Source organism: Mustela lutreola, chromosome 1 (genome assembly GCF_030435805.1).
Source record: "Mustela lutreola isolate mMusLut2 chromosome 1, mMusLut2.pri, whole genome shotgun sequence".
Taxonomy (NCBI): Eukaryota; Metazoa; Chordata; class Mammalia; order Carnivora; family Mustelidae; genus Mustela; species Mustela lutreola.
In genome coordinates, this window is record NC_081290.1 from 151,697,414 (window position 1) to 151,841,592 (window position 144,179).

The following is a 144,179-nucleotide window of genomic DNA, read 5'->3' on the forward strand; positions in this document are numbered from 1 at the left end:
CAGCCTTGGCTTTGAATGAATCCAGACTCCCCTTAAAAAGCTGCGTGACTGTGGGAAAGTCACGCAACCTTTCTGAGCGTTCTTTTTCCTCATCTGAAAAATGAGAGATTGGGTTTCGATGATCTTTAAGAATTCTTTCTGAAATGGTTTATGTAGAAGAAGAAAGGGGAAACATTTTCTACGGAGAAAAAGATGGGAGAATGCTAGCAACAACCACAAAGTCCACCTGTGCACTTAAGGTGTTGGCCACGGGAGTATAAACCGTTGCCAGGAAGGTCTCCAGTCTGCTCTGTTGTTTAAGCATGAAGTTCTGCAACAGGCCAGATACCCAATCCCATCTACAACCAGCGCCACCCTCAACATCTGTAACCCTACTCCTGACACCTCCAATCCCCGAGTCCCTAGGTCAGCACACTCGTTCTCAGAACAGGTTTTGGTCGTCTTGCGATGATAGATAGCATCCCGGGCTCAGGTGATGAGAGTCGCCGCGTTTTCTCAGCAGGGCAGGGAGGGTTTTGCAAAGAGGACTGAGTGCATTTAAAAGAAACGATTGCAGAGTTCGAAAGATCGCCGCCAGAGCAGGACAGCGCAAGGCGTCACCCCACCGCGCAGAGAACAAGCCGGTGCAGGTTTGTTGAGCGGGACCTCTCAGCGGGGCCCAAAATGGGAGCGTTCAGCCGAGGGTGCGCAGCGCGCCTGCGTCGTGCGTGCGCGCGCGCGGGCGCGCTCGCTCCCTCGGCCGCGCGCCCCGGCGCTCCCGAAAGCTCGCGTTCGCTCTGAGGCGGCGCGCGCTGTTGGTCCTCGCTGGCTCCGTTTACCTTAGGGACCCGCGGCCGCCCTGGGCCGGCGCTGCAGCCCCCTTGGAGGCCGACCCCCGAGGTGTGAGGTGAGCGACGAGGCGTGCGGCTGCCCGGCTGGCTTGGCTGGGAAAGGGCGCGGGCAGTGTGGGGAATGAGGAGGTGCCGCCGCGGCTGCTCGTTCCTCTGCCTAACCCTGTGCTGAGGAGCCACCAGCAGCTCCGGCACCTCCTCCTCAGGGATCGTTATTCTCGTCGCGGCCAAAACAAAAGCCTTCGGCGCCAGGCTGTGGCGGGGGTCGGAGGGGCTCCTCGGGACCCACAGCGCGCCGAAGGGGTGCGGAGGAGCCGACTTTGGGGTGCAGGTTGAGATGGGTAGATGCCTGGGAGATTATTAACCCTCTGCATCCTAAGCCCGCGCTGGGCAACCTGTGCGAGTGTGGACCGCGGCTCCCTCTCGGCCACCCTCCGCCCAAACCCTGGGCGGAGGAGGGTGTCTGAGCTGGGCGCCCACTCCCTGGGTCGGCGCCGCGGGGGCGCGTGGCGCTCGGGGGAGAGTGGGTGGAGGACGCGGCGGCCGAGGGGGTGGGGGGAGGAGGACAATACATCTCGGGCTCCGGCGCCCGGGGTGCTTGGGGCCGGCCCGAGACCCACGTTAGAATTGCCCCTTGCCTGGATGTTGTTTCAGCATTTGGCCGACCTCTTATTTCCAGTGCCTAAAAGTTGTCCCCTCCATCCCATCAGTTTCCAAAGTCTGCACTGCCTCTCAGATGCCTCCCCCGCTGCCCTCTTTTATGCTAATGTGTATTTGCCGTGAGGGTACTGCTGGGTAATTAATAGACGGCCTCTCAAATGAAGGTGCTGTAAAAGCATTTCAGGACATTTTAACATCTTCCCAGAAGCTCGTTAAATCTCAGGAGTCTTGGAGTTAGGTGCTCTTCTGTAGGAGAAAGAGGGCTTCTCCCCCTCTCCCTTTTCTCTCTCTCTCTTTCTTTTTTCTTTTCTTTTTATTAAAGAACAAAAGCGCGTGCCTTTAATTTAGCTGTGGGATAGATGTGAAGTTGAAAAGTATGCACCCAATAAAAGAGGTCCAATTTTTTGCCCAGAATTAAAATGGTATTTTGAATTTTGGTTTTCTTCCGAAATTGGGCAGATGCAGCAGCAGACCAGACCCAACGCCTATAAAAATGACTGCTGTATAAAAGTATCCAAACAAAATCTTATTTTAAAAAAGTGCTTTTGATAGACTGTAATGTTTATTTACAGGAATTGGGTTACTTTGCAAAGCCAATACTGCAAAGCAAGGAAACAAAGACCTGACTAACATGAGGGATGCTACCTCCCTCTTCAGCCTTTTAGTCTTCAGTGGTGTGCTGACAGTGTGAGGAATAGATAAATTCTTAGTTCTGTTATTAAGAAGCAAGATACTGCTTCACATCCATACTTTTAAGCAAATCAGTACTATCTTCTTGGGGGGTGGGGTGGGGACGAGGTCATTTACATGAACTACCAAGCCACAGCTAAGGGTAAAAAGATTCAGAGTTAGGGAAAGTAGGAAAGAGGCGTGAAAGCTTAATGGGTGGGCTTGAAGGGATGGAGTTGAAGATAAAATATAATTCCCTTTCTAGCTGTCTCTCTCTGTCAATTAAAAAAAAAAAGATGCACCCGTTCTCTTACCCTCTTGCCTTTTATTTAGTAAAATAACACGTTCCTCCTCTACCTGCCAAATGTTTTGAAACTATCAAGAGAATAAAACCTACCATCCTACCTTCTCTTTCTTAATATTTTTTATTTATCTCATCCGCTTACTAATATTCTCTACCTTTTCACCTCTCCTAAATCTATAACAGCGTCCCATTAATAGTAGAAGGAATGACTGTTGGGCCCTTTCATTCTTTTCCTCATCTTAGCTACGATATTCTTTTGAGCTTTATTTTGTGCTTTGAATATTTAGGTAGATTTTTCTTGAGAGTTCCATGATTGAGATAATTGAAGTAGGGAATGTTGAGAGGAATTTAATAAAGTGCACATTCTTCCTTTGTATAGTACAGTGTGGAAGGCTTTGTCATTGGGAAAGGAAAAAGGAGTTTTTAAGTCCTCTGTTTCCCATTTCAGGAAAAACTCTACCTGTCTTAAATTTCATATTAGTTTGTTAGTAAAACTATAAGATTGTATACGCAAAAGTAATTCTGAGCTTATTAGTTTGTTGATGTTAGGCTTCTCTTACTCTGTTTTCTTTAGGAAACGTGGTAGGAAACAGTTCTTACATCTTTACCTTTCACAGAAGAGAGTGATGGTTGGCCTCATGGTTGTTTTTTTTTTACTCCTAAAACTCTACAACTTTGGTTGCTTAAAGCTGTAGCTTCCCATGAAAAGACCAATAATGCAAATAAAAAGAGTGATTTGGTAAATGTTGAAATTCTGCAATAAAGATTTGAGGAAAGAGTAAGAACTCTTCACTGACTAGGGAGGAGTTTCAACTGATGATTGCATCAAAGTGCTTTTCACTTCATTTTGCTAAGAACTATTGACACTTTTGGTGGATCCAAGGAATGAAGTATTTAACTAGGCTAGTGAGCTCAGAACAACAACAACAACAAAATCCTGATTTCCAGATTTTATCTCTCTGAAATAATTTTACAGTCAAAGCATATACTTGCTAAGGGAAAAAGTTGGGTTTGATGTTAGGGGATTTTCTGATGAGTAGATCTTAATTGGAAAGGGAAAACTGGGCTGGAATTTCATTCCAAAATTATTATTTTTTTTAAAGTTCAGAATCTGGCCATCCTTGAACTTTCCATTTTGGTGTTTTGAAGATTTGGGTTTTTTTTGGTTTCATTTATTTATTTATTTATTTATTTTTAAGATTTTATTTCTTTATTTGACAGACAGAGATCACAAGTAGGCAGAGAGGCAGGCAGAGAGAAAGGAGGAAGCCAACTTCCTGCGGAGCAGAAAGCCGGATGTGAGGTTCCATCCCAGGACTCTGAGATCATGACCTGAGCCAAAGGCAGAGGCTTTTACCCGCTGAGCCACCCAGGTGTCCCTGAAGATTTTGTTTTTTAAAGTAACCCCTACACCCAGTGTGGGGCTCAAACTCACATCACCCAGCACAAATTAAGAGTCACGTGCTCCACCTACTGAGCCACTCAGATAACCAATTAACTTTCCATTTTTGTTTTCAGATCTTTTGTTAAAAGATCTTCTGGTTTCTTTAGTCTTAAAAGTAATCTTTAATTTGTAAAGTGAGGTGGATTTTGATGCCTATCATTCATTTTAATTTGACCCTAGATGTGTTTGTTTTTCCTTTTTTTTTTAATAAACCTTATCATCACTCAACACATTGGATGATTAGGTTATTTGTGGTAGTAGGTAGATGCCCAGATGGACTTTAAAAATTAGACAGATGACATAGAGCAGAAAGAGATCCTCATTCAGAGATTAATAGGAATCTAGGCCCTATGAATTAAATATGAAGCTATATAAACTTAGCAACCAGGAAACAAAATTTTGTGAATACATTCATTTTTTATGTAATAAGATGTGGAAAACAAAAGGCCAGAGAACACGTGGATTTTAGGAAAAGGAAAGTTACACTTAGAACAGTGACTATGCTCTGAGTGTATATTTTGTTTCTCTTACAATAAGAAACTTCATTATTTAGAGGTAGTCATTGCTAGCCCTTGCGGTGCATTTTTGGAAAACTGAAAGAAGACAAAAGAATATCGCCCCTGTTCCGACTGTAGCCATTGTGTGTGAGGCAGCCTTCGGATAGTATTTCTGAATTTGAAATGCAAAATGTTGTTTATAAGATGTCGAGAAAATTAAATCTAAACCAAGAATGATGAAATGGATCATTTTCTGTACAAAAAGTATGAATTGGAATAGAATTACTGAACCTAATCTTTTGCAGGACCCTCTTGATAGCCCCAGGACCTACTTTGTCAGTCTTTCTTCAGGATTCAGCCTGCTTTCCTCTTCACAGTTGCCACCTCCTGCTTTTCCCACCTAAGTGCTTTGGGTCTGGTTTTGCAGCTAGCCTGGAGAAAGTCTTCCGAGATTGAATCTCCTACCCCTTTATTGCTTTTTTTCGGGACAAATACTCAGCTTATTTTATTTATTTATTTATTTATTTATTTTATTTTATTATTATTTTTTTTTTACAATCAGCTTATTTTATTTTAAAGGCTTTTACAATTTAACTGGTAATTAGGGAGTATCAGATTCCTAATATTATACATTTATAAAAATTAGATGTATCTAGACCTTTTGTTTTCTGATGGAATGATAATCAGACAACTTAGTTTTCCACATTGCTGTATGGAGAAGTGAGTGTGCCTCTCCTCCCACAAGTAGGGCATGAATAGCTGTTGCCATGTCACTCACTTTTTGATGGCCCCTGGCCCCTGAAGTTGTTTGCTCCAGTTATGTTCACTCAGCAGGTCCCTTTATTTATCTGAGATGCTGCAGATTCTACTAGTAAACAGTATAATCTCAGTAAGAATGCCAAAATGACTGTTAACCTTTATTTAATGAGTTGGTATATTTTGGCAGGACCTCATGGGGTCCAGGATTTTCTCTATTTCCTGCAGATCTGGAGCTTCAACTTATAGCTTTTCCGTAGATGACTCTACCTTAGGAAAAATGACTTTTTGCTATCCACACAGTCCTGTTTAGAAGCAGTATCTCATTGTTATTGAAGAGCGATTTGGAATGCATATCAAAAGTTCTTTTAAAATGTGCACACTGTTTGATTCAGCTGATCAGTGATCTGATTTTTTTCAGTACTGAAAACCAGTTTTTACTCAAACGAAATTGATCATCACTTTTTGGCTTTCCTTACTACCTGCAGTAGGGCATTAGAGTGTTCCTTTGCTTGTTCCTTAATTAGCAGCCAATAAATCAGTGATTCAACTAGTATTTATTCTTGTTAGCTAGTCAGCACACATTGGGAGGTTTAGCAGAGTTAATTATTCCATATACAGAATAATGTTCCATAGGTTCTTCTGTTAAATCTCAGAGCATTTATAATATATTTAAGCAGTTGAAATGGTTTTATTCTGTGTATATATTTTTTGACTGAAATAGGACATGTATGCTATTTAGAAAATTGTTTTAATTTTATTTTTTACTTAGTGTGTTGTTACTGACTATATAATATTCCACCATGTGGTTATACCATAGTGTGTATATTTTGTTTTTTGTTTTTGTTTTTTTAAAACAATTATTTTTATTAACATACAATGTATTATTAGCCCCAGGGGTACACGTCTGTGAATCATCAGGCTTACACATTTCACAGCACTCACCGTAGCATATCCCCTCCCCAGTGTCCATAACCCAACCTTCCCACCCCCCAGCAATCCTTAGTTTGTTTTGCGAGATTAAGAGTCTTTTATAGTTTGTCTCCCTCCCAATCCTATCTTGTTTCATTATTTCCTTCCCTACTTTTTTTTTTTTTAATGAATCCCTTATTGGTAGACTTAGGTTATTTCTAGTTTTTTATTCTATAGAGTGTTACTCTCATTTTGATTATGCATCATGTGTACTTGTGTGTTTATGTAGAATAAATTATAGATTTGTTACATCAAATTGTGCACATTTTAAGGGCTTTTGAGGTAAGTAGCCATTTTTAAAATACCAGCTGTAAACCAGTTATTGGAATGTTGAAAATGTTCTCTTTTCTGCATCCTCTCCCATACTGTGTTCTTTCATTTGTTATTTCTGCCTGTCAGATTGGCAAAAGTGTTCTCTCATATTTGCATTTTTTTCATTATTAGTAAAGTCCAATATTTTTGTGTGTTTGTTGGTTATTTGTAACTCATTCGTAAATTTATGTCCTTTTCCCATTTTTCTATTAAAGTGTTATTCTTTATCTGCTTTTATTTTTTAAATTTGTTTTAGGTATTACTTTTGCTAAGCGTATAATATTTAAATATAGCTATTCTCTTTAAATTACTTGGTTTTAGGGTAGAATTTCTCAAAACGTGACTTACAGACCATTTGTTACAGTACCTGAGGTGACCATTAGAATGTAGTTCGTTCTCCAGAGTTTCAAATTTCTTAGACCTCTAAGGGGATCCATGAATCTACCACTACATGTTAAAATTAGAGAGCCTCTCATTTGGAGGAAACATATTCTTTTAAGATTTTTACTGCCTTAAAAAAAAAAAAAAAAAAAAAAAAAAGATTTTTACTGCCTTATTTTCTTTTTGTCTCACTGAATTCACTTTTTTTTTTTTTTAAGATTTTATTTATTTATTTGACAGAAATCACAAGTAAGTGGAGAGGCAGGCAGAGAGAGGAGGAAGCAGGCTCCCCGCTGAGCAGAGAGCCCAATGCAGGGCTCGATCCCAGGACCCTGGGACCATGACCTGAGCTGAAGGCAGAGGCTTTAACCCACTGAGCCACCCAGGTGCCCCCTGAATTCACTTTTTATTTCAATAATCATAAACTATAGTCTTAAAGTACTAAGATTTTCATCCTACTCTAGCCTAACAATAGATTTTCCAGAAGTGTTTTGATACATGGTAATTTGGGTGTTGTAGTGCATAAAGGAAACTTTTTAAAGACAGTAGGAAGCTTCACTTGTATAGGAGGAAAAGGACTAATTTAAAGTAAAGTAGGGAGAAGTATAAGGGGGTGTCATCTAGTTTTAAAAACCCAATGAGATAGTTCTCATTCCTTCTTTTATATGATAGTCTTCTTTGAACCATAAATTTGAAATACCTGTTTGAAAAATTCGTCTAATAGCACCTGGGTAGCTCAGTCAGTTAAGCAAGCATCTGCCTTCGGCTCAGGAAATGATCTCAGGGTCCTTGGATCAAGCCCTGCGTTGGGCTCCCTCTTCATCAGGGAGCCTGCTTCTCCCTCTCCCACGCCCCCTGCTTATGCACTCTCTCTCAAATAGATAAATAAAATCTTAAAAAAAAATTAGTCTAAATGAAATTTGAAAAATTGTTGGTGTTATGTACATGTTCAAAAAAGGAGCAATGTTCTCTTTAGTTTTTTATTTTTTTAAGTTGAAAGCAGGTGAACATGCTGCCTAAGCAATAAACTACAAAAACTGAATTTACATGGATATTTTAATACTGTAACCAAGTAAAGCTTTCAGTAGTTATTTGACACATATTTAATGATATGCATAATTGTTACTGTGTTGCACATAATTAAGCTTAAATATAAACGACTGTGTTTACTACCAGTTTTCTGTAACCAGACCTCACATTTCTGGGGCCAGCTTGAAGGAGGAAAAAAATATGGCAGGCCAAAAAGCTGTCGCAAAGATCTCTGACTTAGAGATTTTGCACAGAGAATAGTCATTTGGGGCAGGGATTGCTCATAACTTAAGTGTTTCTAATTCAATTTTTTTAGTATTCCCAATTCCTAGACTTTCCTTTTCCCTTCCACCACTCAATATCATGTGTTAGAGGAAGAAATTGGAAAGATTCAGCAACTGCTTTATTTTCTCCAAATAGTTTTTTCTGCTTAGTAACTAAAGCTTGGGATGCAGCAGTCCCAAGCATTGATAGTGAACAAAGGACAGTTTCTTTCCCTGCTTCACTAAAAAGGGTCCAGGTCTCAAAGTCTAAGCTGTCGTGGTAAGCTTTAGTATTTACTTGGGTCTCTGAGAGTTTGTGAATCTGAACTCATGTGTTTTGAACATAGGCTCTTCACAACAAACACAGAAATAACCAATGTATATAAAACAAAATGAAATTTAACATCATTATTAAGCCAAATGAAAGTATCATAACTTAGTAAATGCTTTTTTCCTGCCAGACCTACCTTTCAGTCTGCCCACACCCTCTCAGCCCCAAATAAGATAGGTATTCTTGCCCCTGGAAAAGTAGGGGCAAGTGAGAAGAATCTAAAGTTTACTGAAAACTGTAACTGAGAATCATTCCTATTCTTGCTGTGATTTTTTGGGGGCGGGGGGGGGGATTTTTTTATTCTCTGCAGCCTGGCTATACAATGAAACATTTGTTAGTCAAATATTTCTACATCTATGATACTGCTTTTGCACTATCTGAAAAGATGATATAATGTTGGAAAAATTTCTTGATAGTACTTTTAGAACATTCTGTTTGCCAGTTCAATATTGGTTGATGGAGATCACCCTTGTATAAGTGTAATTTAGTGATAAAATTACCTAATGTTTGGTGCTACTTTACCATTTTATAAAGTACTTTTACATATATTATCTCATAATTCACTCACTCACATATCATCCTTATCAGAGAGAGAGAGTATTTTCAGAAAGAAAAATTCTGAGTTCAGAGAAGTTAAATGATATGTTTATACTTACACAGCTAGTAAGGGACTTGAATTCGTATCTTTCAACTTATGTATATTTCACTGTTTTCGCAGATACCTTCTGCCACGTCAGTTAATATAAAAATGCACTATTAATGATTAAAACAGATACAAATTTTAAATTCAGTAATTTTGGTTATAAATATGGCATATATTTAAAGATTTTATTTATTTGTCTAAGTATGGCAGATATTTAAATTTATGACAACAGCATAAACTTTTCAAAATGGATCAATTATAGCTTGTGACAAAGGAAAAACTGCCATTCTAGATAAGAACTTAAACTATATGTTATATTAACAATTGAAGGAAGAAGTTTTGCCTTTAAATTCTGGTTAAGGATTGTTTTAGTATTTCTGTCGCATAAATGATAAAGTAGAAAAACTATACCATGTTTCTGAAATACCCATGTATTTTATCTGTGAGGTCAGTGTGATTGATATCTGTCATCAAAGATTGTTTTCTTTATTTCTCTCTCTCTTAGTTCATTGTTGGTGTACGGAAACACAACTGACTTTTGTGTATTGATTTTGTATCCTGCAACTTTACTGAACTCATCGAAGACTTTAATATCAAGTCTACAATATTTTGAGAGGAAATTACTAATATCTCTCATTTAAAAAAATACTTCTCAGATATTTTAATCAAGGAAGAAATAGCTCTTCTCCTAAGATGGAATCTGTTGTTTGGGAATGTGGTTGATCAACTTGATATGTTGGCCAAATGTGCCCTATGTAATAAAATGAAAAGAAGAGACAAGATGATGTCATTTTCCCGTATTGTGAAACCAAAAACAAATGCCTTTTGTGAGACCAAGCTAACAAACCTCTGACGGTGCAAAGAGTATTTAACTGTTTGAAGAACTTAATAGTAAGATATAGAAGAAATACTTTCAAGCTGAGACCTGCAGGTATATAAAGATCTAAAATCCTTATTGAGTAGGCCTGATCAACCAAATCTCATTCAGATCCAGGAAGGATGGCTATGAGTCGGATCGTCTTCTACTTTTGGCCGTTGACTATGTTTGTGGGACATATAGGTGGGCACAGTTTGTTTTCTTGTGAACCCATTACCTTGAGGATGTGCCAAGATTTGCCTTATAATACTACCTTCATGCCTAATCTTCTGAATCACTATGACCAACAGACAGCAGCTTTAGCAATGGAGGTAAGACTTGATCTATTATTTGACATATCCTAGACAGTGATTCTTATATTGTGTTATTAACTAATCTAATGAATGTGTCTGACAAAAAAAACCAGAAGAATGTTATTTTAAACTATATCTTCTACATTAAGAAGTTACATATTTAGATTCGACTCTAGTAGATTGAGGAATTCATGTTTGGGGAATGTTACTCTTGACCTATTTTTTGATATGCTTTTATAAAGAAATATGAAACACTGGAACATGGAAGATAATAGCCATTCAGAAGTTTAAAATTGTCCAGTTATGATATGATTACATTTTTTCTGTTTGGCTGATGATAAAACCTCAGATAAAGAGTAGAATATAATAATAGTCACAGTTCAGCCCTTACTTATTGACGGGAAGGTGATCTTGTAAAGTAAGTTCTTTGTTCAGCCTTTAGGCTGGGGGTTTATGGTATTTGAATATTCTTAAAATTTAAAAAAAAATTTTTGGCTTTACCATCACATCAATTTAAGAATTATAACTCCTGGTAAACAAAAAAGGTTTGGTGGTATAAATTTTCTGCCCTTGACCTCTCCCAACTTTGCAAAAATGTGTTGTCTTACCTGAATTTTTCTAATGGTAATTTTTCAGGTAACTTTTTAATTATTTTACTTTAGAAACTATGACAAATTAATGGCTATAGTGAACAATAGGTTTAATTAAGTGTGCATGCATTTCTACAGAGGTTTTAGAATTGTGAACAAGGATAATATGTTTACCAGATAGGAGCTAGGAGGCAGCAGGTGGTGACAATAGGAAGCATAGGCTTTGGAGTTATACAAACCTGGGTTTGAATTCTAGCTTTACCACTTTCTAGCTGTATTACTTTAGGCAAGTTATGTGAACTTTCTTACCATAGTTTCTTTGCTTGTAAAGTGGAGCTAATAATTATACGATAATGTTTTGTAGTTTAGTCTGTAATCTATTGTTACAGTGCTTTCAGCACATTGAAGCCTATATGTTTTAGAATGCTTCATTTTATGGCAAAAACCAAAGATTCATTACTTCCAAGTAAACTAACATAAATGTATCTGGGAAAATTTGTAGAAAGATGATTATAGATTTTGAAATGTGAAAGGTATCTTATATATTCCAGACTACTAGAGCGGTTGAACAAAACATTTTCTGCTCTTCTAACTATATAAGGTCTAACTGGTAAAGAGATTTGGTATAGACTATCAGATTAGGATACAAAAATGGATATTGGTTTAATACATTAATTTGGTTCTGGACATAGTAGTCCTTACTGTGTATTGAACCCATCAATTCTCTTACAAAACAATTGAAGTAGGAATACCTTTGTTTTTAGTATCATTATGTCAGTATAACTCCTTTAGAAAGCAAATAGGGTACTAAGAAGCAAGTTACCAAGATATTTGAACTGATTTGGGTTCTTTTATCTCTGCTTCGTAGTAGCTTTGAACTTTGAGCAAGTCACTTAACAATTTCCTTAGCCTTGGTTTCATTTGTGAAAAGGCAGTAAATAACAAAAAACCTCGAAGGCCTGTTAGGATTAAACTTATAAAGTAGCTAGCAAAGTGTATGGCACACAGTAGGTTAACTTCAGATGATTCTATTCCAACTACCATTTCTAAATGATCCTAAAGAGAAAGTACTAGAAAGATAATGTATTTGTTCCAAGTGAACTTGCATTCCTAGGTGTATGCTCTTGGGACATTCAAAATAATGGCATAGTAAGCTATCACTACCCTCCTCTTAGAGTTGCATGTGTAGTCTAGATCTTTTATTGGCAATAAGGTTGCTTCTGTTTAAATTCCACACATTAGGAGAGAGCACCTAGGTGGGCAATATTTTCTGAGAGAAAGCTCTAGTTCTTTGAAGCAAACAATGCTGCATGGTTGTCATATCAAGACACTGATGCCACTGACAGAATTGTCAGTTTGAGTATAAAGTTTCTGTAATAGCAAAGGGCAGGAAACTCAGCAGTTTCCATCCTTCCAGATGGAAGTGAGGATTCTTGGGTCCTTACAAGGACTTGAATCTGCTGATGACACCCTTTATCTCTGATCTTAAAGTGTATCTGTCAACTTTTACCAGGAGCAAGTAGTTGGAGCAAATTGAAGAACATTTTTGAGTGTTCACTGTGGGACAGGGTGAGTTGAAAGATAGTTTCTTAGGGCTAGCATCATTCTGCTTTCCCATGTTTCAAGTCTGCTTTGGGTTCATTCCTGTACTGATCTGGTGAATCATAATGAGTGCCCAGAAGAGAATAGTACATGATAGTGAGCTAGGATACCACAGATGAGAGAAAATACAAAATCTGGGTTATTTCAAATATGATTATTCACAGTCAGTCAGTTGGCTGTTCTTTCATTGTAGGTGTAAGATTCTTTATACTTTCATTGAAATTGGAACATGTTTAAATAAATGGGTTAAGTTTCAAGTCATTAAGTTGGAAAAGAAAAGATCTTTTCTAATGTGTTTATTATTTCTCTTTTTCTCCCTTCAAAAACATACTCATCTATACACAAACATACACACTAAATTTTTATGAGTTCTTAACTTGGTATCTTTTCCCCTGCCAATGGTTTTTGATAGGGAAAAAATAAAACAAAATAAAACTTCTCATTCCTGAGTTTCCTAAACCATTTTGAGCTATCCAAATTTCTAAGTAAATTTTTGGGAGCTGTCCAGCATGGACAACAAATTGTCAACAAATTGTTAGTAACTACCTTTACCAACCACACATTATCAGGTATTTATGACTGCAATGGTAATGAAAGAGATCTGAACTGTCTTTCCCTGTATACTGGATAATTAAATACAGTTGGATAGGAAGGACACAGTTTAGTGAAATGGGGATAGGAAATTTTGTATTTTGCTGCTAACTAGTTTTATAACTTCTTTATGTTGGTTTCCTCTAGGAAGTGAATGTCTTTCACTGTCCATTTTATAAGGTTGTTAAGATCAAATGATATGGGATGCCTAGGTGGCTCAGTTGATTAAGTATCTGCCTTTGGCTCAGGTCATGATCCCAAGGTCTTGGGATTGAGTCCCACATCGGGCTCCTCGTTCAATGGGGAGGCTTCTTTTCCCTCTGTTTCTCCCTCCCTCTTCTCCTTCTGCCTACCACTCCCCCTGCTTGTGCTCTCTCTCTCTGTCTCTGACAAATAAATAAATAAAATCTTTAAAAAAAAAAAGGTCAAATAATGTAAGTGGTATGTATATGTAAAAACTGAAAAGTTAAAGTGCTGTGTGAATGCAAAGCAGTAGTCCTTATCGCCTATCACCCTGATTAACTTCAGTTAGTGTGTGGAACAAGCATTCATCTCTTTACAATATGGATCACTTGTCTACTCTTTTCTTTTTAAAGAATGAGAGAGAGGGAACCCACACACTCAAGTCAGATGTGGGGGTGGTAGAGAGAATCTTAAGCAGGCTCCATGCCCAGTGTAGTCCCTGATTCGGAGCTTGATCCTGTTACCCTGAGATCATGACTTGAGCTGAAATCAAGAGTAAGACACCTAGGGAATGCAAGCTGGTGCAACCACTCTGGAAAACAGTGTGGAGGTTCCTCAAAAAACTGAAAATAGAGCTACCCTATGACCCAGGGATTGCACTACTGGGTATATATCCTAAAGATACAAACGTGCTCCGAAGGGGCACGTGCACCCAAATGTTTATAGCAGCAATGTCCACAATAGCCAAACTATGGAAAGAACCTAGATGTCCATCAACAAATGAATGGATAAAGAAGATGTGGTATATATACACAATGGAATACTATGCTGCCATCAAAAGAAATGAAATCTTGCCATTTGCGACAACGTGGATGGAACTAGAGGATATTATGCTTCGCGAAATAAATCAGTCGGAGAAAGACAACTATCATATGATCTCCCTGATATGAGGAAGTGGAGACACAATGTGGGGGGTTTGAGGGGTAGGAAAAGAAAAAAAATGAAAGAAGATGGGATCAGGTGGGAGAAAAACCGTAAAAGACTTGATCTCAAAAAACAGAGGGTTGCTGGAGGGGAGGAGGTACGGGAGAGGTGGGTGGGGATATGGACTTTGGGGAAGGTATATGCTATGATGAGTGCTGTGAAATGTGTAAACCTGGCGATTCACAGACCTGTACCCCTGGGGATAAAAGAACATTATATGTTTATTAAAAAAATTTTTAATTAAAAAAAAAAGAGTAAACTGACTTAGCCACCCAGGCTTCCCTACTTTTTTTTGTTTTTTAAAGAAACCAGACCGCTAAAGAATAATCAGAGGAAAAAACTCTTGGGATTGTTTATGTTTGCCTCCATTTCTTGTTTCCTTTTGTCATCCTCATTAAAGATTTTCTGTTGTATGGGAAAGCTGGCAGTGAGATACATCCTACAAGAAACACAGAACCTAAAAGCTGAAAATGCTGGTATCTTTTATGATTCATTAAGAGCAAAGCATGTTTGAACCAGTCTTCATGTTATCCAAACTCAAACTGTGACTTTAAAAAAAAAACTTTTATTGTAGATAATTTCAATTTTATAGAAATATAGATAAGATAGTATAATGGATACCATATACCAATTACCCATCATCCAGCTTCAAAAATTATCAACTCACAGCTAGTTTTTTTTTTTTTTTTTTTTTAAAGATTTTATTTATTTATTTTACAGAGAGAAATCACAAGTAGATGGAGAGGCAGGCAGAGAGAGAGGGAAGCAGGCTCCCTGCCAAGCAGAGAGCCCGACGCGGGGCTCGATCCCAGGACACTGAGATCATGACCTGAGCCGAAGGCAGCGGCTTAACCCACTGAGCCACCCAGGCGCCCCAACTCACAGCTAGTTTTGTTTCATTTATGACTACGAATCCAACTGGGTTACTTTGAAGCAAATCTCAAACACCATAATTTCATCTATAAATATTTCTGTATTTACCTCTAAAAAGTAAAACTCTTTCAAAATATATAAGCACCATATCTTTATCACTTCCTCCATATCATCAACTCTCTAGTAAATTCAAATTACTCTGATTATTTCAGTTTTTTTTATAGTGGCTTTTCAAATCAGGATTCATATATTGCATTCAACTGTTATGTCTCTTAAGTGTTTTTTATTATATAATTTCTTCTTCCCTTTCCTCTCTCCTTTTTCTCTTACAATATGTTTGCCCTGTAGAGTTTCCCATAGTCTTTATTTTGCTGATTGCATCCCTGTGGTTTTGTTTACCAAGTTCCTCTGTCTCCTTTTTTGATTTTTTTTTAAGAAAACTTCTTAGGCACATAATATCTGGTTGTCACTCTTTATAATTTTGGCAGCCATTCATGATCCTCTCCTAGATTGTTAATTTCATTAAAATTTTGCAAAATGGTGATACTCTAATTCTGTCATTCTTCATTTCTCAGCTGGGCTGGAATGCTTTATAAACAGAAACAACTTCTTATTGACTGTTAGGCTACAAAGTTACTCTCCTATACAGTTTATATAAGAAAGACAGGATAAATTCTTGATCATTCTCCAGTATTTATTAGTTTTTAAGATAATGAGTTGATTCCCAGGCATGCTTCAAAGGTGATCAATGAAGTCTTTTTTTTTTTCCCCAAAGTATCATTATAAACTCATGGATTTAACATATTTGATGTGTTTCAATCCATTGCAGTTACTGTTCTTCCTACTGGCACTCTAATAGCATTGTCTTTGGTAGTGGGAGCCTCTTCAAGGTAGCTCCTGGTTTTTGACACTACCCTAGTAGTCTGTCATGGCTTCTTTGCTTTTTGGTATGATCCAAAGAAACTCTTTTCTTAAAAATCTGAATTTTCTTAAAATTCTTGAAGTTTGAATCAGAGATTTCTTTAGAGTGCACTGGTTCCTTTTAGTTGGAAATGATATTTAGAGACCACTATTTGGGTTCTAAGCCTATTGATCCTAGGTTAGTCATTTTTAGGCCTATTTGTGGACAAAGCTAGGAAACACTTTTTTTTTTTTAAAGAAAGTACATCATGAGTTTTTACCGATACTTTCAATTCAAATAATAGTGCAAAATTTTTATTTAACATTTAAAAATCTTGTTTCTCTTTTTTCTAATACTAAAGCTTTATGTACATATACATTATAGAATTTAAGAATATTAGCATTATTACTAACAATATGATTACTGAAAGGAGTTTCATTTTTTTTTATACTTCTTTTTGTCCTTAGGGGTGTAACTCACCACAGACATATAGTAAAATTACTGTATTTTAAAGTTAAATACTTCTCTGTGTGGTTAAACTCAATACTTATTTAGATTCATATGTTTCATTTTTTGAGGAATGACTTTAAAAAATTTTTTTGGTTTAAGTTTCTTTCTTTCTAATTAATTGTTTTGAAACTTTATACATAGAACAAGATACATTCAGAGAAGTCTAGTTTCTGGCCCTTCCCCTTCTACCTTTTTCTTTCCTTCCTCTTAAACATAGTCATATAAAGGTTTTTGTTTATTCTTCCATTAAAAAGTTGTAAATGCAATATAATATTTATATAAAATGTTTATGTAATGTCTGTCCATGTATATTTTTTCAACTTTCTTTGGTATAGTGTCATACTATTTGTTTTTTTTGTTTTCCTTTAACAATTTATCATAGATATTCCATAGTAGTATTTATAGGTATTGCTCATTAAAAAATTCTTTTAGAATTGGCAAAATACATACAAACTTCATCATTCCAACCCTTTTAGGTTCAATGGCATTAAGTATATTCATCTCGTTATGCAGTCATCACCACTATTCATCTCTAGCACTTTTTAATCTAACAAAACTAAAACTCTACCAAGTAAACAGTAACTCCCCATACTACCTTCCTTCAAGCCCCCGGCAACCACATTCTTTCTTCTCTCTGAATTTAACTATTCTTGGTACCTAATATAAAAGGTATCATGATATTTGTCCTTTTGTGATTAGCTTATTTCACTTAACATCATGTCTTCAAGGGGCGCGTGGGTGGCTCAGTCGTTAAGCGCCTTCGCTTAGGTCATGATCCCAGGGTTTTGGGATTGAGTCCCACATGCGGCTCCCTGCTTAGCAGGAAGCCTGTTTCTCCTTCTCCCACTTCCCCTGCTTGTGTTCCCGCTCTGGCTCTCTCTCTCTCTCTGTCAAATAAATAAATAAAATCTTTAAAACAACAACATAACGTCTTCAGGGTTTATCCTTGTAGCATATGCCAGAATTTCCTTCCTGTTTAAATCCAAATAATATTCCGTTCTATGTGTATACCACACTTTGTTTATCCACTCATCCATCAAACACTTGTGTTGCTCCTACCTTTTGGGCTATTATGAATAACGCTGCTATGAACATGGGTGTTTAAGTTCCTGCTTTCAATTTTGGGGGATATATATACCCAGAAGTGGAATTGCTGGGACATACGATAATTCTGTGTTTAATTTTTTGAGGAACCACCTTACTGTTTGCCATAGCAACTGCTCCATTTTACATTCCTATCAGCAGTGCCACAAATGTTCCAATTTCTCCACATCCTTGTCAACACTTGTTATTTTCTGGGTTTGTTTTTCTTTTTCTTTTTTTTTAATAGTCATCCTAGTGGGTGTTAAATTGCCCTTACTTTTTTTTTTCTTTTTTTTTTTTTCACTCAATTCCTATTGATGGACTTTTGGGTTGTTTTTAGTCTTTTCCTTTTGAAATCAAGGCTTGTCCTTACTCATTTTTGTATGCCCCAAATCCAACAAGTGCCTCACACATAGGAACTGCTAAATTACTAGAAAATAAAAATGTTTGTATTAATTAACAAATTTAAGTCCCTTAAGAGGTGAGAGTAGTCTTGATCATGTTTATATTATACCTAAGCAGTTAATTTCCTTCGGCTGTAAATAGAAGTGTGCTTGATGGGGATGGTAATCCCAGTTCCAAGGGCACCATATAACTATGAACACTGGTATTTTACTTTGCCTTTTGAGGGTTGGGGAGTAAATCAAAGTGACTCAGAGCTTTAGGCAGGCATCATGTGTTTGTACTTTTAAATGTTGTAAAAGAACAGAGCAACCTGTCTTTCCCATCTCTAGGGCTCTAATGTTCCTTCTGCATTAAATAGTCTCTTCTTGATCTTTGTCAAAATTCTAATGGCTATACTTGATACATTATTAAATAGGAAAAAAAAGGAGTGGATAACATTATATATGGTATCACCCTGTTTTTGTTAAAAAATACATGTGTGTGTGTTTATGCGGAGTAAGTGATCTGGAAGGATTTTCACCAAGGCCAACAGTGGTTTTCCTGAATTAGCACAATTTATGTTTCCTGTGTCTTATTTAATATTTTTAAATTTTTCTATAAGAAACACATGCTTTTAAAATAGTTAAATGGTTAGTGCAGGAACTTGATTTTTAATAATCCCAACCACTCTTTGTGTTTAGTTCTCAGTTACAGTACCCAAGAATTAGTATTTATTAAATATATTTTGGTTCAATGACTGAAACACAAGGAAGAACTTGGTAAATGCCACAAGAAAGGATTCAAAAGAGAGAAGGAAGGATCTTCTGCGAAAGGGATCAATTGTAGACAGTATTTGAATGGGCCTTGAAAGTTTTGTTGTTGTTGTCTTTTGTAAGAGAATAGTGTAATATACTCCTATGTAGTAATAATTAACATTTTCTTGGTAGGCTTTTTAGAAAATGAAATTTGATTGCAATTCATGGTTTGTATCATCAGGTTACATGCCCTATCAGATTTACTTCCCTTATTGTCTTTTGTTTGGGTTTACTCTTAATGTGGTTTTATCAAAGCAAACAACAGTCTAATGAAGTAGCTTGAGAAGTCTATTGTGTGACAGGGAAACCAGTCCGGAATTAAGAATCTTCTAAATTGAAAAATGTACATATAAGCAATGGGGAATTAATAGCATTTAGTTATTTCTGAGTTGAAAAAAAAAACTTTAAAATTTTTTTTTTTCATTTTCTTATGTGACAAATCACTTTAAAGGAATACCTTTAAAGTACTTATTTTCAATTAAATTATGAAGTGTGGTAGAATTTTGTTTGTAAGGTTTTATCTTTTGAGAAAGATCATAGTTTAGAACTATTGATGATATTTGAAAAATATTAAAACTTCCTTAAAAGTCAAGTTTTATCGCTTCTCTGGGAATTCCCCTTTGACTTAAGAAGATAAACATGTTCATCTCATAATGGCAAATTTCTGTAAATCACCTTACTGAAATATTGTTAGAAAGTGTTTAGTACCCTATCTCAAGACATTTTTTAAAATTAAGATCTGTAGAAGAATAATTGTAGGATTAAAGGTGTTTTTCAAACCTAGAATTTTTAAATACAAAATAATTCTTAAAGCTTTAGAAGTTACTGAGAATTTATTTTTACAGAAAAGGAGTTTTTAAAGGATCTTATTTTAAATCACATGGAATTATTCTAAAAAGTTGTTTTTGAATAACTTCTTATTCTGTTTTGGATCTGAAATATAATGAATACCATATTTTGAATTTCCAAGGCCATTCCACTGTTGGTTTCACGTTTAGTGAATTTAGTCATAATATTCCCAAACGCAGTAGGATACAGTTTCTATGGTTACCAGACCCTTTGTAGAGTGACAAAGATTGGAATTCTGATTCTCATGAGTCAAATTTTGGCCTTTGACTGTGTCCCCTTTTCATACCCCTTGCTAAGCTTGGGCTGTTGCTGTGCTTGAAGGCTTGTCAGCTAGCAGGTTCCTATGGTAACAGGAATGGAAATTTGAAAGAAGAAAGAGAATGGGAGCACAAAGGCTTGGTTGATTTGAATTTGAACAAAGAATGGAAGGTTCCATGTAGTGCACCTTTGTTGTAGAAACCAGAAATTTAATTTTAGAAAGTTACTTTTCAGTTTGTAAACTTCCTATACCCTGGTTGATTTAGTCAACAAAAAGCATTACTGTTTAAGGAGGTACGCAGTAGGAATCTTCAAAAAATTTAACAGTTAAATTGTTAGAAAAACAATTTAACAATTTAGAGCTTTAATAGTATTATCCAATATATTCTCAACTTTACAGTATTCAGGCTACCTCTTTTCATTTTGATTTTGCTGAGTTTAACTCCAATGAGTTAAAACCAAGGTGATTTGCTCATTTGAAAAATAGTAATATTAATATTTCTGTTTTTATATAACTCATTTATTGAGGTAATTAGTGTACAAACTTGGACCCATTTAAAATGTTTGGTGTTTTGACACATGTGTATGCTGTGAAACCATCAACACAAAATATAGAACATTTCCATTACCTCAAAAGCTTCCTTGTGTGCCTTTGTAGTCTACCCCCCCTTCACGCCCTGCTCCAAGCAACTACTGATCTGTTTTCTGTCACTGTGGATTAGTTTTCATTTTCTAGAGTTTCATATAAATGTAATCATACAATATCTATGTTTTTATGTCTGGTTTCCTTCACCCAGCATAATGTGCATCTGTGCTTTGCTTTGCTTTTTAATAACATCATTCCAGTTGACTTTCAGTTGTTGAGAACAGGGCATTCAAATTCAGCAGGGTTCTTTAGGCCCACCATGTGGGACTGCAATAGCTCTGTTAACTTGCAACTCTTCTCTGATCGCCTTCTAAGCTTTTACTGGGTTCTGTGTGCTATTTCATAAACTATTATTTATATGTTATTAAGACCATTTTACAGAGGAGAGAACTGAAGTTTAGAGAGGTTATGTGGAATAAATTGGTTAAGTTCAAGGGCTCTAGATAGGAATGCCAGGGTCTTGACTCTTGGGTCTGTCTTTGTATCTCTGTGATCTTGGGCAAGTTACTTAATTTTAATGTCTCATTTTCCTCATATGTATTATAAAATGTGATTAATAATTATCAGGAGGATTAAATGAGATAATCTGTGGGCAACTGGGTGGCTCAGTGGGTTAAGGCCTCTGCCTTCGGCTGAGGTCATGATCCCAGGGTCCTGGGATCGAGGCCCACAGCGGGCTCTCTGCTATGCAGGGAGCATGCTTCCTCCTCTCTCTCTCTGTGTCTGCCTCTCTGCCTAGTTGTGATCTCTGTCTGTTAAATAAACAAATAAACAAACAAATAAATAAATTAATTAAATAAATGAGATAATATGTATAAGGCACTTAGCTGCCTATCCCTTTAGTGCCAGTGAATGTTAGCTGAGATGCACAGTACAGGGTACCTACAGCTAATAAGTGGCAGGAGCATAAACTTGTAGCTTTAGGCTCATTGTTGACTGTACAAAATAATCAAATCAATTTTATAATTCATCTATAATACACAGATGAAGGTTTTACTAACATAGTAACATAACAATATCAGATTGGTTGATATTTTATGTGTTCTAAGTACCAAGCAAGTTTTGAGACTTAAGGCATACATGAAAATAAAGACGTACAAATGCTCATAGGTATGATGCATGTACATGTCATCAATATGTGAATGTAATAACGTTTTTAACTTTTAATTTTAAAGTAATTATAGACTCATGGGAAATTGGAAAAAGAGTACAAAGAAATTCTGTGTACCCTACCTAGTCCCTGCCCCCTCCCAGCCCCAGTCTTTGTACATTATATAATTGTCATACAGCATAAAAACTAGAATTTAACCTTGATGCTATCTATAGACCTTATGATATTTCACTAACTTTTAAATGTACTCATTTTTGTGTGTGTATATGCATGTGTCCGTGTATGTAGTCTTTGCAGGGTTTTTTTGTTTTTGTTTTTAAATAAGCTCTGTGCCCAAGGTAGGGCTTCCGCTCACAACACCTAGATCAAGAGGCATGCTCCGTGGTCTGAGCCAACCATGTGCTCCTAGTTTTTGCAATTTTACCACATATGTAGATTTGTGTAGCCAGTGCTACAGTTAAAGAACTGTTTTCAAAGGAAACACAAAGGAACCACTAAGGAACTCTCTTGTGCTTCCTTTCTCCCTCCGCCTTTTTCCCAATCCTGAACAGCCACTACTTTGTTCTCTTATCTGTAATTTTATCATTTCAGAATGTTATATAAATGGAATCATACATTGTGTAATCTTTTGAGATTTTTTTCATTTAGCATAATAATCATTTGAGATCCATACAAGTTCTGTGTATCAATAGTTATTATTTTTAATTTCTGAATATTTTGTTATCCAGCTGTACCACAATTTGTTTAATCAACCACCCATTGAAGAACATTTGGGTTGTTTCAGATCTTTGCTATTATAAATAAAGCTGTTATAACCATTCATGTACAGGTTTTTGTGCAGACATAAATTTTTATTTTGGGGGAATAAATGCCCAGAAGGTGATTGCTGGATCATATGAGAAGCATATGTTTGGAATTTTAAGAAACTGCTAAACTATTTTCCATGGTGGTTGTATCATTTTATATTCTCACCAGCAACACATGAGAGATTTACTTTTCCTATATTCTTACTACCATTTGGTATAGTCATAATTTTTTATTTCAATTTTTCTAAAATGTGTATAGTGGTACTTCATGCAGTTTTAATTTACATTTCCCTCATGGTTAATGATAATGAATGTCTTTTCATGTACTCAATTTGCCATTCATATATCCTTTTTGGTAAAATTTCTGTTTATGTCTTTTGTTCATATTGCATGAATTCTTATTTTTGAGTTTTGAGACTTCTACATATAGTCTAGATAAAAATATGTTGTTGGATATATGGTTTACAAATAGTTTATCCTAGTCTAAAGTATGTTTTTACATCCTTTTAATAAGGTCTTTAAGAGAAGAGAAGTTTTAAATTTTAATGAAGTCCAGTTTACCTTTTTTTTAATTTATCTTTTATGGATTGTCCTTTTGGTATAAGAATTCTTCACCTAACTCTTGGTCTGGAAGATTTTTTCTTTGTTTGTTTTAAGTTTTATAGCTTTTATGTTTTGCATTTAAATCCATGCATCCCTTTTGAGGTAATCTGTATAAGGTATGGTTCATTTTCTTGTCTATAAATATCTACTACCTCCAGCACCATTTGTTAAAAAAACTGTCCTTTCACCATTGAATTGCTTTTGCTCCTTTCTCAAAAATTAATTGTCAATCCTTGTATGGTTTAATTCTGGGTTCTCTCTTATATTCTTTTTTTTTCTTTTAAAGATTTTATTTATTTATTTGACAGAGATAGACCAAACAGGGGGTAGGGGGAGAGAAGCAGCTCCCCACTGAGCAGGGAGCCCAATGCAGGGCTCAATCCCAGGACCCTGGGATCATGACCTGAGCTGAAGACAGATGCTTAACCAAATGAAGGCAGATGCTTAACTAAACCAAGGGCCACCCAGGTGCCCCTTTTTTATTATGTTCTATTGATCTTTTGTATCTATCTCTCCACTGATACCACACTGTCTTGATTACTGTTAGCTATATAGTAAGTCTTAAAATTGGCTGGCATGATTCTTCCCAATTTTTTTTCAAAATCTATTTTGTTTTTAAATATAATTTAGAATAAACTCATCTTTATCTACTAAAAGTAAAGGTACATTTTGTTTTGTTTTATGTTATGTTAGTCACCATACAGTACATCATTGTTTTTTTTGTGTTTTTTTAAAGATTTTATTTATTTGTTTGACAGAGAGAGAGAGAGATCACAAATAGGCAGAGAGGCAGGCAGAGAGAGAGAGGGAGAAACAGGTTCCCTGCTGAGCAGAGATCCTGATGTGGGGCTCCATCCCAGGACCGTGAGATCATGACCTGAGCAGAAGGCAGAGGCTTAACCCACTGAGCCACCCAGGCACCCCACATCATTAGTTTTTGATATAGTGTTCTGTGATTCATTGTTTCCATATAACACCCAGTGCTCTGTGCAGTACCTGCCCTCTTTAATACTCGTCACTGGACTAATGCATCCCCCCACCCCTCTCCCCTCTAAAACCCTTAGTTTGTTTCTCAGAGTCCATAGCCTCTCATGGTTCGTCTCCCTCTCCCATACCCCCTTCCTTCATTTTCCCCTTCCTTCTCCTAATGTCCTCCATACTATTTCTTATGTTCCACAAATAAGTGAAACCATATGATAATGGACTTTCTCTGCTTGACTTATTTCACTCAGCATAATATCCTCCAGTCCCATCCATGTTGATGCAAAGTTGGGTATTCAAGCCTTTCTGAAGGCTGTTAATATTCCTTTAGATATATGAACCACATTGTCTTTATCCATTGATCTGTTGAAAGCCATCTTGGCTTTTTCCACAGTTTGGCTATTGTGGACATTGCTGCTATGAACATTGGGGTGCATACGGCCCTTTTTGTCACTACACCTGTATCTTTGGGGGTAAATACCCAGTAGTGCAATTGCTGGGTCATAGAGTAATTTTATTTTTAATTTTTTGAGAAACATCCACAGTGTTTTCCAAAGTGGCTGTACCAACTTGCACTCCTACCAACAGTAAAAGGGTTCTCCTTTCCCCACAACCTCTCCAACATTTGTTGTTTTTTGCCTTGTCAATATTTGCTGTTCTAAGTGGTGTTAGGTGGTATCTCAGTAGTTCGAATTTCCCTGATGGCTAATGATGATGAACATTTTTTCATTATCTGTTAGCTATTTGTATGCGTTCTTTGGAGAAGTGTTTGTTCATGTCTTCTGCCCATTTTTTAACTTGATAATTTGTTTTTTGAGTGTTGAGTTTGAGAAGTGCTTTATAGATCTTGGATATCAGTGCTTTGTAGTGTCACCTGCAAATATCTTCTCCCATTCTGTGTGTTCCCTCTTTGTTTTGTTGACTGTCCCTTTGCTGTGCAGAGCTTTTTATCTTGAGGAAGTTCCAAAAGTTTTCGTTTTTGCTTTTATTTCCCATTTTGCTTTTGTTTTGTTTTATCTTGATGAAGTCCCAAAACTTCATTTTTGCTTTTGTGTCTTGCAAGAAATTGAAGATGTTACTGCCTATGTTCTCCTCTAGGGTTTTGATGGATTCCTGTCTCACATTAAGGTCTTTTATCCATTTTGAGTTTGTCTTTGTGTATGGTGTGAGAGAGTGGTTGAGTTTTCATTCTTCTGGTTCCATACACATTTTAGGCTTGTTTGTTCTAGCAGTTTGAAAAATGCCATTAGTATTTTGATGGGAATAGTGTTGAAAGTGTGGATTGCTCTGGGCAGCATAGACATTTTAACAATGTTTATTCTTAACAATCCATGAGCATGGCATGTTTTCCCATCTTTTTTTTTTTTTTTTTTAAGATTTTATTTATTTATCAGAGCAGGGGGTGGGGAGCGAGCACAGGCAGACAGAATGGCAGGCAGAGGCAGAGGGAGAAGCAGGCTCCCCTCTGAGCAAGGAGCCCGATGTGAGACTCGATCCCAGGACGCTGGGATCATGACCTGAGCTGGCAGCTGCTTAACCCACTGAGCCACCCAGGTGTCCCGTTTTCCCATCTTTTTATGACTTCTTCAATTTCTTTCATGAGTGTTCTATAATACCTAGAGTATAGATCTTTTACCTCTTTGGTTAGGTTTATTCCAAGGTATCTTAACAACTTTTGGTGCTATTGTAAATGGAATTGATTCTCTTAATTTCTCTTTCTACAGTTACATTGTTAGTGTATAAGAAAGCAACTTATTTCTGTTATCTTGCCACATTACTGAATTGCTGTATGAGTTCTAGTAATTTGAGGTTGGAGTCTTTTGGGTTTTTCACATAAAGTATCATGTCATCTGTGACGAGGGAGAGTTTGACTTCTTTGCCAGTTTGAATACCTTTTATTTCTTTTTATTGTCTGATTGCTAGTACTGTGTTGTTAGTACTATGTTGAGCAATAGTGGCGAGAGTAGGCATCTGTATCATGTTCTCGATCTTAAGGGAAAGGCTCTCAGCTTTTCCTCATTGAGAATGATATTTGCTGTGGGTTTTTCATAGATTGATTTTATGAAATTGAGGAATGTTCCCTCTATCCCTATACTCTGAAGAGTTTTAATCAGGGAAGGATGCTGAATTTTGTCTAATGCTTTTTCTGCATCAGTTGAGAGGACCATGTGGTTCTTGCCTTTCTCGTATTTATGTGTTCTCTCACATTGATTGCTTTGCAAATGTCGAACCACCCTTGCATCCCAGGGAGAAATCCCACCTGGCTGGGATGGATATGCTGCTTTTTGTTAGAAATTTCATTAAATCTGGAAATCATCTGGGGGAGAATTGGCATTTTTAATGTTGAATCTTCAACCCATTCAGTAAATTTGGTTGCCTTGAATTGAGTCCTCCTAAAATGTCTGTGTTGGAGTTCTAACACCCAGTACCTCAAAATGTGACCTTATTTGGAAATAAGATAATTTCAAATGTAATTAGTTAAGATAAGGTTATACTGAAGTAGGGAGAGGCCCTAATTCGGTATGACTGAATTCCCTTAGAAAAGGGAAATTTAGACACAGACAGACACACAGTAGAAGGAAGATGATGTGAACAGGTATAGAGAGGATGCAGTGAAGATCAGATTTATGCTGTCACAATCCAAGGAACTACCAGAAGCTAGGAGAGAGAGCAGGAGCAGATCCTTCTCTTGCACCTTCTGAGAAACATGGTTCTGCCAACATCTTGATCTCAGATTTCTAGCTTCCAGAAATGTGAGGCAGGGAATTTCTGTTGGTTAAGCCACTCAGTTTATGGTACTTTGTTATAGCAACTCTAGCAAACTAAAACATTGTGAATCTGTTAATTTATTTATATTCCTTGATTTATTCCATCATCATTTATAGTTTTCTGCATTTGAGTCCTGTACATGTTTTGTTGAATTTACCCCCAGGTATTTCTTTTTTCTCTTTTTTTCAGTGGTTATAAGTATATTGTTCTAGTTTTCATGTGCTCTTTATAAATAGAACACAGTTTTATATAGTAGAGTTAGGCTGTGGCACCTGGATGGCTCAGTTATTTGAACATCTGACTTCAGCTCAGATTGTGATTTCAGGGTCCTGAGATTGAGCCCTGCATGGAGCTCTGTGCTCAGTGGGGAGTCTGCTTCTCCCCTTCCTTCTGACCCTCCTCCTGCTCTCTCCGTTTCTTTCACAATAAATAAATAATTAGTTAATTAATATATTTTGGAGGGGAAGAAATAGAGTTGGGGTGCCTGTGTGGCTCAGTTAAACATCCGGCTCTTGATTTTTGCTCGAGTGATGATCTCTGGGTTATGGGGGATTGATGCTGCACTCAGCAGGAAGTCTGCTTGGGATTCTTTCCTTCTGTGTCTCCCCCTATCTTATGCATGCTTTTTTTCCCTCTTTCTTTCAAAATGGACAAATCTTTTTATTTATTTTTCAAAGAAATAGAGTTAGGTTTTTTTGGTATGTTTTTCTTACATCCTGCAGTCTTCTGAACTCACTAATTCAAGGAGGTGTTCTTTGTAGATGTCTTGGGATTTTCTATGTAGACAGTAGTGTTAACTGCAAATCGGAACAGTTTTATTTCTTTTTTTTTAGATCTTTTTTTTTTTAAGATTCCATTAATTTATTTGACAGACAGAGATCACAAGTAGGCAGAGAGGCAGGCAGAGAGAGAGAAGGAAGCAGGCTCCCTGCTGAGCGGAGAGCCTGATGCGATGCGAGGCTTGATCCCAGGACTCTGGGATCATGACCTGAGCCAAAGGCAGAGGCTTTAACCCACTAAGCCACCCAGGCACCGCAGGAATAGTTTTATTTCTTTTTCCAGTGAACACCTTTTATTTTCTTTTCTTGCTTTATTGCGTGGGCAGGATTTCCAGTACCATGTTGAATAAGAGTGGTAAGAGCAGATACCCTTCCCTTATTTCCAATCTTAGGGGTAAGCATCCATGTTTCACCATTAATTATGATGGCTGTAGGGTATTTGTAGATGCTCTTTATCAAATTGAGGAAGTTACCCTCTATTTCTAGTTCATTGAAAACGTAAACTCATAAGTGCTTTCTCTGCATCATTTGGTATGATAATGTGATTTTTCTGTTAGCCTGGTAATATGGGATTACATTAATTCACTTTTGAATATTGAACTAGCCTGGAATTTCTGAAGCAAACCCTAATAGGTTATGGTATATAATGCTTTTAATATATATTTGGATTTGGCTTTGTTACTATTTTGTTAAAGACTTTATGTTCATGAGGAATATTGGTCTGTAGTTTTCTTCTTTTGTATTATTTTTGTTTGGTTTTAATACTTCATAGAATTAGTTGGGATGTGTTCCTTTCTTTGCTATTTTCTTGAAAAGATTGTTTAGAATTGATGTTAATTATTCTTTAAATGTTAGATTTTATCTATGAAACCATCTGACTTGGACATTTCTTTTTCTGGAGATTTTTTTTTTTTTTTTTTTAAAGATTTTATTTATTTATTCGACAGAGAGAGATCACAAGTAGGCAGAGAAGAAGGCAGAGAGAGAGGAGGAAGCAGGCTCCCTGCTGAGCAGAGAGCCCGATGCGGGACTCGATCCCAGGACCCTGAGATCATGACCTGAGCCGAAGGCAGCGGCTTAACCCACTGAGCCACCCAGGCGCCCTTTTCTGGAGATTTTTAAACCCAAATTCAAATTCTTTAGTAGTTACAGGACTATTCAGATTATCAGTTTCATCTTGGGTGAGTTTTGGTAGTCTGCCTTTGAGGAATTGGTCTACTTTATCTAAGATGGCTAGTTTATGTGCATAGAGTTGTTTGTAATATTTGTTTATTGTTTTTTTAATGCCTACAGAACCTCAGTGACCTCTTCTATTCTTGATATTGGTAATTTGTGTTTTTCCTTTTTCTTTAATAGTCTTGGCCAGAAACTTACAATTTTATTGGTAGTTTCAAAGAACCAGCCCTTAGATAAGAATTTTTCTCTATTGCTTTTGTTTTAATTTCATTGATTTTTCTTTTATTTCCTTCCTTTATTTTACTATGTGGGCTATTATGAACAATGCTCTCTTGCTGTGAAAATTCATATACAAGTTTTGCCTTGAACATCATTCTTGATTCTTTTGGCACATACCTAGGATTAGAGTTGCTAATCATATGATAATCTATGTTTAACATCTTAAGGAATTGACAAATTGTTTTCTGTCATGGTTGCATCATTTTACATTCCCACAGCAACACATGAGGGTTCTGATTTCTCTGCATCCTTGTCAACACTTACTGTTTTCTGTTTTTTAGATTATCTATCTTAGTGGTATAATGTAGTATCCCATTGTGGTTTTGATTTGCATTTCCTTAAAGACTGATGACATTGAACATCTTTTCATGTGTTTATCAGCCATTGCTTAACTTCTTTGGAGAAATGTCTATTCATGTTTTTTTGCCCACTCAATAAATTTGGTTGTCTTTTTGTTGAGTTGTGGGGTTTCTTTTTATATTCTATATACCAGACCCTTACCACCCTTACCAGAATATACTTTATAAATATTTTTTTCCATTTTGTGGGTTGTCTGGTTCCTATCCTGATAATGTCCTTAGGTATGTGAAAGCATTCTATTTTGATGAAGTCTAATATATCTATTTTTTTTCCTTTGTGCTTATGCTTTTGTTGTCCAATCTAAGAAAACATTGCCACACCCAAGGTTATGAACATTTACCTCTGTTTCTATAAGTTGTATAGATTTAGCTCTTATGTGTAGGCCTTTGATCCATTTGTAAGTAATTTTTGTATGTGGTATAATGCAAGGGTCTCCAGCTTTATTCTTTTGCGTGTTTAAACTTACACTAATACCACTTGTTTTGATTACTGTAGCTTTGTATTAAGTTTTGAAATTGGAAAGTATGAGTACTCTGACTTTGTTCCTCCCCCCCACCCAAGGTGGTTCTGATGTGTTCAGACTTTGCAATTCTATGTGAATTTTGGGATCAACTTTCCCATTTTTGCAAAAAAAGGCCATTGGGATTTTTAGATTGAATTTATAGATCACGTTAGTGAATATCACCATCTTAATAACATTGTCATTTAATCCATGAATATGAATGTCTATTTATTAGGTCTTCTTCAATTTCTTTCAGTAATACTCTATAGTTTTCTGTCTTGCACCACACTGGTTAACTTTATTCCTAAGTATAGGATGCTATGCTTTCTTTTTGATGCTCTTAAAAATGGAATTTTTTCTTAGTTTCCTTTTCTATTGGTGATATTTTAAAATTTCATTTTAATATATTCCTGGAATGAAGAAATACAGATAACTTTTATCTTAATTGATTTTTTTATCCAGTGTTAGTAAATTCATTTATTTTAATGGTTTATAGATTATCTTGGATTTTCTTTATAACAGATTTTATTAGTCTGGTTCTATTAGAAGACAGAAGCACTCAATGATTTATACAAGGAAAGTGTAATATAAAGAATTAATAAGCTAGTATAAGAGAATTTACAAAATAGCTCAACAGGGTTCTCTAGGGCAGAGGGACAATCTCGGAAGGGACAACCAGACATAAAGGCTCAGACCTTAATTATAGATGTAGTTGCAGCTTAGTGGATGGCAGAGAAATTCACCAGGTTGGCTGGGCCAGAGTTGGTCGATGGTTGCTGGGCAAGGAGTAAGCAAGTCTTCACCTTTTATTTCTTTTTCTTTTCTTACTGCCCTCCTGAGGACTTTCAATACAGTGTTAAATAAGATGGTAATGACAAGTACTTTTGCCTCATCCTTGATTTTGGGAAGCTTTCTCCAGTTTACCACCAAGTATGAGGTTTGCTGTAGTTTGATGTATCTACTTCCCAGAAGATTTGAGGAGATTTCTTCTTACTCTGCAAGTAGTTTTCATAATAAATGTGTGTTGCATTTCATTTAATACTTTTACTATATCTCTATTATTAGTGGATCGTGTGATTTTCCCCCCTTTTTCTATTAATACTATTAATTACATTAACTGGTTTTTCAGATGTTAATCAGTGTTCTTAGAAAAAAAGTTTATGTGGTATATTACTCCTTTTGTACATATTCTGGATTAATTTATTGATATAATTTTTATATCTATGATCATGAGGAATAATTTTCCTTCTTAGATAGTTCCTGTTGGGTTTTGTTATAAAAATTAGGCTGATTTCATTAGATGAATTGGGTAAAGTTCCTTTTTCCCCCCTTTTAGGAAGAGTTTTTGTGTGATTACTTGAACTTCTTGATTTGATGTTTGACATATTTTTCTAGTAAAGCCATCTTAGTCTAGAGTTCTCTTTGAGGGGAATAGTTTCTAATAATGGATTAAATATCTTTGTAGATAGAAGATAAAATTTTATGAGTTTTGGTAAATTGTGATTTTTTCCCCCAAGGTATTTGTTCATTTCATCATGTCAAAATTATTTCTTTTGGTAGCTACATTATTTTTCTAGTAAATCTAGTTTATTATTTATGGTATCTACATTATTTTTCTACATTAATTTTCTTCATTCCTGATAGTGGTAATTCAAATTGCTTGTTTTCTTGTTACCGCTTTCCTTATACATTCCTTAAGTTTAGCCGTTCTTTTTCTAGCTTCTTGAGATGGAGCTTAGGTCATTGATTGTTTTCAGGCTTTCTTATTATCTGTTATGTGTGTATCAGATTGTAAATTTTCTCTGAGTACAGCTTTTGCTGATATTGTCTTTATTTACTTTTATATATAGATTATATAACCTATATAATTATATATATATAACTTACATCTCTGTTATGATTCCCTTTGTTGATTATGGGTTATTTAGAAGTTTGTTGTCTAATTTCCAGATTTTCAAGCAGTTGGGTTTGGGCATTTTCTGTAATTGGTTTATACCTTAATTACATTTTAGTCATAGAACCTTCTATGAATGATTTTAATTCTCTGAAGTTTGCTGTGGCATGCCTTAGGATCTAGAATATGGCTAATTTTAATAAAGAGTCCATGTGTCTGTTAAATAGGATCCAGGTATTGTTGGATATCATGAGTATAAATATGTTATTTATTTATTTATTTTAACAAGATTTTAATTATTTATTTGACAGAGAGAGTGAGAGACACAAGCAGGTAGAGCAGCAGAAGGAGAGGGAGAGGCAGACTCCTCACGGAGCAGGGAGCCCAATGTGGGGCTTGATTCCCGGACCCTGGGATCATGACCTGAGCCAAATGCAGTCACTTAACCAACTGAGCTACCCAAGTGACCCATAAATATGTTACTTAGATCAAATTTATAATTGGCTTGTTTAGATTTTCTGTATTCTTACAGAATTTTTGTCCTCTTCTGTCACTTATTGAGATACACACACACACACACACACACACACACACACACACACACAGTATTTTGTATGTATTTTAAGGCATTATTACTTTTTATTGGTACAGGGAGTATTCATTTATATTTTCCCACATTTTCACCCCTTTTGTTGATTTTTAAGTACTTTTGAGTTTTCATCTTTGATCATCTTTCTTCTGTCTGAAAAGCTCTTGAGTATTCCTTATAGTGCAGGTTTGCTGGTGACTGATTTTCTCTCATTTTTTTGTCTGTCTGAAAATGTCTTTACTTTGCCTTCATTTATGAAGGATATTTTTGCTGGCTATAGACTTAGAAGTTTGCAGTTATTTTTCCTTAGCTCTTTAAAAGTCATTCTGTTGTTTTATGATTTTCCAAAGTCAGCTCTGAGGGTTAACTGTTGCTCTTTTAAAGGTAAGTTGTCTTTTCCTCCTTCCACTTCCATTGGCTGCTTTTCAGATACTTTTCTTCAGTTTTCAACAATTTAACGTTTGCCTCACTGTGATTTTCTTATTTTTATCCTTTGTGGGGTTTATAGAAGATTTTGAATCTGTAGATTGTTGTCTTCAATTAGTTTTAGAAAATTCTCAGGCATCATCTTTTTATATAACGCCTCTGCCCATTTTTTTTTTCTCCCCACCTTTTAAGATTCTAGTTATACATATCTTAGGCTTTTCCATGTTTTACATGTCTCTTAATTTTTTTTAATGTATTTTTCAGTATTATTTGGTCTCCGTGCTTCTGTATGCTTCTGTTTGGATATTTTATATTGTCTTGTTTTCTATTTTGCCAGTTCTGTCTTTTGATAAATCTAATGAGTTCTTAATTCCAGATTGTATATATCAGTTATAAAATTTCCACTTGATTCCTTTCATAATAGATTTCAATTTCTGGTGAAATTCTTCATTTTTATTTTCTTGAACATATTTGACATATACAGTCTTGTATATTAAGGTCAATAGCTGGACCACCAAAATGTTGTAATTTTTTTTCTTGGTTTTAATCATATGGTTCTGTCTCTTCTCTCTCTTTTTTTAAAAAAAAGATTTTAGGGGCACCTGGGTGGATCAGTGGGTTAAGCCACTGCCTTCGGCTCAGGTCATGATCTCAGGATCCTGGGATCAAGCCCTGCATTGGGCTCTCTGCTCAGCAGGGAGCCTGCTTCCTCCTCTCTCTCTGCCTGCCTCTCTGCCTGCTTGTCATCTCTCTCTGTCAAATAAATAAATAAAATCTTAAAAAAAAAAGATTTTTTTTAATTATTTGATAGACGGGGGAGAGAGAGACTGCACACAAAAGGCGTGGGGAGGGGCAAAGGAAAGGGACAAAGAAACTCCCTGCTGAGCAGAGGGCCTGATGGGGCGCTGGATCCCAGGACTCTGAGATCATCACCTGAGCCAAAGGCTTAACCAGCTGAGTCACCCAGACACCCCATATAGTCCTGTCTCCTGAAACACCTAGTAATTTTTTTTTTGAGTGTTAGACATTACAAAATGTTGGTGAGGTTCCAGATAATGTTCTGTTACTCCAGAGAAGGTTCACCCTTTCTTCTAATTAGCAGGTAAGTGGTGGATCACCTTAATTCCATTAGGGGACTGAGCTGAGTTGAGGCTGGCAGGTCTCTGCCTTCCTTTGATTTGTCACTGCAACAAGAATGTAGCTATTCAGAGGCTTCCACCTAGGAGAGTTTGGTATGTTCAGTTCCTCTGTCAGAACTTGAACTCTAATCCATGTTTCCTTAGTACAATAAAACTGCCAAAATCTCCACTCTGCTTTCAGAGAGGCTTTCTGCTTAGCTTCTTAGCTCCTTCCTCCTGCAGCTTCAGAATTTTCTGATTTCTTGAAGGGAAAATTGGCTCTGTGTCAGACTCAGTCCTTGGCACTTCCCCTTCTCGAAACCTATGTCTTATTCCTTCTTTTTGAATTTTGTCTATAGCCTTAAGACCACCAAAACTGCACTGGTTTCTAGCACCAGCCTAGTCAAAGTTTGAATCTTAGCCTCTCACCTTATGCCTCAACAAACTGCCTTCAACTTCAATTTCAAGATTCAACAAATGCCTTCTTAGAAAAGCAGCTGTGCATATCAGGCCACATATCCATATTTCCTGCTCTCTGTATTCTTGGTCCCTCTAGTTTTTTTGCTTCAGCAGTTCTTCAGTAGCTTTAAATAGATGTTTTAAAACTGTTTTTCTGTATTTTAAAATTGTTCATGATGGAAACATTGGTTTAACACAACCGACTCCTTCATCCTTGGGAATGATGGTCTCACACAGAATTTATTGTTATATGGTGGGTACCATATCCATTATACAGTTAACTCTTCAGTTTCTTTAAGTGACTCTTGGTTTTCTGACTGCATCTTGTATAGGAGGTCTTTGAAAAATATTATGTGTCAAGGTAAAAGCTGATTGATTCTTTTTTTTTTTTTTTTTTAAGATTTTATTATTTGACAGACAGAGATCACAAGTAGGCAGAGAAGCAAGCAGAGAGAGGAAGGGAAGCAGGCTCCCTGCTGAGCAGAGAGCCCTATGTAGGGCTCGATCCCAGCACCCTGGGATCATGACCTGAGCCGAAGGCAGAGGCCTTAACCCACTGAGCCACCCATGCACCCCAAAAGCTGATTGATTCTTAATAGAAAGGCTTAGTGGTGAGAATATCTGTTACTAGATCAAAATCAGCAATGACTCTGAAACCATTATATGAATAAGTGAAAAGAATATTTGATAATGAAAAACTTAGATGAATATTTATTGGGATGTTTGATCTATTCCTGTGGTTTTAATGATTATTTAAGCATGGTTTTATATCTAGAGCCTCAATTTTTCCTTTTGTTTCCTTAATATCAGCTTACAGTGTTAGTTCTGTTTACATCATATGATACCCATTTAAAAAAAATTTTTTAATGTAAAAGAACAAGAAAATATGAGACAAATATGAGAGATCTTTCCCTCTCCCACACTCCCAAAATAACTACTGCTATGTATAACTGCTTTTCCTCCACTCCCACTCCCTTTCCTCTTTTAGCATTTGTCTGCTCTCTCCTGTTGATACTTGTTAGTTGAATAAAATTGAAATTCATAAAAAGAAGAAAATTAAAATCTTTTAGATTCCTGTCACCAAGCAGTAATCACTTTTTGAGCATTTGGCATATATCTTTTATTGGTTTTTTTTCTATGTAATATGTATCATATTGTAATTCTCAGCCCTGCCTCTTCATTAATATCACCTCTAACAATTAAAATATACATATAGATTCTGAAACACATCTCAATCTCAACCAATTCAGAATCCTTAGGGATATAGCTAAGAGGATTTTGTTTCAAAAACCAAAACTTTCCTTCAGAAATTTTTAAAATGAAAAAAAAAAAAAAGAATATTGTAGTATTCTAAATAGGAAGTTTTAAGTTGTATACAATTCTTTCTCTAATTGTTCAATTTTAACTTTTTCCTAGCCATTCCACCCAATGGTGAATCTGGATTGTTCTCGGGATTTTCGGCCATTTCTTTGTGCACTCTATGCTCCTATTTGTATGGAATATGGACGTGTCACTCTTCCCTGTCGTAGGCTGTGTCAGCGGGCTTACAGTGAGTGTTCGGAGCTCATGGAGATGTTTGGTGTTCCGTGGCCTGAAGATATGGAATGCAGTAGGTGCGAAAACCATAGATTTTCATGGATCATTACTTAATGCTACAGTATGTTTAAAATTACTTGTCTTCTAGTTCATCAGTTTTTAAAAACTTTTTTGAAGTACATATTAATCTTAATTTTAACAGCCGTTTCATGGCTCAGAATTGTTCATTTCCTTAAGAATTTCAAGTCACTAGATGAAAAGGTAGAAAAGGAAAAAAACATTTCAATGAAGAGATTTTTAAGAGAATTAAGAAAAACAGTCAAGATGTAAAGTTGACTTTTCTTCCTTCACAAAATTACTGGCTATACAAGTAATGCTACTAGTAAGTAATACAGTTAGAAAATATAGAGAAGAAAATAATCATTCATTACTTCACCATTAAATGTCTTTAATGATGGCATAGTGGAAATTAAATATTTATATGATTTTAAATGTGTTAATGACTAAAGTAGTTCTGTCAACCCTTTTTTTGTCATTAATTAACAAACCAGAATTAGGAAATGTCAGATACTTTTCAGATTACTTCCAAAATATAGATTATAAGCATTTCCTAAAGCTTTGACAACGTTCACAAGACAGTCTTGTAGATTTATATGAGAGAATGTTATTGTTAGTAATAATGTATACAGTATTTCTTATATAATTTGTACCTTTTTGTATTGTGAAATATTTCAGAAATAAGGAATAATAAGATAAATGCATATGTACTATTGTTGTCTAACTTTATCCAGTCTTAACAGTTTGTGATTCTTGGTTTAGTCACTTTTTTTTTTTTTTAAAGAAATAATACAGGTAGAGTTGAAAATCCCTTCCTTGGTACACATCTTGATTTCATTCCCTTCTTTCCTTCCCAGAGATGAGGTAATAATTATGTTGACTGTGTAGTTAATCATTTCTATATTTGCTTTTATACTCTTATTACATATATACACATCTATAAACAACATTAAAATTTTTTAAATGTATCTGTATATCTGTAGGTTTGGTTCATTCCTTTTAATTGCTACATAATGGACTACTATGTTAATATTCCATAGTTATTTAGCCACTTTCTGTTGCTAGTCATTTATTTCTGGGTGTTTGCTGTTATCAGTAGTGCTGCAGTGAACATTCTTTTCTCCTTTATGTTAAAATTAATTCTGTCATCTAAAAGTAGTCCGTGGAGGTGGGTAAAAAGCAGGTGTTACTCTCATTTGGCATTTGGAAAAACTTCAGAAATAAAACATATCAGTTTCTTATGGTCAGTTCACTGACATTTTGCTTTCTCATATTTGTCTACTCTGTTTCCCACCTGTTTAAACTGTTTTCTTATCTAGTCCCATGTAACTGTTCATCCACTTTCTCCCCAAACATGTGGTAGCGTTTACAGTACCTCTTTTAGAAGTTTTTTAATTTCTTGGTATTTATAGCAACAGTTATGATTTGCTTGGGCAACACTCTGTTTTACACTTCTTGTAGCTAACTCCCATTATTTAGTGGTCTTTTTATATTAATAGTTTACATACTAGTATAGAAATCTCATTATCATCCTTATTTTGATGGGATTAGATCTGTTTTATGTCCTCACTATTGCATGGCATTTACTAACGCTGAAACCTTAAATTCTGGCAAACTCGTCTTTCATAACAACCTTTCATTCTTCCACATCTCTCCTATTCTTGTTCCTACTGCTCTTGAACTTCTTGGACACTCCCAGACTTTGGTTTTTTTCCCCCTCTCCTAGTATCCCTCTTCCTAATCTCATTTATTTCCTGACTTAATCTTCCTAATCTCATTTATTTCCTGACTTAATCTTCGTGGTCTATTACTTGAAATGATACCTTGCTAGCAATTTCAACATTGAAGCAATCTTGAAGCAATTCCTTCTACTGAACTTGTTTGTCAGATTTCCAACTGGGTTGAGTCAACCCATTTCTATATGCTGTATGTTTAATGATGCCAACCATGGCAGTTCTGTTTGCTGTCTGTCTTTGGCAAATTTCCAGTTTGGTCAACAGAATAATTTCTGTTTATTCCTCTCAGCACCTCTGTCAAATCTGTATCTCTCACTTCACACCTGTATTTCAGCTTTACTCTGTATTTCATCCTAATTCCCCTCAACCTCAGCTTGCCCTCTTTTCATGAAAATCATTTACATCATTATATGTGAACTATTCTGGTCTGCTATTTCTCAGACCAATTATTCTTAATTTCTTTTTTTGGATCCTCTTCCTCATTTTATCCCTTGAGTATTGGTGCTTTCCAGAGTTCTGTTCCTGTTCTTTTTTATTTTACGTGCTTTCCAGGATGATCTCATCTCACTCACTTTAACTCTTACTCATCTGCTGCTGACTCCTACACCTAAATCTATAGCTTTGACATCTTGCTGAGTTCTAAATCTGCATATCTAGCAGCTATTGGAAATCCTAGCCTGCATTTGTCTCAAATACCTCAATTTCAACATGTCTAAAATTGATTTTCCTTTGCTCATTTTTTAATTCTCTGTAAGTCATCTTCTGTTCCTCCTTCATTGGCTTTAGCTCCCATATCTAATCAATTATAAACTGTATTGCTTTTATCTAACTAATTTCATATATGTCTCATTCCCACTGCCTTATCTGGTTTTATTTTATTTCTTTTTAGAATTTAAAAACAATTTTTAAGTAATCTCTATGCCCAACATGGGGCTTGAACTTAGAACCTGGAGATCAAGAGTCACATGTTCTACCAACTCAGCCAACCAGGTGCCCCTGACTTTATCTGGTTTTAGTCCTGATATTATTTGAATCAACTAATATCTCTGCCTCCATTTTTGCCCAAGTCTATCTTCCACACTCTTCCTAGTCATCTTTCTAATTACCTGGGTTAGGTCTATATGAATATGTTTATTCAGTAATCATTAACAAATATTAATTGGGTGTGTCCTGTGTGCTAGCCACTAGTCTAGATGCTGAAGATAAGTAGTGAACAAAATACAGTCTTGGTTCTTATGGAACTTAAATTCTAATAGTGATGGCAGTGGTGGGAGATAACAAATAAATAGATAATATCAGATGGTAGTGAATGCTAATACAAAAAAGAATAGGGTTGGGTGGTAATGGTAAAATATGGGGAAGCAGAAGGACTCTCTTCTACAGATATATTGGAGAACGCCTTTTTGATAAAGAGGCATTAGAATAAGGACCCAAACGATACGAGAGAACAAATAACCTAGATGTCTAGGGAAGAAAAACGTAGACATAGGAAACAGCAGTTAGTGTACCTGCTCTGAAATGGAAGCATGCTTGGATTAGCCAAAGAACAAGGGAACTGGAGAATCTGGAGTCAAGTAATCTAGGGAGAATGGAAGGATATCAGATTAGAAAAATACTGGTCGTAGGGTCTTTGTAGCTCTGATATGGACTTTGGATTTAACTCTTAGTGAGGTGGGAGAGCACTAGAGAACTTTCAGCAGAAGAGACATATATGATCATGAGCACAGGAGTGGCATGTCTATAAAGGACACTGACTGCTGTGTGGAAATGGAGATCAATTGGAAGATACTCCAGAAGTCCAGGGAAGAGGTATTAGTGGCTTAAACTGCACAGAGGCAGTGGAGGAAATGAGAAGATACATCATAAGATACGGTAATAGAAATTGGTGGCAGATTGTGAGGTATATATTAGAGGGAAAGGATTTCAAGGATGACCCCAAGGTTTTTGGCCTGAGTAACTAGAAGAATGTGATTACCACTTATGTAAATGGGGGAAGCTTAAGGAGTAGAAATCAAGAGTTTGGTTTTTGGAAAGATTATAGATTGAAGTATATATATATATTGAGTGGCAGATAAATATACAAATATAGCCATAAAAACATAGAGTATAATTTGGCATGGTTTGAAACTTTATATCACTGTTCTCTCTCTTCTGCAGCATGCTTATCTCTCCAACCTGATCTCCTGTCACAAGTCATGCACACTTCATGCTCCAGCAATATTAAACTACCCTGTTCAAATCTCTTTGCCATTGCTTGCATTTCTTGCTAGAATACTGATTGGCATGCTACCAGAACTGTCCAATACTGAGTCAAAATCCTGTACTGAGGGTCTTACTTTATGAAGTCTTTCATAATCTTGCCCCTGGGAAGAGTTAATCTTTTGTATTATTTTTATACATTATATAGAGTTTGTTTGCTTCATATATCCCACTGCTGAATTTTGTATTTACAGTTTGTATCTCCTTTTAGACTGCAGGATAGAAAGTCTGTTTTTTTTTTTTTTGTCTTTTCATGTTTAATCCCTGACATATTGCAGGATATAAGCAAATGCTTAGATGCCAAAAGTTTCTCTCATTTGGATTTACAATTCCAAGTCCAGAAAAGAAAATGGATTGTATTAGAAAATAAAAGATTAATCAGCTATAGCATAAGGTTATGCATATTTTTGTCAAACTTAATATCAACCACAGCTTCTTGGAAACTATTTGATGTATATAAACTATTAAACATCTAGTTATTAGGAGTCTGAAGGCTTAGAAACTGATATAGGCAAGAAAATTGAAGATGCAGAAGTTCATGAGAATGGTACCCTTACTCACATCTGCACTGCAAACCTGTTTTATTCGTTCTGCAACCATGACAGTTTCTCAAGTCTGCAGATATGGTACCTTTGGAAATTTGCTAAAATGCAAATTTCTGGGCCCTAACACAGGTATACTGTAATATGATTTGTGGTGGTGGGAACCAAGAATTTTCTTATTTATTTATTTTAAAGATTTTATTTCTTTATTGGACCAAGAGAGAGAGCACAAGCAAGGGCAGAGGAAGAGGGAGAAGCAGGTTCCCTGCTGAGTGGTACCCTGGAATCATGACCTGAGCCTGATGTAGATGCTTAACTGACTGAGCCACCCAAGTGCCCCAAGAAGTTTTATTTTTATTTATTTTTAGAAGGATTTTATTCATTTATTTGAGTGAGTGTGGGAGAGGGAGAGCACAAGTCAGGGGAGGAACAGAGGGAGAGGGAGAAGCAGACTCCCTGTTGAGCAGGGAGCCCAGCTTGGGGCTTGATCCCAGGACTGCTGTATCGTGACCTGAGCTGAAGGCAGGTCTGACTGAGCCACCCAGGTGGCACTGAAATTTTATTTTTAAAACAATATTTTTTCTTATGTACATCAAAGTTTGAGAATAACTGAGTTAGAGAATGTAATGGATTGGAGAGAAATTAAGGGTGATAAGAAAGAAGTAGTTGATATTAGAGACCTTAAAAGGACTGTAATTAACCACTATGCTAAGCAGGGAACGAATATAAAATGGGAAAGAAAGGTCTAAAAACTACGCCACTTACAATGATTTTTAATGCTAATATAATTCAGAACGCATTGTGCTGTGCATTTGAGAAAAATCTTTTTTAACATTTCTGCTTAAGGAAGTTCCATTGAATCTGGTGTAACTGTAGTTAAAGATTGGGTAAAAGCTACTATTTTGTTAGAGATATGTATTTATTTCTTTTATAATAATGTATAGTTTGAAATCTTATTTTAAAGTGTGTGTCTTAAATAAATGCTCCCTATATACAGTGTTACTTATTGATGGCTAAGATAGGCTATTTTAATTAAAAGAAAACTCTTTGGGGTGCCTGGCTGGCTTAGTCAGAAGAGTATGCAACTCTTGTTCTCAGTAGTTGTGAGTTCAAGCCCTATGTTGGGGGTAGAAATTATTGGGGGGAAAAAAAAACCTTAAAGAAAGTACTGTTTTTGAAACCAAAACAAAATTAAGTATAAAGCCAGGGCGCCTGAGTGGCTCAGGCAGTTGAGCGTCTGCCTTCGGCTCAGGTCATGATTCTGGAGTCCTGGGATCAGGCCCCAAATTGGGCTCCCTGCTTGACAGGGGGCCTGCTTCTCCCTCCCCTACTCCCCCTGCTTGTGTTCCCTCTCTAACTGTATCTTTCTCCATCAAATAAATAAAATCTTTGAAAAAAAATCAGATATAAAACCATATCACTTTTTGATCAACAATGGACAATCTGATTTTATGGCCCATAAACAAGAATCAATATTTACTTTATTCCTACTTAATATAATTGTATGCCAAGGATATTAGAATGAAGAAGGTCATGAGTGCTAAATTTGGAAACCCAAATTGTTAGGTATCAGTAGATTTCCCAATAAGTGAAAATGGTTCTTATCTTGTATTTTTTTAGGTTCCCAGATTGTGATGAGCCATATCCTCGACTTGTGGATCTGAATTTAGCTGGTGATCCTACTGAAGGAGCTCCAGTGGCAGTACAGAGGGACTATGGTTTTTGGTGTCCTCGAGAGTTGAAAATTGATCCTGATCTTGGTTATTCTTTTTTACACGTGCGTGATTGTTCACCTCCTTGTCCAAATATGTACTTTAGGAGAGAAGAACTTTCATTTGCTCGATACTTCATAGGATTGATTTCAATCATTTGCCTCTCTGCCACGTTGTTTACTTTTTTAACTTTTTTGATTGATGTCACAAGATTCCGTTATCCTGAAAGACCTATCATATTTTATGCAGTCTGCTACATGATGGTATCACTAATTTTCTTCATTGGGTTTTTGCTTGAGGACCGAGTAGCCTGCAATGCATCTAGCCCTGCACAGTATAAGGCTTCCACAGTGACACAAGGATCTCATAATAAAGCCTGTACCATGCTTTTTATGGTACTCTATTTTTTTACTATGGCTGGCAGTGTCTGGTGGGTAATTCTTACCATCACATGGTTCTTGGCAGCTGTGCCAAAGTGGGGTAGTGAAGCTATTGAGAAGAAAGCATTGCTATTTCACGCCAGTGCATGGGGCATCCCCGGAACTCTAACTATCATCCTTTTAGCGATGAATAAAATTGAAGGTGACAATATCAGTGGCGTGTGTTTTGTTGGCCTCTACGATGTTGATGCATTGAGATATTTTGTTCTTGCTCCCCTCTGCCTATATGTGGTAGTTGGAGTTTCTCTCCTCTTAGCTGGCATTATATCCCTAAACAGAGTTCGAATTGAAATTCCATTAGAAAAGGAGAACCAAGATAAGTTGGTGAAGTTTATGATCCGGATTGGTGTTTTCAGCATTCTTTATCTCGTACCACTCTTGGTTGTAATTGGATGCTACTTTTATGAGCAAGCTTACCGTGGCATCTGGGAAACAACATGGATACAAGAACGCTGCAGAGAATATCACATTCCATGTCCATATCAGGTAAGGGAAACCTTGTTCTAAATTTCAGAATGTGTAATAGTGAAAAGAAGGCATATTACTCTAAAGATCTAATCTTAGCTAGTTAAAAAAAACTGTTTATGAACCTGTACATTAAAATTTTAAAGATAATGAACAAATATAGAAAGAATGTAATATATGTGTTTCTATAAACCTCTTCCATTTAAAAGATGACTTTTACAAGTCTAAGCTATGGGCTTTTAAGTAGTTTACTTCTGTTGTCACAAAACAGTTTGCTTGGTGATTGTTTAGAAGTGTACAGTTTTGAGGGTGAGAAGCACTTTGCCAGCTGATAAAAAGGCACTGTCTTTTGTGAAAATTTTACTGATGGTTAAAAGAGGAATTGTTTTAACAGTTTTGCAAAAGTAATAGAATGCAGTTGTACAACTAGTTCATCTCTTAATTGGTCTTGGTTTTTCTTTTTTGCATACTGAATATTTTATGATTTACCTTCGAATGTAAAGAGGTCAGATAATCAGTCACAGAATCATAGAATTTTAGGTCTAGAAAGAACTTTAGAGGTCTTTTATTTGAGTTTCTTCATAATTTAGAGTTCTTAAACATCTATCTCATTTGAGTCTTAGAAATGTTAAGTGACTTAGTTATATCCAAACTGGGATTTAGTGTTAGGAGAGGAATGTAGCAAGGGAACTACTCCAGAATAATTGATGCTAAGTATTTCTCTTATCTTAAAACCTTCTCTAGAACCTATGACCCTAGCTATCATTCTCTCTAACTTTTAAGACAAGTTTTCTTGAAAGAGCAGTCTCCATTGCTGTCTCCTGTTCACATTCCAGGTTAGCTGTTAGAAGTGCACCATCTCCCTTCACCCTTAAGGTTTTTTTTTTTTTTTTTTTAAAGATTTTATTTATTTATTTGACAGACAGAGATCACAAGTAGGCAGAGAGGCAAGCAGAGAGAGAGAGGAGGAAGCAAGCTCCCTGCGGAGCAGAGAGCCTGATGTGGGGCTCGATCCCAGGATCTTGGGATAGTGACCTGAGCCGAAGGCAGAGGCTTTAACCCATTGAGCCACACAGGTGCCCCATCACCCTTAAGGTTTAATTACGTTTTTTAAAGTACTAACATATTATAGATAATTTTTGTCTCTTTCCCCTGCTAGACAGTGAATTCTTTGAAAGCAAGAACTTCTTTTTCATATTTTTATATTTTTTGAACACATATTCTGTAGGTTAGTAGATGATAACATCGAGAATGTGGCTGTATATATGGAGAAAGACATTTTTAAGAAATAGGGGGTGTATGTGCCTGGTGGCTCAGTTGGTTGAGCATCTGACTCCTGCTTTTGACTTGGGTCATGAACTCAGGGTTGACACTGAACTGCCTGTGGGCTCTGCACTCAGCAGGGAGTCTACTTGAGATTCTCTCCCTTTCCATCCTCCTCTGCCCCACCCTTCACACTCTCTCTATCTCTCTATCTCTGTCTCTCTCTCTATCTTTCCCTAAAATATATAAATAAATAAATCATTAAAAAAAAAAAAAAGGAAGAAAGAAATGGTGACAGTGGTACCAGGAGCAAGGAGTGTATGATTAGCACATAATCAATGCTGATAAATATTTAATGACTGAGAATGTCAGTTTATTATTGTATAAATATTAGGTGTGGGCTTTTTCAAAACAACTTATATTGAGAAACCAGAAAAAATGAATGATTGAAATTGAATTTCTTGGCAGAATGAATTATTGAAAATTCTTAATATGAGTTTTCAGACCTGAAGCTAAGTTTGGAATTTTGCCTCTAATGAGAGAGAAAGAGATGGTTCAGTTACATCATTGGCTTCTTTATATAAGTTATCTAAGATTCCAGATATATAGTATGTTAGACTATTGAAAAAATAATGTTTGATTAAAAAATAATGACCTAAAAAATACCAATCTGAAATATATAAATTGATAAATTAGTTGGGATGCCACTATTTTCAGGACATTCCTAGAATTCTTTGAGCATTTTATTTATTTATTTATTTATTTATTGAGCATTTGCACATCTTTAGAACTAGTGTGAGCTGCACAGAAATCTGTATGTGTAGTCATGGATTAAAATGTGTTTTTCAGGGATGCCTGGGTGGCTCAGTTGGTTAAGCAGCTGCCTTCGGCTCAGGTCATGATCCCAGGGTCCTGGGATCGAGTCCCACATCGGGCTCCTTGCTCGGCAGGGAGCCTGCTTCTCCCTCTGCCTCTGCCTGCCTCTCCTGTCTGCATGTGCTCGCTCGCTCTCTCTCCCTCTGTCTCTGACAAATAAATATAATCTTTAAAGAAAAAATGTGTTTTTCATTTCCAACATATCAAAATAACATTGGAAATGAATTATTGACGATATAGTGAAAGGAATAGAGAATGACATTGTAATGATAGCATGGTTATTAAGGTGTAAACTCTGGAGCACAAATCCTGGCTTCGTATCTTATTTTCACTATTTGCTAACTTTATAATCTTAGGCCAACTTCACCTCTCTCTGCTTTAGTTACTCATCTGTAAAATGAGTAATAGAATCAAATTGTAATGAAATAATAATAGTATTAGAAACAAGCAGAATCTACTTCCTCGGCTTGTTCTTAGGAGTATACATGCACGCGTTCAGAAGAGTGCCTACTACATAATAGGTGCTCAGATGTTAGCTCTCATTCATTTTATTCATTTGTTATTGTTTCTGCTGTTATTTACATACATATATATAAATAAGGGATTTTAAAAACCATCCAGTACCAAGCTTTACCAGATGCCATATTTGCTTCAGATTTTCTTTTATTTTAAAATTTTAAGTAAGCTCTACACCCATTGTGGGGCTTGAACTCACGACCCTGAGATCAAGAGTCTCACACTCTAATGACTGAGCCAGCCACGTGCCCCTTGCTTCAGGCTTTTAAAAGAAATCTTTACGGATTTGGCTGAAGCTTCCTATGCTCCCTTCCCCAATCCTGTTCCTCTTAGTCCCTGCCCAGAAACAACCATCATCCTGAATTTGGAGTATACCATTCCCATGAAAGTCTATACATCTATATGTATACATATATACAATATGTATATAGCTGTGGAACAGCTGTTTTACAGAATTATGTTATACCGTGATATTATACGTATTTCTGTAACTTGATTTTTTTAACTTAACATTTAGTTTTTGAGATGTATTTATATTAATGCTGTGGCTTTAGTTCATTTTTATTTATTTTTAAGATTTTATTTGAGAGACACAGAGAAAGAGAGCCAAGCAGGCTTGGGGGGCAGAGGGAGGAGTAGAGTTCATGCTGATCAGGGAGCTCCATGGGAGCCTGACCTGAGCCAAAAGGCCAACAGTTAACTGACTGAGCAACCTAGGTGCCCCTCTAGTTCAGTTTTTATTTTTATTTTTTTTATTTTTTATTTTTTTTAAAGATTTTATTTATTTATTTGACAGAGAGAGATCACAAGTAGGCAGAGAGGCAGGCAGAGAGTGAGAGAGGGAAGCAGGTTCCCCGCTGAGCAGAGAGCCCGATGCGGGACTCGATCCCAGGACCCTGAGATCATGACCTGAGCCGAAGGCAGCGGCTTAACCCACTGAGCCACCCAGGTTCCCCTCTAGTTCAGTTTTTAAAATGTGTTTCCTGGGACGCCTGGGTGGCTCAGTTGGTTAAGCAGCTGCCTTTGGCTCAGGTCATGATCCCAGCGTCCTAGGATCGAGTCCCACATCGGGCTCCTTGCTCCGCAGGGAGCCTGCTTCTCCCTCTGACTCTGCCTTCCACTCTGTCTGCCTATGCTCGCTCTCGCTCACTCTCTCTCTGACAAATAAATAAAATCTTTAAAAAAAAAAATGTGTTTCCTTTTAAGGAAGTTTATATTATAAAATGTTTCAAATATGTGGGAGTATAGTAAATAACGTAGCAAACACGTGTGTACTCATATCCAAACTGCCTTGAAATCTTAACATTATAACATTATATTATATTATATCTATCTGGCTGGCTGGCTGGCTAGCTATCATTGAAGACACGGTTGATGCCTGCCTGTGTTCCCTTAGGTGTTCCCATTCTTTTTCCTGTCCCTCCCCACAGGTAACCCTTCTCATAAAGGTGGTGCTATCATTCTTCCCAATATTTTTATATTGTGGCTGAGTATTTGCAGATCTATAAAACTTGTGGTTTGTAAGTTTTAAAAATCCATTAAGTGAAATCATTCTATAGCTTGCTTTTTTTCATTCGGCTTTATGTGTGTACTACTAATCTGTTCATTTTAACTGTCTTAATCTAATATATACTGCAGTCTATTCACTCATTCTTTTATGAACATGTAGTTTCCAATTTTTTTGCTGTTATAAACCATTTTGCGGTGAACGTTCTTTTAATACCTATCTTCCTTGCACATGTCCCAAGAATTTCTAGGATGTATATACCAGAAAGTGAAATTATTGCATTGTAAGTTACATCATCAAACCAAATGGTTATTTTAATTTACACTCATAGTTAAGTATGAATTTCCCATTTTCCCCATCATAGTGTTCTCAGGCTTTTTAGTTTTTGCCAACCTTTAAAACAATATCTCAATCCTATAGTAATTTTTATTCCCCTTGTAAGGTTGAACATGTTTTCATAGGTTTATTGGCCATTCAGGGTTTCTCCTCTGTGATTTTGCTCATTTCCTGCTTTGTCCATTGCTCTATTAGGTTATTTGCTTTATTTTATTTTGTTTTACTTTAAGATTTCCTTTTATTTGAGGGAGTGCATGGGCATGAGCAGGGGGAGGGGCAGAGGGAGATAGAGAATCTGAAGCAGATTCTGTGCTGAGTGAGGAGCCCAATGTGGGGCTCCCTTCCAGGATGCTGAGGTCATGACCCAAGCCAGAATCAAGAGTCAGACGCTTAACCAACTGGCCATCCGGGTGCCCACAGCAATTTTTAAAATTTGATTTTTTGACTCCTATCTCTAATCTCTTGAAATGTATTTTTTCTACATTACGAAGAAGATAATTTTATTGTTCATACAAGTAAGCACTATGCCTTTTGCACCATTTATCAAATAGCCCATCTAAATTGTAATGCAACCTCTGTCACACTCAAATTTCATTTTTAGGCTCTCTTTTGTTTCATTGGTCTATTTCTGTAGCTTTGTATTAATCCCATGTTTCCCCTACCTTGCTCTTCAAAATTATGTTAACCATTCTTGCCACTTCTGTATATGAATTTTAGAATCAGTTTATCCCTGAAAAACATTGGGCATTTTGATTGAAATTATTTTTTATTTTAAGTGAACTTGGGAGAAATTGCCATCATTGTAATACTAAGTTTTAATATTTTTTTGTTTATTTATGTTTTCATTTATTTGTTCCCGGTACCTTATATTTTTTGTTGCAATTGTGAATGGAGTCTTTTCTCTCTTATGTTTTCAAATTGATTATTGCTGGTATACAAGAATGCCATTAATTGAATTTGTGTATTGATCTTATATTGAGCATCCCTGCTGAAGTTTTTTATTAATTCTAATTATGTAAATTCTTTTAGATATTCTTTGTAGAAGTACTATTGTCTGCAGGTAAGGACAGATTTGTCTTTTCGTTGCTTTCCAGTTCTTACGTTTTAAGATTTTTGCTTCTATATGCATATGTAAAATGGATTGTGATAAGTTTTTCTTTTCTTGTATTGTCCTTGTCCAGTTTGGGTATCAGGATTATAACAGCTTCATAAAGTGAGGTTTTTTTTAATTCTCAATTTTTACAGTGAGTGGAGAGGCTGCTCTTTGAAAGAGTTGATATAGCCTCTTAAAAACTCTGTCCTAGGATTTTTTTTTTTTTTTAAAGATTTTACTTACTTATTTGACAGAGAGAGAAATAGCGGGAAGGGAACACAAGCAGGGGGAGTGGGAGAGGGAGAAACAGGCTTCCCGCTGAGCAGGCAACCCAGTGTGGGGCTCAGTCCCAGGATCCTGGGATCATGACCTGAGCCAAAGGCAGATACTCAACGACTGAGCCACCCAGGCGCCTCTGTCCTAGCATCTTTAAAGTAGGGAGGGAGAAGTTGTGAAAGACACTAGGTTTTTTAAACTATTATTTGAATTTCTTAAATAGTAATTGTTTTATTCAGGTGTTTTATGTCTTATAAAGGCATTGTTCATTTTATTTTTTAAAGATTATTTTATCTAACTTTTCAAATATATTAGTATCAAGTTTTTCATATATTTTTTGTTTTGTAAATTTTTACCATTTTTTGTTTGTAATGTATGTTCTCTTTATTTCACTTTGGTCAGTCTTGCTAGAGGATTATCTTTTCAATTCAGTTATTTCTGTTCTTCTTTTCTTACTAATGCTTCTTTGTTTTTCTAAAAAACAAAACCTTTAAAAGGTTAACTCATGCATTTTCAGTATTTCTAAATTTTTAAAGTGTGTTTAATAATCATTTTAGCTTTAACCAAAAACTATTATTAACCATGTTGGTTGTTCATTCATTTTGTTTCCCATACTTGTCTTCAGGTATCTCTGTGATTTATTTATTATTTTTTGGAGAATCCTTTATTCCAATTAGGGAATCTCTTGACTTTTTTATTCTCGTTCAAGTTTTCCTAAACCTGATGAATGAACTGCTTTTTTCACACTAACACTTCATGAATTAATAATACTCATATACAGACATTTAAAAAAAAATTTCCTGCAGTATGTATTTTTTTCCCCCAGAGTTAATATTAGCCTTTTCTTCAGCACAGTAGTTCAGAGGCTGTTCTGGAAGATAGTGCAGGTATGATTAAAGCTTTATTGTGTGTGTGATCCCATTAATTCCTTTGTGACTCTTGGTTTTCAGTCTTGCTTAAGTAATAGTGTTGAATTAAATCTGGCTGTTTAAGGGTCACCTGGATAGCTTAGTTGGTTAAGTGTCTCCCTTTGGCTCAGGTCATGGTCCCAGATGGAGCCCCATGTTGGGCTCCCTGCTCAATAGAAAGCCTATTTCTCAACCTCCCTCTGCCCCTCTCCCACTCTCATGCTTTCTCTCACTTGCTCTCTCACTCTTTCTCAATTAAATACAAATAAAATCTTTAAATCTGGCTTGTTCAAAAAAAGAGAAAATGCTATAGGGGCACCTGGGTGGCTTAGTCAGTTGAGTGTCCTCTGACCTTTGATTTCAGCTCAGTCATGATCTCTGGGATGGAGCCTTGCACCAGACTCCACACTAGGTATGGAGTCTGCTTAAGATTCTCTTTCTCTCTCTCCCTCTACTCCTCCCCCACTTTAAAAAAAAAAAGGAAGAAGAAAGTGCTATAAACATTAACTGTTAATTATATAAACTTCATTGTGGCTAAAATCTATTATCTTACTTGGTATCTGCAGCATCTTATAAAATAGACAGTATGCCTTCATTTCTGCCACTTTCATGGGAGGAAGTTGACGCAGTAAGAAATCATATGTCTTACACAGTCTCATTAACAAAGTGTATCAGTGGTCAGCAATCTATAGCCCGCTGACAAACGATAGGGCCAGCCACCTAGGTTGGGTTTTTTCTTTTTTAATTATGATAAAGTATTCCCATTAAATGATAACATAAGATTTGCCATTTTAACCATTTTTAAGTGTATTGTTCTGTGTCATTAAATACATTCACATTGTTGTGCAGCCATCTCCATCTCCAGGAACTTTTTTATCTTCTTAAACTAAAACTCTGTACCCATCAATCAGTAATTCCCATTCTTCTCTGCCTCCCAGCCTCTGGCAGCCACCATTCTACTTTATGTCTATGAATTTGGCTAGTCTCAGTACTTCATAGAAATGAGTCATTACAATATTTGTCCTACTTTATGATTTTTTAATATTCAAATATTAGAATTTTTGTATTTTAATTCAGAATTTTACTTTAGAGAAATCTTCTACAGACTTGTGAATTGAGCACCAGAGATACTATCTTCCTATTTGAAGTCAGATGCACACATAATTGAGCAAGATTTGCTAACAAGAGAATACCTAAAAGAATACCTAGCGGGCTCTGAATAATTTCTAATGAGAAGTTTTTTAAGTGTATTAAGCAATGATGTTATCCTTAGAGTAGCCGCCTCAGGTGACTTGAAGAGCATAATATTTTCATATGTTTGCTTTAAAATTGGTAAGGTTACTTAATAGTCACTTTGTATAATACTGAAGATTTTAAATATTTAAAAGATGGGATTGTGAAGTAGTTGATCACATTGTTTCGGAGTACTAATTGGATTTAATGCAAATTGCATGTATTTAATTAATTTGAAGAAAAATGGCTGATATAGTCTTATAAAATATTTAAAATACTTTATACCAACTATTTATTTAGCAAGAATGCGTTTTAAAAATGTATTAAGTAATACTTGAGAAAGTAATATTTAATGCCTGAATCCAGAATTAATTATGAAATATAGCCTGAGTTGTCAGAATAATGCATATTTTACAGCTTATAATCAGTAGGGTTTATTTCTAGAATATGTTTCCATCTTATGTATTATTTAAAGATCACAGTAGTTTTCCAGATACTTGGAGTTTTTTTGTTTTTGTTTTTGTTTTTGTTTTCCTTTAAAAATAATTCCCAGGGCCCCTGGGTGGCCCAGTGGCTTAAGCCTCTGCCTTCGGCTCAGGTCATGATCTTGGTACCCCGGGATCGATCCCTGCATCGAGCTTTCTGCTCAGCGGGGAGCCTACTTCCCCCTTTCTGTGCCTGCTGCTTTGCCTACTTGTGATCTCTCTCTCTCTCTGCCAAATAAATAAATAAAATCCTAAAAAAAAATTCCCTATATTTACTGCCTCTTAAGAGGCTTAAAGCATTTTATAGGAGAGTTTAAGTCTCTCCTATAGTTATTTGACTATAACATATTGGTTTTAAAATGGGCTTTGACATCATAGACTGGGTTTACGTCCTGCCTCTAATAATCTGAGCCTCAATTCCTTACATGAAACACAAGAAATAATAGGTTAAATATCTACCTCATGGGTGGCTGTGAAGATTAAATGCGATACTTATACTAGAGTGCCTTGCACCAAGATAATTCTCAATATTCTCTTGTTGGAAATATATAAGTACTGAGGTTCGAAGGAGGATTATTCCTATTCTTCACTTTTTTCTTCTAAACATTGATTTTCAAAAGAGAACATTTCCTTTTTTAAAGTGCCTCTTCATTTTTTTCATCTCTTCCATCCATCTAATTCAGTGCTCTATGTCCCAAGGATTTGATTCTAGAACCTGTGTTTTGGTAATAGAAATGTGTTACCATAATACAAGCAGCTTAGCTGAGACTGTCACATTCGCATTAGAGCCATTTGTAGAATTCTGAGAAAAAACATTTTTATAGAAAACAAACAAAAAATATTATTTGTATTCTTTCAGTCACACAAGGGAGCCCATCTGTTATTTATCTAGTCTTGATCCAGAAAAATACAAAAATAGCAGAATAATGTCAAATCTAACTTGGTATGATTTTAGCTTCATTTACTGGTAATAGTGCTTCCCTTTACCATGCAATCCAAAACGGATCAGCAGTGTGTATGAAAGGACCATGAGAGAAATGGGTATGTTTTACACTTCTCACATTAGCAACAGTGAGTAGTTCTGTGTAAATATATAGTACTACTAATCTTTTTTATTTTTTGCTCCTAATTTTTAAGGTGGTAAATATGTTGCCTGTGACTTCCTAGCACCAAATTGATTTTTCCCCAAATTTATTCAGTGTCAATAATACAAGAAAAGAGTGAGAATTCCCTGAAAAAAAAAAAATTCTAAATCAGGGGTGCCTTGATGGTGCGGTAAGTTAAGCATCCAACTCTTACTTTGAGCTCAGGTCATGAACTCAGAGTTGTGAGATCAAGCCCTGCATTAGGCTCCATGCTCATCATGGAGTCTGCTTAAGACTCTTCCTCTCCCTCTGCCCCTCCCTGTCAAAGTAAATAAATAAATCTTTAAAATATGTGTGTGTGTGTGTGTGTGTGTGTGTGTGTGTATTCTAAATTTCTTTTAAGAAGGTATAAAATATATAAATAGAACATTAACAAATATTAATAATAAAATATTAATACTCTATGTACAGGTTGTAAAATGCTGTCACATGGCACTTAAACCTACAAGTTGCCATTATTCTGGCTTCTTGTTACACAGAATAACTTAAGCCATGAGTTCAGTGTGTTATTTGCAGGTATATCTGGTGTCCACATTGTTAACACCTTTTTAGGAAAAATTTAATACACTTGCCACAGTCTACAGCAGGGCACAGCAAACTTTCTATAAAAAGGTCAAATAGTAAGTATTTTAGGCTTTGCGCACTCTCTCTCACTCTCTCTCTCTCTATATATATGACACATTTTTTTTTTTTAAACTACACAATTCTGCTGGTGTAATACAAAAGCAGCCATGGACAGTATATTAACAAATAAAGTTCTAGTAAAGCTTTATTTACAAAAACAGAATTGTGGCAAATTTGGTCTGTAAGCTGTGGTTTGCCAACCCCTGACCTCTAACAAGCATTATTCTGTATCACCTTTGATAACTTTTATAACAGCAAATGGTAGCCTGTGGTGTTTTTCTGTCCCATGTAAATTTTCACTGTTTCATTCTCATTACTGCTTTTGAGAATAATTATTTTACTGAACTGCAAAATAGCATTAAAAATATTCAATACGGGGGCACTTGGCTGGCTCAGTTGGTAAAGCATGTGACTTTTTTAAAAAGATTTTATTTATTTATTTGACAGAAGAAGATTATAAGCAGGGGGAGCAGGCAGAGGGAGAGGGAAAAGCAGGGAGCTGAGCAGGGAGCCCGACTTGGGGCCAGGACCCTGAGGTCATGATCTCAGTGAGCCAAAGTTAGACACTCAACCAGCTGAGCCACCCAGACGTTCTGAGCACGTGACACGATCTCAGGGTCGTGTCTTTGTGCCCCTTGCTGTATGTAGTTTACTTAAAAAAAAATTCAGTGTGGGACGCCTGGGTGGCTCAGTTGGTTGGGCAGCTGCCTTCGGCTCAGGTCATGATCCCAGCGTCCTGGGATCGAGTCCCACATCGGGCTCCTTGCTCAGCGGGGAGCCTGCTTCTCCCTCTGCCTCTGCCTGCCATTCTGTCTGCCTGTGTTCGCTCTCTCCCCCTCTCTCTCTCTGATAAATAAATAAAATCTTTAAAAAAAAAAAAAAATTCAGTGTAATCTAGTTCTATTTTATCACTGTAATAGATACAAATAAATTCTAGTATGTCACTATAATAAAGACATGCCAATAAATCTTATTTCTAGTAATCTTTAAAGGCATTACCATACCAATTTAAGGAAATAATTTCAGTAGTTTATGGGAATAGTAAAATAAAAGCAATATAATATAATAATCATAGAAGGTTCTAGTTTATTAAGTATACTGTGCACCAGGTCCTGTATTCGGCAGTTTTGTTTTTTTTTAAAGATTCTATCTATTTACTTGACAGACAGATCACAAATAGGCAGAGCAGGGGCGGGGGCGGGGAGCACACTCCCCTCTGAGCAGAGAGCTGGATGCAGGGGCTCGATTCCAGGACCCTGAGATCATGACCTGAGCTGAAGGCAGAAGCCTTAACCCACTGAGCCACCCAGGCTCCCCTTCAGCAAATTTATACACGTATCTCATTTAATCCTCAGAATAGCCCAGTAAATTAGATTGTACTCAATTTTATAAATGCGGAAATTGAGTCTCATGTACTTATACAGTTTACCCAAATTCATAAAGTGATAGAGCTGGAATGTGAATCATCTTTCTAATTTCAAAACCCACAGTTTTACGTCACTTTACACCTCTTCTTATTAAAAATACTAAAAACAAAAATAAAACACCACTTATATGAATGAACATTTGGGAGACATTCTAGTCCTGGCTGTATCTCTGATTAACTTTGTGTCTTTAGACCACTCAGTTTATAATTTCTTCATCTCAAAAGTTAGAAGATCAGATTGAATAATCTCTAATGTTCTTACCCATCTAGTATTAAATTAATCTAGAAACTTTTCTCCCATAAGCCACAGTTTCTTTTTTCCCTTCCTATATAAAACTCACTCATTAATGCAACAATCTTTTATTACATATATCTAACATTGGGGCATATTGATAGTTGCTGAGGAAGCAACAGTGCAAAAATGCAGCTTTTACCCCGAAGGAATTCATTAGTCCAGTAGGAGAAAATCAATATGGAAATCAGATAATTCTGTAACTAAAGTGAGTTCTTACTCTTTTGTTCCTTTTAAAAATATGGAGAGCTCTAGTGAAAATATCTTAAATATGATATGGATTATTTTATAGCTAAAAATACAAGTTGTTTATTAAGTATACAAAGGTTAATTTAGAAGAGTACATTTATTTTTCCAGCATGTCCAATGGAAATATTTCAGAGCCAAGTTATTATGTCTCTTTATAAGTTGAGTAGGGAAATGCTTCCTGAGGTCCTAAAGTTTAAGTGACTAGATAATCACTTTAACAGTTTCTTAGATAAATATTTTATCATCTTAACCCTCAAATAAAATATAGCACTTCAATTTCAAAGGGTAACTGTGGAAAAAATTAAGATAAGTGATGTCTTAACTTTACCACCAAATAGAAGCACTATGTATGCAAATACACGTTCTTGTGTGAACATTACGATATATTTTGCATAGCTGATAGAGAATTTTGGCTATAATTCGAAAGCCCAAATTTTTGATTAGCTGCTTACAGTGACGTTTTTTGCAAGGGATGTGTGTGTGTGTCCATTTATCTATCTAGAGGATTTCCTCTTGCCCTTTTTAACAAAAGAAAGACCAAAAGAACTGCCTTATAAATTTTGCCCAAAGTCAACTTCTGGTCTTCTGAGGTTTACCACTTGTACCGTAATTGGACAAAGTGAGTGAAGATCTGGAAATGATAACTCTTCTACTTAACACCTAAAGCTGAGCCTTCATAAACTACCTTCTCTATGCTTATTTTCTTCCAGATCCCTTCCTAATTCTAATAGCCCTTCCAATGGAAGGGACGCGTCAGCAAGGGAAAAAAGAGAAAGAGGATTATTAGAGTTTTCACCCAAACTTTTTCAGTTATTTTCCTTCTCCTACAAAATATTCATCTGTTGATACAGTTACATATTTGTCCTCTCTGATGATACCATTTTGTTCTTGGCCCATATCAGACACCTTTCTGTAGAAGCAGAATCAGGAAGTGAGACTTGAGTTCCCTCAAAGATTAAAAAGTGCCATGTACAGATACCAATTGTACTCAAAATAACTGACTTTTCAGATTAGCTGGCTTGCTAGGTTGGAGGATATTTTCCAACCCTGCTATAAGATAAACTGATGACCTGTGCATGTTGGATGCATCTCCTGGAAGACTATTTTTTGGAATACCTGCAAACTTCTCTTCCTTACCAGTAGTTATGTGTTAATGGTGTTTATTTTGTCTATTCTAAATTCATTATGTTTATCTAGAACCTGTTTATGTTAAGTAGTATGTGTTACTTCAGTATGGAGTTGAATTAAATATTAGGTAAGACAGTGAAGAATGGATTGGAAAAGAAAGAATTTTCTTTTTCTTTTCTTTTCTTTTTTTTTTTTTTTTTAAAGATTATTTTATATAGAGAGAGATAGGGTGATTTGGGGAGGGAGAAGAAGAGAGAATCCTTAAGCAGATACCCTGCTGGATGGGAAACCCAATGCAGGACTCCATCCCAAGACCCTGAGATCATGACCTGAGCTGAAATCAGGAGTAGGACATTTAACCAACTGAGCCACCCAAGCACCCCAAGAAAGCATTATTTTCATGAAAATAAGTTGATTGCTTTAGAAAAAAATTGATGAGGGGCACCTGGGTGATTCAGTGGGTTAAGCCTCTGCCTTCCGCTTCCGATGCGGGGATAGAGCCACGCATCGGGCTCTCTGTTGAGCAGGGAGCCTGCTTCCCCCTCTCTCTGCCTACTTGTAATCTCTCTCTGTGTGTCAAATAAATAAATAAAATTTTTAAAAAAGTATTGATGAAGTCAAGTTGTTGAAGTTACTATAGGCAAGATGAACTATGAAAGATCTTTGAGGAGATTGTAAAAATCTAGGATTTGTACATAGATTGCTTTATGAGTATTTGAATGCTCTGTTCACTTTGAAGAAATAGGAAGTAGAAATCATGGATGGTGATAAGCTTGTAGCATGTAAGAAAAATCTGAAATATTAGTAGATGAGCAATTAAAGAAAAAGCCTCAACCTTACATCAGATGTTTATTTTAAGTTCAAATAAATACTTTGTGTGTGAAAATAAAGAGGGTAATTAGAGTCCTCCTTGATCTGTGGATCCACATGTTAGCAGTTTAGGAAAAATTTGCAGCCATTATCTCCCTAAATATTATCTCTTCTGCATTATCTCCTCTAGGAACTCACTCCTAGGACTCTAATCATCCTCTTTTTAGGACCTTTCATTCTGTCCTCCATTTCTCTTAACATCACTTTCATATTTCCCTTGTCTCTCTTGCTGCATTCTGGATAACTTCATTTTCATCTACATATAACAGTTCATTAAATTTCTCTTCAAGTAGCAGTCTAAACTGTAGTTTTGCATTTCAGAAATCTAAATGTTTCTATTTCAAAACTTGTGTTTCTAGACATCTAATTTTTAGAAAAACTTATTTATTCCAAGTAGTTTCATGTAGATAGGTAATCTTTATGACTGTATCTGTTATTTCTATAAATATTACATACTTATTCAGTATCTCACAGTTTCATCCAGGCCTTCTTAGCCCCTCCAACAATTGCTAGTTGCAGACTGTCCCAGGAAGAGCATGAGGTTAGGTAAGGCAACTCTGCAGCTGAAGGGTGTCCTCTAACCCACTTCCTGCAACTGATCAGCAAGTCTTTCTTTGAAGGGGATCTGGCAGTGCATCTCCATGTTTACAAGTTTCACAAAGTACAAAATTCGGGTTGAAATTATTTTCTCTCCAGACTTTAAAGATAATATTATACTGTCTTTTAGCTTTCATAGTTGTTGAGTTGGTTTCATCGTTCTGTTGGTTGCTAGCCCTAGCAGGATAAATAAAAAGAAATCAACACTTCTGTGAAATTTTGGGAGAGAAACAGAAACAAAAATCTTGAAAATATAAAAAATCTTCAAAAACAGCAACAATAACAAAAAAGACCTTTTGAATGCCATTGTTTGCTCCAGGGCTCCCAACCAGTTTGTGGATACTGTCTGAGAATTCATGGCAGGAATGTCACTTCTTCCTTTGCCCAGTCTTGCTTCCACCACTTTCCTTCACAGATCTCTTCCTTATAAACATCTAGTACCCCAAAATTCATCTCTGCATCTTCCAGAGAATTCAACATGTTCTCAAGAACAAAGATGAAATGAAGCTATTTCCATATAAACAAAAAGTAAGAATCTAAGACTTGTACTAATGGCAATTCTAAAGGTTTCAAGATTCTTCTTTAACCCACTGAGCCACCCAGGCGCCCCTCAAGATTCTTCTTTAAAATGATCTCTGGAAGATGTTAGGAGGTGAAAGAAAGAATGATGAGGAAATAAAATAAAATTAAATAATTAAAAAAATAAAATTGTATGTATATAAAGCTAAACAAATACTGTTTCTGTAAAATATTAACAATGCATAATTTGGGGTAGCGCCTTACTGACACAGTTGGTTAAGCAACTGCCTTCAGCTCTGATGATGATCCTGGAGTCCTGGGGTAGAGTCCTGCATCCGGCTCCCTGCTCAGCGGGGAGTATGCTTCTCCCTTTGACCCCCCACCATGTTCTTTCTCTCTCAAATAAATAACATATTTTTTTAAAAAAATAAAATATTACCTAAAGTCCAGTAGAAAAAAGGACAAATGTATACTATATATAGACCAGAATTGGATTAATGCTTCAATCAATGAATTGCATCAGAAATCAATTAACGGAGGCACCTAAGTGGCTCAGTCCTTTAAGCAGCCTACTCTTGATTTTGGCTCAGGTCATAAGATAAAGCCCACATTGTGCTCTGTGCTGGGTATGGATCCTGCTTAAGATTCTCTCTTTCTCTCTCCCTCTACCCCTCCCCATCCCGCCCTGCGTGGTCCCTCTCTTTAAAAAAAAAAATCAATCAATGGTGATCTAGAATCCCTGTTAAAATGCCCTCCTCCCTCCACCCATTTTTTACTTTCTCCCCATCAGAGGCCTCTTGTTCTTCAGGGTTGTTTTTTTTCCCCTGATTATGTTTTTTAATTTAATTTTTTGAATAGATGATGTCTAAGCATGATTTATAATGTTACAAATTTATAGTGAAAATCATTATTTCTACTTACATTCCTCATATTCTCAATTTTTATCCCCTTTTTATAGTTTCTTATATGTATTTCCAGAATTTCTTTTTTCATGAGACTGTTTTGAGAAATAAAAATCCTCAGATACTTAAAAGCTCAGCACACAATAAGAAATCAACTAAATTTAATTCCCTTCTTTCCTTAACCACTTTATGACCTTAAGAACCAGAAAGCATAATTAACCATGTATTTTGCTGCTAGATGTCATAACTTGCTTTATACCTGTAAATGTAAATTATAACCATGAAACTGTATTACGTGCATGTCATAGTCTAATGGAAACTTCAAAGAGCTTTTCTAGCTTTGGCCTAAAACTAATTGAAATGGAGAAAATATTCTTTTTTTTTTTTTTTTTAAGATTTTATTTATTTATTTGACAGAGAGAAATCACAAGTAGGCAAAGAGGCAGACAGAGAGAGAGGAGGAAGCAGGCTCCCTGCTGAGCAGAGAGCCCGATGCGGGACTCAATCCCAGGACCCTGAGATCATGACCCGAGCCAAAGGCAGCGGCTTAACCCACTGAGCCACCCAGGTGCCCTGGAGAAAATATTCTTAAAGTGAATATGTTTAATAGAAACTCATATGCTTTCTGGAAAGTTATTCTGGAATTTCAGGATATATTCATGAAATAAAAATTTGGTCATGCATATTTTTCCCAAAAAGGATTACCTTATTGTATTATTGTATTATTTTAAGTATTATACAAATGTGAAATCAGGACACCTCAGTCAGTGGAGTCTACCACTCTTGATCCTGGGGTTGTGGGTTCGAGCCCCACAATGGATGTAGAGATTACTTTAAAAAAAAAACCCTTAAAAATATGTGAGATCAATTTTTTTAAATTGAGGTATAATTGACATACTAGTTTCAGGTGTATAGATAGCATAATGATTCAGTGTTTGTATGCATTGTGAAAGGATCACAATAAGTCTAGTTAACATTTATCATCATACATAATTATAAAAAATGTTTTTTGTGATGAGCATTAAGATTTCCTCTCTTAGCTTCCAAATACGTGATACCATATTATTAACTATAGTCACCATTGCTGTACATTACATCCCCATGACATTTTTATTCTGTAACTGGAAGTTTGTACCTTTTGAACCTCTTAGCTTGTTTCCTAACTACCAGTCTTGTTTTTTGTTATCTGTGAGCTTGGGTTTGTTGTTTGGATTCCACATATAAGTGAGATCATATATTATATGTCTTCCTCTGTTTGACTTTTTTTATTTAACATAATGCTATCAAGGTTCATCCATACTCTAACAAATGGGAAGATTTTGTCCTTTTTAATGGCTGACTAATATTTGTGTATGTATGTGTGTGTGTGTGTACACACACCAGTTTTCTTTATCCTTTTATCCATCAATGAACACAGATCATTTCTATATCTTTTTTGTTGTTGTTTCTATATCTTGATATTATAAATAGTGCTGCAGTGAACATGGGGGTGCATGTATTTTTTCAGTTAGTGTTTTCATATTTTGAGAAATACTCAGAAGTGGAATTGCTGGATCATAGGGTAGTTCTAATTTAAGTTTTTGCAGAACTTCAATACTGTTTTCCCTTGTGCCTTCATCACTTTACATTCCTACAAGCAGTGAACAGGGTTTCCATTTCTCCCATCCTTGCAGATACATTCTTACCTTTTTGATAATAATCCAACAGGTGTGAGGTGCTATTGTTGTTTTGATTTTCATTTTCCTAATATCAGTGATGTTGAGCATCTTTTCATGTATCTGTAGGCCATCTGTAGGTCTTCTTGAGGAAACTGTCTATTCAGATCTATTTTTAAATTAGACTGATTGTTTTGCTTTTAAGTCATATGAGTTATTTATGTATTTTAAATGTTAATCCTTTATCAGTTCTATGATTTGCAAATATTTTCTGCCATTCAGTAGGTTGCTTTTTCCTTTTTTTTGATGGTTTTCTTTACATTACAGAAGCTTTTTAGTTTGACATACAACTTAATTTGCTTTTGTTAACTTTTGGTTTTGATGTCCAATCCCCAAATTCATCACCAAGACCAATGTTAGGGAGTTTACTGCCTGTGTTTTCTCCTAGGAGTTAAATGCTGTCAGATCTTATATTTGAGTCTTTAATCCATTTTGAGCTAGTTTTGTGTATGGTTTAAGATAGTAGTCTAGTTTCGTTCTTATGCATGTGGTTGTCTGATTTTCCTGACACTATTTATTGAAGAGACTCTCCTTTCCCTATTGTGTATTCTTAACTCCTTTGTTGTAAGTTAATTGGCGATGTATGCATGGGTTTATTTCTAGTTTCTCTTCTTTGTTCCCTTGATCTGTCTGTTTTTATGTCGAATCTATACTGTTTGGATTGCTATAGTTTTGTAACATAATTTGAAATAGTGAACATGATGCCTCCAGCTTTGTTTTCCTTTCTCAAGATTCCTTTGGCTATTCAGGGTATTTTGTGGTTCCAAACAAATTTTAGGATTATTTGTTCTATTTCTGTGAAAAATGCCATTGGAATTTTGATAGGGATTGGAAGTCTATAGATTTCTTTGGGCAGTATGGACATTTTGACAATATTAATTTTCTAGTACATGAACACAAAATACCCTTGCATTTATTTATGTCTTGTATTTCATTCATTGATGTCTTATTTTCTTAATCTGTAAATTATGAGATGGCAGAACAATTTTGACAAGTTTCAAAGAACTCATTTCTGAATATGGCCTATCCCCTAAACAGTTTTTTAAGGCTAAGGGAGTCAATTTGCTGTGGTAATGCTTGGCAAAATCTAAACTGTATTTTCGGGCACCTGGGTGGCTCAGTGGGTTGGGCCGCTGCCTTCGGCTCGGATCATGATCTCAGGGTCCTGGGATCGAGTCCCGCATCGGGCTCTCTGCTCGGCAGGGAGCCTGCTTCCTTCTCTCTCTCTCTGTCTGACTCTCAGTGTACTTGTAATTTCTCTCTGTCAAATAAAAAAAAAAAAAAAAATCTTTAAACTGTATTTTCTGTTTCATTATTTTATACTTAATAACAAACTAATTTACTTTCTTCAGTTCATATTTGGAAGAGAGAATGAAACTTTTTGGAATGATTTACCCTTTATTTTGGGGGGTGGAAGACTAGTTTATTTTTTTAATCTAAAAAAGAATTATGCGGGACGCCTGGGTGGCTCAGTTGGTTAAGCAGCTGCCTTCGGCTCAGGTCATGATCCCAGCGTCCTGGGATCGAGTCCCACATCGGGCTCCTTGCCCCGCAGGGAGCCTGCTTCTCCGTCTGACTCTGCCTTCCACTCTGTCTGCCTGTGCTTGCTCTCGCTCGCTCTCTCTGACAAATAAATAAAATCTTTAAAAAAAAATAAAAATAAAAATAAAAATAAAAAAATAAAAAAGAATTATGCTTTTCACAAGATGAATGAGCATCATTTATATTGTAAATAAAGATTAGGGGCGCCTGGGTGGCTCAGTGGGTTAAGCCGCTGCCTTCGGCTCAGGTCATGATCTCAGGGTCCTGGGATCGAGCCCCACATCGGGCTCTCTGCTCAGCAGGGAGCCTGCTTCCTCCTCTTTCTCTGCCTGCCTCTCTGCCTACTTGTGATCTCTGTCAAATAAATAAAATATTAAAAAAAAAAAAAAAAAAAAAAAAAAAAAAGATTAGAATTCTTTATCTGCATCAAGATTAAGTAGAAGTTCTACAAAATTTTTAATCATTTATTTCCCAGTTATTATTGTAAACATATTGTAAAGTATATGTATATGTATAAAAATATATGTACTTCTCCATTTTCTAGTTATTTCTAATTTGTAAGACTAAAGTAACATCAGAGTGGTAATTTTTTTTCCCCTCAATTATAATTTGGGTGAAAGTCAAGGTGGTTACACCCCTTGTAATCAAATGTAACTTCTAAAGCAGTGAAATTTTCTATTTCATAATGCCATCAAAACAAAGAATTAGGGGCCCCTGGGTGGCTCAGTGGGTTAAAGCCTCTGCCTTCGGCTCAGGTCATGATCCCAGGGTCCTGGGATCAAGTCCCGCATCAGGCTCTCTGCTCCTCGGGGAGCCTGCTTCCTCCTCTCTGCCTACTTGTGATCTCTGTCTGTCAAATAAATAAATAAATAATCTTTTTAAAACAACAACAACAACAAAAACAAAACAAAGAATTAGTAGAATCTAATGAGATAACTATTATTTTAAAAAAAGATTTTATTTATCAGGTGCCTGGGTGGCTCAGTGGGTTGAGCCTCTGCCTTTGGCTCAGGTCATGATCTCAGGGTCCTGGGATTGAGCTCCGTATTGGCCTCTCTGCTCAACAAGGAGCCTGTTTCTCCCTCCCTCTCTCTGCCTGCCTCTCTATCTATGATCTCTTTCTCCCTGTCAAATAAATAAATAAAATCTTTTTTTAAAAAAGGATTAAAATTTAAAATTTTTAAAATAAAAGATTTTATTTATTTATTTAATACAGAGAGAGAGAGATCACAGGTAGGCAGAGAGGCAGGCAGAGAGAGAGAGGGAAGCAGGCTCCCCACTGAGCAGAGAGCCAGAGCCTGATGCGGGACTCCATCCTAGGACACCGAGATCATGACCTGAGCTGAATGAAGGGAGAGGCTTAAGCCACTGAGCCACCCAGGTGCCCTGAGATAACTATTATTTTTGTTTTCATTTTAAATTCTTGAATAAATTTTGGCTTTAAGCCTTTTCTTCATTTGTGTGGGTCTATGGAGTTAAATAATGGCTGTAATATATCCAGATGTCATGATTTTTGAGATAAAAATATTCTGTGGTTACTTTTCCAAGTACATACCAAATAATTCCTTCCTTATCAGCTCACTGTAGTTATTTTTCACAGGGTTAGAAATAAATTGATAGGCCCAGAATGGGAGAAGATAAACTTGGAAAGTGGAAGGAAGATACATAGATACAAATCTAGTGAAAAAAGTGAATTACTAACTAGGTCTCTATTTATCCTACATAGTATAATTTTAAAATTATTTTCTCCCTGAGAGGAACAAAGTATCATAATTATAGGATCCTTAACTTCCTTTTTTTGTCTTTTCTTTTTAAAAGATATTACAGGGGCACCTGGGTGGCTCAGTGGGTTAAAGCCTCTGCCTTTGGCTCAGGTCATGATCTCAGGGTCTTGGGATCAAACCCCACATCCAGCTCTCTGCTCAGCGGAGAGCCTGCTTCCTCCTTTCTCTCTGCCTACCTCTCTGGCTACTTGTGATCTCTGTCTGTCAAATAAATAAATAAATCTGTTTAAAAATAAATAAATAAAAGATTTTACACATGTGTCTGACATACAGATATGTATAAAGAATAATACATCAAATATTGGTAGATTTGCCAACCACTTAATATAAAACACTAACAAAAACCTCAGGTCTCCCTGATTGAACCTCTCTTCTAAACTATCATTATTTAGAACTTGGTGTTTTTGTGTTTTTACTTATATATTTACTCACATGTATTTTTTCCTAAATTATATATAGTATTAGTTTGTTTTAAAACTTTATAGTGTCAAAACTGTAAGCATTTTTTGCAGCTTTTGTTGTATATGTGTGTAAGAAATGGTAATATGTATCTGTTTATTTGCTTTCTCTGCTGTTCAATATTTTATTGTATAAATACATCACATTAGTTTATTTTACTCAGTGAGTATTTAGATTGTATCTTGTTTTTCCTCTATTGTAAATAATGCTGCCATGAATATTCTTGTTCATCCATTTGAGTTTCTCTAGAATATATACCTAAAAATGGAATTGTTGGGTCATAAGACATGTGATTCTTCAGCTTTACTAGGATGTTGCCAAATTGCTTTCCACAATGGTTGTACCAATTTAGAACTCCAGATGAAAGCACAGGGAGTTCCCATTGCTCTACATCCTTACTATCACTTGGTATCATCACACTTTTTAATTTTTGCCAGTCTTATTGGCAATCATTATTGCTATTTTAGTTTGTATTTCCCTGATGTGGGAGTTTCCCAAATTCCCTAATTTGTATTGCTAGTGAGATTGAACTTCTTTAAGTTTATTAGCTAATTATGTTTCCTCTTCTGTGAATTGCATTTTTTATAGACATACACAAATATGCACACGTATATTCTGGATTATACTTTTTTTTTGTCAGTTTATACATTACAGATATCTAGCTTGGCTTTTTACTTTTTTAATGGTGTCTTTTGTTGAGCTGAAGTTTAAAAGTTTAATGTGTATATTACTCATTTTTTTCTTGTTTTTAAATGTATTTTAAGAAATCTCTATTGAGGGGCACCTGAGTGGCTCAGTGGGCTAAAGCCTCTGCCTTTGGCTCAGGGCATGATTCCAGGGTCCTAGGATCAAGTCCTGCGTGGAGCTCTTTGCTCAGCAGAAGCCTGCTTCCCTCAGTCTCTCTGCCTGCCTTTCTGCCTCTCTCTCTGTCAAATGAATAAATAAATAAAATCTTTAAAAAAAATCTCTATTGAAAGTCATAAAAAATATTCATCTGTGTTTTCGTCCAGCAGTTTAAAGTTCTGCTTTCCAGATTCGGATTTTTAAACTATAGCACTTCTTTTTATATCTAGGTGTGCTGGGGAAATACCATTTTTGGTATTTCCTAATACCAAATCATCTGATTAGTGCTATTTCTTGACTAGTCTTTTATCTATTGATCTGTAATGCTGCCTCTGCTGTATGTCAAGTTCTCACGTATGAACTTATTTCACTATTCTGTGTTTTTCTATACTTAATTTTCTCTTATCTTAATTACCATAAGTCTTTATATCTGATGGGGCAAGTAGGTGACTTTTCAAGGCAGACTAAAAGGCAGATAAAGCAGTGTAGTGTAATAAGTGTGCAAAATTTGGAATCAGACCTCCATTCTAAAACTGTTGTCACTTAACAACATGATATTCTGCGTGAGCCTGATCAACAGTTTATTTTTACATGGGACTTAGGGGACCACAGGCTTTAGAATAAACCAACGTTTGTAATGAATCTTTTTAAAGATGAAATTAAACCAGAGAGAAAATAACGTAAAAGAAGGTTATATAAGATGACGTTAAATAAATAATAAATAAAATGAAAGCAAACCTAATGTGTATCCATTAGTATAGATTCCTTTTGATAGGGAAAGTGGCCAAGGACTCTGAAACCTGATTCAGAGCCAAACTCTCAGAAACAATAATTGAATTTAGGTTACTACAACAGCCAAAAGTACACCCTTGGTGATTTTTTTCCTCTGCAAGGCTTTTTTCTCCCTTAGCCTGAATAATTTTTTCTTTATAATTAAAAAGAATTTAAGCCCCAGGATGGATTTTGGATCTAATTTTGAAAAAACAAAATATGGAAAAAATCTTACATATTATGGTTGAATAAACTCATTGCGACATTTGTAGATTAAAATTAGAGTGTCATTAGAGGAGACTAGCTATTCAGAAGTGAGTGAATGTAGGCTTTTAACAAAAATTATAGTAATCAAGATATAGGACTTAGAGAAGATGCTGATTGTTTCCCTTCTCCTTCTGGGCTTCTCCTTTAGTTCACAGTAAATAGACCAAAGAAATATATCAGGTGAGTGGTTTTTTGCATTGTTAAGGTGATTTATTTAGCATCAATAGGAATATAGAATTTTAAAAGGACAAATGTAAATGAGAGAATGAAGTTTCTCCTTTGTTCCTTTTAACTATACAACGAACCGAGGTGTATAGTGGGTTTTTTTTCCTCAAAAAAAAAAAAAAAATCCATAAGCATTCAGCTCATTATAGGGCTATTTTTATTTATTTTTTAAAGATTATATATTTTAGAGGAAGAGCGTGAGCAGGGAGGGGCAAAGGGAGAGGGAGATAATCTCAAGTCAACTCCATGCTGAGCAGAGAGCCCAACGGCGGCCTGGATCTCACAATCCTGAGATCATGACCTGAGCCAAAAATCAGGAGTCAGACACTAAACAGTTTGACCCACCAAGGCATTATAGGACTATTTTTAAATAAAAACTGAACATTGTATTCTTTTTCCTTTATTTAAATATTTTTCTTTAATGAGCTTTGCCCTTCTAGCTATCACAGATCCTGTTTTACATGCTAACTGCCTAATTTTTTTGTGATTTGCAGCTCGATAATAATGCATTTTCCTTCCCCTTTCTTTTTCCTTATTTATAAGGGAAAAATGCTTTCCTAACAGCAATAGCTTGGACATTCTTTCCTAGTGTCTTAGCCTTCTGGCACCAACACCCTTTGCATATGACACGTTCACAACGCAGGTGTTACCTGAGTTACTTTCTCACTGTATCCTTTCCATGGACAGGTGCTGATTTGTCTTCCCTGGAATTTTGGTTTTAACCAGAACCTTATAATACAAAATATTCTGTGTTACATCTCTCTGTCCTCCAGTTCTCCTCTGTATTATCATGCCTAATTGAAGATTTTGGCTGTTGCTATTTTTACTAACTTGTTGCTGTTGTCATTACTGATTTTCATTTTTATCACTCCCTTTAATTAAAGCATTTCTGTTATGTGGACAATATATCTAATTTATGAAAGACAATACAGTGCAGTTTAAAACACTAAAGAAGGTATATGGTTTCTCACTTAGAAAAGAGGAGGGAGACTTTTCTAGATAAAGACTTTTTATCTAGGTAGTCTTGCCCTTTTCTAGATAATCTTTTCTAGATAGTCTTGCACAGTCCCATGTTTGAGGCTGTATAGCCCCACTTCATTTCTGAGCTCCAGACACACACACACACACACGCGCGCGCGCGCGCATATATATATATATGACATTTCCATTTAGAAGTCTGCAAGGCATTTCTGACTTAACATGTCTAAAATAGAACTTAGTTTTTCTCCTTCTTCCTACATTCCATCCTCAGTTCTTCCCCATTTAGTAAAGGGTGTCATCATCCACAGGTTGCTCTTACCCAAATTAAGAGCCATTTGAGCCCTCTTTTTCTCACATACCTCATCACACCCGATGAATCAACTGCTTACCACCTTTACTTCTACCTTAGTCCAAGCTCTTTGATGGCCACAATGGTCTTCCAATTCATCTTCTATTCTTGTTCCTTACAGTTTATTTCCAACATAGTAGTCAGGGTAAACTTTTTAAAACATAAATGAGATCATGGTGTGCCTTCAAACAAAACCCACCGATGACTTCCTATTAGCCTTAGAATAAAATTTATCATTTTTACCATTGCCTACAGGGCCATATGTAATGTGGTTTCAGCCTATTTCTTTGACTTAACTACCTACCATTCTCCTTGCTTGCTCAGCTCTAGCCACACTGGTCTCCTTGTTATTGTTCTTGAGAGACAACAGATTTGTTCTCAGGATTATTGTCATTGCTGTCCCTTCTGTTTGAAATACTTTTACTGCAGAGTAAACTCCAAATCCCTGTTTGAATGTGTTTTCGGAGATGCCTTTCCTCACAATGTTGATCTAAACTATGTGGCGCACGTAGTGCACCACCTTACAAACCCTGTTCCCTACTCTGCTTTAGTTCTGAGTTAATAGCTACCTGGTATTGTAAGATTTTTTTATTTCTTTCTTGACAGCACTTCACCCTTACCCTGCCACCACCTCTCTCTAGAATTTAAGCTCAGTGGGGCAGAGAATTTTCTGACTCATTTACTGTTTTATCTCTTGTACCAGGATACAGTAGGCAATCAGTATTTAAGTGACTGAATTAATTAGATACATGACCTTGAGGAAATCAATTCAATTCCCTAGGCTTTGATTCCACATATGTATGAAAAAGGGGATTAAACTATATAAGATCTCTGAAGAAGAGTATTTTAGATTGCAGATGACTAGTCATCTGGAATTGAAGGCAACTTCAAAGTCATTGAGTTCAAGCCTGCCATTTTTTAAATGATTTGACCAAGGTCATATTGCTCAGGCCAGTGCTCTTTTATATTACATAATACCTCTGATTCTCTGCTCAGCTCTGATTAGATCTCCCTCCAGACTTCTTTAATTACGGTTTGACTAGTTTTAATTTTTAGGTTCTTGGCCTTCTTCCTTACATTTACAAATAATTGTTTTTCTTCAGTCAATCATTGTTGTCTCACCATTCACTGAATATAAGCTGACATGATTTGAATCATTCTTCTCAGAGCTCTCATTGTTACCCTTATCTCCCTCTACTTCTATAGGAACTTACTTTCTCTTTTTTGTGAGTCAGAAGTATACAATTACAGTTAAAATGTGTGTGTTAACTAGTATGATTTTTAAGTAATGGAAAACAACTTTTGGGGCAAAATTAAGCAAAATAGAAATTAGAGACTGGTCTCTAATTCACCTCAAAAAATTTTCAAGATTAATAGGGTTATATGTTATTAGGAAAATCTTAGAATTTACCTATTCTAACCCGTCAGTTTTCAGGTGGGGAAATTTAAGTATATATAATAGCATTAGAAACACTGGAATAAATGAAGGTAAACAATTGCTTACTTCAGGACTTCTCAAAGCCATTAATATCTGAATGCATGTGACTCTCCAAGGAGAGATTATAATATCCAAATTTTATTTTACCACAGAATATCTTATTATGTACCTTTTTAGTATCTTCTGAGACAATGGTGCCCCATGTACCACATGTTTGAACATTTATTAGGTCACAGGTACAGTTCTAAGTACTTTACATGTTTCTACTCATTTTATATACTACCTATATTAATTTGTTCTTATTATTATGTGAAAATTTGTGTTTAAGAAATAACGTGTCATGGTGGAGAATGCAAGGAATTCACAAGAAGGGGTGCGTGTGTGTGTGTGTGTGTGTGTGTAAATACAGAATAGAAATCCTGGGCATTGATTCATTTAGAGTTCATCATGTTTTCTATCTAGTTAACCATTGGTCTGTTTATATATCTTACTCTAGATATTTATGATATTCACTATATACTTTAATATGAATATAATTTTTTATGTTTTCTTAGAGCAATTCATTTGTAGAGCACTAACTGATATAAATAATCCAGATTTACCATAATCCAGATTTACATTGTATCACATGAGCTTTTTGCATTCCATTAATATAATGAAAGTTTTCCTGGTTAATATGTTTTGTAAATGTTGATTATATACATATGGTTTTTCCACTTTAAAAAATTCCAGAATATCGGGAAAAAATTATTATAAAACATGCTTAGAGGAAAAGCATACCTCCCCATCAGTATAACCAGTATTTACATTTTTCTGTATATTTTTCTAATATTTTGATAGCTACTCTAGAGATAAACACTCTGTTGCCTCCAGCCAGTAAATCATACTTTTTGCTCTTAAGTAGGTCTTTTCCTTGAATTGGGCTGGCTTTGTGACTTGCTTTTGATTAGTAGAATGCAGCAGAAGTGATTCTGCATGCCCCTGAGGCTAAGTCATAAGAAGCCTTGCCATTTTTTAAGTTTTCTTAAAATGCTTGCTGTGAGAGGAACCAGCCTCTAATAAGAAGTCAGCCTGCTCTGAAACCACAAAATGTGTGGAATTCCAAACTGGTCATAAACTGTATGGTAAGGCTATATGAACAGAGGAAGGCAAGGAGAGTGGGAGACAGATCCCAGCCAGCTCCCAACTTTTCAAGAAATCCTAGCTGAGATTCTAGGTATTTGAATGAAGAAGTCATCTGATATATATGTCCATCTCAATACTACATTCAGATGATCCAGCGCCATCTGTCATCCAACTGCAACACTGTGAGAACCCAGGTGAGAGTCACCCAACTGACCCAACTGACTTCTGTGAGCTGACCCCAGTCAACTCACAGAACCGTCAGAGAGAATAAGCTCCTGGTTTTGGTGTGGTTTCTTACATAAGAATAGATAACTAGAACAATGTGTAGCAATAGGTAACAAAACACATCAAAAAGTCATATTTGATGTTATATAAGTATGGGTATTATCATTAATATTATAAATATGGATATATATATAATTTTAAAATATAAATGTGATCATATTTTACATATTCATCTATACCCAGTAGTGTACGAGAGTGGCTCACACAGACTCACAAGAGTCAGTATGTGTATCTCTTCATGACTGCACAGTGAGTGATCACACTGGTAACTTGAAAGTGGCATGGTTGGAGTATTTACACTACAAAATTCGTAGATACTACAAAACAGAGCTCACCTCCATCCAGAAAGCCAGTTAAACATTTCAAGCACATCACAGTATCTTCCTTTTCTCACTTTATGTTACCATTATTGAATAGCTGCTTATTTTGTTATTTGGATGTACCTTAATTTATTTGAACAATCTCCTATTGGCCTACTCTTTCTTTAGAATTTATTTCTTAAAACAGAATTTGTGGCTCAAATGTTGTACACATCTCGGTTTTTATTAAGTATTATGAGAGTGTCCATCAGAAATATTATAGCAATTTAGATACTGCGGGGATATTTCCTCATAGACCACTCAACTCTTATTTTTATATTTGGAATACTCAGACTTAGAAAAATGAAGTTCTATTTTTTATTCTTAATAGTGTTAAATAGATACTATCTTCACATGGTTCAAAACCTTGAAGTTAGAAGAGTATATGGGAAAAGTTCTCCCATTTGTGCTTGTTGTCTCCCATCTTCCTAGTGCCCTTCCCAAGGTGACTTGAATGTTACCAGGAATTTGTATATACTTTAAGAGATGTTTACGGATGTACAACCAAGTATATTCCTTTTTCTTTTTTACTTGAACGGTAGCTACTATACATACTTCCCTGTCTTGCTTTTGTCATTTAACAGTATATCTTGGAAACTAATACCTAAAGCGAAAAGGCTCCCTCAGTATTTTTTCTGACCTCATAATAAAGCAGGCACATTGTCTCTAATATTTTACTATTGCAAACAGTTTTTGTATATCATTTCACATATGTGAATAGATCAGTAGCATAAATTATTAAAAGAATTGCTTGATCAGAGGTCATGGCAAATTCTTTAAATATGAGCATGAGAGGGGAGAAGATCAGAGGGAGAAGCAGACACTGCGGAGCTGGGAACCTAACGCGGGACTTGATCATGGGACTCCGGGATCATGACCTGAGCCGAAGGCAGTCGCTTAACCAACTGAGCTACCCAGGCGCCCTATAATCAGTTTTGTTTATATTTTACTATCATTTGCTTCTGTCAGTTTCCAGGTTTATTTGAATAGAATTGAGCAAAGTAATTTCTTAAAGCCATTTTAGTTTTGTTTTCTTTGTAGCTGTGTGTATGCTTGTATGTGTGTATATTTGCTGTTTTCTTCCCTTTGTTTCTTCCATTTTTAATTCAGTTTCTGTTCCTTAATTTGCTTTATTGATAGATAATATAGTTAATATTTTTAGTTAGTCATTAGTGTATTGATTTGAATTATAGTTTCTTGTTCTGCAGAAGTTTTAAGCTTTTGTTAATCAAAACTGTCAGTCCTTTTTTTTTATGGCTTTTTTGTTTCATGTTACTTTTTTTAAAAGGCCTATGCATTTCCACTGTAAAAATATTCTTCATTCTTTTCATACTTTTATGATTTATTGTTATCTGTCTAGAATTTATTTTTCTTTCATTGTGTGGGGTGGCATCTAAAGTACTTTGTTTCCAAGTGGATTGCCAACCTCCCAACATCACTTATTAAACAATCTATGATCTTTTCCCGATTTATTTGAAATACTTTTATCATATACTTAACTTTTAACATTCTGTGAAAAATCCTTTTGCTCTTTTTGGATTGTACCAAGTTTACAGGATTAATTTGGGGAATAACTGATTTGATACCTTTAAAACATTGAGTCTTTGCATGTAGAAACATGGACTTGTTTATGTATTTCAATTTTTTTTCTGTGTCCTTTGATAGTGTTTTATCATTTTCTTTGTATTTCTTTTTTTTTTTTTAAGATTTTATTTATTTATTTATTTGAGAGACAGTAAGAGAGAGCATGAGTGAGGAGAAGGTCAGAGAGAGAAGCAGACTCCCCATGGAGCTGGGAGCCCAATTCGGGACTAAATCCTGAGACTCCGGGATCATGACCTGAGCCAAACGCAGTGGTCTAACCAACTGAGTCACCCAGGTGTCCCTGTTTTCTTTGTATTTCTTGCTAGTTGCTAGGTTTATTCCTAGATATTTTTTGGTTTTGTTGGTATTATAAATGAAATTGTTTTCATTATGTTTCTTCTCTGGTTATTGACAGTATATAAGAAAACATTTGATTTTTTGTATATTAATTTTCCCCAACTTGCTAACTCTTTGATTGTTTCTGTTTTTCCGTTGATTCTCTTGGATTTTCTGGTTAGTCTTTTTGTCTCGTTGTTCCCAATACTTACACCATTTTTTTAAGTTTTCCTTCTGGCAGGGTATCTTATTGACTTGACAAGGACTTTTGGAATGGTAGCCTTACTCTTGACAGCACCAGAGGACAAAACTAGGACAGGTGAGCGGAATAGCTAAAGCTATTCTGGCTATTTGAATGTGGAAGAGGCAAACTTGTATTTTATCAACACCACCATTCTAATTTATATTCACAGAACAACTAGATTGAAAGCAAATTAATTTGCTAGGTAAAGAATACGACTAGATGACTTCTAAGTTTAAATGTTTAGTTGAGAGTATAAAGAGAGAATTGAGGAATGACTTTAAGAACTCTTATTTTATTTTGTTTTATTTTATTTTTTCAGTGTTCCAAGATTCATTGTTTATGCACCACACCCAGTGCTCCATGCGCTACGTGCCCTTCTTAATACCCACCACCAGGCTCACCCATCCCCCCAACCCCTCTCCTCTCTAAAACCCTCAGTTTGTTTCTCAGAGTCCATATCTCTCATGGTTCATCTCCCCCTCCAATATCCAATATCTAATTCACTTTTCCTTTCCTTCTCCTAATGTCCTCCATGTTATTCCTCATGCTCCACAAGTAAGTGATACCATATGATTATTGACTCTCTGTGCTTGACTTATTTCACTCAGCATAATCTCCTCCAGTCTTGTCCATGTTGATATAAAAGTTGGGTATTCATCATTTCTGATGGAGGCATAATATTCCATTGTATATATGGACCATATCTTCTTTATCCATTCTTCTGTTGAAGGGCATCTGGGCTCTTCCTACAGTTCGGTAATTGTGGACATTGCTGCTCTGAACATTGGGGTGCATATGGCCCTTCTTTTCACTATATCTATATCTTTGGGGTAAATACCCAACAGTGCAATTTCAGGGTCATAGGGTAGCTCTATTTTTAATTTTTTGAGGAACCTCCACACTGACTTTAAGAACTCTTATATAGGGGCACCTGTGTGGCTCAGTTGTTAAGCGACTGCCTTCGGCTCAGGTCATGATCCCAGAGTCCTGGGATCAAGCCTCGAATCAGGCTCCCTGCTCAACAGGAAGCCTGCTTCTCCCTCTCCCACTCCCTCTGCTTGTGTTCCTTCTCTCACTGTGTCTCTCTCTGTCAAATAAATAAATAAAACCTTTTTTTAAAAATATTTTATTTATTTATTTGACAGAGATCACAAGCAGTCAGAGAGGTAGGCAGAAAGAAGGTGGGAGCAGGCTCCCTGCTGAGCAGAGATCCCAGGCTTGATCCAGGACTCTGGATCATGACCTGAGCTGAAGGCAGAGGCTTTAATCCACTGAGCCACCCAGGCACCCCAAATAAAAACTTTAACAACAACATAAAAAGAACTCTTGTATAGGGGCACCTGGGCAGCTCAGTCAGTTACGCATCTGTCTTCTGCTTAAGTCATGATCCTGGAGTCACGGATTAAGTCTAGCATCAGGCTTCCTGCTCAGTAGGGAGTCTGCTTCTCCCTCTGCCCCTCAACTTGCTTGTTCTCTCTCTCTCTTGCTCTTTCTCTCAAGTAAATAAAATCTTAAAAAAAAATTATTGTATAGAGGGTAGTGGGGGAAAAATGGTAAAAGAGCAGGAGTAGGAAGTCAACAAGAAAGTAATGAAAGTAAGAAAGTAATGTCTCATTAGAATAATCATGACTATGCAGTATTGTAGAAGTCAAGAGAGATAAAGATTTTGTAAAGGATGAGATAATCATCAATAAGTGATGCTATATAGGAATATTTTTTAAAAATGAAACTGGTTGGCTCAGTCGGTAGAGCATGTGACTCTTGATTTTGGGGTTGTGAGTTTGAGCCCCATGTTGGGTATAGAGATTACCTAAAGATAAAATCTTAAAAAAAAGAAAGGGAACAATAGGAAGCCATTGTATTTTTTAATGAGAAGGTTATTTGTGATCTGCTTTCATGTCTCTTCATCTGCTTCTTTTAATTATAGTTCTTAACTATTCAATGGTTTCTTTAATTTGTATTTTCATTTAGATGATCATCTTGGGAACATTAATTATACCTTATATCTGTTTTATAAGCCTCATGGGGCTTTAAACAGTATTATTTAGAGTAGTGGATGATCTATAAATATTTGCTTTTTGATTTTTTTATTTTTAAATTCTAAAGGAATTACACCTTAATTCTAGGTTATGATTGTAATTTAAGTTCCATGTTTTGAGCTTACCAGGCTAACTGTAATCATGTGTCATTATAGATGAAACATAAACATAAAATCAGTTATAGATAAAACATAATAAAAATGTTTGAATGTGATCAATCTAAAAGACAAAATAAACTTATTTATATAACAGATATGCACATTGATAACTAGTGATGAAAAACATGGGGCCTGCTGAACTCCAGGTATGAAGTAGCTAGAGGTGAGTGGGTATCTAGTTTCTGGGGTGTATTGGAAGTGTAAGTGTCACATGGAAGTCAGAGGACCAGAACTAGGCTCACTGGTTAAAAGTAGGAATTAGAAATGAGGCTCCCCTGCTCTTGAAAGGAAGTCCATGTAAAAGGTAATACCAACTGTTCCTTGAGGCCATAGTTAATATAAAAATACTTATCTAGAAATGTGGGAAGACACCAGCACAGCCTTAAGACCAATATTTAAGCCAAACTGCCAGGACTTAGTACCCGAATCTCCAGTAATCAGTAACATCTGTAGTTCACAATCACCAGTATAAAACCTGGTTTTTGACAAGGTCACTGGTGAAGACAAAAATTCATGAGACAGGGTGAGATAAATGGAGGGAGGGAAGAAGGGAGAGAGAGGGGAAGAGAAAGGGAAAGTTTTAACTCAAGATATGCAAATTAAAATTCCAAAACATGATTCAAAAAAGGAAAAAGCCAAACCTAAAAAGCATCCAACAAAATCAACAATCGGAAGAAGGATTTGCTCCCAGATGAAATGAAAGTAGTAAACCAAGTTTATAAAGAGTTATTTTTTAAAAAGTATGTTTAGGATTCCCTAAAAGATAAACAGTAAAAACCACTTTAAAAGAATAAGAGATTGTAAATTAGTAGAAATGAAATAAGAATAGGCAAATATAAGAACTAATTAGATATCTTAGAATTGAAGTTATGGAAATAAAATCAGTAGATAACATGAACCCTAACATAGACATGGTTGAAGAGGGAATTAGTGAAGTAAAAAAATTGTTCTAAAGCGTTCACCCAGAATACAGAATATAGAGAGCCATACAATACTAAAAACTATGTAATTATGTAGTTAAAAGACATAAAAAATAAGGATTGAGGAACTTCAGTACACATCTAATGGGAGTTCCCATCTAATGGGAAGCCATAAGAATGACTAAAAAGCAATAACCAAAAACATAATGTCTGAGAATTTTCCAGAACTGAAAACATAGGTCCTTAGATTAAAAGTACACTCTGCATACTAAGCAGGAGAAATAAAAATCAATCACAATGAGAAACATTCGGTGCAACTATAAAGGGAAAGGGATAAAGAAAAATTTAAAAGTCACCAGAGAGAGGAAGTAAATCTCCAAAAGATTATCAATTAGACTTCTTAACAAGTAAATAAATAAAATCTTTTAAAAAGTTAATACAGGTAAACAAAATTGAGAATATAAAAAATTTGAATGACAAAGCTAATAAAGTGGATCTAATACATATAGAAGATTTTGTACCCAACAGAGAGTATGGGCTATTTTTTTTTTTTTTTTTTTTTAGAGAAAGAGAGAGAGAGGGAAGCAGGCTCCCTGCCGAGCAGAGAGCCCGATGCGGGACTTGATCCCAGAACTCTGAGATCATGACCTGAGCCGAAGGCAGAGGCTTAACCCACTGAGCCACCCAGGTGCCCCAAGTATGGGCTATTTTAAAGTTCACAAGGAGTATTTACATAAATTGGCAGTGTCCTAAATCAAAAGGAATTCTCCAAAATTTAAGGTAACCAGAATAATATAGACAAATTCTCTGACCACAATAATTAAGCTTGAAAACAACAATAAAAAGTAATTTTTTAAAAACTCATCTGACCATAGGTTAAAGAGGAAGCTTGAAAACAGCCAGCAGAGTAAGATGAAGTAGGTAGAAGGATGGGCTATAAAAGATAAGCACAGAAATTAATGAAATGGGGGGAAAGACTAATACTTTCCTAATTTTATATTGTAATAACCAATGATAGGACTAACAGAATTGGCCAAGAAGAATATAGGTATTATTTATTTGAGCCTCTATTCCTATTCATGGCTTTTTTTCTGCATTAATAATCTTCTTCCTTAGAAGATACCATTATGAGCTAATGAGAAAAATATAGGACTCAAAATATAAAATAGAAACTTACTGTCAAATTATCAGGAGTGTATATCTTTTTTGTTTAACAAGAAATTTAACTACAGAACTGTAAAAGTGAAAATACCAAGTTTGTAGAATTACTTAACTATTGTTTATTTTAAAGATTTATAATTGCTTTTGGTAAAAGGACTTTTCTTTTTATATATTTAAGGTATTTTTCTTTCTCTTCTTGTAGGTTACTCAAATGAGTCGTCCAGACCTGATTCTCTTTCTGATGAAATACCTGATGGCTCTCATTGTTGGTATTCCTTCCATCTTTTGGGTTGGAAGCAAAAAGACATGCTTTGAATGGGCCAGTTTTTTTCATGGTCGTAGGAAAAAAGAGTAAGTTGAAATGATCACAATGTTCACAAACCTCACATTCACATAAAATTTTTGTATTGCTTATGCTAAAACACTTTGGATTTGGTGGATGTGTTTCAATGTGATTGTAATCTTAGCTACAACCAGTTGTGATTAGCACAGTAGCATGTATTAATTAGAAGCTAAAACTTGATTCTGAGAAGATAGCCAAGTAGAACCAGGCAGGCTTAAGGTCTATACCTTACTAATTGAGAGTATTTGAGGGAAAGCTGATCTTAGTTTCAGAAATTTAAATTATAGTTTTCTTAAAAATAACAAATTAATGCTTTTATATATCTATGTTATTACTTGATCTTCTTGATATTCCTGTGGGGGCTGGTATGTATTATTTCTGTGTTATAGATGTGAAAACTGAGCACAGAGAGATTAAATGCTTTGGCCAAAATCACACAGGTATTAGACTTCCCTTTCCAATTGTCCATTGTTCTTCTAAGTATACCAGAAATTATATAGATAACATGTTATTCCATTATGATGAAGTACACATTAAGGCCAAAATAGAAAAATGATATTAATATATTATATAATGATAATGAAATGCATTAAAGAAATAAGCCAGGACTGTGCCCTGGGCTAGAGTGGCAGCTCCTTATTCTGGAGCTCAAGAGCGAGAGCATCCCATAGCTATATCTAGCATTGGTCTGCTTTAGCCTTTGAAAAACAACTATAAAGTAATTGAAGTAACAGTTGCCAATTAATTGAGCACTCCAAGCACAGTTCTGAGCATTTTATATATTATTAAAACTTTTAATCCTTCAAACAGCCGTGTAAGAGAGATCATCTTTTTACGGTAAGGAATCAAGGTTTCATAGTCATTGCTAGAATTGAGATTCAGACCCAAGCAGTCTGATTCTAGACTCTTGTTTTTGCTTATGTACTGTGCTACAAAGAGACTAGTTTCTAAAATTGTGCTAATCAAATTAGTGTTGTGCCCCTGAGTGAAGCCACATTTAACATTGTGCTTACACTAGTAATTCTGACACTGATTGAAATATTTTTAGAAATCTTCTTTTGGAATTATATGAATCATATCACTTAATTTCTCTGTTTTCTTATCTGTAAAATGAGGGGACAAATCTTTACCATTTGAAGATGGATTAAATTTTTGGCATGACCAGAAGTCAGTTTGAACCAAGTTTTAAAAATAAGTTTAGAAAATAAAGTCAGCAATTAAGGCTGATTTGCGATGTATGAATATATGATTAGGGCCTTTGATGACAGAGAAACAGATATTGTTTGTTTGTTTGTTTTAACTGTTTTTGACTTGTTCATTCTTCTGTCCAGTTTTTGATACTTTGATTTGAGGAAATGTGTGTGTGTGTACACATATGTTATATACACATATATGTACATATGTATATATAATTTATCATTACAAACATTTTATCATTACTTTGGCTTTTAAGCCATTTGTTAAGAGTGACACGAAAGTGTGGGGGAGGGGCAGGGGAATGGAAGAGAGAATCTCAGGCAGGCTCCATACTCAGCATAGAGCCCAGTATGGGGCTGGAATTCACAGCCCTGAGATCATGACCTGATTCGAAATCAAGAGCTGAACCCTGAACTGACTGAGCTACCCAAGCTCCCCTAAGCCATTTAAACTTAAGTTTGATCCCTGACTGTTGGTTTTGGTGTATGACTTTGGAAAGTTCTTTAATCCTTTAAACCTCAGTTTCTTCATCTATGAAATGGAGATCACAGTATTTATTCTTGATAGATATCTATTCACAATAGATATATAATATCCTCTTAACAGATACCCTCTTAGGACATTGATTTCCATAATAAAAACATTATTAAGAAGGATCAAAGGAGAGTGAATGTGAAATACCTGGCATAATGTGGGTACTCAACAAGTATTAGCCTGCCTTTAACCCTCCTACCTCACCACTAAAAACAATAGTAATAAGGAGGATCCTTTTGTAATCTGAAAAGTTAGAATATATGCACTGTCTCATTGTATGGTCCAATCTATATATGCTGGAGCTTTATTTTTTCATGAAATTATTTATCTTATTTTAACTTTAACCTCTGATTCTCAGTCATTTATATAACCTGAGACTCTGATCTTGGCAACTATTTAACAGGCTCTTTGATCAATTTAATTGCTGCTTTGTTCATTATATTAAACATCTGCTTTTAACCATTCTCTAGCAGTTAAAAACTTTTGTTCTTGGCAATAATCATCTTAAGTTTTTTTCCTTAAGCCTTTAAGATGTCTAGTAATTAATTTTACCTTAGCTTAAATTAATTTTTTATTAATTTTGACCACTCATGTTTATTCTAGCACTGAACAACTGTTTCACCATAAGACCAACTTGTAGCCTTAAAACAACTGTTCTTCATATTAGAGAGATCATATAATTGTCTTTCTCTGATTGACTTATTTCACTCAGCATAAGGAATTTGAAAGGCAGGGTGGGGGTTTGGGAGGTAGGGAAGGGAAAAATGAAAGAAGATGGGATCAGGAGGGAGACAAACCATAAGAGACTCTTACTAATCTCACAAAACAAACTGAGGGTTGCTGGGGGTGGGGGTGTAGGGAGAGGGTGGTTGGGTTATGGACATTGGGGAGGGTACGTGCTACAGTGAGTGCTGTGAAATGTATAAACCTGATGATTCACAGACCTGTATGCTTGGGGCAAATAATACATTATATGTTAATAAAAATAATTTAAAAGAAAACTGTTCTTACAGGTTGAAAAATATACCTGTTGGGGCACCTGGGTAGCTCAGTCATTTGGGCATCCAACTCTTGATTTCAGCTCGAGTCATGATATCAGGTCATCTCAGGTCCCCACACTCAGTGGGGAGTCTTCTTGAGATTCTCTCTCTCTCTCTCTGCCTCCCCCTGCATGTGTGTGTGTGCTCCCTCTCTCTGTCTCTAAAATAAATAAATAAATTAAAAAAATATATATATATATTATATATATTTATATTTATCTGTGCTACAGTGAGGCCTCCAATACATCCATAAACCATGCAAGAAAAAAATTTCTCTATTGTAATATCTTTGTAATATTTCAGTGTACTTGAGAATCATAAATTTCTTTGAGTGAAAGGGACTTTTAGAAATGATGAAATCCTATAGCTTCATCTTATAGATGAGGAAAATGAAGAAAAGGGGATAATGACTTGCTTAAGGTCATCTATTTATTGAACTGAAATCCAGATTTCTAATTCTAATGCAGGCTTCTTTCCATCATACCACCCTAAAGTACAGATTAACATAATCTTTGTTAAATTCTTTCCTCTGTCAACAATGTTACCTTATATCTCTCCTAAAGACATTATTTGGAGAGCAATTAATTTCAAGAATAATGTCAGCGTGTCACATTTATTGGTCTATGGGGATGTTAGTCTGTATCTTAAATTTAGTATTCTGTTTTCTAGGATAGTGAATGAGAGCCGACAGGTACTACAGGAACCTGATTTTGCTCAGTCTCTTTTGAGGGATCCAAATACTCCTATTATAAGAAAATCAAGAGGAACTTCCACTCAAGGAACATCCACACATGCTTCTTCAACTCAGCTTGCTATGGTGGATGATCAGAGAAGCAAGGCAGGGAGCGTCCACAGCAAAGTAAGCAGCTACCACGGCAGTCTCCACAGATCCCGTGATGGCAGGTGAGTTTCGTTGGTAGCTTAGTTTATTTCACATTTTGAATTAGAGTATCACAGCTATGAAGGAAGGGTAACGAGTTCTGAAATAGAAGTTGGACATTATTTGTATCTAAAACAATGTTTTTAATTGAAATATAATTAACATACAGTGTCACATTACTTTCAGGTATTATCATTATTCAACAATTCTGTACATTACTCAGTGCTCATCATAATTATACTCTTAATCTCCTTTTTGTTTCACCCATCCCTCTATCCACCTCCTCTCTGGCAACCACCAGTTTGTTCTCAGTATTTAAAAGTCTTCTTTTGTTGTTGTTGGTCTCTCTTTTTTCTTTGTTCATTTATTTATTTTGCTTCTTAAATTCCACATGTGAGTGAAATCATACGGCATTTGTCTTTTTTCATCTGACTTACTTCATTTAGCATTTTGCCTTTTAGGTTTATCCATATTTTCGCCAATGGCAAGGTCTCGTTCTTTTTATGGCTGAGTAATTTCTCTTTTTTTTTATATGTACCCCATCTTCTTTATCCATTCATATATGGATAGACACTTAGGTCACTTCCATAGATAATGCCACTGTAAACATAGGAATGCATGTATCTTTTCAAACTAGTATTTTTGTTTTCTTTGGGTAAATACCCAGTAGCAGAATTACTGGACCATGTGGTAATTCTGTTTTTAATTTTTTGAAGAACCTCCATACTGTTTTCCACAGAGGCTGCACCTGTTTGCATTCCTACCAATAATGCACTAGGATTCCTTTTTCTCCACATCTTCACCAACATTTGTTATTTCTTGTCTATTTTATTTTACCCACTCTGACAGGTATATGGTGCTATCTCATTGTGGTTTTGATTTGTATTTCCCTGATGATTAGTGATGTCGAGCATCTTTCCATGTGTCTGTTGGCCATCTGTATATCTCCTTTGGAAAAATGTCTAATCAGGTGCTCTGCTTATCTTTTAATGGGATTCTTTGTTTTTCTAAGGTTGAGTTGTGTAAGTTCTTTATATATTTTTGGATATTAACCCCTTATTGGATATATCATTTGCAATTATCTTCTCCCATTCAGCAGGTTCCCTTGTTGTTTGTTGATAGTTTCCTTCACTGTGCAAAACCCTTGCATTTTGGTGTAATCCCAGTAGTTTAATTTTTGTTTCCCTTGCCTGAGGAGACATATCTAGAAAAATGTTTCTATGGCTAATGTCAGAGAGATTACTGCCTATGTTCAAAGGCATCCTAATTGGTACTGAAGAAGTAAAACTTTCACTATTTGCAGATGGCATGATACTATATATAGAAAACTCTAATGTCTCCACCAAAAAACTATTAGTGCTGATAAATGAATTCAGTAAAGTCACAGGATACAAAATTAATATACAGAAATCTGTTGCATTTCTGTACACTAGTAATGAAGCAGCAGAAAAAGAAATTCAGGAAACAATCTCAGTTACAACTGCACTAAAAATAATAAAATACCTGGGGCGCCTGGTGGCTCAGTCATTAAGCGTCTGCCTTGGGCTCAGGTCATGGTCCCAGGGTCCTGGGATCAAGCCTCACATTGGGTTGCCTGCTCGGCAGGAAGCCTGCTTCTCCCTCTCCCACTTCCCCTGCTTTGTGTCCCTTCTCTCTCTCTCCATCTCTTTCTCTCTCTGTTAATTGATTAATTAAAGTCTTCAAAGAATACTACTACTAATAATAAAATACCTAAGAATAAACTTAACCAAAAAGGCAAAAGACCTATACTCCAAAAACTATAAATCACTGTTGAAATAAATTGAAGATGACACAACAAATGCAAAGATAGTCCATGCTTAAGGATTAGAAGAACCAATATTGTTTAAAATATCCGTACCCAAAACAATCTACAGTTTTAATGTAATCTCTGTCAAAATACCAACAAGAGTTTTCACAGAACTAGAACAAATAATCCTAAAATTTGTATGGAACTACAAAAGACCCCGAATAGCCAAAGCACTCTTGAGAAAGAAGAACAAAGTTGGAGGTATCATAATCCCAGATTTCAAGATATACTACAAACATGTATTAATCAAAACAGGATTGTATTAGCACAAAAATAGACACATAAATCAGTGGAACATAATAGAGAGTCCAAAAATAAACCAACACATAATATGGACAAAGGAGGTAAGAATATACAGTGGGTAAAAGACAGTCTCTTCAACAAATGGTGTTTGGAAAACTGGACAGTAACATGCAAAAGAATGTTACCAGACCACTTTCTTGCACCATACACAAAAATAAATTCAAAATGGGTTAAAGACCTAAATGTGAGACCCAAAACCATAAAACTTCTAGAAGAAGTTGGACATAATTAAGCTTTTTAAACTTTGCTAGGTACAGTTTCCCTGGATTATGGCCAGACTTAAAGCCAGTTAGAGTTTAGAGGTTTAGACCCAATGCAGTCAGCAAATATGGAGGCATTGAAAGGTATTAAGGCAAAGAGAAGGCCAGGGTGAAAGTGGATATGTTAGTAGGATTAATTTAGCAAATAATTATGGAATGTACACTATGTCAAGCACTATGCTAGGCTCCGGGAATAAGATGATTTAGGCATGATCTGTGTTCTTAACAAACTCAAGAAAGAGAATATAGTCAGTATTAGTGTTGCAGGTAAAAACATGGGGCCTTGGGCCGCCTGGGTGGCTCAGTGGGTTAAAGCCTCTCCCTTCAGCTCAGGTCATGATCCCAGAGTCCTGGGATCGAGCCCCACATCAGGCTCTCTGCTCAGCAGGGAGCCTGCTCCCCCCCCCCGCTCTCTCTGCCTGCCTCTCTGCCTACTTGTGATCTCTGTCAAATAAATAAATAAAATCTTTAAAAACACACACACACACACACAAAACATGGGGCCTGGAATGAAAATGCTCAGTTTCCTCATCTGTAAAAGGGAAATGGGAATACCTGCCTCTTTAGGAATGAGGTAAAGGGGCGCCTGGGTGGATCAGTCAGTGAAGCATCTGCTTTTGGTTCAGGTCATGATCTCCAAATCCTGGGATTGAGCTCCATGTTAGATTTCCTGCTCAGCGGGAAGTCTGCTTCCCTCCCTCTGTCCTTCCCCTGCTCCTGGTCACTCTTATACACTCTGTCTCTCAAATAAATACATAAAATCTTTTTAAAAAAGGAATGTTGTAAAGAGTAAATGAGATATTATGTGTAATTGCTTGGAACAATGCTTATCTCAGTAAGAACCTAATGTCAACTTGTAGTGTCTCCATTATCAAATTTAAAGAAAACTGGGACACCTGGATGGCTCAGCTGGTTAAGCAGCTGCCTGGTCATGATCCCAGCGTCCTGGGATCGAGTCCCACATCAGGCTCCTTGCTCAGCCGGGAGCCTGCTTCTCCCTCTGCCTCTGCCTACCACTGTGTCTGCTTGTGCTCACTCTCGCTCCTCTCTCTGACAAATAAATAAATAAAATCTTTAAAGAAAGAAAGAAAGAAAACACACCCAGCCTTCTCAAACATTCTCCATGAAGCTTTCTCTGACCCTGTCCTGACCAGATTTACTCCCTCCTCCACACTACTATTGCTCCTACAATACAAGGGCTGGCAAACTCTGGCTCACTGGCCAACTCTAGCCCCTTTCACTTTTTATAAATAAAATTTAATTGGAAAAGCCATTCCCATTCTGATTGTACATATTTATGGCTGTTTTCATACTACAACTGCAGAAATGAATCATTAAAACAGAGACCATATGATCCACAAAGCCTAAAATATTTATTATGTGCCTTTTCATAGAAAAAGCTTGCCAACTTCTAGACTCTACAATGTGATACTTATATTTTACTTTATTTGTTCACTTAGAATAATAATAGAAGTTATTATTAACTTATTATTATTAGAAACTTCTTAGGAGCTTTGCAGTAATTCATTGAGTTGATGAAGGCTTATTAGGCAGGAGAGTAGTGACAGGAGGAAGAAAGAACTGATTTGAAAGATATGTAGAAAGAAGAAATGATAGTTGGTTATAGATTAATAACAGCTGGGTAGAAGGAACGTGCCAAAGTTTTTTTGTTTGGTTGGGTTTTTTTTTTTTTCTTCCCAAGATTTCTAGTTTGGGAAACTAAAAGAATGAAAATTTTAATGCCTGAAATGGAAAGTGTCCCATGCCCACTTTAAAACATCTGTTTCAACAACTGTCCTATATTCTTCCAGTCTCTTTCCAGCCTCTCTCTCTGTCTTCTCTATCCTCTGAGTGTAAGATATGATTTCTACACTTATACTTTAAGCCTTCTGGTTTTTTCCTCAAAGTGCTTTCTTTTGCCTTCTAACTTGGTCAGCTATCTGTGTTTTTTAAAAAGTTAGCAGTCTATCTTTGTGATTTTTTTTTCTTTTATTCATTTCTTTTTGCAAATTTTTGAAATGAGTATGTTGAATATTTTCTTTCTACCTATAACATCCTTCATTTCATAGATATCCCTTTTTAGTTTTCTTACCCACCTAAACTATACTTTCTAACATTAACAATGACCTTTTTTTTTTTTTTAAAAGATTTTATTTATTTTTTGGCAGAAAGACACACAGCCAGAGATGGAACACAAGCAAGAGGGGTGGGAGAGGGAGGAGCAGGCCTCTGGCCAAGCAGGGAGCCCCATGCAGGGGCTTGATCCCAGAACCCCAGGATCACAACCTGAGCCAAAGGCAGACGCTCAACCAACCGAGCCACCCAGGCGCCCTGACCTATTTTTTAACCACATTCAAAGATACTTCCATTTTTTTGCCATTGTCCTTCCATTAAACACTCCTATATGAGAAGCATTCTTCTAAGTGTTAGGGACACAGAGATGGAAGACAAAGGGTACAGTTGTAATACACTCTAATGGGTATAATAAAATGATATACAAAATGCTTTGAGATCCCAGAGAAGAGAACCATTTAAGTTATTATTGAAAGTCATAGAAAGCTCCACAGGCAGGATTTCCACTTTGAATAGGATGTAGTGGAGGCAGTTGAAATTAAAGACAAAGAAATAGCATGTGTGGAAGCAAGAAGGACAAATAGGCAGTTAGGTACCAGAGGAGAGCTAGAGCACAGTATATAGCTTGGGCAGATGAAACATGCTGAGGAGTTTGGATTTTTTTCCTGACAGTAATAAGCAACTATTAAAGGTCTTGAAGCCTTAGGGTAATAAAATCAGATTTGTGTTTTAGAAAGATCACTTTGGCAACAGCATAGAAGAAAAGATTATAAGTAATCTCAGTTGGGAAGTTTCTGCAGGAATAAGTAAATTGAGATACTTATAAGGAGGGAGAGATTTGAGAGTCTTAGCATATGTTTTGTCAACACCACCCTCTGTGAACTAACTCAGCATTATTGGGTATTTGACATTGTTAGCCTCATCCTTTTCAAAAGGGAATGAACAATTATTTATAATACACCTCCTGTGCATATGGCATTCTGTGTATAGTTATATAGAAGAAAGATTAGGTATAATTTCTACATTGTAGGAGCATAATCTTTTTTTTTTTTTTTTAAGATTTTACCGATTTATTTGACAGAGAGCACAAGCAGAGGCAGCGACAGGGGGAGAGGGAGAAGTAGGCTCCCTGCTGAGCAGGGAACCTGACATGGGACTCACTCCCAGGACCTCAGGACCACGGGATCATGACCTAAGCCAAAGACAGATGCTCAACTGACTGAGCCACCGAGGCACCCCTAGGAGCATAATCTTATAGGAACGATAAGACATAGTTACCTAAGAGTCAATTACATAGTAGTGCAAGTCACGTATAATTAAAACAGTTAGTGTTAGAGATGATTGATGTTATAGAATTTTATGAGGGAAAGATCAAATTGGCCCATGAAAATATCTGAGAGGAAATATATAGGGTGAGTGAATGGTAATAAAGATAAATCCATATTGAGTAGAAAATTTCTGAAGGCGATGAAATATAGAGTATTTCAGCCTCTGTAATCTGAATGGAACTGGAGCATAGATAAGAAAGTTTTTAATTACTAATATAAGGTAATTGGTAATTAAAATTATGAGATGGAATTACTTGAAACATAATAAAAAAAGAACAGACCAAGAATAAGACCTTGGTTTGAATACCTACAGTTAAAATGAATGAATAAATAAATACTTGCAGTAATAATAACACAAGAGGAATAGCCAGATGTGATTCAAAGAAAGTATTTATTGATATATGAAGGAATCTATAAAAGTATAGTACTATGAAAACCAGAGGGTAGATTATGACTTCCTATAATGGCCTTTCCTACTTCTCAGCTTAATCAAAATCATACCCATCCTTTAAGGCCTGCTTAATTCCCATATCCATGGCAGTTAATTGCTTTTTAATTATTTAGGGGGATATGACCTATTTTTCATACAGCTCTCTTTTCTCAGCTAAGTTTGTAACTTCTGGAGAAATGAAAACTAGGTGACAGACATCTCTGTATTTCCCCACAATACTTAGCACAGTGCTAGGCATATATTTCTATCTGTATATCTGTTTGTCTGTATTGTCTGTGTGTCTATCTATTGAGAGGTAAATCTGTTCAATAATTAATGACTTTAGAAATAATGTGGATATTTAGGGGTGCCTGGCTGGCTCAGTCAGTAGAGCATGCAACTCTTGATCTTGGGTTTATGAGTTTGAGCCCCACGTTGGGTGTAGAGATTATAAAAGAAAGAAAGAAGGAAATAGAGAGAGAGAAAGAAAGAAAGAAAGAAAGAAAGGAAAAGGAAAAGGGAGAGAGAGGAAGGAAAGGAAGAAGGGAGGGTGAGAAAGAAGGAAGAATAGATGCGAGCATTTCTCAGGAATTCAGGGCCCAGAACTAAAATGACAGTCTACTAAGGGTGTTATGTATGGTACACGAATATGCATACTGTACGGTCCTTTGCCACAGCCAGAACATAAGAGCAGATCTGAAAGAGTCTGAGACCGCGTTGAACCTAAAAGTCTAAATAGGAGTTTTCATAATTCCAAAAACCATCTCATGGAGATTTCTTTCTTTTCTGTCAGTTTTTGAGTTTACATGTTAATACTGTCTTTTGGCCATTGTTTTCTCATCATCTCACAGTATCTGATTATGAAATCACACACACACACACACACACACACACACACACACAGATGCACGCATGCACGCATGCACACACCTGCTTCTCAATACTCACTTTAGTCCAGACTCTTTGATGGGTAATTATTCATCCCAGTGCTCCATGAAATAAAACAGACAAAGGCAAATACACCTACACATGTATGTCAACTTCAAAGAATAAGTAATTATTAGATAGACTTGGAGATGGGTAGAAAGGGAAGTGGATGAGTAGGTAGGTGGAGGTTTGGGAATGAGTGATTAGGTGATAAGTAGGTGACATGACAAGGGAAAACTAGGGAATGAATATAATGAGATACTGGTTAAACCAAAATGAATTGAAATATTTATATTAATGGCAGCAACTAATATAGAGAATCAAAAAGGTTAAATCATCTTAAGTTTCTTTCATTTTGACTTTGGAATATACCATATTATCTTTTCAGCAAATTAACCATACCTATCATTTTGCCTAAGCTTATATTAAATTTAATGTACATTTTTATATTGTATATTAGAGTAGATATGTAGTGTAGATGGTAGAGTAGGTGTTAAATATTTATTTATTTATTTTGAGAGAGAAAGAGTGGGGTGGGGGCAGATGGAGGAAGAGGGCAAGAGAGTCTTAAACAGAGACCATGCTGATTGTGGAGGCCAATGTGGGGCTCGACCTCACAACTCTTGAGATTATGACCTGAGCCAAAACCAATAGTTAGATGTATGTTTTGAAGTTTATTGGTTAAACTCAAAGATTTAGGTTTTATTTTAGAAAATACCCAATTCATATTTTTAAATAATGATTTATTTTTATTTTTTAATTACTATGATATCATTCATTAAACTGTATCATACTTTGCTTTTTTCATTTGTCATATTTATTTGAAATAGATGCTTATGAAGTCATTGAGAGGTGAAAGATCTCCAAATTACCTGGCAAATTATAATTGGAAAAATCTTTCACTCAATTTAGGACAATAATCATGTTGTAAAATAATAATTATTAACTAGAACAATAAACTCATTCTGAAATATTTTCATTTGTAAGCTATAATTATTTTACCAAAATATACAAATCAAATTTAAAACTATTTGTCCTGAATATGAAATATCTTTTAATAGAAAAAAGTTAAATGCCCTTTTACCTATTAACATAAATTTTTTAAATACTTAAAATGGATCTTTTCATTCTTAAATTATTTTTTGCTTTATTCAGACTGGAAACAAAAGACATGCTTTCTTTTTATCATTTTTTTTAAAGATTTTATTTATTCATTTGACAGAGACACAGCAAGAGAAGGAATATAAGTAGGAACAGTGGGAGAGGGAGAAGCAGGCTCCTCACTGAGCAGGGAGCCCAGTGTGGGGCTCGATGTGGGGCTCAATTCCATGACCCTGGGATCATGACCTGAGCTGAAGGCAGACAATGGCTGAGCCACCCAGGTCCCCCTCTTTTTATCATTTCAAAAGGACTTCTGGGGCACCCTGCTGCCTCAGTTGGTGGAACACACAACTCTTGTTCTCAGGGTTTGTGAGTTCAGGGTAAAGATTATTTAAAACTAAAATCTTTTTAATAAAAAGAGGCATCTGGGTGGCTCCAGCAGTTGGGCATCGAACTCTTGGTTTGGGCTCAGGTCATGATCTTCAGTTCATGGGATCATGGGATCCCATGGGATCATGATCATGGGATCAAGCCATGTGGGAGCTCCACACTCAGCAGGGAGTCGGCTTCTCTCCCTTTGCCTCTTCCCCCACTTGTGTGCTCTCTCACTCTTTCTAAAATAAATGGATACAACTTTTAATAAAAATAATAAAAATAGAAGGACTTCCCATTTAGAAGATTTATTTATTTATTTATTTGGCAGAGAAAGAGAGATCATGAGCTGGGAGGAAAAGCAGAGGGAGAAGGAGAAACAGGCTCCCCACTGAGCAGGGAGCCTGTAGCTGGGCCAGATTCCAGAACCCTGGGATCATGATTAATGCACTGAGCCACCCAGGTGCCCCAGGGCTTCTCAATTTTTAGATTCTGTGATCTGATGAAAACATTTGACAAGCACTTTTATACAACTAGATCACCTAAGTAGTGTATGAATCAGTCTTTAAAATCTTTAAATTTTATAAATGATTCATATTGTCATGAAATTTGTAATTATTATGAAAAAATGATAAATGAATGATTTTGACAACCAGTAGGTCTTTAGCTGCTTATGATTCATTCTTTTGATGACCATTTTAAAAAATTTATTATTTTTTTTTTTTAGAAAGAGAACAAGCGCACATGTGAGCAGGGGATAGGCAGAGGGAGAGAGAGAGAATCTTAAGCAGGAGCCCCATGCAGGGCTGATCTCATGACCCTGAGATCACAATCTGAGCTGAAACCAAGAGTCAGACGCTCAACCAGCTGAGCTACGCAGGCATCCATGATGACTATTTAAAAAGGAATGGCCTGCTATATCCTTTTTAATTTTAGCAACACTAAAGTAAAATTTAGTATATATCAATTAAAGTTATAAATTACATTCAGTTTCATTTTCTTTGAGCTTTGTTATCCTAAATTACTTTTTTACAAAAGAGGTGTAAGTATATGTTTTCTTAACTCTGATACTCCCACTCTTGTCTTTCAAGATAAGCACAGTGATGGGGAGAAGACTGCCTGCCTGCAATACGCAGTGTAGCCCAGTTCACATACATTTTCTTCTCAAACGCTGGTCTTGGCTAGGGGTAAGGAGAGAATTTGCTTTATCTGGAATATAGGTTACAAATGTTATGAGGATGTTACTAGAATATTTAAATAGATGTAGCTTTTATGAAATAGCATCTTCACAGCCTCAAGCCCTAATGGAAAATAATTAAGACATTTACAGGTAGTTGTTCAGCTGTTAACTGAGGCTTTCTAGAAAGAAGCTGTCGGCACATGGTGTCATTATTGCTTGACAATTCATTCACTTTTTTTTTTTTTTTTGGCTACATTAATTTCTCCTCTAATTTCATATGCTCCCTCTTTCAACCCTTGTCTTTCAGTAAATTTGAGTTTGTTGTACTACTAATTATAACTAGCTAGCCTTCTAGACTCCCTGAGACAATGCTGTATTTCTTCTATTATTGTTCCTCCTCTGCCAGAACCCATCTTGTAACCAGAAATTCACTGGAATGAGAAAAGTGTCCATACTTAGCATATCAGCTCTATTTAACCTCAGCTTCTGTCTCTTTGCAAAGAATAAGACCTTAATTCTGAATTTAATGGGGATGGCTATCCCCCTTTCTGGTCAACGATGTGAATACCTCTACTCTTTGAAATTACTATAGATCATCAAAAGATGGTTGTTACTTTTTCACTTACAGGTTTCCTAATCATTTTACATAATGAGGCATTTTCATGACAATTCTTAGTTTTCTAGTGTGTTCTGTTACCTACTTCAAAATAAACTCTTGTATGTTAGGTACACTCCGTGCAGTTATAGAGGAATGGAAGAGAGACTACCTCATGGCAGCATGTCACGACTGACGGATCACTCCAGGCACAGTAGTTCTCATCGGCTCAACGAACAGTCACGACATAGCAGTATCAGAGACCTCAGTAATAATCCTATGACTCACATCACACATGGTACCAGCATGAATCGGGTCATTGAAGAAGATGGAACCAGTGCTTAAATTGTCCGAAGGTGGAAAACTTGTGCTATCTAAAAAGCAGATTTTATTCTTTGCCTTTGCATGACTGATTGCTGTAACTCACTGTTATCATGCTTTCAGTCAGATGCAGATTGTGTCCATTGGAAAAGTGAATTTCGCCTTTTATATTGCATCAAACTTGGAACATCAAGGCATCAAAAATGCTAATAATTATATCATCACATAAATAATTCTTATTTCTAGGTTATTGAAGAGATAATTATTTGTCTGGTAAACATTTTTATAAGCCCACTTATTTTCTATTTAGAAAAACCCTAAATGTATGGTGACTGCTTTGTAGTGAACTTTCATATGATATCAACTAGTTGTGAGATAACATTCTGGTAGTTGTATTAATAAAACAAAAATTTCAGAATTAAGGAAATTTTCTATGCAAGGTTTATTTCTCAGAAGAATAGTTGGACTTTGTAGTTTTCTTTCCACTAAGTGAAAAAGAACTATGTTTTTAAACTGTAGGAGAATTTGATAAATCAGCAAGGGTATTTTAGCTAATAGGATATAAGGTCAGAAGAGGAATCTGAATAGTCTTTATCTGAAGGCTCTTTAAAAATTCTATCGAAATAATCTTCATCCAGAAACATACAGGATTAAGATTAACAATGGAATAAAAGGCAGAGATGGACATTTTTTCTCTATAATTATGCTGTCTTTATTACTTTTGTAAATATTACTTTTACTGGCTGTGTTTTTATAACTTAACCATATGCATGGTGAAAGAAGTTTAATTTGTAGCCACCTTTACCCATATAGTAGTATTGATTCACAAACAACTTCGTGTTCAGATCTGTTCTAAGGAGGCATGTAACAAGCATCACACATTATAAACTCTTTTGTGGGAACCACAGTTACAAAATGGCAAAACATTTTCTCTATATTCATTGTTGTATTTTTCTACAGTGAGATGTGATCTTGCCAAAGCCACCAGATCTTGGTACCCAGGCCCGTCCTATCAGTGACCTGATTGTCTGCATTTGCATTGTACAGTAGCCACTAGGCTACAGCTTTTTGCCCCACATTCCTGTTTCTAGATTCTGGATCATTATTTTTTAAACAGTTGAAATATATATAACCTAAGTCCAAAGTGGTGATTGAGGTATTTGAAAATCATTGTAACTAAATGAAGCATGAGTAGTCTTGCTGTGAAGTATAATCTTTTAGTCTTACCAATATCAATTCAAAAATGTTTGACATTTTGTCGTGTACTGTTTAAATAATTTACAATAAAACTGCAAACTTTATTAGGCATGAAATTGATCAGAAGGGAAAGAAAAATTGTGGAAAATGCTGGATGTGTTTTATAGTAAAGCGTATTTAAACAAGTAGTCCTCAGCCCTGATTATAGATAAGAATCACTTATGGAACCTCTGATGCTCAACACCCTCCTCTCATTCAGAGGAGAATTTATATATATATATATACATATATACATATACTATATATATATATTTTTTTTTTAAAGCTTTCTAGGTGATTCTAATCTGCAGACTGTTTTGATCTAACTTGCCCCCTGATAATGAGCTGATGGCATCCATATTATATCACATAAATACCTAGCTGGACTCAATGTTGTGCTTTTGTATCATCACCTGGTAACATTTGTTCTTCACCTTATTGTTCGTTATAAATGTGGAATTTGGGGGCACTCCTAAAGATTTTTCCTTACTAAGTCAAAGGTGGTAGGGCTTTTAAAGTCTATATTTCTGAAAATACTACAGGTGATTCTTAATGCAGATAATCCAAGAATCACACTTTGGAAAATATTCCAAGACTCTAGAGAGGTCTGGCTTTGCTATATGCCAATTTTTTCATCTTTAACAAGTAAACTTCTCTGAGCCTCAGTTCCTTTGTTTATAAATGAAGATAGAAGATAAGTACCTACCTCACAAAGTTGTCAAATGGGGATCACGCGAAAAATCATTTGAAAACTGTAAAACATTGTGGAATATAAGGGATTAAGATTATTAAGGATTTAGGAGATTTGTTTGAGGGCTACTGTAGTATATTCCTTGACATGTGTTTAAGGCTTTCATCAAGTACAAAAATTGGTTTTCTGACAATAATTCGTATATCATGTTTTTTCAAAGTACATATATCTTATTGTTTATGATTAACTCATTATAGAACATATTTGAACAGTTAGCCCCAAGGCATTTTTCTTTTTCCTCTGTCTTCATTGTCTTTCTCCTTGGAACTGGAGTTAGTGCTGGATAGGAAGAATCTGAATTCCCTCATAACTGACAATTAGTAAGCCTTTCCTCTGAAGGCCAGACTTACAACAACTCATTTATACAATAACTCAGTAATTCATAAGGCTTTTTTCCTGAGAATCTCTCCTGAGAACAGCATGAGAGGACCAAAACAAACATTGAGAAACAAAAATAAGAAGTTAAAATAGAAGGTACCAGTTTGAGCTCAAAGATGTTGTCATCCATCGCCATCTGCATTATTTTATCAGTTGCCAAAATGTTAACTGATTTTCTTGTACAAGTAGGCCAAGTATAGATGGTTAAGTGCACATCCCTGTGAAAATCTTAACTTTGTGCTCCTTTGTTTTTTATATATTCATTTTCTCTTCTTTGTTAAACTCACTGTTGGCATATATGTAAATGCTATGTTGACCTTTCAGTTACTTTCAGTATCTTAATTTTGTTCCACAGAATTTACTTAATATCATCAATGCATTGTTTTAGATAACTATATTTAGTTTGGGTCATGTTGTTTATCAAACTGGTGCTTTAAATTAAGAATTTTTTTTTAAGAAACTGTTAAAGAACTATGGCAAACCAGCAATTTCAAAGTCTCAGTTCCCTTAATCCAACTTGAACAAGTTGAGACAGCTTTCTTACCATATGTTTAACTTTAATTTGTGTTTTGATTGGCATGTGATAATGTTTAGCATTTTATTTGGATAGCTGACAACTGAGAAAATAGTTCTCTTGAAAATGTTAATATATAATCAAGAGGCTTTCAAAAAGTTCTTCGATTTCACCAATACCATTTAATTTATTCAATAATTAAAGCAAAAGATAATATTAAGCTCAAAACAGTAATTGGTTTCAAAGAATAACTGATTAATAACAACTAGCAAAGAGCTTAGTACATAGTAGGTTTTTCGATTAATATTTATGAATGAACAACTCATGTCAGAAAACTCACTTTAAGCCTTAGTAGTGAGAATCTCACCTCAAAGGAGTTTGGAGGATCTAAACTTAAATTGAGTGAAATAAAGTTTCTGCTTTACAAGAATAACATGTGGCAAATAAATAAATAATAAATAGTTAACATAACTTGCATGAGAAATATATACACAAACTTGTACCAACACTATTAATTTTAAAAGGTGAATAGCAATTCTTAGAAGTATTTAAGCTCTTGTTGGTTTTATGTGAAGTTAGATCTTTGTATACTAGTTGGGTAAATGAATATTCAAGCAAACTTTTATTAGTAATGATTTTCTGCTTCTTAGAGCAGATATATGAAAGTTCTAAGAATCTCTTTAAATTAGAAAAATTTACTACATTTTAGCCTACCTCATTAGTTTCTTTGTGATAAGAACTGGATATAACAAGTTGTAACTATCTTGGTTGAGGCTCTATCCCTGTGATTAAAAAGGAACTACTTTAAAAATTTTATTAGTGGATCATTGGCCAGAGCTTAGAAAACAATAACATGCCAAAATTTCATTAGAGTGATATTTATACTGCTTTTGACATGCCAAAGGTATATTTGCATATTATCACTTGCATGACTTACATAGCCTTGTGCAGTGAAAATTCTATTAGGCTTAGAATTCGAAGACCCATAATTATGATGTGAGCAAGATAAGTCATTTAGTCTCCCATTTCTTCAGTATAAAATGAGGATAAGGTAACTTTTGGTCCCAAAACCTACCTCACTGGACTTTGGTTATAAGGATCAAATGAAATGACATGAATTAACATGCTCTGTAACCTATAAACTGCTCTACAGATATTATCTGTTTTGTTAGAACTTAGGGTTATAGAAAACAAGGATATGGTCTTCAGTAGTATTTAGCAGCAACAACAAAAAGGCAACTAGACCAGTATTCGTTTGGTATAATCTTTGAATCAACAATCCAATTAACCTTTTAAAAATGAGGTTCTTTTTCAAGAGTAGCTATACCCTTAAACTGTGTTAGCTTTTTAATATATGCATACCAGAGTACACTCTCAGATTTATACGGTTAAATTTGTAGGTCACTCTCAACAGGAATTTGGGGATCTCCATTATATTTTTCTTTTGATATGGAATTATATAAACTGACTGAAAGTTGTAAGAAAAATATTAAGAGGAGTGTAGTCCCTTTAACTTTTTTTTTTTTTTTTTTTGAGGACTTTCATGTCCTAATTCTTTCTGATTAAGGACAAATTTTAAAAAGTTAATAACCATAACTTGATATCCATCTTAGCAAAACTTTAAATTTTAAGTTGTAACATTATCTTAATTGTTTGTATGTTTGTATATATAATTTTTTAAACCTACATAAAGTAAGGATTTCTCCATTCTTTTCCACACATCAATACACAGAAGAGAATTTTATGGAGCGTAGATTTACAAAGGAACTCATGATTCTTCTAAACTTCTTTTATGCCTTTTCTGATTAAAATAAGAAAAAAGTGTTTGCATTCAATTAATTTGTTTCCCAGTAGCCGCATTTTTACATTCTTCTTCTTCTTTTTTTTAAGATTTTATTTATTTATTTGACAGACAGTGAGAGAGGGAACACAAGCAAGGGGAGTAGGAGAGGGAGAAGCAGGCCTCCCAGTGAGCAGGAAGCCCAAAACGGGGTTCAGTCCCAGGACCCTGAGATCATGACCTCAGCCAAAGGCAGACTCCTAACTGACTGAGCCACCCAGGTGCCCCTTTATATATTATTCTTATGTCATTTCTATTTTATATGAAAAGAAATACATTGACATCCCTTTAAAATTTGGGTTTTTATTTTATTTTATTTTATTTTATTTTTTGTTGTTCCAGTGATATGAGGGGGTAAAGAATAAGAGGATTAAGCAGCTCTTACCCTTCATCTAACTGTACGCAGTCTCCTAGGATGTTTTTCTGGTTTAATTTTAATCCTATACTTTTTTAATAATCAAACTGATACAGGATTATAATTGTCTCCCAAGATCCAAAATCTTCTAGGAAAGAAAATGTTACGGTCTACCTAAAAGCATCCATTTCTTGGACATTCCTATTTGGCTGATTTGCAGAGATTTAATATAATAAGTTAATAAACATAGCTCCTATTCTGTGATCTCTCGTTAGAAAATAAAATTTTGTTGCCATAAAGATGAAAGAAAGTAAAGTGTCACTTATATGTTAGTCAAATCCCACACCAGTACATTACTTCTTATAACAGAGAGTAGTTCAGTCATTTTAAATGCATTGTAGTTCCCTTCAGATTATTATTATTTTTTTCAATGATCATTTAGCTCAGGAAATCTATTGTGTCCTTTCTTGGACATTTTCATTGGTATGCTAGCATTGATCTTAATTTATTCTCATTTTATTGACTACTATCACCAGTTTTCCCTGATAAATATGTTTTTTACTTTGTAATAATTCAGAATTTGAAGAGTCACTGTTCCATTATTATAGTAATTACCATTTACTAATAACTTTGGTATTTATAAGACAGTGATATTTTTAAGTTTGTTATTTTATCATGTTTCCTGAAGTAGGTTGAACTACTTTATTATTGTTGTTGTAGCAGCCCTGAAGTTTTTGTTAATATAAGTCAGCTAGTTTATCTTGCTAACTTGCAAATATTTCTTTAATTGTGTTGTGCTTATTGACTTAAAAGAAAAATTTTAGAGCTTCATAATTTCTTTGTTCTGAATTGGATTTCTTTCCCTAATGCTTAGTAAAAATGCATTATGTTATTTTTTAAATACCACAGAATTTAGAATCAGGAGACCTGATTTCTAGTATTACCTGTTTTCAATGAGCTTTGTAACTTTGAAATTTTACCTCTTAGGACCTCAGGTTTTCTGGTCTGTAAATGAAAGAAACAAGGGGATTAAATTAGATAGTGTTTCAAATTCTACCTGCCTGTAATTTGGTTTTCCCTTGACCATTTTGTAATCATTATTCTGGCTTACTTTTATTCTTATTATTCTTCCAGTGAACTATATTTACTAGATCAGCCTGTACTGTTAATGCAATCTATACTTAAATTGTTAGGATTCAGATACATTATTAAGTTTGTTTTCCAGTTATGACTTTGAGTAATTTTAAGGAGAAACTTATATTACATATAATAAAAGTTTAAAGAAATAAAAGAGAAAGAAACGTTACAAATAATTGACATGACTTTTTTTTTTCCCATAGGAAAAGTCTCCTAAAACACCAGTATTAGCACCTTAGTACTGATATACAGGAGAAAAATGGCATGAAACTTTGTGGTCTTTGTTCTCTTGAATTTGAATATAGCTAGTTAGCCTAAACTTTAAACAAAATGTATTCATGATGGAATTAGTGAACAAAGCAGTGATAGTGCTGGCCCATATAGCGAATTAAAAAGCTCTCAGGGTTTTTTTTGTTTGTTTGTTTGTTTGGGTTTTTTTTAAGCTCTCAGGTTTTAACCAACATTAAAATTATTATAAAATGTAAAAGTAATTTCAAAGGAATGGATTGAAATTTTCCTGTTCATGATTATTCTTTTTTTTTTTTTTTTAAAGATTTTATTTATTTATTTGACAGAGAGAAATTACAAGTACACTGAGAGGCAGGCAGAGAGAGAGAGAGAAGGAAGCAGGCTCCCTGCTGAGCAGAGAGCCTGATGCGGGACTTGATCCCAGGACCCTGAGATCATGACCTGAGCCGAAGGCAGCGGCTTAACCCACTGAGCCACCCAGGCGCCCCTGTTCATGATTATTCTTAAAATGTTCTTAGATTCATTGAATAAGTATCGTTTCCAGATTGCCATGAGAAATGTCCTGCTCTAAAATATTAGAGATAAATGTGTTATTTTAAATTTTTTTTCTAACTATGCAGAAGATGTTTTCCTAAAGCCTCCTTAACTATCTAATAAAATGTAGAGATTCCATTAGTACAATCTCTCAGCAGAGTTCTCTTGTAGATCTAATTGTGTTCTCTGAGAACCAGGCCAAGGAGGTTCCTGTTACTTTTAAAGATCATTGTCGTTCTCTGATTCTCTGTATTAGCTCATATCAATCTGTTGAACACATTGGTCTATAGATTTATAATCTAGGTATTGGATTTGGTGTCTGATGGGTAGGGAAGAATAATGGACAGTTTTTGATGTAGGAAAATGTACTGATTTCTGGTGTGTTTTTGGTCTATACTTGATTCCTTGTCTTTGGTCAGTTCGTTGTATTAGACAACCTTCCTGTCTTCTAGAGTTTAAATTAGATGACCAGCTTCTCTCATTCAGACATACCTATATTACAATATTGTTTTGATTGCCTGTAAAGAAAAAAAAAAAAACACCTTTTGTTTTCAGTTCTCTGGCTCTGCATGTTTTGTTACTACATTTGTTAAACTTGAATCTGAGGTCCGAACATTTCATTGAAGATTTTCTAGGTTTTGATAATGGGATATTCTGTAAGATAAAGCAGATAATCTTAGCGTGATTTAATTTACATTTATCCATCCACCATTTTTCTATTTCTCTAACTACTTCTCCCCTACCCAGTTATGAAAAGAACATTTATAATTGTCTTCCTTTACTCCTTTAGCCCTGCTAATTTTTCCCGGAACTACTCCTGTCAGCAGAAACATTTAATAGGAAATAATTCTATATTTCTGGGATAAGATCAACACAGAAGTTCTTTACATTGAACTGAGATGAATATGTACTTGAAAATACTGTATTTTCTTTATATGTGAACTTAAAATTATTTTTTTAATCATAAAAAGGAGTTTCTCACTTGAAAATATTAGTCTAGAAGTTATTTTGTCATCAGGTGCTATTTCAGCCTTTACTGTGAGTTATCAGAATAAATCTGAATTCTTTATCATTCATCTTTTTAAAAAATTTTACTTCTCTAGAATTATTCCATTTCACATATCTTTAACACCAACTTCAACTTTTCTGCTTTTGTTTTCAAATACAAATTTTATTTTTGAGAGTTTTATTTTTTCATGGAAGTTTCAAAGTATTGCATATTGTGAAGGAATGACTGAAGTTTAGACATTTACTTTGGTATAATACAGATACTACCACCACCATTGTTCGCCCCCAACCCCAAAAAGAAAAGTTCATTTGACACTCAAAAGCTATTAATTTGTCTTATTTTTCTTATTTGAAAGAGCTTTGGAAACTGTTTCTTCTAATTTAAAATTGTTTAATTTAGAAAATCCTTTGCTGTATTTTAATCTGATAGTGAATTTAAGGGATTATTTATATAAATATTTGTACCTATAATTAACAATAGCTATTATTTCACTTTCTATAAAATGTGATACCTGAAGCTCACATTTATTTAATGTGAGCTTTTGTGTGTGTGTGTGTGTGAGCCTTTGTTTTGTCTTGTTTTCTTGGTGTGTATTAGGTTATCATGGCCATCTCTGCAGAAAACCCTTTGTAGATGGCCTGATTCTCAGAAAAAAAACAGTTTAAAAAAATGTATACTGTGTCATCATAGTTAAATAGTATTATTCTGAACTCTGTAAAATTGGTGGTTTTGTCAGAAGGGATCAAATGTTTATAATTTCATAATACATATTCAAGAAAGAAGTGAACAAAAGTCTTTTAGAACAAGTATATTGACTTCCCATTCCAACTTCTCTATCAATCTATCAGTGACTTTATGAAGGAGATTCAAACCATAGATAACCACAAGCCTATCAGGAACATTCTGCTTTGTTTTGTAGTGAAATTGCTTAGTTTTAAAGATATTTTTTAAAAATGATCATAGTAATTGAAGCAAATACCCTTTGGGAATACATAAGTTACATAAAAACTTTCAGAACCCAGGATATTATCATATGTCAATTGATTAGTCTGTAAATATCATTTAGAGGCAAAATACCCGTTCCACACACACACGTTGTGTACAATGAACTCAAATTTTGCTAGCCGTAGAATTTTACCTTCTTGGTAGGCATTCTAAAATGAATACTATTGAATATACTAAAAGTATATGAGTTTTAAAATGCATGTAAAATATATGAAGCTCCTACACAGGAAATCCAGGATTTTAGAAGAGCTGCTATCTAAGAGGTAGATTGGATTGTTCTAAGTTCATACTATATTCTTCATATAAATATTATTATTATGAATAGTAATGGCAGATTAACCAACAAGAGCTGATCTAGTGTACTCCATAGTAATCTAGATGTCTCAGTCTTAGATATACTTAAATAGTGAAGAAAGTTGACTCGGATCTCTCAGTAACTGCTTGGTAGCAGCCCGAGGTACATACTCTCCATCTGGCCTATTCCTCAAATGCTACATTCCTTAAGACCTTCCTATCTGCCTTCTAGCCCTAGTCTTCCTTATCAGTACTTGGAAGTATAATCTATTTTCAGGTGTTAAGAAGAAGGAAGTTTGCTTTAATTCCTGTTCATGTGTTAGTAACTATAGCTCTTTTATTTGTCTTAAAGATAAATCTGCAGTAAAGACAAACTCATTGCTATGAGCACAAATTACTATCAATTAGAATATTGAGCTTTTGAGGCAAGAAATACCATTAAGTGACCTAACTTGGGAATCTTTTTCTCTTTCCCGGAACCTATGTGATGTCTGAAACTGCTGTGTGTTTTCAGTGACCTTGAGGAGGGGAGCTAGTCCCTTGGATCTTTGGGTCATTGAAGTCAGGGCCTTGCTGATCCTCTGTTTTTCGGCTCAAGAGCTACATCAGGAGCATTTTAGATATCCATCACCCATACTCTTTTTTAAGACTTTGTATTTCAATCTCAGTTTTTTCTACTGTCCAGCTAGGCCTATCTCTCTTCCATCTCCGCTCATTCAGTGTAGGAAAATATCTTTTCTCACTTTACTGTTATAGATGTGACTACCACCTTCTCCTCTTTTCAAGAGATTCAAAGGTAGAAACAATATTCCTTTCTCATTATTTAAAAAAAAACTACTATTTTTAAACACCTGGCTCTTGGCAATTTAGTTTTCAAATGGTATTGTGAATCAAATTGATAAGGTGATTCTAAAATTGATACTAAAATCTTAATCTTGCTTTTCTCTTATTAAGCATCTAGTTAGAAAGTGTTTATGCTGAAAACTTGTATTTTGTGGCATTAGCTCTTCATGTTTCTTTTTTATGTACTTAAAATTGTTCATTCATTTCCGAGTGAGTGGGAAAGTTACTGTTGTTGAGGTACGTGTAGGGCAAGTGCACTTGATTAGAGCATGAACTGTATTTTCACATTAGCTGGATGTGCTTTGCACTCTGCTCTTGTAGATCTATTTTGTTTACAGTAGACTGATGTCAGTTTTTGTAAATGTTTTTACTTAGCACTTTAACTGTGAGTGTACAAACTGATTTTAAATGTAGTGGTTGTATATTTTGGTTATAAATTGGAAATTTTTAATAAAATTAAATAATTTGTTCTCTATTTTGTCATGAGTACCTGATTGCCTTTAATTTCCTTACGTCATCTTCTAGACTATTTAACATATTACACTGCTGTTTTTAAATTAGGTTTCATATTTTATATTCTAATATTACTAACATTTTTCATTTATAATAACAGAATTCATATTATTCTTTAATACAGAAATATAAAACAAAAACTATCCAGTGTCCTATCTCTTTCTTTCATACTTATTTTGTCAATATAGATAAGACCCATCTCTATTTATTGTTCTATTCTCCTTATGTAACACTATTGGGCACGTAATAGGCATTCGATAAGTATCTGTTGATAAAAATGTAAAGTATCCATATTGATTTTCCAGTAGGAAAGCCTACCCACAGAAACAAATCAGTTCATTTTTTTCCTTGCATAAGAAAGCAGACCAGGATTTAAAATATTATTCTTGCCTGGATCATACAGCCTTTAGTTGGAAGGCACCTTAGAAATCATAAGGTCCAACTTCCAACCCAGTGCAAAAATCCTTCAAAACCATCTTTTGGAAGCCTCTGCTTCAGTGATTCCAGTAACAGGAAGCTCACTACTCTGTAAGGCTTTCCATTCCATTTTGAGGCCACTGGAATTGTTATAAAAGGCTTTGCATCTATTACGTGGAAAATGCATTTCTTTGTTACCTTCATACATCAGTACTGCTCTACAGATACACAATAATTCTTTCACAGGACTCTTTTCCAGACATCTGAGAAAAGGTATGTTTTCTCCAGCAAAATATGTCTAATTCTCAGGACACCTGGGTGGCTCAGTCAGTTAAGTGTCTGACTTCGGCTCAGGGTCCTGGGATCGAACCCCACTTCAGGCTCCCCACTCAGCAGGGAGTCTGCTTCTCTCTCTCCCTCTGCCCCTCCCCCCCACTCATGCTCTCTTTCTCTCTCAAATAAAGTCTTCGAAAAAAAAAAATGTCCAATTCTCCAATTTGTGTCCTATTTTCCAGTTTTTCTATGACTTCCTGTCAGACCCTAGTTGTTCCCTTCCAAAAGACTTCAGCTATGAATATCCCTCTTAAAATTGCCATAGTGTTGAACATGTAATAGTGTAAAACTACTGAAGAATCCAGTGTGCACTATATTCAGTACACTATTCTATTAAGGTTTTCACAGAAGAATGGGGTTGCTCTTACTAATCTCCTGATAGTTTATTTCTAAGGTGAACCAAACATTTAATAAAGAGGGGAAAATATTTTTTTAAAAATGGGAAAATATCCTAAATTCTGGTTTTATGGCTGCTAAATTAGGGGGAAGTTTTTTTGAGTATTTTATGTTGGTCGTTAGCTAACGACACAAATTTTGATCATTAGCAGTTTGAGTACTAATCATAGTGTATGTAGCAGGGTATCTAGATGCACATGCATATACTTTCTTCATCTGTAAAATGAACCTGTTGGACCAAGCCCCTAGTTTTTAGCCTTGGGATCCTTTTGTCAGACAGTATATGTAGTCTCAGTACATAGAACAGATGAAAGCAGACTTTGGTTTAAAGAGAAATTGCCTAAAGTCTTAATTATTTGACCTAGCCCTTTTATCTCTCTCCTCAGTACAGCATCCTTGAATCACCTAGATGCAACTCTTAAGAGCTCAAAGAACCCATGTTGTAAATTGCAAAACCATTCTTTATCTTGACTATTGCTGTGGTAACACAAATTTACAAATGTGATAAAATTGCATAGAACTATACACATACACAAGTGAGTGCTTCTAAAACTGGTGAAATCCATATAAAATAGATGGATTGAATCTATGTCAATTTCTCAATTTTGATATGTACTGTATTTACAAAGAATGCTACCATTGGGGAAAACTGGGTGTGGGAATAATTTCTTAAAACTGCACATAAAGGGACGCCTGGGTGGCTCAGTGGGTTAAAGCCTTTGCCTTCGGCTTGGGTCATGATTCCAGGATCCTGGGATCGAGTCCCACACTGGGCTCTTCATTCAGCCAGAAGCCTGCTTCCTCCTCCTTCTCTGCCTACTTGTGATCTCTGTCACAAGAGATTTGACTTGTCTGTCAAATAAATAAATAAATCTATTTAAAAAAAAAAAAAACCTGCACATAAATCCATAATTATCTCAAAAAGTTTAACAATTTGTTTAAAATTAGTGAATTAAGTGATCTGTAGGTACCTTCTAAAATTCCACCATTAATGCCCCCATTCATTTCCTAGCTGTCTTTTTCCTTCTGTTAATTCTAAAGAACGTGTTAGGATCCATTTTGAGGACATTCTTGGTGAAAGAATGTGACTTACCCAGGAATCCTTCAGTTTCTGTTTGGCTCTCCTAATTTAATGTTCTCACATGAAAACAAGACCCTGCTAATGTGCTTCGTACATTTTTCCTGTTCCCATTCCCCTTTTTCCTCTAAGGTTCCCAGGAGCAACAATCAGAAATCAAACTGATCAGCACCCCATACTTTTTTGAGTGTGGTGAGCAGAGTAATGCCCCCCCAAAATGTCTACTCCCTAATTCCTGGAAACTTGAATGTGTTATTTTCATGATAAAAGAGACTTAGCTCATGTGTTTAAGGTTATAGACCTTGAGATGGAGAGATTATCCTGGATTATTCATGTGGGCCCAATCTAATCACGAGTCCTTAGAAGCAGAGAACTTTCCAGCTGTGGTTAGGGAAGTGACAAGGGATGAAGGATCAGAGCGATGCAACACAAGAAGGACTTAACCCAACATTGCTGGCTTTAAAAATGGAGGACAGAGGCCATGAGTGAGGAAATGTGGGTGGCCTCTCGTTTTTGGGAATGGCTTTCAGCTGACAGCCAACAAGTAAACATAGATCTCAGTGCCACAATAGCTGGGGACTAAATTCTGCCAACAACTAGAATGAGCAAGGAAATTAATATTCCTCTGATGTCTCTAGAAACTACTGACATCTTCATGGTGCAGCATGAGACCCATGTCAGACTTCGGACCTACAGAGATCATAAATTTGTGTTGCTTAAGCCCCTAAATTTAGGGTAATTTGTTAAAGCAGGATTCAAAAACTAATAAACTGAGCCTCATATCCCCACATCTGCAGTGTGTAGGCAGTGAATAATTGAGTAATGGAAAATGGCCCAAGGAGTCCATTAAGAATAAGAAGCATGTTAGGGAGCTGGCAGGTTGCCTGAAACAGATTGTTGTGGGTGGAGACAGGTTGGAGGTATTGAGTCATAAGAGAAATCAGTCCCTGGTGCCTCTCTTCCTATTTTATCTCTTTTCTTCATTCTTGTCACCATTAATTTTTCAGTTTTCATTTATTCCCCTTCCTGCTCTTATCTTCTCTTCCATCTGTTCCTCCTCTTTACGACTCTGCTCTTCACTTTTCTCTGTTAATCAAATATATATTATTATCAACTCCACATTCCACATTCAGAGGAGATAAGAAGAATATGCCTTGGGAAAACAGCAAGATTTTCAAGTGTGCCGAGTAGTCAAAAGGTTAAGAAACATAGCTTTATTACCTGGTTTCTGGATACCCCAGAGCAATACACATACACCAAAAAGGGTTATATACAAGTTAATATATTCTAAACAAAACAAAAAACTAAGCAGGTACTCACAAATAATTGAAAATAACAAAAGCTTTTTGGTAGGGTACTCTATTCTGCAGCTGAAGAATGATGCTGAGTGTTTTTCATTTATCTCTGTAGACAGCTCAAAACTAAGGACCGTAAGGGGCTTATAGAAAGTTCATCAACTTCAAAACAATATTAGATGAGCTACCGAACAGTAATTAATACAATAGAAGTATTTAAACTAACATCACATGAAGTGGTGAATCAATGAAGCATGTATATTTTTAAGAATTTTTTGGTACCAGATTTGTTAGAAAGTGTTTGCTGAAGGGGTCTCTGAGTGGCTCAGTTGGTTAAGTGTCAAACTCTTGACTTTAGGTCAGGTCGTGACCTCAGGGTCATGAGATCAAGCCCTGCCTTGAGCCCCAGATGGGGTCCCGCATCAGGGTCTATGCTCAGCAGGGAGTCTGCTGGAGATTCTCTCTCTCTCTCTCTCTCCCCCTCCCCTCCTTGCTCTCTCAAATAAGTCTTAAATTGATGTTTCACATTTCTGGGAGGATTCAATAGTATGCACTAATTGATTCATTTGTCCCATAAATACTCATTTGTTTACTACTCCTTACCAGGTAGTGAGTAAGACCCAAGAATTCAAAGATGAAAATTACACTGTTTATATGCTTGCAAAGTTCACACTCTAGCGAGAAGATGTACTTTTAAACACCTGAGTACTGATGTGTCCAAAGTGTTATTATGCAAGCACAAATGCGGAGGATGTTTCTTCTGCCATGAAGACTGGGCATAAAGGAAACTTGATAGAATATGAAGGATTTAATTGATAGGTATTTATTGGTCACATAAAATTGCTAAGGTTATGGTAGGGAACAAACAGGCAGTTGTTCTGTTGCAGTTCTGTAATCAGAATGTTGAGTATAAAAGGAGGCGGACAATAAATAAGAAATTAACAGATTAAGATAATAGGTGCTATAACTATCCTATAGGGAGGGGCTTAAAGGTCTTGGTAAAGACCTTTGGTAAAGATTATGGATTTTGTTCAAAATGCAAAACAGTGCATTGAAGCATTTTAATTAAGGGATTAACATCACATAGTTTTCTCTTAAAAATTATTCTGGCAGATATATGAAAATGGATTATGAGGATTGAGAATGCACACAGGGAAACCAATAAAAAACCAGCTGAGTTAGTATAGGTTAGAGATAATAGTGACTTGCATGCAGATGGTATAGTAGAGATGGACACAAAAGGAAAGCTTCAGGACATCTTTTGAGGATAGAGTCATTAAGACCAAGATACAGGGGGCACCTCGGTGGCTCAGTCAGTTAAGGGACAGACTCCTGATTTTGGCTCAGGTCATGATCTCAGGGTCCTGAGATCGAGCCTGGGCACTGGGCTCGCGCTGGGCATGGAGCCTGTTTAAGATTTTCTCTCCCTCTGCCCATCCTCTCCTCATTCTCTTAAAAAACAAAAGCAAAACAAAACAAAAAGATATACTGGATGTTATAGGTGAAGAAAAGGGGATGAATTAAAGATAATTCTTAGTTTTTTAGTCAAAGCAGCTAGGTGGATTATGGTGTCACTGAAGTGGAAAAGACCGGAGGAATAATAAATGTTAGAGGAATAAATTGAGAGCTCTGTTTTGGACAGATTGAGTTTAAGTCACTCTCAGTGATCCAAGTGGAGATGCCAGGTAAGCAGCTGGACATGAGTCTGGATTTCCAGTGGAGATTTCGGCCTGCGATAGAAATTTAAGACTCATCAAGATGGAGAATCAGGCTATATGAGATCATCTTGGAGAAAAGTGGGTCGAGAAGAGAAGTTGTGTAGAGGACAGAAAGTCAAGAATGGAGACCAAGAAGGAGAGGCCAGTGAGATAAGAAGAAAATCAAGGGAATATGTTAGGGAAGCCAGGAGAGAAAGTGTGCTAAAAAGAGAATATAGCTCAACTGGTTGAGTGATGGGTAAAGATCAAATAAGATGATGACTGAGAGAGGCCATGTGATTTTACAACATGGAGGTTATTGAAAGGTGGGAGAGAAGCCAGTGTGGAGTAGATTGGAGAGTAAGTGAACTTACATTCCCAGCAGCTGGAAGACTTTGTACATACTTTGAATGACCGTCCCAGTGAAAGCAGTCAAAATGCTGGATTGTATAAAAACCATACTAAAGGAAGTCCACTAGGCAGAAAGGAAATGACACCAGCTAGTAACTCAAAGATACAGAAAGAAATGGATAAATGGTAAATGTGTGGGTTAATATGCTTTTTAAGATTCCCAAATCCATTTCCAACAGAGTTGGGGCATAGGGGTGAGGTGGGGAGGCTATTTCCCACATACACCACCAAGTAATTCTCAGACACTAGCAAGGTGTCCAAGAATTCAACTCATTTCTGACACTGTCTACCCAGAGATAGCATCAGATTCCATAGGTTAAGGCTTCAGTCCTATAGAACTGCCCCCACCCCATCACACTTCAGATGCCAGTGACAAGCCCCAGGCAGTTACCTGCGCTTCTGACATACCAGTTACACATTGGAGACTCCAAGGACCTCCACCTTAGCTTTGATAAATTTGATAGTGCAGCTCACAGAACTCTGGGAACCACTTTCTTAGGTTTACCAGTTTACTGAAAGATATGATAAAGAATACAAAACAACATCTAGATGAAGAGATGCATAGGCCAAGATCTCAAACAAGGGGGCTTCTGTCCTCAGAAGGGGCTCAGCTCGGTGGCGCATGGAAGTGTTCTGGTTCCACAAGCATAGAAGCTCTCTGAAAAGAGCCAAAAAAGCTGTCCTCTTGGGTTTTTAATGGAGGCTTTACTACAGTCATGACTGACTAAGTCATTGCACATTGGCTGATTCAACCTCCAGCCCCTCTTCCTTCCCCAGAGGTTAGAAGGGTGGGACTGAACGTTCCAACCCTCTAATCACATGATTGGTCCTTCTGACAACCAGCCCCCCCCTGGGTGTGGTTCAAAAGTCACCTTCATTACAAGACACCCATTTCACCCTATGGCTCTGAAGCAATTCAGGAACTATGGATGAAGACAAATTATATGTGAGAAATATATTTTTGATCATCACATTATAAATCCAACAGTAAGTTTTTATTATTGTTTTATATAATATAAATGTATTTTTACTCTTTTAAATAAGAGAAAAAATATCTGTGGGATCTTTCATGTTGCAATATGATTATTTGTAAGAAATATATATTTGGCGACCAAATTTATATTTCTTATAAATAATCATATTGCAACATGAAAGATCCCACAGATATTTTTTCTCTTATTTAAAAGAGTAAAAATACATTTATATTATATAAAACAATAATAAAAACTTACTGTTGGATTTATAATGTATATATTATACATATATATATGTGACATTATGACAGCATATATGACAAATACAAAGGAGGGGGAAGGGAATGGAGCTATGTTGGACCAAATATTCTATATTAGTATTAAATTAGTATTAATTTGAGGTAGTTTTCATAATCATAGTATAATCCCTAAAGTAAGAAAATCCATATAGTAAGAGGGTAATAGTAAAAACATAGAGCAAAAAGGTTAAAATAGACATTAGCATGTTCTACTAAAAATTTTTTTTATTTAACACAAAAGAAGGAAGTAAAGGAGGAATAGTAGAACAAGGACAAGAGACATATAACAAGTAGCAAAGTAGCAAATGTAACTCTAACCATATCAATACTTATATTTAGCATGATAATACCCCCTCAAAGGCTAGCAATCAACAACCTAAATAAAAAACCAATGTCATAGTATATACTATTCAAGAGGTACACCTTAGATTCAAAGACAAAACGGGTTGAAAGTACAAAGATGAAAAAAGATATGCCATGTAAGCATTAACCATAAGGGAACTGTAGAGGCTATGCTAATATCATAAATGTTAATCAGAGAAGGTCATTTATATGCCAGTACATCCAGAAAATATAACAATTATATACATACCTGAGAACAGATCCTCAAAACACAGGGAATCAAACCTGACGGAAACAAAAGGGGAAATAGACAATTCAACAGTAATAGTTTGGGGTTTTCTTTAGTGATTGGTAGAACAGCTAGACACAAACTCATTGAGGATATAGAAAACAATCAACCACCTCAGCCTAACTGACCTACATGGAATATGTGATCTAAATATTGCAAAGTACACATTCTTTTCAAGGGCACCTGGAACATTCTATTGAATAGACCATATGCTGTGGCAAGGATTGGCAAACGTTTCCTATAAAGGACCAGAGAATAGTTTTTTTTTTTTTCTTTGTGAACCATAGAGTCTGTGCTGCAGCTGTGCAACTTTATTCTTGTAGCAGTAGAGCAGTGAGAGATAATGCATAAATAAGTAGGCATGGCTGTGTTCCAATAAAATTTTATTTATTAAGCAGGTGGCAGTCCAGATTTGACTTGCATGCGGATCATGGTTTGCCAACCTCTGTGCTATGACATAAAACAAGTCTCAATTAGTGTAAAAGGATTGAAATAATACAATGTATTTTCTTCAAACAAAGCAGAATTAAATGAGAAATCAATAACAAAGAAATCTTGAATAACTCCAAATATTTATATATTGAGCACACTTCTATATAACTCATGAGTCAAAAAGAAATCACCAGGGAAATCAGAAAATATTTTGTAGTGGGACACCTGGGTAAGCTAATCGCAGCTGCCTTCAGCTCAGGTCGTGATCTCAGGTTCATCAAGTGCTGATCAGGCTCCAAGCTCAGCAAGGAATCTGCTTCTCCCTCTCCCTCCGCCCCTCCCCCTTCTCATGCTCTCTCTCTCTTTCTCAAATAAATAAAATCTTTTAAAAAATGAAATATTAATAAACCTACAAAAGTAGTGTGAAACTTGTACCCTGAACACTACAAAACATTGCTAAAAGATGCTAAAGAAGATCTTAAAAAGATGAAGAGCTAAATCCATCTTCATGGTTTGGAAGACTCAATATTATTAAAATTCTTTTCAAACTGATCTATAAATTTAATGTAATCCTTGCCAAAATTTCAGCAGGGGTTTTATAAAACTTGACAAGCTGCTCCTAAAATTTATATGTAAATATAATGGATCTAGCTAGAATAAGCAAAAACAATTTAGAAAAGAACGAAGTTGGAGGTCTTGCACTGCTGAATTTCAAAACTTATAAAGCCACAAGAAACAAGACCATGTGGTATTGGAACAAAATAGGCAAATAGCAATGGAACAGAATTGAGAGTTGTTTTAAAAAATCTTTAATTTATGGTTGATCAATTCTCAACAATGATTCTAAGAAAATTTAAGAGAAGAGGGACACCTGTGTGGCTCAGTGAATTAAAGCCTCTGCCTTCAGCTCAGGTCATGATCTCAGGGTCCTGGGATGGAGCCCAGCATTGGGCTCCCTGCTCAGTGGGGAGCCTGCTTCCCCTCCACCCCCACCTGCTTCTCTGCCTACTTGTGATCTCTGTCTATCAAATAAATAAAATATTTCTTAAAAAAAATCCTATTAAGAGAAGAAAAGATAGTTTTTTTCAATAAATTATGTTGGAACAGGTAGATATCCATATGCAAAAAAAAAAAAAAAAAAGAACTTAGACCCTAAACTCATACTATACACAAATGACAAATGTTCAGCTAAAATACAGTGTTCACCAACATGTAAGAACAAAACTAAAAAGCATCTAGAAGAAAACATAGGTATAAATCTTCATGATCTTGGGTTGAGCAAAAAGCTCTTAGACCTAAACCTCAATCTATAAAATAAAAATTGATAAATTGGGCTTGCCACAATTAAAAACTTTGGTGTTTCAAAAGACACTACTAACAGCATTAGAAGAAAAGCCATGGAGTGGGAGAAAATCTTTGAAAATCAGATAAAGATCTTGTATTGAGAACATATAAAGAGCTCTCACAATTCAGTAATGAGAAACAAACCAATTTTTTAAAGGGCAAAAGATTTAAGTAGACATTTCCCCAAAGAAGATATAGACATGGCTAATAAGCACATAAAAAGATGCCTAATCTCATTAGTTACTAGGAAAATTCCAGTTAAACTACAAATTAAACCCTACCCTAGCAAAATGGCTATTCTTAAAAAGACAGATAATAGCAAATGTTGATGAAGCTATGGAGAAACTGGAAATGTCATATGTTGCTGGTGAGAACATAAAATAATATATATACTTTGGAGAAGAGTTGGGATGTTCCTTAAATAGTTAAACAAAAATTTACCATACAACCCAGCAATTCCACTCCTAAGTGTTTGCCCATGAAAAATTAAAACATATGTCCACACAAAGACTTACCTGCAAATGTTCATGGCAGCATTATTCATAATAGCCTCGAAAATGGAAACCATCTAAATGCTCATTAACTGGTGAATAGGTCAACAAAATGTGGCAAATCCATACAATGAGATTCCATTCAGCAATGAAAAGGAAGGAACTACTGCTATATATTTCAATGTAAATGAACCTCAGACATTATGTTAAGTGAAAGAAGCAGAATGCAAAGGGTTACATTTTGTATGATTCCACTTATATGAAATGTCCAGAAATGACAAATCTATAGAGATAGAAAATAGATTAGTGGAAATGGGCATGAGAGATTTTGGCCATGATGTGAATGCTCTCTAAGATTTTATTGTGATGGTTGTACAACTTTGTATAACTTTAAATCATTGAATTACAATATTAAACAGGTGACTTTTTGAGGTAAATTTACTTCAATAAAGCTAAGGAAAAAAAAAAACCAGATTGAGTTTAATTATGGAGCCAATACCTACAAAGTCATTACTGAAAACGTGATTAATTACTCATTAAAAATAAACTGATGGTGGGGCGCCTGGGTGGCTCAGTGGGTTAAGCCGCTGCCTTCGGCTCGGGTCATGATCTCAGGGTCCTGGGATCGAGTCCCGCATCGGGCTCTCTGCTCAGCAGGGAGCCTGCTTCCTCCTCTCTCTCTCTGCCTGCCTCTCTGCCTACTTGTGATCTCTGTCTGTCAAATAAATAAATAAAATCTTTAAAAAAAAAAAAAAAAAAAAAAAAATAAACTGATGGAAATTATGGGATATAATGGACAGCATGGTGACTATTTTTAAGAGAGTAAATCTTGAAAGTTCTCATCACAAGAAAAACATTTGTAACTACATGAGGTGATGATGTTGACTAAATTCATTGTGGTAAAAAAAAATAAAAAAATAAATTTATTGTGGTAATCATTTCACTATATAAACAGTCTTTTGTTCCTGATCACCAATTCCCAATGACACTTGCTAGGTGTCAACTCAATTCTGACACTATGTAACTGAAGATAGCAGGGAGAGGTTCACCAGAACACTGAGACCTTCGGAAGGTGGGAAGAAGAGGAAACCAGCAAGAGGGATCAAGGAGTAGTCAACAACGTGTTATCCTGGAAAGCAAGAGAAGAAAGTTTTTCCAGGGGGGCTGTATGCTCAGCTCTCCTGTTGAAAAGTGCTGCTAAGTCAAAGAAGAGGACTGAGAAATGGCCATTGATTTTGCAACTAGTTTCAAATGAATGCTTTTGGTGAAGAAATGAGGCGGAAAACCTGTTTTGGGTGGGACAAAAAATGGAGGTAATAAGTGTAGGTGTGTCTATGACAGTAAGTCGCCAAGGGGGAGCCCTGGAGATGGTTATTGGGCATGAGGTAACTGAGGCTTATTAATAGGTTGGAGTCTAACAATTAGATAACAAAGAGATGCAGTTAAAATGTCCTTTTTCTCCTTGAGAGTGGGCTTCTTCATTCATTAGCTCATCAGCATGGATTCACTGGATTCATTTATAGATGGACACTTTATTTCTGACGGGGTGTGCTGCAGATAAGAAATTCTATAAGGTAGAAGGTAGAAGGAAATATAGTGGTTTGGCCCAGGGATGTAAGCCCTGTGCTGGGAAAATGCTTTCAATGAGGATCGGCCAAAGGCCATAGGCGCCCAAACCAGCTTCATCTATCTCACGGTTTTAACCTTTGACAGTTTAAAACTAGGGAACAAACAAACGCAGGGAGGCGCCCCCGCCTTCTCCGGAATTGCCCTTTTGTTTGTCTTTTCTTTCATACTGATCACCTAGTTCTCAGCCTCCAAGATCGTCTTCTTCTTCTTTCCCCTCTTCCCTCACTTTCCCCCGGCATGCCTAAAATAAAAAAAAAAATTATTGATACAGGAACAATATAAATACGTCCGTGGAAGGGGCGATTAACTCTCTTTTAAAGACTGTCAGGGTCAGAAAAGGCCTTAAAAATCATCTAACTTAAGGACAGGCAGACTTTGTCTGGAAAGGGCCAGACAGTAGGTATTTTAGGATCTCAAACTGTGATCACCCACATCACAACCACTCAGCTCCGGGGTCGGGGTACAAAAGCGGCCAGAGACAACACCCCAACAGGTGCTAATAAAACTTGATTTATAAAACCAGGCAGTGGACCAGATTTGGACCCTGGGTCCACGTTTGCTGACTCCTGATCCAACTCAAGAGGTGATAAAACCGAGACCTGGTTAGCAGGAAGGACTAGGAATCTGCTTTTCCTGCGTCTCAGAGAAGAGCTCATCTTCTTAGAACAGAGATTCTCAAATTTTCCTTTGCTCAAAAGTCACTTGGGGAGAGAAGGATGAAATTATAAAAAAGCAGATTCTCAGGCATACTCCTCAGGGGTTAAGATTCAGCTGGTCTGGGGCGCGACCCAGGAATCTGAATTTATCTTCTTTAAAAAAAAAAAAAAAAAAAGATTAGTGAGAGAGAGAGAGAGAGAGAGAGAAAGCGAGCGAGCACATGCGCACAAGAGCACAAGCAGTCTGCATGGTGAGAGCGCGGAGTGGGAGGGAGAATCCCAAGCCCACTCTGGGGTGAACGTGAAGCCCCGCGCCGGGCTGGATCCCACCACGGTGAGATCAGGACCTGAGCCAAAATCAAGAATCCACCGCTGAGCGGATTGAGCCCCCCCCACCCCAGGCGCCACTACCCCGCCCCCCAATCTGAATTTAAAGGCACACAGGATCCTGATGCCTATGGCCCCTGAGTCACACCTTGAAAGGAAAAAAAACCCTCTCCTTACTCTTGAATCCCCTAGGCAACGAGTCAGTCCTCCCAATCACAGATGGACAAATAAGCCGGGGGATGAGGAGTGGTTTTGAATACTTCTTTAGAAGATTTCCCCCCCTTCCCCTTGGCTCCAGAATCCCTTGGTCTGCAGTGGCTTGCCAGGGCCGCGGGGCGGGCCTGCGGGAGGTATGCCCACACCTGCCAGCTGGTGGGTGAAGTGCAGCGGGAGCGAGGTGACAGGGCAGTTTCGAGCCAGCTTTCCTAATGAGCATCCTTGTTGACTGACTAGAGGGGAGGAACTAGTTACTCACTTTTGGCCTGGAGCCCTCTCTTGTAGGACTGCAAATGAATGGATGCCATAGGACTTCCTTGTTCACCTCAGTGGGAAAAAGTGGAAAAATCATCAAAGCAACAATTTAGTTCACACTTCTCATTGAAAAGGGTCAGATGGGCTGGAAGGAAGCTTGTGGAGGTTGTTTGGCACAGAATTTTCACACTTGATCTGTTCCTTTCTTCCTCAATCCACTACCCCTGCCCAGTCCACCTTGATCCCTTGAATGGGGATATTGTCTGCTCCAAATCATCCAAAACAAAGCCTCTGTTCTTTTGAGTAATTCCTGCCCCCCAAGTCCCCAGATGCTTAGGAAATATAACCCCTAAGAAAACAACACGAGGTTAAGAATATTATGTCAGGAGTCCCTATTCCTGTAAAGAGGTTGGCCTAATCCAGAAGCTTTATTTCCTATATTATCCCTACTTCCAACCCCCTACAGCACCTTTTCCTCATAGCTCTTGGTAAGAAGTCTAGAGCCAAGCGTATAAAATGGAGTTAAAAGATAAGTTGTAAGATAAGATGGAATTCACGGAGTTCAATTTCAAATTCTTTCCTGGGCCAGCCAGCTCTCCAAGGAAAAGGAAGAGGCCTAGGGCAAAGGTCAGATTTAGATCCTTTAGGCCGATGCTTTCAATATCCGTAGCCACTTTCTTTAACCCTAAGACCATACTGTACAGAAGTGCATAAAGGGAGATTCCTTCCTCCCGCCAAAAGGGCGTTTTCCTTCAGTCCTGTCTCCGTTTCTGTAGCCCACAGGTGCTGGAAGGCAGAGAAGCCTTAGCTCATCTTTCTGGCAGCCTTTGCACCTGCCGCCTCTCCATGACACCTAAGACTCCTACTGACGCACCCCGGGACAACTTCTGAGCTGACATAGTGATGATTTTAAAATGTCCATTTTCATCTCCATGAATCCCTTCATTGTGCCCGTAAGAGAGGGAAAGGACTGGCAGAGTTAACTCTGCTCAGGAGTGTGGCCTCCTTTGTGATGTTACTCTAGAAGAACTCATGTTAATAAGTTCCAAGACCACAGTGGCCCCTTGTAATAAGGGGAGAATGTCTGCAGGAGAGAGAAAGGATGGGGAGATCCAACAGCACTGAGGAAGGCCCAGCTTCAAGTAAGCTCAGTGCCTGTCCAGGTGTGAGAGAGGAGGCAGAAACTAGGGCCCACCCTTTTCCATGAGGCTCTTCCCATCGCCTCTTTGTCTTTCTGCCTCTACTTGTTCCTCTTGGCTCTGCCTTCTCCGGAGCCCTGTTTAGATCAGGAGTTCATAACCCATGGCTCGTGGGGCTCTGGAATAGATAAACATATGTGTATTTTTTTTTTTAAATGTGTATTTTATGGGAAAGGCCTATCGTTTCTTATAACCTCAGACTGGACTACAATGGGAAAAAGTTAAGAACCATTATCCTAGGGGCGCCTGGGTGACTCAGTGGGTTAAAGCCTCTGCCTTTGGCTCAGGTCATGGTCTCAGGGTCCTGGGATCAAGCCCCACCCTGGGCTCTCTGCTCAGCAGGGAGCCTGCTTCCTCCTCTCTCTCTGCCTGCCTCTCTGCCTACTTGTGGTCTCTGTCTGTCAAATAAATAAAATATGGTAAATAATAATAATAATAATAATTCTTTTAAAAAAATTTAAAAAAAAAGAACCATTATCCTAGACTTTCCCTCCCTTTCCTCCTCTCTAGGTTCCCTCTGCCTCATTAGGATTCTGACCGTTGTACTCTTTTCACCCCCTTCCCTCAGCTCCTGTCTCTCTGTCCCTTTTCTCTCATGATTTCTGTCTTTCTCCTTCTATCTTTGGCTCCCTGCCCCATGCTGTCTCTCTTGTTCCTTCTGAAATTTGCCCATAATACAAACCTGAACACTAATAATTGTCATGTGTTGAAATGTTCAGTAACTAAATGTGTAGGGCCCTTAATTATGTTCCTAATTTTAAAAATGACCGAGATGGACAATCTCTATTTTTCTCCCAAAAAAAAAGAAGGAAGAGGAGGAGGAAGAGAAGTGGGGGGAGGAAGAGGAGGAGAGGGGGGAGGGGGGGGAGAAGAATTATTTCATGAAGGGTGGTGGTTGGTTACTTTTTAGCTTGTCTGTGACAGTTGATTTTGCCCCTGTGAACCCACACCTGTGAAAGAAGAGAGCACAGCTTCCTGACCTTGGCCTACTTAGACAACTAGAGCCCGGTTGCTCCCCCTTACTGTCACATTTTTAGGCTGCTTATTACATGGAGGAGGAGGAGAGGGAAGCCAAAGGGCCAGAAACCTAATGGGATTTTAGTCCAAGAGCGGGAATTGTTTCCAGCCGCTTGCTGGGCTGTCAGGACAGGGTCTGCAGAGAAACAGAGGGAAAAGGCAGAGGAATCGAGGAAGGGTCTGACATCTGAGCAATATGAGATTCTCCTCAATTTACCTCAACAATTAGAGCAGCTCTTTGACATTCAAGTATACTGATGCAATCTGACTTTTCGGTGTTTCAGTGATGTGATATATTAATATTCCAGTATCTCTGTTTGCATGATGCTGCCATTATGGTATTTTTTAAATTGGATGGGGTGTCTGGGTAGTTCAGTCAGTTGAGCGTCCGACTTGTGATTTCTGGTCAGGTCATGAGCTCATGGATGAGGGATCCTGCACTGCAATGGGCTCTGCTCTCCATGGGGAGTCTGCTTGAGGATTCTCTGCCTCCCTCTCTTCTGCCCCTCCCTCTGCAAGTGTGCCCATGCGCTCTCTCTCTCTCTCTCTCTCTCAAATCAATATTTGAAAGAAATAAAAACTAAAATTGGAAACATGTATATCCTGAGATGTAGTCAGAAAATTAGACACTACATTAATTTTCAAATGGAGTAAACATGTACTCCTCTGGGAAGAATGCCTCTGTGCCTCTATAGTATTCCAGAAAAGGAAGAAAAATAATTGACAAAAAATTTTTGGCAAGAATTAGTCTTTGTTTTCAAAGACTTATAAACAAGCAGAACATGAACATGACAGTATGGAAATTGATACAGATGACTCTGTGTTAGAAACTTATGTGACAAGAGCAAAAAAAGTTAAAGAAATCCAGACAGAAAACTTAAACAATGAAATAATTGCTGTCCCTGGGCAGGGAGAAAAGCGTGAAGTGGTACTAAAAAGCTTTTTTCAAAGTTATAAAGCATAAAAAAAAAATACATATCCTTTGAAGATGGATTCAGAGGAAAATATTTGGAAATAGCTTATAAGTATTATTTTCTAACTCCTCTCCCCCCACTGGGGTTTGAGTTAAAAAATACTTTCTCAGCTATGGGGAAAATTTGCACAAAATATAATAAGTAAACAATGATACTCTTGGAGCATTTGGGGTTTTTTAAATTTTTAACTTTCTTTAAAAAGATATTTATTTATTTATTTATTTATTTATGTAAGGGGGACAGAAGGAGAGGGAGAATTTTTTTTTTAAAGCTTTTATTTATTTATTTGACATGACAGACAGAGATCACAAGTAGGCAGAGAGGCAGGCAGAGAGAGAGAGGAGGAAGCAGGCTCCTCGCCGAGCAGAGAGCCCGATGCGGGGCTGGATCCCAGGACCCTGGGATCATGATCTGAGCAGAAGGCAGAGGCTTTAACCCACTGAGCCACCCAGGCACCCCTGTTTTAAAAAAAATTTTTTTTAAACATACAATGTATTATTTGCTTCAGGGATACAGGTCTGTGAATCATCAGGCTTACACACTTCACAGCACTCACGGTAGCACGCACTCTTCCCTCTGTCCATCACCCAGCCGCCCTATCCCTACCTCCCACCCCCAGCAACCCTCAGTTTGTTTCCTGAGATTAAGAGTCTCTTATGATTTGTCTCCCTCTCCATCCCATCTTGTTTCTTTTTTCCCCCTCCCTACCCTCCACGACCCCCGCCCTGCCTCTCAAATTCCCCCTGTCAGAGAGATCATATGATAATTGTCTTTCCCTGATTGGCTTATTTCGCTCAGCATAATACCCTCTAGTTCCATCCACATTGTTCCAAATGGCAAGATTTCAGGTTTTTTGATGGTATTCCATTGTGTATATATACCATAGTATATTGTATTCCATTATGTATATATATTATAGTGTCATAATATAATTATATTATTATCTTAATATATACATATATTAGTGATTATGAATATATTTAATTTTATAATTATATATTATATAATTACTACACTAATTATATAATATAATATGTATAATATTAATATATAATTTTAATATATAACATATAATAATCATAGTATTCCATTGTGTATATATACCACATCTTTCTTATCCATTCATCTGTTGATGGACATCTAGGTTCTTCCCACAGTTTGGCTATTGTGGACATTGCTGCTGTAAACATTCAGGTGCACGTGCCCCTTCAGATCACTACATTTATATCTTTGGGGTAAATACCCAGGTAGTGAGATTGCTGGGTCGTAGGGTAGCTTCATTTTCAACTCTTTGAGGAAACTCCATGCTGTTTTCCAGAGGGCTGCACCAGCTTGCACTCCCACTAACAGTGTAGGAGGGTTCCCCCTGGGAGAGAGAATCTTAAGCAGACTCCCATGTCCAGTGTGTAAGCCCCATGCTGGGCTCCATCTCATAACCCTGAGATCATGACCTGAGCTGAAACCAAGAGTCAGATGCTTAACCAACTGAGCTACCCAGGTGCTCCTCATTTTTCACTTTTTTTAAGAGCTAAAATTGTATTTCATGTTCAATATTTATTTATTTTTTTTTTTTTAAAGATTTATTTATTTATTTATTTGACAGAGAGAAATCACAAGTAGGCAGAGAGGCAGGCAGAGAGGCAGGCAGAGAGAGAGAGAGGAGGAAGCAGGCTCCCCGCTGAGCAGAGAGCCCGATGCGGGACTCGATCCCAGGACCCTGAGATCATGACCTGAGCCGAAGGCAGCGGCCTAACCACTGAGCCACCCAGGCGCCCTCATGTTCAATATTTAATGATTATTTTCATTTTTATCATTTCATGTAATCAGATACCATTTATAAATATACATATCCTACTTGATGGTTTTATGTGTTTATAATTTTTTAACTTGAAGCATATTCATTTTGTTCCACTGATATTTAATATCATAAATTATAAACTTAAAAAAAAAAACAAAATGTGCAATCTGTACTGGGCACTGTTCTACATGCCTTGCATGTATTGACTCATTTAATACTCACAATTCTATTATTGTCTCCATTTCGCAGAAAGGGAAACTAGAGGAAGATTAAGTCCATTTCCCAAGGTTGCACAGCCAGTATTAGTGGGGCTAGGATTTGAACCATGCAATCTGGCTCCAAAAGCTATGTTCTGAAACACTGCGTCATACCGCCTCTCCAAAAACGGGAACATTAGTATTTCGGTATTACACGAAATAAATATCTATATTTTGCTCTGGTACCAGGATGATAATTGGCAATTCAAGAGACACATATTCCAAAAGCTTCACAAATTCATTTGAGGTGTGGCTTACAGATAATCAGTGCAACATTTAAGAGATTTGCTTCCACATTTTGCAGACAAGTAAAAAGGGACGCACAGAGTAACAGCAATTTAGTACTCCTCACGGCTACCCTTTGATGGAGGGATTATCACCCCGTCAAGAATGATCGCTCACGGAGTCAACGGTGTTATTTATGTCTGAGAAAGGCACTTGGGTGATGTTGAGGTGAACCTGATAATCGCCTGCACAGCCAACACCTGTGTCTCGCCTTACCACTGTGTTCTGCAGCTCCTGGAGAAGGGGCGGCTGTGCCTGCGCATAGGGCACGGTCTCCAGTAAAGCATTTCCCCCAGCTTACGGTTAGCCACTGGCAAAATGGTACTTGATATTCCGCAATTGGGAGGTAACCCAAGCTGTCTGCCTCTTTTTTGTCTAAGGACAACTTTTTATGGCTAGATAGGTTTTCAAAGTATACCAAGTTTCCCTGCAATTCTCTGCCCCCAAACGCTCTTCCCTTTCACCCACCCTAAGTCCCATGCCTCCTTCCTTACTTTCTCTTTAGCCTCCATGTCTTCCCTGCCTCTCTCCCACATGCTCTAGTCCACATACTCTTCACCCCTCCTCCATTTTCATCCAGTCCCAGCTTCAACCCCTCACTCTGTTTCCCAGGTAAGAGCCCCTGCGTCTCCTGACCACTCCACTTTCCTTCTCCTCTCATGGCCTCTCACAGAAGGGACCTCCTCGCTTGCCTTTTTCCTGTGCCACCCCCACACATGTTCTCTGACAGAGATTCTGTCTGAGGTACGAAACTGCTCTTGAGAACTTGGGATTTGGGATGTGCAGTCTAAAAATCCTGCATAACCCTGCCCTTAAGATCCAAGAAAGATTGGCTCGACTGCCCTCACAGAGGTGTCCAGAACTCTGTCCTCATTTCTGTTATTCCCTGATGCTGGATCCTGCCTTCCCACTAGTGTAGCATGTGGGTCTCATGCTCATCCAGTAACACTGTAGCCACTCGCAAGGAGATTCAGCCTCTCCTCTGTTTCTATCCCAAACCCACGTCCAGGAGGCATTTGTGTAAGAAACGGGCCTAACTGAATGTTCAAGAAGAGGGGGCCGCAATGCTTCAAGGCGAACAGCTTCAAAATGGGTGTCAGAAATGTCTGTTGCTGAGAGAGACTGATGGTTGCCAGGGGCTGGGGACAAGGGAAGAGGATGGCTCAGGTCGTCAAAGGGCACCAGCTTCCACTGATAATATGAATAATGGACAGTTCGGCGACTACAGCTAAGAGTAGTGTATTGGGTCTTTGAAAGTTGCTAAGAGAGTGGATCTTAAAATTTCTAACCACAAACACACACAAAAGATAACCATATGAGGTAAAGGGTCTGTTAACAAACCTTATTGTGGTCTTCATTTCACAACATGTACGTATATTAGATCATCACAATGGACACCTTAATTATATCAATAAGTCTGGAGAGGGGGGAAGAAAGAAATTTCTATTTTTAAAGGTCCATCAGCCAGGCTGTTGGCTCTTTGTCATCTTAACCCCCTTATCACTCTGTCTTAACCTCATCTTCTAGCTCTTCTGGTTCTTCCTTTTCCTGTCCCTCTTCCTCACATGATTTTCCCCAGTTATCCTTGGGAACTCTCCATTTATTTTTCTCTATTTTACAGGGTAATTCAGCATCCTCACCCACTGTTTTTCAATTTGTGTCATAATCCATTAGTGCATAGTAGAGTCAATTTAGAGAGTCACAGAGATTTTCTTTTAAATAAAATAGAAAGGAGTGTGTGCATAGTCAGAATAAGTATTGTTTTGTGAAGTGTGTTTCGATCATATTGTATAAATAATAAGAGCTATGGTTTAAAAAAAAAAACCAACAGTCTGTAAGACACTTTCTGGCTCTAATGGGTGATCTTAACTCCAGGCCCTCCTTCACTTAGCCATAACTATCAAAAAGCTCAGCAGAATAGAAGGACCTGCCTCTGAGCATGACCCATTTTTCTTGAAGGCAGTTTGTAAGATAATTTTAAAATGCACCCTAACAGGAGTCCCATTTTTCTGAAGCGGTTCACCACTTTGCCAGCTTCTGAATGTGAATGCAATAAAACAGAACACTTTGGTCCCTACCTATTTTTGACCTGACGTTGCTGTTGGACTTAGGGACTTGGTCGCATCCGTCAACAGTGTCCAGCTGTAAAATTGTTGTTTGCTTGTCTGTTTGTTTTCTTACTAAGTAATGTGCTGGGCTGACACCCAGCTGGGTACTGGGAGATGGAGGTCATCAATGCCAGTCTCAGGGAACAAAGGAGGATAACTGCTTCTCACATTATGGGTGATGTTTCTTTAGGTAGAAAAACAAAGATGGCATTTTAGGCCATATTAAAATGCTCCTGCATCAAAGCAGCTGCAGAAAGCTGTCACAAACCTAATAGAGTAGGAGAGGCTGCCATGCCAGAAAGAAGCTGGTTCTGTCACCATGGGGGCAGTATGTCTTGATTGCAGGCCAAGCAGTGTGGGGGGAAATAAACTTACCAACTCATATTTTTAAGGGACAGGGGATGGAGTGGAGTGGGATGGGTGTGGGAAGGAACCTTTGTTGAGCACCTGGCCCTGTATCTCATTTAGCTCTCAAGACACCCCTAGGGGGTAAGTGTTACTATTCCTAGTTTGGAACATTTGGGAGCTGAGAATCAGGTTAAATGGTAGGGTTCTTCCCTATCCTACTGTGGACATTCTAAAAGGTCCCACAATAGCTCTCTGCAGAGCCGAATCAAAGATGGGGCCAACTATAGCGGCCTAGACATCATCCTCTAAAGAGTGCTGACACCTACTGGCCATGTGGAGAAGTGCAGAATGCTTTATTTCCAGTACTGCTCTTGGGGGAAAGCTGAGGAAACATCTGTAACAAATAGTTGGTGCGCTGCTGGCGGTGGGGTGCCGTTAAGCCCTGGCTGCCAGAGGACCTTCTGGAGTGTCTGGGAGGATCTGACTGAAGCACGTTCTGGTTTGCTGGGTTGCTGTGCTGGGTTAAAGGTAGAGCTCGCTTCTTCGGGACAGTAGAGGAAAATCTGAGCAGCTGCCGCCAGAGGGCGCCCGTCCCTCTCCCCTGCTCCGGACCCCTCCGCACCGGGCCTCCCTTCGCCCTCCTTCCCGGTATTGAATGGATAAACACCGCGGGTTTGAAGGCGAGGTAAATCGTTGGCCTCCTGGGGCAACTGCAGTCCATCCTTGGCTCCCATCTGTGTCTCACCTGCCTAGTCTCCACGCAGTCTCTGCAGTCTGCCCCCCCCCCCCACCAAGGGAAGCCCCTCTCCTCCCCTCCACACCCCCTCCTACTCCTCTCCCTGTGGGTCATAAAGTAGAAACGAAACAAATCTCCCATAACTGCTTTTCTACCACTAGGCATTTTGTAAGTTATTGTGTATATAAATTGAGGTCATTTAGAAATTTTATGTGACTTTCACTCTGAGTAAATCTTGTTAGTACTTAATAACAGTGTTGCTGGAAATTGTTTTCCTAAGGAGAAAACAGCAAGCCCACCATACCACAACTCCAAGAGGCTTCATTTTTCGAACTCCAGAGTGACAGCTATGCAGTTTAAAAATCAAGTGTCCATGTAATAATGGAGATCAGTCTAAATGAACAGGAAAGGTGTTTTATAAAACAAAGTCTAGATTTTCCCAAATTCCTTCTTTTAACCTAATTCATTCAGAATGCTGTAGAAAACCGTGACATCTTCCATATTGTAGAGGAAAGAAAGGAATGAGAAGATTGGGAAGGGAGAAGGAATCACAGAGGGGTGGGGACAGAAAAAGCAGTAAGAAGATAAAGAGGGATATAGTGGGAGAAGTTGTGAGGAAGAGGCTGAGAGATGAAGGGGAAGGAGGAGGAAGAGAGGCATGCTGGGTCCTGTACCACACGCCATGGTGGATTAATTGGGTGGAAAGTAGAACATAGGTGTTGGTGCTTTGAGAGAGAGTTTTTCTTGGGGAGCGTGGGTGTCTCAGCTGGTTAAGCATCCAGCTCTTGGTTTTGACTCAGGTCATGATCTCGGGGTGTGAGACTGGGTCCCCCGTGGAACCCACAGGAAGCTCAGCGGGGAGTCTGCTGGAGATTCTTTCTCCCTCTGCCCCTCCCCCAGCTCGTACAGTCTCTCTCTCTTTCTCTCTCTCTCAAATAAATAAATAAATAAAAATAAATAAATAAATAAATACAAAGTGAGTTTTCCTTGACTATGGGGTAGAGTGTGAGGGTGAAATCAGAGGCTAAGCAAGGGGGGGGGAGTCAATCATAGATCAAGTCCCTATTCCAGCATCTTCCTCAGGGCATATGCTCCTCTTCTATACCCACAGCTGAAGAAATTGCAAAAGGAAGGTCCAGATCCATTCCTCTCACAAGGTGAGCATGCCTCCATCTGCCATGCTGTCTGCTTGCTTTGCGCATTTTCCCCACATCATATGCTAATAGCACCCATCGTATGCTAACCTGGCACAAATACAAAAGAAGGACATGAAATTAGAATGTGGGGGAGAGGGATAGAGCACAGCTTGTTTTCTGTTTTAGAAGTTGTGGTAATCCATGGGTTACCTTATTTTTTAAAATCTGAATGTATTTTCGGGGCCCCTGGGTGGCTTAGTCAGTTAAGCATCTGCCTTCGGCTCAGGTCATGATCCCAGGGTCCTGGGATGGAGTCCCGTATCAGGCTCCATGCTAAGTGGGAAATCTGCTTCTCCTTCTGCCCCTCCCCCCGCTTGAGCACTTTCTCTCTCTCTCAAATAAATAATTAAAATCTTTTTTTTTTTTAAGAGGGAAAATTCCATAAGTTGTCATACCTCCTCACTTTCCCTCCTTACTTTTTAAAAGTTTTTTTTAAAAATTTTATTTATTTATTTATTTATTTGACACAGAGAGAGAGAGAGAGAGAGATCACAAGCAGGCAGAGCGGCCGGCAGAGAGAGAGGGTGAAGCAGGCCTCCCGCCAAGCAGAAAGCCCGACCTGGGGCTCCATCCCAGGACTCTGAGATTATGACATGAACCGAATGCAGAGGCTCAATCCACTGAGCCACCCAGGCTCCCCTAAAATTTTTTTCAAAAATCTTAATGTATTTTCTTTTTAACTGATGTGTAACTTATGTAAAGTACCCTAATCATGATAGCTTTTTACCTGTGTATTAGTACCCTGTAACCTCCACAAACTAGATTAAGATACATGATGTTTCTGGATTCTTGATAGGATCCCTTAGGCCCCCTCCCAGTCAGGATCTCCCCAGAGGTCACCTCATTTGTCAGTCTCTTTCCCTACAAATTGGCTTTGCCTGTTTGATTTATGCATATGTGGGGAGTGGTGGAGAAGAGATTTGGGTATTTGGGCTTCTTTTTCTCATCATTGTCTTTGAGATTCATCCATGTATGGTGTTGTATATGGTGGTAATTCATTCTTTTTCTTTGGTGTGTAGCATTCCATTGTGTGAATTTATTCATACTTTATCCATTCTGTTGTTGATGGACAACAGAAAGATTAACTGATTAACAGAAACTGTTGTTTCTGGCTTTGAGTTATTGTGAACAAAGCTGCTGTGAGCATTTTTGTACTTGTGTTTGGTGGACATGGACACTCATTTCTCTACCATATATACCCAGGAGTGGAATTACTGAGTCAGAAGGTATAGGCATGTTTAGCTTTAGTAGGTAATGAACCCCTGGCTACTTTAATCTGAAGTACCCTGGAGAGAGAAGAACTCTCCCTAGAGATTTTTATCTGTGCTTTTGTAGAAGACTCGGTAAATTATCAGAGGATGGGAAATAGTGAGGGACAAAAGGAGTAAACCAAACGGGAGACTGTAAAAGAAAAGAAACAGAGAAAGAAAGGAAGCAGAAGAAGGAGACTGGGCTCTGGCACATGGATTGAAGATTCGGCTGTAGGATGTTGAGGTCAAGGCAAGGGAAGGTGGTAGAGAGGACACTGGCTGTTTTTGCATGACTCTGAAGAGTATTGAATATTCTCTTGCCGATCACAAAAGGAAAAAAAGAGAGAGAAGGTAAGCCTCTTATAAGAGGATAAAATCATTCAGAACTATGTCATTTGCCTTTTTAAATGACTAAATTCATTTCCCTGAAGACAAAAACAAAAATAATGACCCCTGGAAATCCTGTTCTATGGCCATCCTGGGGTGCTGATGGTGAGGCCTTATTGTAGATCAAAATTAAATGTCTCCAGTGTGAATTTTCCAGTTTCATTTACCTAAAAAAGTATGTTTATTAAAACAGTTTAACTTAATTATTTTAGATTAAAATAAGAACAACTTTGTAAGCAAGTACCAAAGTAAAGTTAGACATGTTCTTCATTAACTAAAATTTTCACGTATAGATAGACAGATCCTATCTTACCAGTTAATCTTTCAGCTTTCAGGATGACTGGACATCATGTGCCTTTGACACCTGTTAGGGGAAGTCTGTTCCTCTTGTCTGGGTTAATTTGAGAGAGTCACAACAAGGCATCGGTTTGTCGTTTCAGACTCCCAGTGCTAAGAGGAAAGAAGGTAGCATGAGTGTGTGTAAATGCCGTCAGAAGTTTAAGATCCCCGCTCTGTCTCTTGTTCTCAGTCCTAAATTGGTGGTTAGCCACCCACCTTAGTAGGAATAACACTTTTTTCTCTAATTCCTTTGTTTAGTTTACTAACACTCACTGAACATCTCCTCTGTATAAATAACTATGATAGTTGCTAGGAGGAGATAAAAAAAAAAAGAATGACATGATTCTTCCCTCAAGGAACTTATAATCTTAGAGGATAATGCTAGGTATATAAAAGTAATTATAATATAAGGCAAATAAAAGAAGTAATATAACAGATTTATATACAAAAGGGTAATGGAATATGGGAAAGCCCTGACTTTTCAAAGAGTTTCTCAGAAGCTGTGGCATTATGAAGAAATAGGAATTTCAGTAGGTGGAGAATGGAGGTGGGGCGAGAAAGAGCCTAAATACAGGCAAAGGTATGAAAGTATGTGGCATGTACTGACAGTAGGAAAAGTTCAGATTTGCTTTAGATAACTGATCTTTCTTAACACCTGCTGAACTCTGGCTCGAGAGAGCCCCTTGCATTTGGAATTACCTCGTTCAAGAGAGACCAGAGCATTTATATAACAGAGAGCATTTGGAATACAATTTAACTGTCTTTTGGCGGGGCGGGGTGGGGGGGATACAAAGGGAGAGAGAGAAAGAGAAAATCTTTTTTTTTTTTTTAAAGATTTTATGTATTTATTTGACAGAGAGAGATCACAAGTAGGCAGAGAGGCAGGCAGAGAGAGAGGAAGGGAAGCAGGCCCCCTGCTGAGCAGAGAGCCCGATGTGGGACTCGATCCCAGGACCCTGAGATCACGACCTGAGCCGAAGGCAGCGGCTTAACCCACTGAGCCACCCAGGCGCCCGAAAAAGAAAATCTTAAGCAGGCTCTACACCCAGGATGGAGCCTGACTGGGGTGGGTTGGGGGGGCTCAGTCTCCCATCCCGAGATCATGACCTGAGCTAAAATCAAGAGTCAGATGCTTAACCAACTGAGCCACCCAGGCGCCCCCAATTTAACTGTCTTTAAACAGTTATTTGATTCGGTCCCATTACAGAAACATACAGAGAACCACATTTCCAGGGGTCTCCTGGTAGAGATGCCTCTAGATGTCCAGCCGATTGAGATCCTTTAGAAGACGATTCTACTTCTGCACTTGCTACTCTCTTCTCATTCCTGTCCTGCCGTCTGGTTGACCTGGTGAGTTTCTGAATCTTGGCAGCTTTTTGTGTGATAGTCTTGGGGTTCAGTTAAAATGAACATTCCTTGGAAACAAGGCTCTTTAGTTCCCTTTTGGTGGTTTGGAGTTCATTCCTTTGATTTGATTCAATCAACAAATATTTGCTGAGTACCTATCATGTGCCAGCACAGGGTCTGAACACTAAGGTATAGTAAATAAGGTAGATTGTCATCTCCTAGAGCTTCTCTTCTAGTAGAGCGAGATAGACAGTAACTAAATAAATAAAATTATCCACAACCGATAAGAGCGCACAGACCATGAAAATAAAGTGACATAATAATGAATGGGTGGCTTCTTCTGTGGGTCATCAGAGACGGTGACATTAAACTGAGTTCCGAAGAAGCCCTCCATGAAAGATATGAGGGAAATGCATTCAAGGCAGAGCCCCAGCCAGGGCAGATGCCCTAAGGCAAGGCCAAGATTGGCGTATTAGAGGAACAGACACAAGGCGAATTTGTCCAGAGCACAGTGAGCACAGGGAGTGGGTATGAGACCTTAGAAAGACAGCCTGGGGCCAGGTCACTGAGGACTTTGTTGACTCAGGGGAAGGACTTTGGAATTTTTCCTAAGTGCGGCGCGTAATCATTTAAAAGCTTGAAGCAGAGGGATAATTGGATCTGGTATACGTTTTTAAAAGGTCACTCTGGCGGGTTTGTGAAGAGGGGACAAGACTAGAATCAGGGAGACCACTGGATTGATACCGCAGTGGGAAAAAGAGAACTAATGGCGGCCTGGGCTTGGGTGGCAAATGGAGTCGTACTGGTAGAGATGGAGAGAAGAGAAAGGACTGGGTGCCTTGTGGACATAGATCCTACAAGCAATAAAGAAGACGAAAGAAAGAGATCAAGGAAAATTTCTAGATCTTTGGCATAAGCAACTGAGTGGATCATGATCCCTTTTTCTGACACAGGGCTGCCTGGAAGAGGAGCAGATTTGAATGGGGAGAGGGTAGACTCAAGAGATCTCTCTGGGTAGAGGTCCAGGCTGAAAATACAGATCTGAGTAGCCATAAGACAATAGGGTGAATATTGCCCTATCTTCCTCTGCCAATGCGCTCTTCTTATCAAACCCCTAACCCCCGTCTCTCAAGCTCAGGAATCCATCTTCTCTCTACAAATACGAGGACCCAAGCTGACCCCAGTCCTTACTGACCCTAATCATTTTTTCCATTTTGAGTAGGACCACCTCCCCATCTATTCCTAATACCCACTTCCCCATCCACAGTCTGAGTGAGATACCTCTGCACGCACACACACACACACACACACACACACCTCATTGTTGCAGCAAATGTAGACATAAATATAGATTAAGGGAAGTTCACTGAACTTAACAGCTGGGAAGGCTTCCAAAATGCCAGATAATATAAATTTTTAATGATCTTTGTACTGTTTCTCAGATGGAAGCATTGAACTGTAGGTGGTTCTAGGTTCTCATGCATTGCTGACCAGTGGCAGAGACAGATGCTAAATCCGGCTGAGCGTCTCTTGTGGGAGACAGCCAAACCATAGAACCACTGTAGCCACTGTAACCTCTTCCATTGCCAGCTGGACCTGATACCTGCATGACAGTACCTGCTACTGTCATGTGGATGGGAGGGAGGAAAGAACTGTGAATCCAGAGCCAAGGCACCAAGTACTGGCTCTGACACTGGAAACCTAAAGAAAGGGAAATAGTGATTGAGGACTTTGATGAAGCAAGAACTATGCTAGGTGCTTTGCAGGTTTCCTATCTTGGTTTTATACCCATCCCGTGCAATGATTCTTCTGATCCCCATTTCACAGATGAAGAAGCAGGGATTTGGACTCGTGAAATGATTCTTCGAGTTTGGGAATCAAGCCAAGCTCTTGTTTGCTTGCATCATCCTCTCTTGTCTCTCCTTGTCGTGTGTCCTCCAGCCAGTCTTTTAACCTCTCCGGACGTGGGGGGACAAAATCCATTTTTATGGCCTCGTCTAGCTCAATAGTCTAGATCCCAAATGCCTTTAAGTGTGTTTAATTTGTCAGTTTTCTGAGTGAGAGTTTCGAACCATACTGTGACAAATGCTTTAGCCCAGAGCACGGTTTCCACCCCTTTGTGGCAGAAGAGGATAATGACCTTGAATTTGGAGCATCTGGCACAAGGGGTTTGTTATTCTGATCCCCAGAAGTAAAAAGCTACTGAGAAATACAAAGGATACTGTCATAGCTTCTTTGTGCCCCTTGTTTATAGCTCTTCCAGTTTATCACTGGAAAAATCCTTCTCATTGTCTAAATCCTTCTGCTTTGAAGACCCAGTTGGCCAGGGGAATGTCAAAGGAGGCACAGGGTTAAATACAGAAGTGATTTTGTTCACTTCTAACCGCCGCAGAAGCTTGCCACCATCACCCCCAGACCTCGCCGGTCCTCTTGCCTTCATCATGAGGACGCAGGCTTGACGTTCCGGGGTCATCATTCCCTTTAGATTCTGTCATCACCAAAGGGCAAATGGCTCTTTTCTTAATTGATGTTTGCCTGCTTGGGGCCAGATGGCAGAAAGGAAGAGCAGTGCCAGCCTAGCGGCAAGACGTTTTGGTCACAACCTGTCTTCAGGGCCAAAGTTATCTTAGGGTTTGAATAAGTGGTTGTCCATTTATAACATGTTTTAAAACTCTAGAAAGGCAAATCTTTTCTCTCTGAGTAGTCTTTATTCCAGTTAAATTTATTATCTATTTATTAATTTTTGTGAATAATCTTTATTTATCCATTTGACAGACAGAGATCACAAGCAAGCAGAGAGGCGGGGGGTGGGGGTGGGGGGAGTGGGGGAAGCAGGCTCCCTGTTGAGCAGAGAGCCTGATGCGGGGCTCCATCCCAGGACCCTGGGATCATGACCTGAGCTGAAGGCAGAGGCTTTAACCCACTGAGCCACCCAGGTGCCCCTATTTGTTAATTTTTTTTTTAAAGGTTACTTATTTAAGTAATTTCTACACCCAGCGTGGGGCTCCAATTCACAACATAGAGATCAAGAGCTGCTTGCTTCCCCAGTTGAGCCAGCCAGGTGCCCTTATCTTATTTTTTATATAAGATCGAACATGAATATCTTTTGTCATGATTGGATGTTGGGTTTTGTTAAGGACTTTTTCAGCCTCTATTGATATGATCATATGATTTTTCTTCTTTAGTCTGTTGATACCTTGAATTACATTAACTGATTTTTGCATGTTGAACTAAACTTGTACACCCAGGATAAAACCCACTAGGTTGTGGTATATAGTTCTTTTTATACATTGCTGGAATCAATTTGCTAATAACGTGTTAAAGGATTTTTGCATCTATGTTCAGGAGTGATATTGGTTCATAGTTTTCCTTTCTTGCAATGTCTTTGTCTGGTTTGGTATTAGGATAATGCCGCCTTCAGAATGAATTAGGAAGCATGCTGTTTGCCTCTGTTTTCTGGAAGAGGTGGTAGATAATCGATATGATTTCTTCCTTTAATGTTTGTTGGCAGTCATCAGAGAAACCATCTGGGCCTAGTGCTTTCAGGTTTGAAAAGTTATTAATTATTGATTCCATTTCTTTCTTAGATAAAGGCTTATTCAGATTATATAATTCTCCTCGTGTAAGTTTTGGTAGCAATTATTTTGGTAGAAACTTGAGTCTTTCAAGGAATTGACCCATTTCATCTAAGTTATCAAATGTGTGAGCATAGAATTATTTATAATATTCCTTTATCACCCTTTTAATGTCCATGGGGTTAGTATTTATGGTTTTTGTTTTTCTTTTTTTAAGTGTTTTATTTATCTATTTGACAGAGAGAGAGAGTGAGAGACCGTGAGAGAGGAAACACAAGTTCTGAGGCAATAAAGAGGTTGGTGTAGTTAAGGAACTACTTTTGAGTGAAGTAGTTTGTAGATGTCAATGAGATTAGGTGGTGGTCAGGATCTAGTTATGAAGAGCCTGGCAGTGGGAAGCCACTGTTTTTTAATTTTTATTATTTATTTATTTATTTGACAGGAGAGAGACACAGTGAGAGGGGGAACACAAGCAGAGGGAGTGGGAGAAGCAGGCTTCCCACTAAGTAGGGAGACCAATGCAGGGCTTGATCCCAGGACCCTGGGATCATGACCTGAGCTGAAGGCAGACGTTTAATGACTGAGCCACCCAGATGCCCCAGTATTTATGGTTTTTAATTATGTATTTACATAATTATTTATTAATGTATACTAATAAATGTTCCTTTCTGGTATTAGTAATTTGTATCTTCTCTCTGTTTTGATTGGTTAGTCTGGCCACAGGTTTATCCATTTTATTGATCTTTTAGAAGAATCCACTTTCAGTTTTGTTGAATTTCTTTGTGGATTTCTGTTTGCAACTTCATTGATTTCTACTCTAATTTTTGTTAGTTCTTTTATTGTGCTTACTTTGGATTTAATTTGCTCCTTAGGGTCTTCACCTTTTTTTTTTAATTTTTTATTTTTTATAAACATATATTTTTATCCCCAGGGGTACAGGTCTGTGAATCACCAGGTTTACACACTTCACAGCACTCACCAAAGCACATACCCTCCCCAATGTCCATAATCCTACCCCCTTCTCCCAAACCCCCTCCCCCCAGCAACCCTCAGTTTGTTTTGTGAAATTAAGAGTCACTTATGGTTTGTCTCCCTCCCAATCCCATCTTGTTTCATTGATTCTTCTCCTACCCACTTAAGCCCCCATGTTGCATCACCACTTCCTCATATCAGGGAGATCATATGATAGTTGTCTTTCTCTGCTTGACTTATTTCACTAAGCATGATACGCTCTAGTTCCATCCATGTTGTCACAAATGGCAAGATTTCATTTCTTTTGATGGCTGCATAGTATTCCATTGTGTATATATACCACATCTTCTTGATCCATTCATCTGTTGATGGACATCTAGGTTCTTTCCATAGTTTGGCTATTGTGGACATTGCTGCTATAAACATTCGGGTGCATGTGTCCCTTTGGATCACTACGTTTGTATCTTTAGGGTAAATACCCAGTACTGCAATTGCTGGGTCATAGGGCAGTTCTATTTTCAACATTTTGAGGAACCTCCATGCTGTTTTCCAGAGTGGCTGCACCAGCTTGCATTCCCATCAACAGTGTAGGAGGGTTCCCCTTTCTCCGCATCCTCGCCAGCATCTGTCATTTCCTGACTTGTTGATTTTAGCCATTCTGACTGGTGTGAGGTGATATCTCATTGTGGTTTTGATTTGTATTTCCCTGATGCCAAGTGATATGGAGCACTTTTTCATGTGTCTGTTGGCCATCTGGATGTCTTCTTTGCAGAAATGTCTGTTCATGTCCTCTGCCCATTTCTTGGTTGGATTATTTGTTCTTTGGGTGTTGAGTTTGCTAAGTTCTTTATAGATTCTGGACACTAGTCCTTTATCTGATATGTCGTTTGCAAATATCTTCTCCCATTCTGTCAGTTGTCTTTTGATTTTGTTAACTGTTTCCTTTGCTGTGCAAAAGCTTTTGATCTTGATGAAATCCCAATAGTTCATTTTTGCCCTTGCTTCCCTTGCCTTTGGCGTTGTTCCTAGGAAGATGTTGCTGTGGCTGAGGTCGAAGAGGTTGCTGCCTGTGTTCTCCTCAAGGATTTTGATGGATTCCTTTCGCACATTGAGGTCCTTCATCCATTTTGAGTCTATTTTCATGTGTGGTGTAAGGAAATGGTCCAATTTCATTTTTCTGCATGTGGCTGTCCAATTTTCCCAGCACCATTTATTGAAGAGGCTGTCTTTTTTCCATTGGACATTCTTTCCTGCTTTGTCGAAGATTAGTTGACCATAGAGTTGAGGGTCTATTTCTGGGCTCTCTATTCTGTTCCATTGATCTATGTGTCTGCTTTTGTGCCAGTACCATGCTGTCTTGATGATGACAGCTTTGTAATAGAGCTTGAAGTCCGGAATTGTGATGCCACCAACGTTGGCTTTCTTTTTCAATATCCCTTTGGCTATTCTAGGTCTTTTCTGGTTCCATATAAATTTTAGCATTATTTGTTCCATTTCTTTGAAAAAGATGGATGGTACTTTGATAGGAATTGCATTAAATGTGTAGATTGCTTTAGGTAGCATAGACATTTTCACAATATTTATTCTTCCAATCCAGGAGCATGGAACATTTTTCCATTTCTTTGTGTCTTCCTCAATTTCTTTCATGAGTACTTTATAGTTTTTTGAGTATAGATTCTGTGCCTCTTTGGTTAGGTTTATTCCTAGGTATCTTATGGTTTTGGGTGCAATTGTAAATGGGATTGACTCCTTAATTTCTCTTTCTTCTGTCTTGCTTTTGGTGTAGAGAAATGCAACTGATTTCTGTGCATTGATTTTATATCCTGACACTTTACTGAATTCCTGTATAAGTTCTAGCAGTTTTGGAGTGGAGTCTTTTGGGTTTTCCACATATAGTATCATATCATCTGCGAAGAGTGATAATTTGACTTCTTCTTTGCCGATTTGGATGCCTTTAATTTCCTTTTGTTGTCTGATTGCTGAGGCTAGGACCTCTAGTACTATGTTGAATAGCAGTGGTGATAATGGACATCCCTGCCGTGTTCCTGACCTTAGTGGAAAAGCTTTCAGTTTTTCTCCATTGAGAATGATTTGCGGTGGGTTTTTCATAGATGGCTTTGATGATATTGAGGTATGTCCCCTCTATCCCTACACTTTGAAGAGTTTTGATCAGGAAGGGATGCTGTACTTTGTCAAATGCTTTTTCAGCATCTATTGAGAGTATCATATGGTTCTTGTTCTTTCTTTTATTGATGTGTTGTATCACATTGACTGATTTGCAGATGTTGAACCAACCTTGCAGCCCTGGAATAAATCCCACTTGGTCGTGGTGAATAATCCTTTTAATGTACTGTTGAATCCTATTGGCTAGTATTTTGTTGAGTATTTTCGCATCTGTGTTCATCAAGGATATTGGTCTATAGCTCTCTTTTTTGATGGGATCCTTGTCTGGTTTTGGGATCAAGGTGATGCTGGCCTCATAAAATGAGTTTGGAAGTTTTCCTTCCATTTCTATTTTTTGGAACAGTTTCACGAGAATAGGAATTAGTTCTTCTTTAAATGTTTGGTAGAATTCCCCCAGGAAGCCGTCTGGCCCTGGGCTTTTGTTTGTTTGGAGATTTTTAATGACTGTTTCAATCTCCTTACTGGTGATGGGTCTGTTCAGGCTTTCTACTTCTTCCTGGTTCAGTTGTGGTAGTTTATATGTTTCTAGGAATGCATCCATTTCTTCCAGATTGTCAGATTTGTTGGCGTAGAGTTGCTCATAGTATGTTCTTATAATAGTTTGTATTTCTTTGGTGTTAGTTGTGATCTCTCCTCTTTCATTCATGATTTTATTTATTTGGGTCCTTTCTCTTTTCTTTTTGATAAGTCGGGCCAGGGGTTTATCAATTTTATTAGTTCTTTCAAAGAACCAGCTCCTAGTTTCGTTGATTTGCTCTATTGTCTTTTTGGTTTCTATTTCATTGATTTCTGCTCTGATCTTTATGATTTCTCTTCTCCTGCTGGGCTTAGGGTTTCTTTCTTGTTCTTTCTGCAGCTCCTTTAGGTGTAGGGTTAGGTTGTGTACCTGAGACCTTTCTTGTTTCTTGAGAAAGGCTTGTACCGCTATATATTTTCCTCTCAGGACTGCCTTTGTTGTGTCCCACAGATTTTGAACCGTTGTATTTTCATTGTCATTTGTTTCCATGATTTTTTTCAATTCTTCTTTTATTTCCCGGTTGACCCATTCATTCTTTACAAGGATGCTGTTTAGTCTCCATGTATTTGGGTTCTTTTCAAATTTCCTTTTGTGGTTGAGTTCTAGCTTTAGAGCATTGTGGTCTGAAAATATGCAGGGAATGATCCCAATCTTTTGATACCGGTTGAGTCCTGATTTAGGACCGAGGATGTGATCTATTCTGGAGAATGTTCCATGTGCACTAGAGAAGAATGTGTATTCTGTTGCTTTGGGATGAAATGTTCTGAATATACCTGTGATGTCCATCTGGTCCAGTGTGTTGTTTAAGGCCTTTATTTCCTTGCTGATCTTTTGCTTGGATGATCTGTCCATTTCAGTGAGGGGAGTGTTAAAGTCCCCTACTATTATTGTATTATTGTTGATGTGTTTCTTTGATTTTGTTATTAATTGGTTTATATAGTTGGCTGCTCCCATGTTGGGGGCATAGATATTTAAAATTGTTAAATCTTCTTGGTGGACAGACCCTTTGAGTATGATATAGTGTCCTTCCTCATCTCTTATGATAGTCTTTGGCTTAAAATCTAATTGATCTGATATAAGGATTGCCACTCCTGCTTTCTTCTGATGTCCATTAGCATGGTAAATTCTTTTCCACCCCCTCACTTTAAATCTGGAGGTGTCTTCGGGCTTAAAATGAGTTTCTTGGAGGCAACATATAGATGGGTTTTGTTTTTTATCCATTATGATACCCTGTGTCTTTTGACAGGGGCATTTAGCCCATTTACATTCAGGGTAACTATTGAGAGATATGAATTTAGTGCCATTGTATTGCCTGTAAGGTGACTGTTACTGTATATGGTCTCTGTTCCTTTCTGATCTACCACTTGTAGGCTCTCTCTTTGCTTAGAGGACCCCTTTCAAGATTTCCTGTAGAGCTGGTTTGGTGTTTGCAAATTCTTTCAGTTGTTGTTTGTCCTGGAAGCTTTTAATCTCTCCTTCTATTTTCAATGATAGCCTAGCTGGATATAGTATTCTTGGCTGCATGTTTTTCTTATTTAGTGCTCTGAAAATATCATGCCAGCTCTTTCTGGCCTGCCAGGTCTCTGTGGATAAGTCAGCTGCCAATCTAATATTTTTATCATTGTATGTTACAGACTTCTTTTCCCGGGCTGCTTTCAGGATTTTCTCTTTGTCACTGAGACTTGTAAATTTTACTATTAGGTGACGGGGTGTGGGCCTATTCTTATTGATTTTGAGGGGCGTTCTCTAAACCTCCTGAATTTTGATGCTCGTTCCCTTTGCCATATTGGGGAAATTCTCCCCAATAATTCTCTCCAGTATACCTTCTGCTCCCCTCTCTCTTTCTTCTTCTTCTGGAATCCCAATTATTCTAATGTTGTTTCGTCTTATGGTGTCACTTATCTCTCGAATTCTCCCCTCGTGGTCCAGTAGCTGTTTGTCCCTCTTTTGCTCAGCTTCTTTATTCTCTGTCATTTGGTCTTCTATATCACTAATTCTTTCTTCTGCCTCATTTACCCTAGCAGTGAGAGCCTCCATTTTTTTTTAAAGATTTTATTTATTTATTTGACAGAGAGAGATGACAAGCAGGCAGAGAGGCAGGCAGAGAGAGAGGAGGAAGCAGGCTCCCTGCTGAGCAGAGAGCCTGATTTGGGGCTCGATCCCAGGACCCTGGGATCATGACCTGAGCCGAAGACAGTGGCTTAGCCCACTGAGCCACCCAGGCGTCCCAAGAGCCTCCATTTTTGATTGCACCTCATTAATAGCTTTTTTTATTTCAACTTGGTTAGATTTTAGTTCTTTTATTTCTCCAGAAAGGGCTTTTATATCTCTCGAGAGGGTTTCTCTAATATCTTCCATGCCTTTTTCGAGCCCGGCTAGAACGTTGAGAATTGTCATTCTGAACTCTAGATCTGACATATTACCAATGTCTGTATTGATTAGGTCCCTAGCCTTCAGTACTGCCTCTTGTTCTTTTTTTTGCGTTGAATTTTTCCGTCTTGTCATTTTGTCCAGATAAGAGTATATGAAGGAGCAAGTAAAATACTAAAAGGGTGGCAACAACCCCAGGAAAATATGCTTTAACCAAATTAGAAGAGATCCCAAATCATGAGGGGGGAGAAAGGGGATAAAAAGAGGTTCAAAAAGGAAGAAAGAAAAAAAAGAAAAAAGAAAAGAAAAGAATTAAAAAAAAGAAAACAAATAAGAAAAATATAAAAAAGAAAAGATATATATATTGGATAAACTAGTTAAAAAACGTTAAAAAAGAAAAAGGTAAAAGTTAAAAAAAATTTACCAGAAGGCGAGAAAAAAAACAAAAAATGAAAAAGAAAAAAATTAAATTAACTGCAAGACTAAAAAAAATCACAGGGAAAAAGCCATGAGTTCCGTGCTTTGCTTTCTCCTCCTCTCGAATTCTGCTGCTCTCCTTGGTATTGAAACCGCACTCCTTGGTAGGTGAACTTGGTCTCGGCTGGATTTCTTGTTGATCTTCTGGGGGAGGGGCCTGTTGTAGTGATTCTCAAGTGTCTTTGCCCCAGGTGGAATTGCACCGTCCTTACCCGGGGCCGGGGTGAGTAATCCGCTCGGGTTTGCTTTCAGGAGCTTTTGTTCCCTGAGCGCTTTCCGTAGAGTTCCTGAGGACGGGAATACAAATGGCGGCCTCCTGGTCTCCGGCCCAGAAGAGCCCAGAGCCCAGGGCCCCACTCCTCAGTGCGCCCTCAGAGAACAGCGCCCAGTTACTCCCGTCTGCCTGACCTCCGGCCACGCTCCGAGCTCACCGAGCCTGCGACCGGTTCAAGGTAACACAGAGCTGTGAGCTTACTGTCGGCTCTGTCTCTGTAGCCGGCTTTCCCGTTCCAATACCCGCAAGCTCTGCGACACTCAGACACCCCCGATCCTTCTGTGATCCTGCGGGACCTGAGGCCACGCTGACCCCGCGTGGGCTTCGCCCCGGTTTAGCCTCTGAAGCGATGTCCCTCAGCGGAACAGACTTTTAAAAGTCCTGATTTTGTGCGCTCCTCCCCCCGGGGTCTATCTTCCCGTCGCTTTGGATTCACTTCTCCGCCGGTCCTACCTTTCAGAAAGTGGTTGTTTTTCTGTTTCCAGAATTGCTGTTCTTCTTCTCTTCGATCTGCCGATGGATTTTCAGGTGTTTGCAATCTTTAGATAAGCTATCTAGCTGATCTCCGGCTAGCTGAAGTAGTCTCAGCCTGCTACTTCTCCGCCATCTTGACTCCTCCTCCTTCACTTTTTTTTTTTTAAGTAGGCTCCATGCCCAGCATGAAGCCCAACACAGGGTTTAAACTCATGACCCTAAGATAAAGAGTCAGATTTTTGTTTTTTTTTTTTTTTAATATTTTATTTATTTATTTGACACAGAGAGAGAGAGAGAGATCAAAAGTAGGCAGAGAAGCAGACAGAGGGAGAGGGTAGCAGGCTCCCTGCTGAGGAGAGAGCCCAATGCTGGGCTCCATCCTAGGACTCTGAGACCATGACTTGAGCCAAAGGCAGAGGCTTAACCCTCTGAGCCACCCAAGCGCCCCTCAAGAGTCAGATGTTTAACTGGCTGAGCCACCTAGGAGCCCCAATTTGCTCTTTTCTTTGAGTTTCCTAAGGTGGAAGCTTAGATGATTGGTTTTAGGTCTTCCTTATTTTCTAATATATGCACTCAGTGCTCTAAGTGTCCCTTTATGCACTGCTTTCACTACATCCTACAAATTTTGATAAGTTGTATTTTCATTTAGCTCAAACTATTTTAAAATTTCTCTGGAGACTTCTTGGACCCATGTGTTAATTAGAAATGTGTTGTTTAAGGTGCCTGTGTGGCTCAGTGGGTTAAGCCTCTGCCTTCGGCTCAGGTCATGGTCTCAGGGTCCTGGGATCAAGCCCTGCATTGGGCTCTCTGCTCAGCAGGGAGCCTGCTTCCTCCTCTCTCTCTGCCTGCCTCTCTGCCTACTTGTGATCTCTGTCTGTCAAACAAACAAACAAACAAATAAATAAATATTTTTTAAAAATGTGTTGTTTATTCTTTAAATATTTTAGAATATCTTTATGCTATTGATTTCTAGTTTAACTCGGTTATGCTTTGAGAGCAAACTTTGAGTAGTTGCTATTTTTTTTCATTTATTAAGATGTATTTATAGCCCAGAATGTGGTCTGTCTTTGTGAATATTCCTTGTGACCTTGAGAGGAATATGTTTTCTGTTGTTTTTGAGTGAAGTAGTTCATAGATGTCAATTATGTCCAGTTGATTGGTGATACTGAATTTGACTTTGTCCTTACTGATTTTCTGCTCCGGACCTGTCTGTTTCTGACAGACAGCTGTTGAAGTGTCCAACTAGAATAGTGGATTCATCTATTTCTCCTTGCAGTTCTATCCATTTTAGTCTCATGTATTTTGACACTGTTGTTAGGCACCTACACACTAAGGATGATTATGTCTTCTTGAAGAACTTACTACTTTAGCATTATGTAATAGCCTTCTTTATCCCTGATAATTTTCCTTGCTCTGAGGTCTGCTTTGTGTGACAGTGGTATAACTACTTTAGCTTCCTTTTCATTAGTGTTAGCATGGTATATCTTTTTCCATCTCTTGGATTTTTTAAATAAATATTACATGAACTCTATCACTGGTAAAATTATTACTTTGGGAAATATAACAACTCTTGCAGTATACTGAGCTATTTTCAGTCATTTGTACTTTAGCATGAATAAGTATCTAAGATCCTTTTAAAGGTAGATATAATTTTACATGGAAGGAAATGGGGAAGTTGTAAGACATTAAGATGGGAAAATGGAAGCGCCACAGAGAGAAAGGAGAGTAGTTCGAGAGATAGATGTAAAAGTCAAATCTTGTGCTCTTTGAGATTTATGCCCAAGACTGATATAGCCTGAATGCTTTAGAGCTTTACCTTCCAAGCGACTTTTTTGCAGTTCTGCACTGAGTGTAGACTTGGGTCTGGAGAGTCTACACTGTCCAGGAATGCACAAGAGTCCAAGGAATGACCTGGTGACACCTAGTGGATCCTCATAGGTCTTAGAATTTGCTGTGGTTTCTCTCCCTAAGCTTGGGAAATTGAGGGAAAGACAAAATTGATTCCCAGGCTTACTCCTCAAGGTTTCCTTTTGCTTCCTTCTTTTAGCCACATCCTCTTTTCCATCCTAAACCCTTTTCACTCAGACCACTTCAATATAGCATCAGTAGGTCTAGCTATGCTCAATTCCAAGAAGCAGGACATTCTTTCAAAGCCCACTTCCTGTCAGTGTCTCAGGCTTGAGAGGATCTGTCCAGGCAGGACTGGCCTTTCAGCCAGGCTGAGGGTGCGTTGTATCTTGATGGTGTGATCTGAGGAGTGCCAGCAAGGTTGCCACATCTCCAAAATTTATTTTCTACTCATGCCTAAGATTCCACCCTTAATGATTCAAACCTGTTTACACCTGGTGCCTGGAACAAAAGACACAGAAAGAAGATCCTGGCTGTTTACTTTCAGTTTTACTTCGCGAATACCCATGACTAGTGTTCTAAAGGGACTTTTTTTTCCCCCCAAGGTTTTATATGTAGCTAATCTCTCCACCCTGTGTGGGGCTCAGACTCACAATCTCAGGATTAAGAGTCACATGCTCTACCGACTGAGCCAGTCAGGTGCCCCTAAAAAGACCTCGGAGTACACAGATTGGAATGTCCTACAACTTCGTGGTAAATGCCAGCAATATTCAATACAAGGCCTCAATCAAGGCTTTGGGGTAGGAGAGAGAGAATCAAAGAGGCTTTCAGTGATGGCTTTTCATGGGGAAGTGTATCTTCATGGAGATGAAGATACACTTTTCATGGGGGATGAAGATACACATTTCACTTTTCACTTCCCCATCATTTCATGGGGAAGTGTACCTAGTCTGAATTTGCTCAAACCCAGCTCATTTGAGCTGGGTTTGAGCAATGAGCTGGGTTTGAGCAAATTCAGACTAGATCATGCCATTTAATATATGGTCAATTAACTCTCCTTGTTTGTATTTAGTGTGCTCTATTACTTATATGCATGTAAAAGCAGATGAAATAAAGTTGCATGCTGGCATCCCACTACCTACTTTGTCTTTATTGGACCATATTTATTGTTACCCTATGATCTGGCAGCTTGACTAAAGTTCCGCTGAGTATTCCCATGACCACTTACTCTAATCTCTCTTCTTCCCATCTGTTTCCCATTTTTTTCCTACTCTTCTCCCATTAGCAGTTCATGTAGAGATATCCCCACAGTGATCCACACACATCGTTCCTTTATGAAAATGGTTGCCTGTGGATGTTTGTGAGGATCAAATGCTGACCCATTTTTGCCACCCTCAGCCCAGGCTCTAAATCCTATTTCTGGAGCCTCCTAACCAGCCCTCTTGGGATCTGCTGCCTGAAATCCTCCCTCATGCATTTTGATAACCCATCTAGGGAAGCCTGTCGTTCAGCGGAGCAAAGTAGAAATATCCCTGGTCACAGTCAGGGGGATTGGGTTTGGCCTCCTGTTCCACAATTTTCTACACATAAAGGATTCTCTGACATAAATAGAAGTTAACCAGGTCTACAAGGGAAAGAAGATCTTACCACGTAGAGGGAAAAACATGGGAAGAATATGCCAGTGTTCAAAGCAGCATTATTCACAACAGACCAAAGTTGGAAGCAACCCTAGTGTCTATCAACATTTGAATGAGTAAACAAAATGTAGTACATTTATACAATGGAATATTATTCAACCATGGAAAAGAGATGGAATTCTGACATATGCTGCAACATGAATGAACCTTGAAAATATTATGCTAAGTGAAAGAAGCCAGACACAATAGGACAAAATATTGTCTGATTCTGTTTATATTGAGTATCTAGAATAGGCAAATTTACAGAGATAGAAAGTAGATTAGATGTTAGCAGAGTTTCGATGAATGGGGTGTGGGGAATTATTAAGAGGCACAGAGAGTTCCTATTTAGGGTTATGAA

The 144,179-nt window shown here is 37.1% G+C and overlaps 1 protein-coding gene across 4 annotated transcripts; it reads left to right on the plus strand.

Moving 5' to 3' along the window:
* The first annotated feature begins 746 nt into the window (after positions 1–746).
* FZD3 (frizzled class receptor 3) lies at positions 747–93,356 on the plus strand. 4 transcript variants are annotated; one of them, XM_059176781.1, is made up of 7 exons: positions 747–886; positions 9,597–10,279; positions 35,799–35,995; positions 42,133–43,150; positions 78,162–78,310; positions 81,743–81,976; positions 92,482–93,356. In XM_059176781.1, exons 2-7 carry the CDS (start codon positions 10,091–10,093, stop codon positions 92,693–92,695), a joined length of 2,001 nt encoding a protein of 666 aa, XP_059032764.1. In that variant the 5' UTR covers positions 747–886; positions 9,597–10,090; the 3' UTR covers positions 92,696–93,356. The 4 variants fall into 4 exon arrangements, with proteins under 4 accessions (XP_059032764.1, XP_059032772.1, XP_059032782.1 ...); XM_059176789.1 differs by lacking the exon at positions 9,597–10,279; XM_059176799.1 differs by lacking the exons at positions 747–886; positions 9,597–10,279 and having other exon boundaries at positions 35,954–36,039.
* Positions 93,357–144,179: the final 50,823 nt, after the last annotated feature.

Bases quoted from the DNA above. Each gene is read 5' to 3' on its own strand.
- FZD3 (XM_059176781.1), top strand. From the start codon at position 10,091: ATGGCTATGAGTCGGATCGTCTTCTACTTTTGGCCGTTGACTATGTTT. The intron at 35,996-42,132 runs GTGCGAAAACCA...GTATTTTTTTAG, and splicing joins GAAGATATGGAATGCAGTAG to GTTCCCAGATTGTGATGAGC. The intron at 78,311-81,742 runs GTAAGTTGAAAT...TCTGTTTTCTAG, and splicing joins CATGGTCGTAGGAAAAAAGA to GATAGTGAATGAGAGCCGAC.